At 49.0% G+C, this 144,179-nt stretch overlaps 1 protein-coding gene across 2 annotated transcripts; it reads left to right on the top strand.

Moving 5' to 3' along the window:
• Positions 1 to 41,178: 41,178 nt before the first annotated feature.
• LOC116940219 (caspase-3-like) lies at positions 41,179 to 142,971 on the top strand. 2 transcript variants are annotated; one of them, XM_076065647.1, is made up of 7 exons: positions 41,179 to 41,387; positions 115,252 to 115,377; positions 123,442 to 123,608; positions 124,524 to 124,652; positions 135,989 to 136,164; positions 137,085 to 137,223; positions 139,037 to 142,971. In XM_076065647.1, exons 2-7 carry the CDS (start codon positions 115,253 to 115,255, stop codon positions 139,270 to 139,272), a joined length of 972 nt encoding a protein of 323 aa, XP_075921762.1. In that variant the 5' UTR covers positions 41,179 to 41,387; position 115,252; the 3' UTR covers positions 139,273 to 142,971. The 2 variants fall into 2 exon arrangements, with proteins under 2 accessions (XP_075921762.1, XP_032805578.1); XM_032949687.2 differs by lacking the exon at positions 41,179 to 41,387 and adding an exon at positions 106,751 to 107,015.
• The last annotated feature ends 1,208 nt before the right edge of the window (positions 142,972 to 144,179 follow it).

Here is a 144,179-nt window from a genome sequence, read left to right as displayed (position 1 = left end):
TGTTTTGAATCGCGCGGCATTCGCAGAGGATTAGCGGGCGAAGCGACGAGCGTCTGCCCCCTTTCCTGAGCTCCGCGGCTGAGGTTATCGCTCCGCTAACGCCTCGCGCTGTCACCGGCACAATCGCCTGTCAGAGCTTTAGCTGCCATGAGCCGTGCACATTTGCCCAACACATTCCTCGAGCAGCTGCTGGGTTTAACACCATTTCGGTTTGATACGCGCGCGCGCGCGTGTGGTGTGTGTGTGTGTGCGTGCGTCTTCTTTCTTTTCATTTTGGCCCTTTAATGCGGATGAAGAAGAATAAATAATCGTTTGCGTCTTCAAGCGAAATGTGCGCGTGATGGCGCGCGCGCACACGAAGCGAGGAAGGTCAGCTTCGTCTGAACGTTAATGATGTTGACGTTCAAGAAAGGATTTCGGGGTCACCCATCCGCTCGGTTCCGTCGGTGACACAGAAGCACCGGTGGTACTGCGATTCCACATTCCCATGGCCGGGTTTGATCTATCCACTTCACGGCCGAATTCTTACAACTTTTACAATTAAGCATTGCCTATCGAACCGGAAGTGATGATCCGTTGCGTCATAGCCCAATGAGGAATCCATTGTACAGCCCTACAATTGTGTTGAGAATGTCCACATTTCATTTCTGCAGTACTCATATTATTGTCTCCAAACAGATGATGGGCTGAGCTCGCATTTAAGGCCGTTGTAAGATCGTCATCGGCAAGAGGTCAACAACATCTTCACCATCATCACTACTGCAGAAACAGCCACATACACGCGCAATGAATCCAGCCACCCGCGTTCTATTGCCGGCTCTGGCTGACATCAGTAGCGAGTGAAAGCTGAATTGGTCCTGGGCTCTCCAACGCCCCCCCCACCCCACACTGCACCGACCCACACTGATCAGGGTGGTCAAATATGGTCAAATAGCCCCCATAACTGACACGGCGAGGGGAGGGATAAATAGCTTGGCGTGAGTGCGGGAGCGAATGTTCTTCAAGTGGTGCCTTAACTCGAAGGCTCCTCGCTTCTCCTCTGTTCTGAAGAATGGAAATTCCCAGAAGCATTTTTACGATTTCAGTGAACGGGTAAAGGTGCAGCCCTGCAATTTCCACTGCTGGCAGGAGGGCTCTTGCGAACCTCCTCTACAAAGGAGTTTTGGAATGTTTTTTTTCACGGGTGGTCAGACATCTAAACAAATGTTTGTGGGGACCTACACTTTACCCCACCACCCTCTGCTTGCCGATCACAGACAGACTGTTTGGCGAACCAATTTTGGCTGTTTGGTGGACAGAGGCGGTGCATGCAGAGGGAATCCATTCCTCCACGCGATTCAACGCGCCCATCGTGAGCCTTTGCAATCGACATAAACCGGTGAATCGTTAGAAGCCCCCTCGAACCCTTTCAGAAACTCCTGGCGTCGGTCGTGGTTGCGTATCCCAGCAGTTCTCGGCGGCTGCTAAACGAAGGTGCGTCTTATTTAATCGCAGCGGGCGACCATGGCCACCTCCGATGAGCACGGTTGGCTACATACGGTGGGAAAGAAGTTCAACACGCGTTACCATGCACAGCAACAGCATTCTGTGTTGCAAAGGTGGGCAGCAATCCATTAGCAAAGTACTCGTCAACGGTGTCACCTGCTGCGCGGTTAGTTGGTGTCCCACAGCCAGGGGATGCACCAGAGAGCATCCCCTGGCGCTCGCCACAAACCTCGTCGGCCAGACGCCCACTCGGCGCGCAGATGACGAGGACGTCCGCGGCAGACGGATTATTCATCAATCGGCATCTTTATTTCGACCGGGGGAATCCGACGAGCCACGAAGCTCTTCTCCACGGATTGTCCCGGCAGCGCGCAACAGTTCACGGCGATAATTGTCGATCCGCTGCGTGGCCGCAGAAGCCTCAACACCAATCCCGTGTCGGTTCAAGGGGGGGGGGGGGATGGAGTGAGGGGGGGGGGGCGAGTTGCTGACCCCGTAAGGTCACCACGCGGGGTCAGCGCGGGTTACCGGAACGGGCTCGGGTTGCGCCGCCGCCGCTGGATGGTCGTCGTGGTGGCCGGGATTCAAGAGTGAGGTGGGCAGAGTTCTTCCAGCGCGACAACGCGAGCCACCGTGCGTACCGCCTGCTCGCCCACGGTTCGTGTGGATCGCGATGCTGAATGTGAACGTTGAGGTGCATCGATACTCGGCGAATGCGGTGATTTAGAAGACATTCAAATGTTGGAACTCGCGCGCGATGCATCGATAAGCCATCAGACGAACGTCCCGATTCACGTCCCGTCTGAAACACGGTTCTTTTGCGAACCCAGTTGGGGCTGTCTTGGACGTGTTATATAAAAATGGAGATGCGTCCAATTGTTTTGTTGAATTGTAGAATTATATAAATCAGAAGGCGATGCGTGTTCATTCCGGCTTTCGAACGTCACCGCCACGTGCATTAAACAAAGCATAAATAATAAGTGGATACACGTGAATATTAAAAGATGTCGTAGATGCCGAGCGACCTCCCTGCTGCTGTAATTACACCCCGCACTGACAGCCACGACACGCAGATCAACGCGATTCGAGTCCAATTAGCATACACCGAGAGAGCACACCAAAGACAAAGATCCCCCGTGTAGCTTTAACAGACTGTTGGGGCAAGTGCTGTTTGCGAGCACCTATGAAAGCCGGCACGGCACACGAGGGGGTGGGTGGCCAGCACCACAACCGACCGCCTTTGTCTCCCCAGTGGCGATGTTTACACACTGCACCAGGTACTCATTTGAGGCTGCGTCGACCTAGGGGAGACCCAGGACCGGTTCAGATAATCGCCAATGTTTATTGGGCGTGAGCGGGAATCGAACTCGGGTTACCGGGTTCCTAGTGTAGTGCGCTAACCGCCGCACTATCTGCTTCACTACCGCTCCCCACAAACACACGCACGTGCACGCACACAAACATCTCACACTTCTGCAGAAATACGCACACACAGTGACACACGCACAGCACCGCGGACTAGCGCACACGCACGCACAACACAAACACTTTACTCGCGTGCGCACCAACACTTACGCGCGCTTGCAGACATATGTAAACCGTATTTAAAAACGAAGACAAAAGTTTCCTTCCTGGAGCCTTGCAACGACTGTAAAGGCCAAGAGCTATCACGGGCGCGTGCACAGGCGTCACCCGTGTTGGCCGTGAGCGGGAATCGAACTCGGGTGGCCGGGTTTGCTTGGCGCAGCTCGGCACGACCACTTGCACGGCCGCTCACCCGAGAGTGCACGCATTTTTGCGCGTGACAACGTTTGCGTAAACTCGTGAAAGATTGCACGCAACGGCGCGTCTACACAATCAGCGCACGCGCCCCGCCACCACCCACTAGCATCGCGGACACCGAGGCGAATACGAACCTGAAATGTGGGGTTTTAACACGCGCGCGCGCAGAGATTATACGGACATCAAACCACCAGCACACATCGACAGTGTCGGCATTATGCTAGACTCATTCGCACACTCACACAACAACAACAACAACACAGGCAAAGGCAAAACATAGATTCCCCCGTATATCCTATAACAGACTGTTGGGGCAAGTGCTGTTAGCGAGCACCTTTGAAAAGCCGGCACTTCCCACGAGGGGGTGGGTGGCCAACATCACGCCCGGCCGCCTTTGTTTCCCCAGTGGCGATGTTTATACACCACACCAGGTACTCATTTGAGGCTGAGTCGACCTAGGGGAGGCCCAGAACCGGTTCAGCTAATCGTCACCGATGTTGGTCCTTGAGCGGGAATCGAACCCGGGTCGCCGGCTTCGTAGTGCGGCGCGCCCGCCGCTGCACCACCGCTCCCCACAATGGCCAATACGTACGCACACAAAAGACAAATATCCCCCGTATAGCCTTAACAGACTGTAGGGGCAAGTGCTGTTAGCGAGCAGCACCTATGAAGCTCGGAACGGTACACGAGAGGGTGGGTGGCCAGCACCACGCCCGACCGCCTTTGTCTCCCCAGTGGCGATGTTTACACACCGCACCGGGTACTCATTTGAGGCTGGGTCGACGTACGCACACACACAAGACACACGCATACCCCCAAAATAACCCCGTGGAAAATAACATCGAATGGCATCGCTCAATGAGGGCCTGAACGAGGGCAGCTTAAAGCCAGCGGCGCAAAGTTGCCGCGAGACGCCGTGGGCTTGGCACTGCGACAAATCGTGCCGCGGTCACAGGGACCCAGCTGCGTCGCTCAACTCTGTTGAGCACAACGAAGAGCGGAGATGTCTGCAAACACATTTATTGTGGTTATCTGTAAGATGCAACAGCACGTGCGTCACGCGAGTCGCCATTAACCAAGTGACTGGTGTACAAGTCCGGTTAATCAATAACCCTGCCAGCCCCCTACAGGCCCAACTCCCTTATCGCATGCTGGTGTACACACGTGCATCGATGTACTGCACAGCACATGAGGACTTTCACAGAACCACACTTTACTCCCTTGCTGCACAAGGAAATAATTAAAAGAGTGATCCATTCCTAATGTGCCACACTTTCCATTCAATGAAAACAAAAACCACAAAAAACCCCCATGGGTTTGTACCATTCGTCAACATCGTGATGCAGGCTGCAACTGTTCCACTTAATCACGGGAACAGTCCACGTTTTAGTTTGTGTCTACAACGACCACCGTCTGATGGTGTTGCAATTCCGTGGGTCAATTCTCTTGCCACGCGAAGGCCTCTCCCCAGGCCGTCGTTGGCGCGCCCACTTCGCCACCACGGTCACAGCGCCGGTTGGTGAAGGGGGGGGGGGGAGCCCCCCAGGACCGCTTTGGATGAATCTTATGGCGCGACCCCGGGGTCCCGAATAAACGGGAATCGCAATGGTAATTATTTTATTTTTATTTTTGGCGACTCCGTCCCACCGCGCAACATGAACGCCGCGACCCGCCTGGCGCGGATCATTCTGTTGCCGCTTCGTCCGAGCGCAGCGGCGAAGAAACGAAACTTTTAAACTTTGATGAGCGCATCGTGTAGAGCTCGTCGAGAGGAACAGATCGCCGCGTCGTTCGCCTTCAACAGACACACAATGACGTCGCAGCGCAGTTTATGGGACCCCGGGGTCCCGCCATAAGGTTCATATATCGCTCCCCACTGATGTCGCCCGTGGCCGGGGACAGATTTCTTGCCGTCCACAGAGGGGTTCGCGCACCTCCGATTAGCACGGTCGGCTGCGTACGGTGCGAAGTAAGTTCAACGTCCTTAGTGGCAATGTTTACCAACCGCACCAGGTACTCATTTGCGGCCGAGTCGACCTAGGGGACGTCCAGGACCGGTTCAGATCATCGTTACTGGTGTTGACCGTGAGCGGCAATCGAATACGGGCCGCCGGGTTCCTAATGCAGCGCTCTAACCACACGCATACAGTGCGGTGCCCTAAACCACAGCACAACACAGCAGCCGTCTCTTGCTTAAGCAATGGACTCACTGGAGGTATTTCAACACATGAGGTGATGTTTGCACTTAGCTGTAGTTCACCGAGGTCATAGACTCGTGATACAATTGCTACCAAACATATGGTGTGCGCGTGTACCTGTTGCGTATTTATACATGGGGGCGTGGTGGTGCAGTGATTAGCGCACTGTGCTCCGAACCCGGTGAACCGAAATCCATTGCCACCCACAGCTAACGCCAGCGGTGAACCGGCCTTGGGCCATCCCCCAGGTCGGCTCAACCTTAAATGCGTACCTAGTCTGTCTCACTAATGCAGAGTCAAATGGCGGCTATGCATTGTACCCGCAACACCACTCCCCTCGTGCGTCCTGCTGGCCTTAATAGGTGCTCGCTAACAGCAATTTGTGCCCCCAGTCAGCGAGGCCAATCGAGGGGATGTTTACCTTCGAGCGTGCGTGTGGAGATCAGTCTCGAGCCGAAGCGTCTCCCTACCGATAACATCGTGAATTGCGTGCTTCGTATACATCGGTTGACCCAAGCCGGCAAAATAAATTCCACGTTCCTATGGCAGGCGTCGATGTGTGAATGTTGCTACAGACTTTGTTTTTTACTTTGGTGGGATCTTGCCGTTGACAATATCTGCGAGTGACATTGGCTGTGCAAGTTGTCATGGCTGCGTGCCATGTGTAGTCTGAGTAAATAGCGAAGAAATGATCCTCGAATTAATCTCTCTCTCTTCATCATTTGCAGCTGCCCCAGACACTGACGAAAGTGACACTGGCAGTAGCTGGCTGTCTTGAGACACTAATGCCCGTGTCAGGTACACTTAGACAGCAGCACTCCGAGTTCGGGTTTGACACCCATTGACAAGGCAGCAGGGTGAAAAACAGGTTTCCACGTGGCCTCAGCCTGGTCACAGAAGACTGCATTTTAAAACATTGATGTGCCAGAGTCCAGCCGTGGGCGTTCTCAACGTCAGTCGAAACGGAACGATGAGGCATTGTGGATACAGTTAAGTGGAATTGAATATAATGTTTAGACTGGGCAAATGATAGGTTACGTTAAGTCAGGGAATACGGAAAATTAAGTAGAGACGCAGTTTTAACAATTGTATGTAACGTGGAGTCTCTAATGCAACGTTCTTGAGTAATATCATGGACAGAGAGCTAATTGGAATGCCAAGATTGCTGATGTCTTTGAGAGAGAACGTGGCACACAGAGAAAGGGGGCATGCGGAATGAGCAGACGATAAAACAAACTCAGTTTCCGACCGTTTAAGAAATAAACCGTGCAAGAGTGTTCAAGTTGCGACAGAGTAATTCCAAGAATAATAGGGGTTTTCCCCTTTTTTCTTGCAACAAAACTGAAACCATTTTTAAAAGGATTCATGTCTGCATTAACCACAAAACTTGCAGTCAAAATGCAAACAAAAAAATACTACGATAATATATGCATTGTCCTTTAAACTGATTGGTCCATACCGTGAGATAAAAACAACAGCAGTAAAAATTACCAGTTTTTAATGACGCTAATTTCACTTCATGAAATTAGTGATTCAATCTGCAAAATGGAATTTTATTGAAAAAGCATAAAAAAACAAAAGTAGCGTGTGGACAAAATACGATTCCACGTAGCTGAGGAATCTTCCCCTGAAGAGCTGTAAACCCAGGCTCTCAAGAAGCAGAAGCGTCAAATCCGGAGCCACGATCTGACACGGACATCAGGCCCCGTGCCACGCAAAGTCACTCCAAACGTAACAATTATAATTACTGTCAATGAAATAACCGCGTTATCGACGGTGATAAGTCACAAGTTACATCAGAAAACCCATCAGGCTATGCTTTGCTTTTTTTGTGTGACTTTGCAATTCACCGCACAAATGTTTCCGGCAACAATAACAAAAACTAGCATGAAGGCCAAAAACGTTGCACAAATCACCTGCTTCGTTTTGGATACATTCACTCATCCCTCCGCTGACTTTATCAGCAGCATGCAAGAGGCGTCATTAGAGGTGTTCTCGGTGTGTGCGCAGTGCGCTGCACTCTCGCAGCTGCAGTAACAACAACAACAAAAAATCGCAAAAGAAATGACAATTTTACAGTCATGAAAATATTTGCTGGCACTGTAAGATAATTGCAATTTCACTTTCGCTGCATATTTGGATGAGATGTTTTTCAACGGAAGAAGTGCCAACATCGCATCCACAGCAACAGCAACAACAACGATCTCGATTAACCCTTACGGGGCTGCAACATAAGAATAGGCGTTTACCCTTTTTGGCAATAAAACAGATGTTAAGATGTTCAAACAACAAATAGAAACATTTTGCAAGGAATCAAGTTTGCATTAACCACAACACGTACGTGTGGCAAAACATGCAAACAAACCATGCTCTGATGATATATGCATGGTCTTCTTTGGTTCTTTCGGTAAAGTCACGTAGAATGAGAATAAAATAATAAATTGATAAAATAAAATAACATAATAATATTCTCACGACGTTTCGGCCACAACACAAGCGGCCTTCATCAGGTGAAGGGACGAGACTGTCTGGAGGACAGCGCTTGTGTTGTGGCCGAAACGTCGTGAGAATATTATTGTGTTATTTTATTTTATCAATTTATTATTTTATTCTCATTCTACGTGACTTTACCGAAAGAACCAAAGAAGATGAATCCTTGCAGTCACGAAAGCTTTAAATCGAAAAATACATGCATGGTGTTTGAAATTGATTGGCCTACATCGGAGACAGCCTTCCTTATCGCCTTGTCTCGCCAGTCTCAGACCAGAGAACGCCGAAAGGCGAACAGTACAAAGACAAGATACTGGCAACAATTAAAAAAAGGTCCCATAGACCTTACGTGGCTGGGCTGTCAGGTGCTGAGAGTGAGCGCCTGCTGAGTCCGGCAGGGCACAAGAGGGCCTCGCTTGGCGGGCACAAAGTCTGGCCACCCATGGTCTCCGCAGGCATGACGCGTGATTTGTCAACACGAGTCAAGTGTAACGTCTGCATAGACACACTTAATCCTTCTAAGTCACCAAAACTGCAACATACGTTCTAAGTTCAACTTTGCGGGGTGTGAGTGGGGGGGGGGGTAGGCAAGTCGTTCCTCTGGGATCAGTAAAATGAGAACCAGTCTTTGGGAAGACAACCAAAGTTATTACGTGGATAAACGTGTCCCCGTCATACGGAAGTGGGATTTTCAAAAAGGAGACAAGCACCACCCACAATGCGTTTTTATTTGCAGGGATCACTTAGTGTTTTGGCTTTGGCGCACACGCACACAAAGATGAATATACGTTGTAAAGCCTGAATAGACTGTTGGGGCAAGTGTTGTTAGCGAGCACATATGAAGGCCTGCTCGGCACACGAGGGGGTGGGTGGCCAACACCACGCCCGGCCTCCCTAGTGGCTAAAGTTTACACATCCCGCCACGTCCTCATTTGAGGCTGAGTCAACCTAGGGGATGCCCAGGACCGGTTTAGACAATCGTCGCCGGTGTTGGCCATGAGTGGCAATCGAACTCGGGTCGCCGGGTTCGTAGCTTAGTCGCTAAACCACCGCTCCCCCACTGCGCACACCCCACGTGCACCCCACGCGCTGCTCACACGGCGCGCGATGAGAAAGACTTGCAAACAATAAACTGGCCTCAAACGAACCTAACGCGGAGCTTGCATTGAACATCCATCCACCCTTGCGCATCAACCGCATCGCGCCTCACAAATTGCAACCGCGATGCGCTGGAAAAGACGACGGAACGCACGCGCGATTGCCAATTGTAAATGCACTCCTCACAACGATCGACTTTTCTTTCCGTTTGCACGAGGTCACTCGAACACGAAAGCCCGATTTTTACTTCATGAAGTGTCACAACAAGTGCCACTGTTATATTTGGTCAGTTACTACAGTACTGTGCATGCAGCATATTGCATAGCAAGGAATGGAACCCGTCTAAGGAGGACGTCTACAGGCGAAATGGAGCGATGGCACCGGTCAATGTGCAGGTGCTGGATTGCTGCATCGTGGGATCCTGACAGGCGGTAGTGGCTTGGGGAGGTGTTCATCCAACAGTGGATGGAACATGGCTGATGATGATGACGATTTTATGAGAAAGTTATCGTAGGAAACGGACGCAATAATACACTCCCCTCCCAGCACCTGCGAAGCGTTTGTGAGGGGGGGTGGGCATGCGTGAAACACAATATTCCAAATCACAATTAGTGTCCTCAACACCGCGCGAGCAGCCATAGCGATAGTCTGTCAGAAACCCGAGTCGCGGGACAGCTGCGGAACGAGGCCCCCCTCTCACCCGATAAGGGCAGCGCACGGGGAAAGGGGCAGGCAGGCAGCTCACAGGCACCCGAGGTGAACACGTGGTTTGCCCACCCCACCCCCTCCCCCGTTTGTGCACGAGTCATTAGACCATCATTGCGTATTGAGCTTTATTTAGGCCAACTTAGGGCTGGCAGACTAACTGACTGGCTGTATTTCTTATCAGTCGGACGACTGGCTGGATGGGGGGGGGGGGGGGCGACTGGCTTACCAGCCAACTGGATAACTGGTTGGCTGGATGCCTTGTCAGCTGGTTGCCTTATAGGTTGGTTGCTTGGATGGCTTGCTTGTCAACTGCATACCCGGCTGGCTGGCTGGCAGAATATATGTATGGCTGCATGGCTTGCAGGGTGGATGTATGGATGGATGGATAGCTGGCTGATAAGCAGGCTGGCTGGCTGGATGGATAAATTAATATCAGGGTGGATAAATGCATAGATGGCTCGATGAAAATATAGCTGGCTGGCCGCTGGGCTGGCTGGCTGGGTAAATAGCCAGGCGGCTGGTTGGTTTGCTCATCGGCAAGTCGACAGGTTGGCGACTTGGCATGTCAGCTGTTTTGTTGACTGGACAGGTTATGTGCCACATAACCATTCATAGTCCATGCCGTTCTGTGGCTTTGAGGATCATCGTGCTGCGATCGCTGGGTTACTGAATTTCTGAACGTATCTTGGTTGGATGGTGAATGGCGTTTAGAGCATCATATAGTGAGCACCTTTTCCATTGGGCACCTAGATAGAACCCAAGAAGATCTAAAATGGCTTGCCGGGCGTTGTAGACATGGGGCTGTGGGGTGACCAGGACATGAGAGTGCTGTGACTCACCCCCCTCGTGTGGGACGGCTTTTTCCAGGTTTTCCTCCCACAGCCAAGTCAATGGATTTGGCCAAACATCTCAAACGCAGGCCTCTCGTGCGAATGATAAATTCAGAATTCATGAGTTCGGCTCAAAGTCAAGTCGAAGGTTTTCCCTCCTGCTCAAACAATGGAGCGACGCTCACTTCCACTACCAGTACAGAGCCAGTGGTGGAAGTTCCACGTTCCTATACCGAGGATCAGTTATAAGCGGTGCTCATTTTGTCGACTGCTAAAAGATAACAACGCTACTGGGCCTAGTTGACCCCCCTCCCCAAATGTGACTCTGCGAGTCGGCCACTCGAGCCGCATTTCCACGCCGTGCAAACAACCACACTGGGATGAGAGGATAACGGCAGGACACGCCGTGCACAGGTCAAACACCGTCGTCCATGACTCTTAGCTAATTCATATACCCCAGGGCTTGGGACCTGAACTCGCGACTCCCTCCGTTTGAATCCTGAATTAAAGTTTTCGTGGCTGCAGGAATTCATACTCTTTGGGTCTTTCGGTAAAGTCACGTAGACGGGTTCCAAATTAATTAAAAATAAAACGAACAAAAAACTAACGGCGTCGCTGGTTTATTATTATTTTTTTAATTGGAACCTATCTCCGTGACTTCACCGAAAGACCCAAAGAACATCCCTCCATTTGCTGGCTAGGCGAGCGCGCTGCCCACAGCGCCACCCGGCCCGACTGTCGTGCCGCACCTGCCGAGAGATTCCCTCTGGCCGAGTCGGAGTTGGGGGCCGGGGTGGGGGGTGGAAGCGAGGTGGGATGAGGGGAGGAGGGGGGTGTGGAGAGGAACCGGGCACCTGGCTCTGCTGCGTTTGTCAGTGCAGGGGGGAGCTGGGGCGGCCGAGCGTGGGATGTTGGTTACCCGCCCCCATGTGTGCCAGACCATGGAAAACAGCGTTATTCTTGACAGCGCCTGTGCCCTTACACGCTCCACCGAGGACTATGGGACATCTTTACCTTGTAGCGAGGATCACAAGAGGCCCCCGGTGCCGTGTGCACAAAACTACTTGCCGCAGATTCCCGTTGGCGCGCACCGCGTTTGGGGTTTGTTGTGTTTGTTTGTGTCTCTCTCTCTCTTTATATTTCTCCCTCTCCCGGTGTTGTGGCTGCGAGCGATGGGAAGGATCCACACTCGGACTCGCCTGGAACTCGCAGAGTCGCGCGCCACTCGCACGCGACTCGCCGTCGTCAGATAATAGATCGGACTACGGGTGCTGTGGTGCTCGCCTCGTCGTCGTAGTCGTCGTCGTCATCGTCATCATCAAGACGTGGTGGATAAAATGAGCACCACTTCGTGAAAACTCTACAGTAGTTGCCCCGTGAAGTGGATGGTTGACCTGAGAGCTTCACGTGCTGGGAGCCACTTCTTGAGACGTCATGACGAACACCACCACCACCACCACGTGGTACAAGCCGAAACACATCAGAGATAAGAACAAAGAGCTCGGCTTCGCACTAAAATGTACGTCCCATTGTCACCTTTCAAAAGCGCGAGTTAACGAATGAACAGGTCGACCAATCTTGATTAACGCCCCCCCACCCCCCCGCTTCAGCGTTCGGTGCGAAATTTACTCAGAAGATGCGCAAACAAAAGCACCCCCCCTCTTCCCCTCCCCCCCCGCAAAAAAATTTGCAAGGCGTCCGCCCCCCCCCGATTGGACAAAGAGAGCCGAAGACGATTCAGTTTGTGCAAGAGTGTGTCCACATTGAAACGAAACCAATTTGTTCAATCGACTTTCAAAATCGGCTTAAATGAAACCACCGTGGTGTGACCGCGCCGTGAAACGCGCACGAGGACGGAGCGCCGTCGCACCTGAGCAGCAGCAGCAGAAGCAGCAGCGGCCGCGGTGGCCAGCGCAGGCCTCTTTAACAATAAAGACAAAGGAATCCAAAACAGGAGCCCTTGTGCGCACGTTGTTTAGAGCTCACAGACCCGCTGCACCATTACTATGGTCACCGTCCCTTCGCGGCAGCAGTCAGCAGCAGCCAGCAGTCGCCAGCAGCCGCCAGCGACCACAGCTTGCCTGCCTTTCCTCTTTGGCTCCCACAGCCAATTTACACAGCAGCCCCAAGCCAGCAGGAGCCACAAGCCAGCAGAAGCCACCAGCCAGCAGCAGCTAGCAGCAGTAGCCGCCAGCAGCAGCAAGCAGCCACCAGCAGCAAGCACAGCTTGTTTGCCTTTCCTCTCTGGCTCCCACAACCAATTTACACAGCAGCCGCCATCAGCCACAGCGTGCCTTCCCTGTCCTCTCTGGCTCCCCCACAGCCACTTCACACACAGCGGCGGCGGCAGGCAGCAGCTGAACCAATTTACTATCCAGGCGCACCCTGGGTAACGCGTTGCCCTCTGCCACCAATCAGCTGAGCATTGTTTTCCTTTGATCACCACCGAGGCCGATTGGAGTCACCTGTTTCTCGCGGTCAATCCCGCTGGAGGAGGGCTGTGAGTTGACACGAAGCCGACCCGCGGGCCGGCCACCCGGTCACGTGGTAGAGGTGTCCCATCCAGAGAGTGGTGGTTATAGAGCCATATACGGCGTTATCGATCAAAATTAATTGATTCTTAAACGCACAATTAAATGCATATATAGTGAGCCTAAGAATCAATGATTAAATCGTTATGCAACGGCCGATACGAAAAAATAAAAAAGGAGCAAACAGGACGGGTGGTTGGGGATAATCGATACGAGCTGCGGATGAAAATTCTAATAAAGTGCGCTCATGCCACATGAGAGATAAAACCTGGACACATGTTGCAACTTTGAGAAAAGTTTTATTCTCGGGGTTTCAATCGCCACTGAACCGACACGGCCACTTAAGCGAGGTTTGTCACGTAAACAAAACGTGCCGATTAGTTCCTGCGTCAGCGCACCCGATGTGTTGGAGAATAAACTCCGCAAAAAGATGCAATTCGAGTACGGTGATTTAGGGGGTAGTTAAGGACGTGCGGGATGAATGGCGGGGGCGGGGGTGTTGATATGACTGGTAGTCCCGCGAGAAAGCTACCACCTCCTCCTGGCTCCGACGTTCCTCCTTCTACTCCTCACAGACACCGGGTGGGGCCATTAACCGCATCAGAACATTCTCAAGAGGCCGATGCGCACTCCTCCATGACGAGAGGGTTAAAGACGCAAGGCGCAGCTGGGCGACTGTGGCCGTGCTTCCCAGACTAATGGGCCAATGATAGTTGAACCACTGCGGTCTGCGGTCCTCTTCACTGGAGGAGACAACGAACTCTCTGCTTCAGCGTCCTCTCGTCGTGGCCGGAAGACCTCGGCGTTGGCATCGAGCCCCGGGACACATCACTGCTGCCATCGTGCGCGAGAATGGAAATTAACGCCTCGATCTTTTTTCCCCTTGAAGTTTGAATAAAACGTTCCGTTGACGACAGCGCAGACTTACTCGGCAGGGTGGTCCAGATGTATTGTGACCCCTCGCCCCCCTCCCCCCCCCCCCCCCATTTAATTCACTAAGACGTAATATGTTTGTATACCAATGGGTGTCAAAACACAAATTAATATGGAAATGAGGGTCAATAGGTTGGGGGTCACAAGACATATAGACCAACCTGGACATCACGATTACAGCCACAACACTGTAACACATTTCTTTGTTCATGGGTCGTTCATTGACTACACTATGTAACACAATTTTTGTTCCTGGTAGTAAGTGTTATTTCCTAATTGCTTATGCCTCAAAAGTACATAAAATGTCTAATATTCCCCACAAACTTTGCTTTTGTGACCAGGACATTGATATTTTGAAATGTACCTATTTTCCAGAACATTCCAGATAGATTCAGTGCTGAGTAAACTTGGAGTAACTTCTAGAACATTCTAGAACTTTACAGTAATATAAATATTAGTATAAATACAGGGGCCTTCAGCCCACCAGTTCAGTTTAGTTCCAACTGCCTAAGTGGATACATATCTGCATTTTTCTGAGATGGCATCAAGAGGCTGCAAGCATCCGGCAGACGTATTTTGCTATGTTTGCGACCAATTTATCAAGACAAGAGCGAAAACGTACTCTGTGGAAACATCTGCTAAGATGTGTGAGGCCTACGAGGAATATTTCGGCATGCCTGTCGGGGATCAAGACAAACCCTGGGCACCGCAACAAAACTCTGCAAAGCAAGATGGACAATTGCTTCTTAGGGACACCAAGGCGCACTACCACAGGCAGGACTGGCCACAGCGGACCGAGTTCTCTGTGGGGAGGAACAACGTCAAGTGGGAGCAACTGGTGGACCCCCGTAAGGTGCTGATGCCACCACTGCACATCAAATTGGGCCATGTTAAAAAAAAATTGTCTGAGCTGTGGATAAGGAGTCGGCAGCCTTCAAGTACATTCGAGACTTCTTCCCTAAGCTGTCTGAGGCAAAGGTCAAAGCCGGTGTCTTCGTCGTACCACAGATAAAGAAGATCCTGGAGTGCAAAGAATTCCTCAAGACGCTCACTAGTAAGGAGAAAGCGGCTTGGGACAGCTTTGCCGCAGTGGTTCGTGGCTTCCTGGGCAATCACAAGGTCGACAACTATGTGGAGTTGGTTGAGACTCTGTTGAAGAACTTCGGAACAATGGGCTGTAGGATGTCCCTGAAAGTCCATATCCTTGATGCTCATCTTGATACATGCAAGGAGAACATGGGAGCGTACTCAGAGGAGTAAGGCGAGTGCTTCCACCAGGATATACTAGGCTTTGAACGCCGCTATCAAGGACAGTATAACGAGAACATGATGGCAGTACATTTGGGGGCTAATTCGTGAAAGTGATTTACAGTATAATCGTAAATCTCGAAAAACTACTCACTTCTAAATATTTTGTAGTAATTTTTGTATTACTTTAGTATAAATGCATGCTAATTTTGATTCATATGTTGTTTTTTTTTCTGACTTTATGTGAACGAAAAGACACAAATTCGCCTGTTTTCTCATTAAAAATAGGTAAATTTCAAAATATCACTGTCCTGGTCACAAAAGCAAAGTTTGTGGGGAATAATAGCCATTTTCTATATTTTTTAGGCATGAGCGATTAAGAAATAACACTTACTACCCAGGAAAAAAATTTGCGTTACATAGTGTAATCAATGAACGACCCTCTCTATCAACAACACGGGTGAAATATTATCTAGTCTGAGAATGAGGAAGAAGTTAAACATAAAGTGTGGTTATGGGCATCAACAAGATGTGGCATGAGCAAGGGAATATAGCGACTCTTCGTGCAAGCAATGACAGCGCCTCTCCAACATTCGTATTGTTATCTCTGTACGTCAGGGACTGATGCACGTTTTAAAAAAAATATATAGTAAAATGTTCAAGGAGTCTTTATTAAATATAAAAAAATACATCCAGACAAGGTGACTGCTTCACGTCACCAGTGCACATTTTAGAGCACGGAGCCAGCGCTTCTGGGCGGGACAAGTCAAATATTAACTGTGTCTTCGAGCGCCCAAATAACATTGCCACGTGCGGTGAATCGATGGTGCAAGAGAGCCCGTCACGGTGACAGCAGCAGCAGCTCACAAATGAGCGTTCGCGGATGACCCATCGTTATTCTCGAGTCCCCGGGGTCAGAGGTTCGAGAACGCCGGCGGGGTGACGTGAGGCTCTCCGATGCATCGCGGCCGCGCGCTGTGACTCTGCCGATCCTCGCTCCGCTCTGTTGTCTGAGATCGGCCAGTGGCTGTCCAGTAGCAGCAGCAGCAGCAACAGCAGCAACGTCTCGGGGTGCTATCCCACTCTCATTTAGATCGAGCGTGAAGAGTTAACGATGAGCTGAAACGAAAGGCCCCCGGTCTGGGGATGTGAACTCGCGAATCGCTGTTCTCCTGCGCCACCGCAAGCTCGCGGCTCGCGCATTAACTACCCCCCCTGCCTCCCGCCACAGGAAAATGAAATGTTTAATGGCTGAGCCATTTCTGCACTGCTCTAGGGGACCCTTTGTCACACCCGGGGGGCACCTTTTGCTGCTGCTGCTGCTGTTGTTGCTGCTGCTGCTGTTGGCTGTTGTTGTTGCTGCTGTTGTTGTTGCTGCTGCTGCTGCTGTTGTTGTCGCTGCTGCTGCTGCTGTTGTTGCTGCTGCTGCTGCTGTTGTTGTTGTTGCTGCTGTTGTTGTTGTTGCTGCTGCTGTTGTTGTTGTTGTTGCTGCTGCTGCTGACCGCTGACAGGAGCAGTGCGCCGTGCCCCACGCGCCACGGCAGCGTGGTGGGGCGACTTATTGGAAGTCGCGCCTACAAGGTGGGGGGGGGGGGGTAAGGAGAAGGCGGTCGGATTCGAGGGCCATCGTTCTAAATCTACTCCGTGCACCACCGCGAGTGTAAAGCCTCCCCCCCCCCCCCCCCCCGCATTACAGAAGCGCTGACTCGGGGCTCTGACAAAGGCGCACGAGAAAGCCCGGGGCCACGCGAGGCCTCTTTTAGACGGATTTGTTCTGATTAAGGTCGTGTGGGGGAAATAGTCTTTGCCGCGAAAGCCACAACCGAACCGATATCACCCGCGTGCTTAGTAAGGGGGGGGCGGGGTGAGAGAATTAAGCCCTCTCCCTTCTCTCGTCGCAGCCGCTGATGAGAACTTATGCTGCCCGAGGTTTTGGGGCGCTTACGTAGCAGCGCCCACGGAATCGCACGGCGCGGTGGGACATGACAGGGGGACATTACTGGGGTTGTCACGGAGAGATTGTGCGCAGGATGAACACCCGGCCACCTCGCACTGCCAGGGAGAGCAGTTCTTCTTCATTCGAGCACACCACACACTCCTCCCACCCCCCCCCCCCCCCCCCCAGGTGCTGTGTGAGGTCCTAAAGAACCACACATAACGCGCAATTATTTGTCAGTCCAATGTTCGATGAAGGACTCTCACGCCATGCCGGTCGTTGGGACTGAACGCGTCGCCTGTTCATCAATCTTGGTAGTTAACATCTTGCCACGGTGGCGAGATGTTAACTACCTCGCCTGGTATACAGAAGGTCGTGGGTTTGATGCCGACCCTGACGTCTTGCTGTATATTTGGAGCTTGCATGTTCTCCCCGTGGTCACGTGGATTTTTTTTCCGGTTTTTCTCTCCACATTTAGAATCAACGTGCGTTTCAAGTATTTGGCTGCTATAAATTCCCACGTGACGAGCCGCTTTGTTGAGCTATCATTGGTGGTCAGGTCGCTTCTGAAAAATAACTCTATGACTCAGTGGTCCTTACCTGGTAAAATTAAAAAGATATCGTTTAGTTTATTGTGGGACAATACTTCTCCACGCTGGTCATTGCGGGTTAGTGAAGGTGGGAGGGCGGGGGGGCAGTTCAGATACCGCTCGCCACTGATGTTAGCCGTGGTAGGGAATTGAACTTGGGTCACGGGGTATCCCACGCAGAGTGCTAACCACTGCACCATCGGTCCACCCTCTATATTTTTAGAGCAAAAATGCAATACGTAGGTGAATGTGAAAAGCAATATGACCATGTCTAATACGTGTTGGTCAGTACTGCCACAAGCACGCGATAAGTCACAGTCAGGTCAGAGTGTCTCCCTGCTCAAATGGGCACAACGTGGCACCACTTTGGGAAATCGATAGTGGTAATTCTATGGATGAACTGGCTCCTGTCATGGGAATGTGGAAGTTATGCAACTGACTCGGGGACACCAATGGAAATGATAATTGCATTACTCTTATTTGAGCGGAGAGAGATGTTGACAGATGTTTTTTTTCTTCAATAATTTCACAGTGCAATTGTGCTGTTCATGGCTTGACAGCGCCGGCGGAGCAAATGTAACGAATACAGTCAACTCTTACTTACCTGGGGTTGACGGAGGGGGTGGCTCGGATCAAACGATAACCAGGATAACGCCAGACCCGTGTAGATGAGACTACCGGCGGCGTGTGGGCATCGTTTATCTACGGAGAGTGGAACGCGTCCACCGCCGATTTCCCAATCTTTGTGACGCGTGTTGGCGGTCACGTGGGCATAGCCACTGACCCTCGACGAGTGAAGAGCAAGCGAATAACGAAACCGGCGCTCGCGCCAAGAGATTGTTGTCCCCGCAAGCACGGTCAATCAACCCGCCCCGCAGACGGATCACCAAGAGTTGCCGTAGTGGTCGGATAAAACGAGCAACTACTTTGTGAAGCTTCGACGGACCCGACACGGGGGTTTATTGCCGGAGTGGAAATAATACCTCCAGTGCCTGACGCTAAACTTACGAGCGTGAGAACCGTGGCATCGGCTCGTTAATCACGTGACGCGTGATGGGATGAGAATCCTGCCTGGGATGGTTGCAAGATTACATACTAAGCTCCGTTAACATGTGACAGAAAACCAGTGGTCAAAAAATGAAAAAAACCTACTGAAAAAAAACCTGTACAGATAGGTCAGCAACCGACTTGATGTGCTGCCTGCTGAAGGACACCTCATCCCCTGCAGATGCGTGTCTAACACACGGTGACCACGGTCGTGCTGCCTCCAATCGTTGTAACCTACACGCCAAAAGGAGGCTCGTGAGATTCTAATACGTGTACAGTGCTGGTGGCTTTGGTTGGACGCTGATTTTCCGTAGGGGCACGTGCACACACACACACACCCCTTCGCGATGTCAAATGGGCCTACCACGGTAGAGGCACGGCCGGCTTCGTGTTTATCATGTACTGGCCGACAGGCAGTAGCCATCGTGTCTCATGTCTCAAGCAAGCGCAGGGTGGCACTCATGCCCACTCGCAGCCGTGAGCCAGTATTGTAAATCCACATTCCCATGGCAGAGGCATTTTAACCCCAACGGGTCAACCACTGTTGGCTTCCCACGGAATGGTGCTTCTTTTTAAGGAGTCAGAACGAACTCGAGATCATGTTGGCACTTAACTCATCGTCTTTACAGGGTAAAAAAATATTGTTTTTTTTTTCCAATGCAGAAGCTATCACCGAACAGAAGAATGTGACCATTTCCACACCATAATGATCTCACCGTTATTTTCGCACGCGTCATTTCCTTGTTTTGCTTCCAAACGTAAGCCCGTAGGCGCCGTGTCAACATTTAAATTTCAAACAGAGTCCGTGCTTGTGTTGATATCTGGTAGGGATTGTGTTTCTCGTGCCTGCCGTGGCAGTCAAGGGCACAGAGTGTACATTCAGTGCCTCCTACTGATCACTTGCACTCGTGCACACACGCGCGCAAGGACCGGCTCCTTTCCTCTTGGAAGGCATGTAATTGTATTCACGCAAAACATATCAGAAAACGTTGCTCACTTGTCCAAGAAACATCCACTTTTCGAAGTTTTAAAACCCACATTGTCGTTTTTATGTTTATTAAAGACAGATGAAAATGTATTTGCAGCGGTGTTTAAGCAATCCATAAATGGCACTTCCGTTGTGTCTCCCCACTCAACTGAGCAACGGTGCTGCTTCTGCTGAACTCTATAGGTGACCCCACATCAGTGGTGAATTTGTCACGGGTCCATGCCTGGGTCTCTCCATAGACTGACAACTGTTGATCTTGCACAATGTAGTACGAATTTTATTGACCCCAGAGGGATGATTGGTTGAATTGACGGCTGACCAAATTTGAAGTCACAACCTTACAATTATGAGTCAAATTATAAAATCACAGCGAAGAATTATCAATATGAAAGAAAAAATACCATCCGTTGTAAATCCACTGCTGGATGAAGGGCTTCTTCCAAGCTGCATTGGTTGGCGAAATTTATTTTGATCAGACTTCACAATGATGGTCAGTGCGGGCCCGACCCTGACGCCTGTTGTATATTTGCGATTTACATGTTCTCCCCGTGGTCGCGATGATTTTCCTCCGGGTCCTCCGTTTTTTTTTCACATTTAGGTAAACGTGCATTTAGAGTATTTGGCTGCTATACATTTCGACAAGATAAGCCACTTCGTTGAGCGATCATTTGTGGTCAGGTCGCTTCTGAAAAAGAGCTACATAGCTCAGTGGGCCTTACCTGGTAAAATAAAGAAAAAGTTTTAGTTTAGTCGACAGGAATAGTTTAGACAATGCACACCGCTGATGTTAGCCATTACTGGGGATCAAACGCCAATAATAAATGACTGCCAATTATTAAAATGTTAACGTTTAAGATTTTACTTCAATCATTATTTTGGATGTTCATCAGCAATTATATTGCAATTGAGTTAGCCTACAAAAAGGGCATTCAATGGATTTCTGAAACTCTACGAGAAGGCAAGCATTTGAGCAATGGATATACAGTGCACCAAAACACAATTTTGCACTTAACTCTTAAGTGGAATTTAATTAGTCGCTTAAACACGGTCGACATATTTCCATGCGTTCTCGATTTGAACATGAGAACTTTGAAAAGTACAAATTAACAAAACAAATGTTGAAATCCTCCGAAGCATCGCACCTGCAGTGCATATTAACGACGCCCACTGGTGACAGTTCCATTGTGCAACGTTATCTCACCCCGGTGAGGTACCAGTTGAGAATCGTTGCACGTTTATCAAGGAGAACTTGTTAAACCACCGACCTTAAAAGATATTACATTGGCAGTGGCGCAGACGCCCAGGTTGGCCCCCCACCACGTTTGGCGCACAGCAACATACACCTGGAAAACCGACTTAACGTCAGTGGCGAGCAATACCTGACATGATCCCTGGGTGCCCAACGACCAATACGTCGCATTGACCAGCGTGGTGAAGTATGGATAAACCCGCAATGATCGACACATCGAGGGCATTATTACTGTGAATATATATAATCAGCTCGTGATTCGGGCAATGTGCGTAATTTATGCATGTTGAACTTCTTTGGCGCCCTGCGTAGCCAACCGTGCTAATCGGAGGTGCCGGGGGGGGAAGGGTGGGGAGGGGCAGAACAAAAAACTAAGCACAAAAATTGAGGAAGGAGGATGAAAGGATTTGGGATAGGGGGAGACAAAGGGCGATGTTGCATTAGCGGGGCGCGTCACTGATTGGCAATACAACGCCCGTGTGGGAGCGTGCATGCGAAAACGTCAGTGTTGAGGTGACGACTCGAGGCAGGAGTGATACACGTGGTCACTGTACAGGTTAGGGATCTGCTGGACTTTAACAAAGAAACCAGAAGCAGTCGCTTGCTGCCTTTGACACCAGGTGCAACGCGGGGGATGCTGACTTCGGATGGCACGGTAGGGTCAGGTTGTAAAGGTGCATGTTTGGAAGAGCCGATGACCAGCACGTGTTGCAGATGTGACGAGGAAGAGGAGGTTGGTATGGGCGGGTAAGACGCAAAACGAAACTACTATTAAATTTTATATTATTTAACAGGTAAGGCCCACTGAGCTACATAGCTCTTTTTCAGTAGTGACCTGGCCACAAATGATGGCTAAACGAAGTGGCTTATCACGTGCAAATGTATAGCAGACAAATGTGGAGGACCCGGAGAAAAATCAACGCGACCACGGGGAGAACACGCAAACTTAAAATATACAGCGGGCGTCAGAGTCGAGGTCTAACCATGCGAGAGAGTTAACATCTCGCCACGTGGGGAGGGGAGGAGAATAGACTTTCTGGAAAGGTACGTACAATTCTCACAATGTGGTACCCATTTTAAGGACCCTGAAGGGATTATGGGCTAAGAAGCTGACCCCGACCTTGATTTTGAGCTCGCAAAATGTGAACTGTGGATCGAGCTCCATATCCGCAGCAGTGGTGAATGAAATGACTCACACCCTTTTACCCGTCCAGAGGACATCTGTGATTAAAAAAAGAGCTTTGCAGCTCATAGCATTCCTCCAGGATAAATCAATAATCTGATTCTGAAATGGTGGGGCGAGTTTGGAGGAGTGACGCTGTGGCTGTGCGAACGCCGTGGCCAGAATCGATGATGATACGTGGCTCGCGGAGAACGAACCCACGAAGGAGTGAATGAATATCCCAAAATACGCCCCAGGTGTCTTATCTTCGTGGCTACTTTTTTAATTTTACACGCTTTTTTATTATTAACTCACTGTCTGTTGTTGTTGTATCCTCAAATCTTGTAACTCAATTTTAACCCACTTCCCAATGTGGTATCGACTGCAAACTTGGTATACTTATGCCATACTGATGACAATACTATATTCTATCATAAAAAAATAAAAATTACGTATTTTTAAACATTTTTTTAAATATGTTATGTTTCGCCTTGGGTCTAATTGTCCACGGTAAACTGACGTTGGCTGTAAATCACCACGGTCCCTTACGTTATGGCAAGCTTCGGGGCCACTTCCTGGAGTCGTGGAGTTCTGCCATTACGAGTACAGTACATTTCATGAAAGCGTGTTTTAAATAAATATTACTTATTATTTAAGGATTAAGCCACGCTTTTCATCAAGTGATTTTGTTTCTCTCTCTCTCTCTCCCTCCGTGAAATGCAGTTACTGACGCGGCTTGAAAATCTGGTTTTGCCCTGTTCAGCTGATCATTTGTGCCGTCAAATTCTACAGTTTTGGGTAGAACCGTGTGGGTAAATGTTGTTGTTGCATTGTGCACGGTGGTCCAGATGCCATGTGACGCCCCCCCCCGCTCCCTCATTTAATCCTCTAAAATTATTCTTTAAAAAATGTAAAGTTCGATTGATTTAAGAGAGAAATGAATAAGTAAAGGGAAAAAACAAATTCGAGGTCAATTAATTGGAGCTCACAAGACATCTGGACCACCCTGTACCTCACTTCGCAAAAAAATAATATATTTTTAAAAGCAAGGATCATTTAACATAGAAGTGCATATGTAAAGGGAGGGAAAATATATTAGGGGGTCTATTAATTGAGGAGGGGGGGGCACAAGAGATCTGGACCACCATGTACTTCACTTTGCAAAAGCGGAGTCGCAAATAAACGACAGTAGACGATCGAGTGTAACAAAAACAACACGACCTGAGTCTTCGACCATCGGAATCCGCACGTTGTATTCATGTTGAACTGTAGTCAACCGTGCTAATCACATTTTGAGTTTCCTACATGAGTGACAATGTTGCACACATTGTTAAGTTGACTGTTTTATATATATGTATTATTATTTTTTAATGTTTTTTTTCTTATCAAACTAATTGTCTGGATAAGTCGAGTGGAAATCTGTGGAACACTGTTCACACATTTGGTACAGGGTGTTTCAATTATTTATGCCGAGGAATACGATTAGGTGTTAAATTGTTAACACAAGTACAGCATGTCGAAGAACGCATTCCCTTCGCGCAACTTGTCAATAAATATTTATTTGCTTTTGCTGCCACCTGCACGTTGATGCCATGCGTGTGTTTAATGGCTTACTATAACAATACAAATAGAGCACGTATATATTTATCAGCTGTAAAGATGTATTATTTGGCATGTAAACGTGTTGGCATGCGTTAAAGGGCGAGTTCAGCCCAACTCCGTAGCCCACCCCCCACCACCCCCAGTGGGATACCGGTCGCGGCGCAGCTGCAGCGCCTGCGCACTCCGTAGCTACAAAGACAAAGATCCCCCGTATAGCCTGTAACAGACTGTTGGAGCAAGTGCTGAGCACCTATGAAGGCTGGCGCGGCACACGAGGAGGTGGGTGGCCAGCACCACGCCTGGCCGCCTTTGTCTCCCCAGTGGCGAAGTTTACACACCGCACCAGGTACTCGTTTCGAGGCTGAGTCGATGTAGGGCAGGCCCAGGACCGGTTCAGATAATCGTCACTGCTGTTGACCGTGAGCGGGAATCGAACTCGGGTCGGCGGGTTCGTAGCGCGGCGCGCTAACCGTTGCACCACCACTCCCATCTCCGTAGCTCCACCACTGCTGTCTCACCCTCCAGCCACGCTGCTGGCAGCTCAACTGAGTCAACATTTGCCTTTGACTTGTACACCAGACATTGTGGTTCGCGCGTTCATTTAGGGATTGTGCAATGTGTGTGAGATCTGCAGTGGTGTGTGATGGTCACTAGATACAATCTTTGTCACGGTCAATTAACCTATCATGGTATTTTCTTGAGTCGATAAAATGAGTATCACTTTGTTCGTCTTTTTGGAATAATTGGGACGCTGGTTCCTGCTGTCACAGTTATGTGGAAATGCCACCAATGACTCAGGGCCACCAAGGAGTAAATGCGCCTGCCCCTCATGAAACGAGCATAGAGTGGTGCTCATCTCCATTGATGGCCCAGAGCCAGCTGTGGAAATTCCACAATCTGATAGCAGCAGAGGTCAGGTGGATCAGTTTTATAGGAGAACAAATGCTATTAATTTCTCAAAGAGTAGCAACTTATTTTCTTTGCCCCAGAGGAGTGATGGGCAGATCTGTCCGATGACTCGGATTTCAACTCACAACCTTCTAACTGCGAGTTGAGCCCCGTACCCGCAGTGCCACCCCTCTGCCTCGCAGTACCACCCCTCTACCCCGCAGTGCCGCCCCATCCGACGCCCTCGTACCGCGTGAGCCATCCTCTTGCTGCCCACGGCAGTCTTCTCGCACCATATTCTCGTCAACCCGTTCATGATCATCGCACCCGCGATGCCACCGATTACCAGAAGAAGCTGCCGACAGCCAAGGAGAATACCTGGAGCCACGTGGCCGGATACTGTGAGAGCAGAGATGGGAGGTTGTATGTCAGCTGTGCCACAACGGAAAAAACCTGGCAGAGGGAATGAAGCATTGACGAGGTTGAGTCAAATCAACCTCACTGGTGGAGATGACCTCTTAACCTTGGCAGGGTGCTGAGTGAGAGCTGACGTTGCGCCGCCACAATTAGCACACAAAGACAAGTACAACAATCCCCCGTATAGCTCCATTATACTGTTGGGCCAAGTGCTGTTAGCGAGCACCTATGAAGGCCAAAATGATACACCAGGGGGTGGGTGACCAACACCACACACCGGCTAGTCCAGGTGCACTTTGAGGCCACGTGAGGTGTCGAAAGCTCGCTGACAGGAGGTCTCGGTACAGGCCCAGGTGCCATGGGTCGGCTGACTGAGATGACTGGCAGATGCACACCAGCTGTACCCCCGACTGTGCCATCTTACTGCATTTGTTGTGAGCAGCATCGATCTCCTCCGTTGTTCTTGGACGGCGACTGCCTCCAACTGCCCGGGAGCGTCCATCACGAGCCTCCTCCTCCTCCACAGAGGCCGATCTTGACACCGCTGGACACATCTGGATTCGCGCACGCAGCCACGCGCACGCACACACGCGGCGCCGTGACCTGCGACAAAGTCGCGACCTGCGATTTTTTTCTGTCGTTCTCCGTTTAAAGGGAGGACGCTTTAACTTGGCTGCAAGCGGGCAGCCGCATTTGACTGGCATCACGGGGTCTCGCGTAATTGCGGATGGAAATCTCTATTAGGCTCGCGGCATTGTTCAGCCACTGCGGAGAACTGAATGACATCATCAGATAGAATCCTCTAATGACTCCGGGGCCTTTTTTGATAATTGCAGTCTACATTCCACTGCCATCTTTCAAGCGGCCTATAAAGGTCTTTAAAGTATTTTGTTTAGACAAAAGCTTGCGACGGAGGACTTGCACGCTCCAAACAAGGGCTGTACAAAAAAACGCCCAGGGGGGGGTGGGATGTTACATCGGGCTGGGATGTATTTGACGGTGAGTGTTTTGGCAGAGGTACAATGCGGTGTTTTCCACCCACATTATCATCAGAGCTTCGCTGCGTAACAATTAAACTGTACATATATAAAACACAAGATACAGTGAGGGAAAAAAGTATTTGATCCCCTGCAGATTGTATACGTTTTCCCACTGACAAAGAAATGATCAGTCTATAATTTTAATGGTAGGTTTATTTGAACCGTGAGAGACAGAATAACAACACAAAAATCCAGAAAAACGCATGTCAAAAATGTTATAATTTGATTTGCATTTTAATGAGGGAAATAAGTATTTGACCCCCTCTCAATCAGAAAGATTTCTGGCTTCCAGGTGTCTTTTATTCAGGTAACAAGCTGAGATTAGGAGCACTCCCTTTAAGAGTGTGCTCCTAATCTCAGCTCGTTACCTGCATAAAAGACACCTGTCCACAGAAGCAATCAACCAATCAAGATTCCAAACTCTCCACCATGGCCAAGACCAAAGAGCTCTCCAAGGATGTCAGGGACAAGATTGTAGACCTACACAAGGCTGGAATGGGCTACAAGACCATTGCCAAGCAGCTTGGTAAGAAGGTGACAACAGTTGGTACGATTATTCACAAATGGAAGAAACGCAAAAGAACTGTCAATCTCCCTCGGCCTGGGGCTCCATGCAAGATCTCAGCTCGTGGAGTTGCAATGATCATGAGAACGGTGAGGAATCAGCCCAGAACTACACGGGAGGATCTTGTCAATGATCTCAAGGCAGCTGGGACCATAGTCACCAAGAAAACAATTGGTAACACACTACGCCGTGAAGGACTGAAATCCTGCAGCGCCCGCAAGGTCCCCCTGCTCAAGAAAGCACATATACATGCCCGTCTGAAGTTTGCCAATGAACATCTGAATGATTCAGTGGACAACTGGGTGAAAGTGTTGTGGTCAGATGAGACCAAAATGGAGCTCTTTGGCATCAACTCAACTCGCCGTGTTTGGAGGAGGAGGAGGAGGAATGCTGCCTATGACCCCAAGAACACCATCCTCACCGTCAAACATGGAGGTGGAAACATTATGCTTTGGGGGTGTTTTTCTGCTAAGGGGACAGGACAACTTCACCGCATCAAAGGGACGATGGACGGGGTCATGTACCGTCAAATCTTGGGTGAGAACCTCCTTCCCTCAGCCAGGGCATTGAAAATGGGTCGGGGATGGGTATTCCAGCATGACAATGACCCAAAACACACGGCCAAGGCAACAAAGGAGTGGCTTAAGAAGAAGCACATTAAGGTCCTGGAGTGGCCTAGCCAGTCTCCAGACCTTAATCCCATAGAAAATCTGTGGAGGGGGCTGAAGGTTCGAGTTGCCAAACGTCAGCCTCGAAACCTTAATGACTTGGAGAAGATCTGCAAAGAGGAGTGGGACAAAATCCCTCCTGAGATGTGTGCAAACCTGGTGGCCAAATACAAGAAACGTCTGACCTCTGTGATTGCCAACAAGGGTTTTGCCACCAAGTACTAAGTTATGTTTTCGCAGGAGGGGTCAAATACTTATTTCCCTCATTGAAATACAAATCAATTCATAACATTTTTGACATGCGTTTTTCTGGATTTTGTTGTTGTTATTTTGTCTCTCACTGTTCAAATAAACCTACCATTAAAATTATAGACTGATCATTTCTTTGTCAGTGGGCAAACGTACAAAATCAGCAGGGGATCAAATACTTTTTTCTCTCACTGTAGCCCGCACAAACGATGCAATTGCCCGCCTGCCCGCGTTTGTGGTCGGCGCTTTGACGCGTTCGCGCGCAAGCACGTGCGGACACAGCAGCAGAGGTTGCCCTAACTTGTCATACACACATATACACATATATACACATGTCCGTAGCCTGTCATTATTTACTTAAAAGGCGTTTATTAATAAATAGCTTCATATCGAAGCCACGAAACCACGCCATTTGCAGGGCAGCACTGTTGTTATGACGTCCATAGGGCGCGAGTGATTGTTATGATGCTGAGTGATTGTTATGATGACGAGTCATTGCTATGATGCTGAGTCATTGCTATGATGACGAGTCATTGTTATGATGCGGAGTGATTGCTATGATGCTGAGTGATTGTTATGATGACGAGTCATTGCTATGATGACGAGTCATTGTTATGAAGAGTCATTGCTATGATTCTGAGTGATTGTTATGATGCTGAGTGATTGCTATGATGACGAGTCATTGTTATGATGCTGAGTGATTGCTATGATGACGAGTCATTGTTATGATGCTGAGTGATTGTTATGATGCTGAGTGATTGCTATGATAACAAGTCATTGTTATGATGCTGAGTGATTGCTATGATGCTGAGTAATTGGCATGATGCCGAGTCATTGTTATGATGACGAGTCATTGCTATGATGCTGAGTGATTGTTATGATGACGAGTCATTGCTATGATGCTGAGTGATTGTTATGATGACGAGTCATTGCTATGATGCTGAGTGATTGTTATGATGACGAGTCATTGCTATGATGCTGAGTGATTGTTATGATGACGAGTCATTGCTATGATGCTGAGTGATTGTTATGATGACGAGTCATTGTTATGATGACGAGTCATTGCTATGATGATGAGTCATTGCTATGATGCTGAGCAATTGTTATGATGACGAGTCATTGTTATGATGACGAGTAATTGGTATGATGACGAGTCATTGCTATGATGCTGAGGCATTGCTATGATGACGAGTCATTGTTATGATGCTGAGTGATTGCTATGATGCTGAGTGATTGTTATGATGCTGAGTGATTGTTATGATGACGAGTCATTGCTATGATGCTGAGTCATTGGTATGATGACGAGTCATTGCTATCATGACGAGTCATTGTTATGATGCTGAGTGATTGCTATGATGCTGAGTGATTGTTATGATGCTGAGTGATTGTTATGATTACGAGTCATTGCTATGATGACGAGTCATTGCTATGATGCTGAGTCATTGGTATGATGACGAGTCATTGCTATGATGCTGAGTCATTGCTATGATGACGAGTCATTGTTATGATGCTGAGTGATTGCTATGATGCTGAGTGATTGTTATGATGCTGAGTGATTGTTATGATGACGAGTCATTGATATGATGCTGAGTCATTTCTATGATGCTGAGTAATTGTTATGATGACGAATCATTGTTATGATGACGAGTAATTGTTATGATGAGTTATTGCTATGATGCTGAGTAATTACTATGATGCTGAGTGATTGCTATGATGACGAGTCATTGTTATGATGCTGAGTGATTGTTATGATGCTGAGTGATTGCTATGATGCTGAGTAATTGGTATGATGAGTCATTGTTACGATGACGAGTCATTGCTATGATGCTCAGTAATTGTTATGATGACGAGTCATTGTTATAATGACGAGTAATTGTTGTGATGAGTCATTGCTATGATGCTGAGTAATTGGTATGATGCTGAGTGATTGTTATGATGACGAGTCATTGGTATGATGACGAGTCATTGCTATGATGATGAGTCATTGCTATGATGACGAGTCATTGTTATGATGACGAGTCATGGCTATGATGCTGAGTGATTGTTATGATGACGAGCCATTGCTATGATGCTGAGTGATTGTTATGATGACGAGTCATTGTTATGATGACGAGTCATTGCTATGATGATGAGTCATTGCTATGATGACGAGTCATTGCTATGATGCTGAGCAATTGTTATGATGACGAGTCATTGTTATCATGACGAGTAATTGTTATGATGAGTAATTGCTATGATGCTGAGTGATTGTTATGATGATGAGTGATTGTTATGATGACGAGTCATTGTTATGATGACGAGTCATTGTTATGATGCTGAGTCATTGCTACGATGACGAGTTATTGCTATGATGCTGAGTAATTGGTATGATGACGAGTCATTGCTATAATGCTGAGTAATTGGTATGATGACGAGTCATTGTTATGATGCTGAGTTATTGCTATGATGCTGAGTAATTGCTATGATGCTGAGTAATTGGTATGATGACGAGTCATTGTTATGATGCTGAGTTCTATGATGCTGAGTAATTGGTATGATGACGAGTCATTGCTATGATGCCGCCGCGAGCTCCGGTTCGGGGGTGAGTCTCGTGGCGCTGTGGCTCCACTCTTCCTTCCGACTCGAGGAAGTCACTGGGAGCTGTGCACTTTTTAAATCATCTGTAGATTGAAAACTCATTTCTTTACAACTCCTCTTCGTGTTTAGTTTGTTGTCCTTCCCCCGGCACCTACGATTTAGCACGATTAGTTACGTGCACTGCAAAAGAAGGTCAACATACACACACACATCCATTTCCGTGTCGTCTGGTGATCTGCGGTCACGGACAAACATCCTCGTCATCTAACCCTGCTCTGGTTAGCCCTTGACCAGCCTGCACTGACCAGCATGCTGAAGTATGGCCAAGCAATCCCCGTGACTGACATGGCATGAGAAGGCTTTAATCCAGCAGTGAAGTGGCACAAGGGATGAAATACTACGTAGAGTTGTGTCTGCATTCATGTATGTATGTATGTTGAACGTCTTTTTCACAGTACGTAGCCAACCGTGCTAATCGGAGGCGCGAAATGCGAATACATCTCAAACGACCTTGCCCCATGGAGATACTGGACCCCGCTCTAGGGTTGTGGAATTTCCGCCAATGACTCGACTGTGAGAGGAAGATGAGCTCGCTGGGTGGCAAGGTTGGCGGCGTGCTTGACTCGCAAATCTCAAACGGTGGAACTTCGTGTCGCAGGGTTGTTCAAATGAGCACCGTTTAGTGCGGAGTAACTCTAGTGGAGCGAGTGACCCAGCCTCTGTCAAAGTAACGAGGGATTTCTACGGGTGGCTCGGGGCTGCTTACAAGAGATGAGTGCTGCTCTAATGCCCCTTTAAGGAGGGAGAGTATTCGGCTTTTTGAAATGCACACAGACACAGCCTAAACTCAATTATTCAAATTAAATCAGAAATGTCTCTAAAATGTCTCACACGGTAGATGATAGACCCCTGCATAGGAAAGGTTAAAAGTCTTCTGATACAATATCTTATTGTAATAAAGCCTTTTAACCAATCGCAGGAATTGATGCGAGCGGGATCTTACGCGTGATGGATATGCCGTCATTCTCGGTATAATTTTGCGAATGTCATGGCCCCCTGTTGTGGCGATGTTCGTGAAATAAGAACAGCATATTGCCGCGGCCTTAATAGCCGTGCCACCGCGATACTTTGATTTTTCACTCATTGGATGATAGAGTATTGACAATCTGTCTTCATTAAGCATAATGCATCATTAGTTCTTATAAAGCTGCATTCACCAAAATAATAGTAACATCTGTTATGTATTAAATGATCTGATGGGAACAGAGTAAAAGATGGATTGCTCGGGCCCCTTCATTCTGATGACAAATGCTCTTAATTTAGTGCGACTCCCCTCCTTTTCCTCGTATTTCCAATAATCTATACACCGGTCGCTATTAAATTGTCAGTGTTGATACAGAGACTGCCCGTTAGAAAGACAAAACACAACCTTTTCACAGACTTATTATCGCGGATGTCTCATCAATATTTCTGGGGGGGTGGGGGGGTGGGGGGGTGGGGGGTGACGCCCCGTCGCGACCCGCGCCACCCACCCATCGCTGGCACGGGACGAGGCTCAGCAGGGCAGTTGCTGGAACTCGGCGTGCCCGGGGATAGAACGCGCCGGGCGCTGTGGCGCGTACTCCTCACGCTGGCTGCTGCCCTCCCCACCCCCCACTACCCCCCAGTGCGACGGTGAGGAGTCCGCACCCAGGGAGGAGAGAAGGGGAGGCGGTCGCCCCCCCCCCAGCGTCCCTTCTCCCGCGTGGGCACACGCAGAGGGGGGGGGGCTCCGTAAGCCATTGACCGACGGCAGTCGGAGAGCGCGGGCCGCGAATCCACGTCTTTTTTTCCTTTTTGTCCGTCCGTGATGGAGAGGCGCGCCTCCTCAAGTGTGGAGAGGTGGACGGAATCAGGCCGGTCACCCATCGCCACGCGAAACAAGCGGTCGCGTTGAATGCGGCGTTTCCGCCAATGTACGCGCGCGTGGCGAATTTCTTTCGCGCCGTTACGGAGCCAACGGCGCTAATCAGAGGTTGCGAGGGCAAGGTCAACAAACGAGCTCGATGCATTCTCGACGTCGGGACTCGAAGTCGCCGGCTGAACTGTTGCACGGCGCTCGCCCTTTTCAGAGCGCGCGAGAGACGAACACCGGCGCGAGGTGGAGGTGGCCGCACCGCTGGGCGCTCTTGGGCGAGGGCGACCGCTGTCCAGGTGGACTCGCGAGCCATCGCCCTGGGACATTTCCCGAGCAGGGTGCGCGGGCTTGTTCGTGAGAGCTGGGAGCTCCCAAGGAGGCAACCTCAGAATCAAGTTACGCCAACGAACTGCGCGGCTTTCCGTGGGTTGTGCCGCAGACAGCCCCAGGTGTGCCTCGCTGCAAGAGCGCGCAAGGTGGCGCCGTGGTGGAGAGATGTTAACTCCCTCGCCTGGTGTGCAGGAAGTCGTGGGTTCGATCCCGACCGTGACGTCTGTTGTATAATTGGGAGTTTGCGTGTCTCTCTCCCCGTGGCCGCGTGGATTTTTTTTCTCCGGGTCCTCAGATTGATTTCCCTCCAAAATTTAGAAACGTGCTGCTTAGAACATTTGGCTACTATACATTTAGGCATGATAAACAACTTCGTTGAGCTATCATTTGTGGCCGGGTCGCTTCTGAAAAAGAACTATATAGCTCGGATGGCCTTACCTGGTCAGATAAAATAAAACAAGGTTTAGTTTAAGGACGCCGAAGCCAAGATTCGGTGGCTCAAGCGGCAACGGGAGACACCGCACGCAGAGAATAATCCCCGTCTCGCCCGTGTTCACATTTGCTGTCTAATTAGCCAAGCAATTAATCACACTGTATTACACACACCAATTAATGACGGTCTCCGCTTTATTAACGGCGTCCCGTTTGATTTGCCCCGAAGTCCAGCACCCAACGATGACGAGAACCATAGCAGCAGCCGCCGCGCGTGGAGAGCTGTGTGGGTGGATGGAACATTCTGGGTGGATCTCTGTGGGTGGATCATTCTGGGTGGATCTCTGTGGGTGGAGCTGTGTGGGTGGAGCTGTGTGGGTGGAGCTGTGTGGGTGGAGTGCTCTGTGACCACCAGCTCAAAGCGAGAAGTGCCTCCCCGCTCGAACGAGCCTAAGGGCAATGACCCTGGGCCAGTGCTGGAAATCCCACGTGCTTATGGCGTTGGCTAGTCTCTCAACCAATGGTGAGACCGACAGAGTTGTACATGTATGTACGTAAGTTGAACTTCGTTCGCGCCGTACGTAGTTATGGCAGAGTAACGACAATGATGGATTGAAATGACCCCAAGGTGGATTGAACTTACACCCTTACTGCTGTCGAGCGCTGGCGATCGCTGCTTTTCCTACATAACTCACGGAGTAAGAAACTAATTGCTTTGGGGTGACATCCTCTCCCACTTCAAAGGGGGTGACGGTGGGGGCGGGGGGGGCTGATATCGCAGTGGCAGCCAAAGGCGGCGGGGGGGGGGGGGGATCCACACCCGAACACGTCCACAAGGAGGGAGATGGAGTGATGAAATCAGCTCGAGTAGAGGGCGCCAGATGGATCACTGCATCGCAGGACTGCGAGAGACGTCGACGGCTTGGGGAGGTCCTCGTCCAGCAGTGAATTGATCGTGGCTGATAACGACAATGACGACGACGATGACGATGCCGTCTTATTAGCTCAAACAAGTGGGGGGAAGGGGGGAGGGGGGAGGGGTTGGCCCACCCTCTTTGCCAAACGCACGGAGCATGGAGCAATGTGTGCGGCGTCTGAGACGAGTGAGGCGCTCGGCGGTGGCGACGCGAGGAAGGTCGACGACTTAGAGCGGGGGGCCTGTGGCCGGTGGAAATCAAATCGAATGGTAGATCGGCGCCTGTTTGTAGAAGACGAAGAAGTAGAAGGGGGTGGGGGGGGAGAGAAGGGGCGGCTTGTCACCAGCGTGATAAAGATTTTGAGCAGAGATCCAGAGGCGCGATGTTTGATGTCTGATGACACGAATCGAGAAAGCAGCCAAACAGCATTCTTATCGGCCTCCCTTTTCTTAAAATTCATTTCATCCTGCCACCGAGAGATTAAGTGTCCTCACTGTCGAAAGGAGAGGGAGCTTTATCAAAATGGGGAGTGAAAACACACACACACACCCACAGACGCGCAGAGAGAAATTCCTCTTGGAGGCCTCGCGGATTGCCCTCGGTGCTGTTAGCGTGCGCCTTTGGGGTCTGGCACAGGAACACGAGGAGGGGGGGGGGCGAATAGTGGCCACCACCACCACGCCCGGCCGCCTTTGTCTCCCGAGTGGCGATGCTTACACACCTGGCCAGGTACTCATTTGAGGCTGCGTCGACCGAGCAGAGGCCCCGGGAGTGGTTCAGCCAATCGTAACCGGTGTTGACCGTGAGCGGAAATCTAAACTCGAGGCGCCGCCACGATAATACCGCTCACGTGACAAAGACACAGATCCCCTATATAGCCTTAACAGACTGTTGGGGGCAAGTGCTGTTCGCGAGCACCTATCAAACTGCTCGCTCCCGTGACACACACACACACACGGACACACAAGACAGCATGGAGAGAGACACACACGGTCGCAGACACACAACAGACAGACAGAGAGAGAGAGACGCGACGCCCCGAGTGTAAGAACCAAACAAAAACGCATCCTCAACAAGAGCCGCAGCCGCGGCGGCGCCACGCATGCGGTGAGTGGCGAGCCCAATTAGCGGCACGGTTGCAGGTGAATGAAACCCCCTTCTGGGTGTCCCCCCTCCCCTACACGCACCTCCCCTCCCCCTATTGACCGCCACAGATCGCCCACACCGCCGGCAATTCCCCCCTGGGGGCACTGCCGTGTGCCAGGGTGGGGGCCCTAACAGGGCTGGAGGGATGGCGGTGGGCGGAGGTGGGCGGATGTGGGGGGGGGGGCTGAGAGAGAGGGGGGAGCTGAGAGGGGAAGGTGCTGAGAGAGAGAGGGGGGCTGATAGAGGGGGGGCTGAGAGAGAGGGGGGCTGAGAGAGAGGGGGGGCTGATATAGGGGGGGCTAAGAGAGGGGGTGCTGAGAGAGAGGGGGGGCTGAGAGAGAGGGGGCTGAGAGAGGAGGGGCTGAGAGAGAGGGGGCTGAGAGAGGAGGGGGGCTGAGAGAGAGCAGGGGCTGAGAGAGAGGGGGGGGGCTGAGAGAGAGGGGGCTGAGAGAGAACAGGGGCTGAGAGAGAGGGGGCTGAGAGAGAAGGGGGCTGAGAGAGAGGGGGGCTGAGAGAGAGAGGGGGGGCTGAGAGAGAGAGGGGGGCTGAGAGAGAGAGGGGCTGAGAGAGATAGGGAGGCTGAGAGAGAGGGGGGCTGAGAGAGAGGGGGGCTGAGAGAGAGTGGGGGCTGAGAGAGGGGGGCTGAGAGAAAGGGGGCTGAGAGAGAGAGTGGCGGCTTAGAGAGAGTGGGGGCTGAGAGAGAGGGAGGCTGAGAGATAGGGGGGGGGCTGATAGAAAGGGGGGCTGAGAGAGAGGGGGGCTGAGAGAGGAGGGGGCTGAGATATAGAGGGGGGGGGCTATGCTTGTGTGGTCTCCCGGATAATCACCTGTCGAGCGAACTGCGCGGGGGGATGGAGGGGGGTGGGGTTCGGACGGCGAGCAGCTGGAGGAGCAGGAGGAGGATGCCCCACCCAGGCGGCGGTAGTGGTGCTGGTGGTGGTGGTGGGCACGTGAAGATGAGATGCAGAGAAAACAATGAACCGCTGTTCCCGGAGCTTCAGGTAACTTTCCCTTGCGCGGCTGCTTGCTGTCATGCCCCGTGACGGGACGAGCCATCCAGAATTGATTTAATCCCACGCTGAGAAACAATGCTACGAAAAAAATGCGCGTGTATGTGTGTGTGTACATTCACATGTACGGCCCTTTCATTTCTTTTTTTGTAATTCCACAGCTGGATGTGGGCCTCCCACACACTCCGCGTGGGTTATTCTAACCATAATTCACCGCGCTCTGGTCTTTCTGAGATGTACCTATGTTGAACTTCTTTCGCACCGTACGTAGCCAACCGTGTGAATCAGAGGGTACGGGGGGGGGAAGGACAACAGGTTGGGAGGGTAAACGTGGGAGCAGAGGATCGCAGTCGAGCAGTGGATATTTCTGCGCTGTCCTTCTGCTGCTCGCAACGTAGCACAGATACCCGGCCGCCGATGGCAACCTGGCATGCATGCTGGTCACCCATCCAGGCTCTATCCAGGCTCAACCGCTGCTTAGCTTCATAGACCTGGCAAGATGAGGCATATTCTGGCGTCTTTGGCCATAGAGATTACGTACAATTGTTTATCCACAATGTTTGATTTTTGACACGTTTTCTGTAGAACGCCTCCCTTGCTAACCGGCGCTGTGAAGACTGCTGCGGCAAATGACGCAAGTCAGCCGCTGTGTTGTGGCTTCTGTATTAATTGTCACTGATGCTCCTGTCACAAACGTATCGGTCGCAATTTGGCTTGAAAAAATAAAGAGCGGTAGCGCCGGTCTATAATGCGGTTAATACAAATAAATCCAACACTAATTGGTCTTATTTTCACAATTATATGCCTAGACGTACGCGCTATATTTATTATTATAAAAGGAGGAATGGTGCCAGTGGTTTTTGCACTGCGCTGTGAACCCATCCGCCCGCATTTAATTCCCAAGCACGGCTAACGTCAGTTGCCAGTGATGTGGAACCCGGTCCTGGGTCTGACCTCCCTTCACTCACTTGCACTGGCCTGCGTGGTTATGTATGGTGAGAGGCCTTCATCCCGCAGTGGCTTGACAAAGGCCTGTGCGTGATCATTCTCATCGTAACTATTACAAAGTCAAAGTGCCCGTCTGCTCAAACAAGTAATGGGTTGACAATTACTTCTGTTTGGGGGCACTGAGCCAATGCTGAAAATTCGACGCGACCATGGCTTCTGACTGTGAGTCAAGCACTTTACCTGTCGACCAATCACTAAAACCCAATACAATGTACGTTATATAATAATACCCTGTATATACACACAAAGACAAAGATCCCCCGTGTAGCCTGTAACAGACTGTTGGGGCAAGTGCTGTTAGCGAGCACCTATGAAGGCCGGAACGGTACACGAGGGGGTGGGTGGCCAGCACCACGCCCGACCGCCTTTGTCTCCCCAGTGGCGATGTTTACACACCGCACCGGGCACTCATTTGAGGCTGAGTCGACCTAGGGGAGGCCCGGGACCGGTTCAGATAATCGTCACTGATGTTGGCCGTGAGCGGGAATCGAACCCGAGTCGCCAGGTTCATAGCGCAGCGCGCTAACCGCTACACTATCGTATATACACACGCACACACACATAGAGATCATTGGCTGTCCTATGGGTATACTGAACCCTGTCATGAAATGTGGAATTGAGGCCATCGGATCAGTGCTGCCAAATAGAAATGAGCGTCACCCCATGTTAATTTCAGCGTGCACACTTTGATTGACACGTACACACACACGCACGCGCATATATAAATGATACAGCGTATATGCCCTTACACATACAGGTATACTTTGCTCCGGTCTAGATTGGCTGCTGTGAGCACCGAGAGAACTAATTCCACATCAATGGGCTCTTTATTTTATTCACGCAGCTGCAAAGGAGGGCTCTTAGTCATCGCCCTATTCCCCCCCCCCCGCGCCCCCCCCCCCCCGTGCAAGCCGTCACTCACGCGCGTTCACTCTCGGCGCCTCGCCCCGGATGAGGCATCAGGGATGAGCAAGACCCCGGCCATGCACAATCACAAAGGGCTTAAACTAAAAGCTAAACAAATTGTAAATGTTGTGGATGTACTTCAACACACTGGTTGGCTGAAGTAGTAACTAAATTGCCGCGCTGTTTACGTGACAAACCTTACTGGCTGTGTCGGGTGGTGGAGGGTTACGACACATTTATACTTACGCAATCTAACCCAACAACCTTTAAGAATAAAACTAAACTACGTATCGTTTTACCACGTAATGCCCACTGAGCTATGTAGCTCTTTTTCAGAAGCGACCTGGCTATCACAAATGACAGCTCAACGGAGTGGCCTATCATCGTGTGGACATTGAAAGCAGCAGCCAAATACTCCGAATGTGGAGGGGGAAACCCTGGAAGGCGACTTTCGCGCAGTCGCCGCCCAGTTCACGCAATCGCTCCCGACGCTACGTGGTCATTTTCCAAAATTCCACATTCTTACGACGAGAGTCACGGAACATCCGCGGAGGGCTCCTCGCGCATTCGTAATCACTTTAGCAGCCCCAGTGAGATGATGGACAGAGTCAATCACCGGCCAGGATTTGAGCTCGCAAACTTCCGATTGCGAGAAGAATGCCCTAACCACAGCGCCACCCGGCCGGATCATTAATATCTTAGACCAGGGATGTAATCATTCCCACCTGTGCAAATGCATTAGCAGACCTTCTTGTGGTGCATTAATTCCTGCCGAACGGGAGCCCTTAGAACTACATCTGGCTCGGGGCCAGCTGCAGTCTTGAGACCTCCCGGTCACCTGCTGAATGTCGGAGTGTGCCAATGCCACCCAGTGTCCCGTCTGCTTTGTGGTGGCACTTGCAGTAGGGCTGGTTGGTTCTGGGGAGAAGAGGGGGAGGGGGGCCTGAAAAAAATAAAATAATGAAATGGAATGCACTGTGGTTACTGTGTGCACCTGCGTGTGGCAGAGCTGCCCTCGAAAAACATTCACAAGGGATTAAATGTTTCATTTTCTCAATCGCTTATTAGAAGACCCTGCAAATTACTCCCTTGCGCCGTGCCAACTATTTATCTCATGCGGCCATAAAATAACATTTGCACGGAAGGGAATGGACCTTTATTTTTACTGGGTCCTGCCAAAGGAATGTGGAATATCTGCTGCCGGCTGAGGGGATGCCGATGGAGAGCAGGGAGAGATACTTTCACCCGAGGCTTGACTCCTGGACAGGTTAATGCCATGGTCCTGGTGCTCAGCTCGCCATTGGAAGGTTGCGATTTGGAATCTCAGCCAAAAAAAGACAACTCAACTCATCGTCGATCTAGGGCCGATCAAATAAATACGACTATGTAGGAAGCCAAACAGAAATAATGTCACGAACAGACTGTCTCTGTCACCCACGGGGAATTCGGAATTTCCAACCACCGGTTCAGGGCTGAGATGTTACTCGGATTCGTCACGCATGGCCACTTGTGAAGGGGGTGACTCTCTCTTTGTTGCGACGGGTTCATCATTGACTGGGTGCGACTCCAGTACGAGTTCTCATCTCACAAAGCAACGAGATGCAAGTTTCAGCCACGATCAGGGGTAGTTCTCATCCAATTGTCCCTTTGGGGGCCAATCCAAACGAGTACCACCTTACGGGAAATCAACAGTGGCTTTGCTATGAATGTAGCTGCCACTGCCACGGGAATGTGGAATTTCCACCACTGACTCAAGGCCATAAAATAGATGGGTAGCACCTCATAGTTGCATGATTTTGGGGGCTGAGAGGCGCTTTAGCTCGTTATATTCGACGTGACAATAGGGTGACATTTATAAAAAAATTACTGTTAACTGGGTTCCTTTTTAACACACACCACTTGTTCAAACACATTGTTCCGGAGACAACAATAAAAAAACTAATCAAGCTAAGTCTTCAAAAGCCTGTCATTTTCATACAATCTGAGTCGACTGTAATTAACGAAAAATGAAATGCACGGCTTAATGAGAGAACCAGACTATTATAATCGTTAATTAGAATTAGCTTAGATTTAAGAACTGCTGCACGTCATATTAGCAGAGTAGCAGTCATTCCTGATGCTCCAGGATTTGGATTCGGCTTCTGGTGATGTCACCCTAGAGCACGAGTCATTTGGAATTACACGTTTATTGATTGATACACACGGGCAGCTGGGATGTGTGGCGGTGATGTCAGCAATCACCGTTGAGAACTGCTGGTGCAGATGATACTGGTGAAATATCAGCAGCAGTATTCCTCTGGCAGAACCATTATTGGATTTTTTTTTCACGTGGCCTGCAGTGTCTTCTTACGAGTCTCCTCCTTGTCTCTTTATTACCGCAACTATGAAACCTGCTACTCTCAGAAGAATGCAGTATTACTTATTTTCCTTTGTTCTCTCCTTGCGCAGATCAGCTGTGCAACTCCCTTCCTCTCCTTCGCCTCTGTTCCCAGCCACGTGTCAGAGTGCACCTAGCCTGGCACAAGCGCTGTGGTGACGTCACCGCCACTGAGTGGCGAATGGCTGCTGCTGTTGTTGTCTCACCTGACTCGAGATAGCGAGCGAGCTCTCACCGACCGCTCGTTCTCTCCGTCGGTCTGCCACCTTCATCTTACGTAATGGCACATTTATGATAACTACCTTGCCCGGTATACAGGAGGTCGTGGGTTCGATCCAGACCCTAACGCCTGCTGTGTATTTGGAGTTTGCGTGTCTCTCTCCCCGTGGTCGCGTGAATATTGATCCGGGTCCTCCGCCTTTTTCCCTCCACATGTTAAAAAAAAACACGCGTTGAGAATATTTGGCTGCTCTAAATTTCCACACGATTAAGCCATCCCGTTGAGCTATCATTTGTGGTCAGGTCGCTTCTGAAAAATGGCGATGTAGCTTCGTGTGCCTTACCTGGTAAAATAAAATAAAAATAGAATATAGCTTTAGTTTACTTATCATTGTTCAACATCGCGGCTACTTCAGAGTAAAATATCACTCTCGAAGCAGAGGCTGGGATGGTCGATTCAAACGCGAGAGAGAAACCAAAAACAAACCTCCTTTGGCGGGTGAGTGCGATTGTGTGTGTCTAATGTGTGTGTGTGTGTTCTTTTTAAGTTGAGCACACCAATAAAAAAAAACACGAGTTCGTTTGTCACAGCTCATTAGCAGAGCCGCCGCACACGTGCAGGAGGAAAGCATCTGGTTGTGCGCTACGGCGGCACGGCACGACGGAGACTCGGGGACAGATTGAAGCCGAGCCATTGCGTTTACGCGCAGCTGGTAGGGAAGGAGCCCGTCTGCCGTGACTCTTTCCGCGTCTTCCCGACGACGCCTGCGGGGGAGCGAGTGGCGCCTGACTCTTCACACTGCGCCGCTGATGCTGCCGACCCCGGGGGGATGGGGAGTTCGATTTCTCGGGACGTCGTTGCAAGTCAGTGGCGAGTGGTCTCCGGAATCGGTTCCTCGTTCTTCCTTGGGTCGGTGTTGGCCCGAAACGAGACCCCGCCCCCCCCTCCCCCGGTGCGGAGTGGGAACGTCGGCCGCGATGACGCTGCCAAGGTGGCCAGGTGTAGTGGCTGCCACACGAAACCATCGGAGCCGTGCCGGCCTCAATGGGTGCTCATTTGAGAGCCCTTGTTGTTGTTATTATTGCGGTCTCTGAGGACAAACGGTGAGTTACTCTCTGTGCGTTTGTCGAACCTGCTAATGCCTAATGCACTCATTGGAAGGCCTCGTGTCTCATGCATAATTAAAAAAAAATAGTACGTAATCATTTACAAACCCTTGTCGATCTACTGCTGGATAGAGGCCTCCTCACGTCGTGTCAATCATGAGGTTTCTCACCATACCTCACCATGCTGGTCACTGAATGTCGGTTGACGGGGGTCATTTGCTCATGAGTGAGTGCCAAGGACCAGTCACTCATCACTGATGTTAATCGTGGCCGGAGATTAAACTCAGGTCGCCGGGTACTCAGGCCGTTGGGTTCATAGAACGTTGCACGAATCACCGTGCCACTGCTCCATCAGTCAGTATCCTTCACTTGACGAGAGGATGACATGAACCCAACGAGGCGCGTAAAACGACGTCGCCTCTTTTGCGAGGGGCAATCCTCGATATACGAAACAAGAAGCGTGCCCACGGCTCGCCTGGTGCCCCGCTATCCCACGATTGTCGGCTAACACACCACAACGTCATTGTTTGAATAAAACACAGCCATACTTAAGGGTTACGAGAAGACATCGGTACGATGTGCCGCCCGGCTTGTACCTTGATGTTAGTTATCTGATGCCGATTAAAACAAGCTATCTCGAGGAATGGGTTTGACGAAGGCTCCTGAAGCATAGAAGCGCCCCAACCCCCATCCCCCCCCCCCCCCCCCCCCTTAGGGAAACCCAACTCTGGCCGTACTCGCGATAATCCGGGTAAATGCCGGGAGATTCCCTGTCGCGTATTTCGGCCCCATCGGGAAGGGGGGCGCAGGGGGGGGGGGGGTGGCGGAGCGCGCAAAGGCCCCGAGAGGGAGCGCTCATTGACCACCGCGCCGCGCGTCTCGGCGGCCTCCCTTTGTTTGAGAGGAGAGCGAGAGAGGAGAGCAACAACCAGAAACGGTTACTCTAAACACACGCGCTCGTGACTAGCCGCTGATCCCTAAATGGAAGAGCACCGTGTGTAACTACAGACGCGGCTGTCGACGTGTTGTTACGAGAGAACACAAATGGTTCACGTTGTTTCAGAACAGTGCTCGATAATGATGATGATGATGTGTGACCTCTTTATCCGCGGGGCGTGCATGAATTCGTAAGTACATGTTTATTTTTTGTCAGATGAGTTTAAGTGAGTTTGGAGTTTTTCGTTGTATTTTGTACATGGATCGTCCTGTTTTTCCAGTTTGCCCAGCTATTTCGCAATGGAGATCCGTGGTGCATAAGCGTAACACCCCCCCCCCCCCCAAAAAAAAAAATACCAATCATCAACATTGCAGAGAACGAGTCATCAACGAATACTGCACAACTAAAGAAACGAGGTGTTTAACGGTCATGAACAAAACACGTGCGAATCGAAAAACAGTGCAAACATAATGTGAGAGCAAGAGGGGACAGAACAAAAAGTGTTTGGTCTAAGTGAATGTAAGCTCCGTATTTTGGTATAATAGGGGCATAAACACGCGCAAATCCAAATAAGCCTGTGCGAACACAATGTGAGAGAGAGAGAGAGAGGTGCGCAAATAAAGCTAGGCACGTGTGCAAGTAAGCTCTGTATTTTGGTCTAATTGGGACATGAAGAGAGCGAGTCAAGGGAGGAGAGCAAGCTGTAGCTGAGTGGCAAGGAGATGCCGGGAACGTGTAACAACAAATCACTTTGATCAAAGTTTAGACAAAATTAATATTTAGTAGCAATTAGGAGGCACTTCTGAGGCTATACGGGAGGGAGTCCGAGGAACTGAGTGGTACTTTAGGTAATTATCGGATTTTTTTTAAAGAGGACCTTTAGCATACAGATAGCCCGGTAATCGTCTCTGGGCTGTCTGATGGGCAGCAAACCCTCCAAGACAACGTGAGACTTGGTCTTATTCGTTCAATTCAGTTCAGTTTCATTTATTTGGTATAGCCCTGTGAGCCATTCGGCTCTTGAATCGGGTGCAACCGCAACAAACAAAAACATAAACAAAGAAACGCCTTAAAATGACTACGTGCAACAGAAAAAAATGCAGGAAAAAACAGCAAAGTCTTCCAGAAAAAGCACCGAATATCAGTGCTGTGTGCAAAAAATCCCAGTGGGATGCAAGTCAAACAATAACAACCATAAGAAAATTTAGATTAAAGTTATCAGTCTGATTCTGTACTACAACAAACAAACATGGCTAAACCAAAAGTTTTCAAAATCACCGAAATAAAGCTATAAAAGCAATGTAACAGTCATCATAGGAACTGTGATTCAAATTGAACAATAAACGATATGTGCATAACATGTACGACCGTAAGGGTGTCCTGGGTTAAATAATCTGCAATATATTAAAAAAACAAATAGTTCAAATACTATGTTATTTTGTACACTACATGGTGAGGGTACCATCACCATTGCTATTAGCATCTTCATCAACAACAGCAGCTGCAAATTCAGCATCAAAACCAACACAAGTATCATCAGCATCATCACTGTCATCATCATCATCATCCTCACACCAGTGTGTACACAATGTACACCACCTAACTGGGCCGCAGTCGGGTTTGTTTGGGAAGCCAAGCAGCAGGGGGGGGGGGGTGTATTTAAGATAGATGCTGGAATTGTTTCATCCACCGGAGGTAGTTTGGTGAGACGATGGAGATAGCAACAACAACAACAAAACCCGCGTCACCCCGAGGTGCGGTGTGACCCACACCAGAGAAGGGCGACTGCGGCGCGACGAGGAATTGTTATAACACATTCTCCTGCGGAGGGAGCTGGTAGGAACGTTGGGTTGCTCGGTCAATGGCCAGGGTCAACGGCGGCGTGATGTATTCCGCAAATATGCCCGACTGTGAGGGCGGGCACAAGCCGGCGTGAGTAGGTTAAACGTTGAGTTTTATAAGGGCACCACGGGGTGACCAACCCCTCCCCACCCCTCCCACCCCCCACCCAGCCCCTCCCCACCCGCCCCACCCTCCCCACCCTCCCCTCCCCATCCTCCCCACCCTCCCCTCACCACCCTCCCCTCCCCACCCTCTCCACCCAGCCCCACCCCTCCCATTTTATCCGGGTGTCCGGATACACGTGGACAGACATCCACAGACATACACAATTAATCCCCTGCCTCCTGTGAATTAATCCCGGTTGGGCTTCCAGTCCACTACGCTTCCTACCAGTATTATTTCTGTATATATATTTGATGTACATCCGTCATACATTTGTTGACGGACTGGTTATATTTGATTTGGAATATTCCAACTGTGTAGAAACCCCCCTGTGGTTAGACGCTCTGTTGGTTATACCCATGACGTCACTTCCGGTTTTATATACCCGGGTGTCCGAATACACGTGGACAGACATCCACAGACATACACAATTAATCCCTTGCCTCCTGTGAATTAATCCCGGTGGGCTTCCAGTCCACTACGTTTCCTACCAGTAATGCCCATTAGCAGCGCATTTGTTATATATCCGGGTGTCCGGATACACGTGGACAGACATCCACAGACATACACAATTAATCCCCTGCCTCCTGTGAATTAATCCCGGTTGGGCTTCCAGTCCACTACGTTTCCTACCAGTATAATTGTTACGTTATTCCGGGACACGTGCGGGTGGTCACAATTGCGAATGTTTATTTGCCGTGATTGCCAAACGATCATTTGCAGTGTTTATTCTGGACGGTGTGAAAGCTGATGAATCCCCGGGCAGTGTTTTATTGTTGCTTTTGCGACCAGGTGCACAAGTCACCCGGAATGCACCCGAGATTTCAACCTCTCAGGCCTGAGCCTGGATAGATCTTGAACGGAGGACCGCCATGCAAGCAGTCGGTTCAAAATAAAGGTTTTTTGGTTCGATCGCGTAAGTGTAAATGTGTCGTAACCCTCCACCATCCGTCACAACAAATTATTAAGGGATTTGTCACGTAAACAAAACGCCAAATAGTTACTACTCCAGCCCACCAGTGTGTTGGAGAGTAAATCCACAACATTTACAATTTGAGTAGTACGACGTTTCGATGGTAATTACATCCAGCATCATCGGGCGATTTGCCAGAATAGTGAAGCAATCCACCTGCTTACAGTCTTAAATAGAGCAGGACAACGTCATCACTGAACCCAATCAGGTGCAGAGATCAGAGGCGTACTGGGGGGGGGGGGGTGATTGTTGTAATTATATAATAGATTAGTCATCAGTTAATTAGTATGTGTTTCATCTATCAGGAATTGTAATTGTAAGACGTGTAGTGGATTAACACGCGGATACAAGGGGGGGAATGGTAAGGACGCGCGAGTTATGGACGGTGGGGTCGCGTAGGGCCGGCCAGGTGCGGCGGCAGGAAACTGTGCGGTAATGACGGGCCAATTAAGCTGGAGAGCGATGTACGGCTGTGATTGGCTGGGGTTGGTGTCAAGGGCGGAGTGGCGTCGGGATGTCTGGGAAAAGAGGGGGGCAAGTAACAGGTGCGGGGGGGGGGAACGTGGGGCGTCGGTGGCACGCGGCCTAATTAATTGGTTGGTAATGAGAACGGGGGATATATTCGGGAGACGGGAAGAACGAGTGGAGTTGTTGTCGCTGGGACTGGAACGAAGTAGGTCGGGGAGAACCGGAGTGAAGCCATAGGAGACAGAACAGGCTAGCAGTAGAGCAGAGACAAGCAGAGACGAACAGAGACAGAGCGAGATACAGCGTGAGACATAGAGAGACAGAGATACAGCGTGAGACAGAGATACAACGTGAGACAGACAGAGAGACAGGGACGACGCAGAGGGACAGTGAGGGATAGGGGAGGAAGCGGAGTGAGCGAGACGGGCGGATCGCGGCGAGCCAGCTGCGGCTAAGCGCAATGACGAAGTCGCAGAAGTAATGTGAAGAGTTGTAATAAAGTGGTGTCGGAGAAAACAATAAAGTTGTCCGCGTCAAGTCAACCACTATAGATGTATTGCTTAATAATACGCTTCCAGGCTGCGCTAAGCCTGTAGCTGTCAGAGCGGTTACAATTATGTGTTGTCGGCTACTGCCAGTGTATGGGCCTACGCTGTCAGCAGTACAACGATGTCTATAGTTGCAGTGTACTATAGCTCCAACGTCTATGCTCCCACCTTCACGATCCCACACTGACCAGTGAGGTTTGGCCCAAATAACTCCGTTGACCCGCGCGGCGTGGGAAGGCCCTCGTATCCAGCAGTGGCGTTACAACGGGGTCTTAACGTACCCTTGAATTTTTGCTCCAATTGGCCGGGCAAAGTGGAGTTTAAGTCAAAGGGTCCTCCTCAAACGAGTACGCTGCCGTGCTAGCCTCCATTGGTGGCACCTAAAACGCCAAGTTGTGAACATTGCACATCCCCACGGCAAGGCCATTCTACCCAGCGGGCGAACACCATTGCGTGACAAAGTAGTGAATAATCTTAACTTAAAGCTTTCGTGACTGCAGGAATTCACTTTCTTTGGGTCTTTCGGTAAAGTCACGTAGATAGGTTCAAAGAAAACCCATCTACGTGACTTTACCAAAAGTACCGAAATACTTTACCGAAAGACCCAAAGAATATAAATAGTGAATAATCATTTCATTGAGGCAATAAATGAAATGCACAGCGCTCTAAGCGAGTGAGCTATTTATTGATCCGTTGCCTACGCCAGGGAGAGCGCTCGCGCTGCGGTTGTGGAAGGCACGGGGTGTGTGTGGGTGTGGGAGCGGTGGTGCAGCGGTTAGCGCGTTACGCTACAAACCCGGCCACCTGAGTTCCATTCCCGCTCACGGCCAACATCGGTGACGATCATCTGAACCGTTGCTGGGCCTCCCCTAGGTCGACTCAGCCTCAAATGAATACCTGGTGCGGTGTGAAAACATCGCCACTGGGGAGACAAAGGCGGCCGGGCGTGGTGATAGTCACCCACCTCCTCGTGTGCCGTGCCAGCCCTCATAGGTGCTCGCTAACAGCACTTGCCCCAACAGTCTGTTAAAAAATATATATAACTTTTTTTATTTTTTCACCAGGTAAGGCCAACTGAGCTATACAGCTCTTTTTCAGAAGCGACCTGGCCACATGATAGCCCAACGAAGTGGCTTATCACGTGGAAAATGTATAGCAGCCAAATACTCCAAACGCGTGATTCTAAATGCGGATGGAAAAACCGGAGGGCCCGGATAAAAATCCACGCGATCACGGGGAGACCACGCAAACTCCAAAGAGACAGCAGGTCGACGTCGCACCCACTATCTCCCGTATACCAGGCGAGGGAGATAACATCTCGGCACCGTTGCACGTTAAGGGGTTATACGGTGGGATATTTGTCTTTGGTGGTAGGGTGGCGATGGGGGGTGGGGGGGTTAGCCGCGGCAAATCGTGAATCGGTGGATTTCCCGGTGCGAGCCGTAATTGACTGCCCGCTGGTGCGGATCGAGAAGGTGGGGGCGCGGAGGGGGGCGTGGGGGGGGGCGTGGGGGGGGGCTATCGTCCGGAGCTCTCCAGAAGCTCGGCGAGACGCCCGCCGATGTCGAAGTGGAAGCCGGGGGGGGTGGTGGTGGTGAGGGTGGGAGGACTTTTGTTTTGCCCGTCGGCCCCATTCCCGGGCACGCAATTCTGTGACGCCGCGTGTCGCCCCCCCCCCTTCTCCGAGTGGGGCCGCTGACGGAGTTCTGCGCGAGGGGGGGGGGTCGTGCAAGAAGAGAGAGGCGAGCTCTCGGTCTTTGGCGTCCTCCTCGCTCGCTCGCTTCTCCTGACAAACGATGCCCTCGCTAACCCGTTGTGTTGCTCGCGACGTTTCGCCTTCAGTGCGAAAGGGAAGGTAGGCGGAGGGGGGGGGATGAATGGCTTTCAAAGCAGTCTACAGTGACCGCTTCAACATTTGAAAGTTTACATGACCGGATGAATCAATGACCACGTAATGAAAACGTAGCGTTTTTGTTTTTGTGATCATCCGTTATAACTGATGTACGCTAAGCTTGTTGGAGCGGTGAACCCAGCCACCTGAGTTGGATTCTCGGCCGTGGCAAATCTTCAGTGGCGAGTGAAATCTGAACCAGCACTGAGTCCAATACTCCTCCACCAAAGCATCGGGAGGCCTTGACCAGGCAGTGGACTGACAAAGGGCTGGTTATTTTATTTGTTGCTTTACGCAACTTCTATTAGAAAGCAATGATGTATTATGTAAGCTTGCATTATATTAACCTCTTATCGTTTTAATCGAGCATTGAAGCTTTCGTGACTGCAGGAATTACTATGCTCATTGGTTATTTCGGTAAAAGTCACGTATGTAGAAATAAAATACAATTTTTATAAATCACAAATAAAATAAAATTTTAATAAATCACGACGTTTCGAACGCAACACAAGCGCTCATCGTCAGGTGAAAATGGGGCAAAACAAATAGCGAGGGAACACACAGAGGGACATCACACATAGAGGGACATCACACACAGAGGGACATCACACACAGAGGGACATCACACACAGAGGGACATCACACACAGAGGGACATCACACACAGAGCACACATAACGGCAGACTGCACGGAGGCAAACACAGCAAGAAGATGGGAGACGCGAACTCAACAAACCTTAGAAACATAATGTGATGCAAACCAGTCGGCCAACAACACAATTAGACACTAACCTGGTTGACCACGTATTTCAAAAGACGGCTAAATTTTGTGTCCATCTTCTGGGATGAACATACCAACGTAAGTGTGTATTTTTGAATTCATTCGGAAGGGTTCTTCCTTCAGAAACTCTGATCCAAATGTCACATTCCCATGGCTGGACCAGTGTTTCCACAGTACAACTGTTGCTGGCTTCTGGGAGAGTGGCATTTCATTGACTGCTTGTCTGACGATGGGTTGAGATTTGAGCTCGTAACATTGCAATGAAAACGGTTCGATCATTCCAACCGGATTCATTTTAACAACACTTATCAGCGTGCATCAAAGACAAAGATCCCCCCGTATAGCCTTAATGGACTCTTAGGGCAAGGGCTGTTTGCGAGCACCTGTGAAGGCCGGAACGGCACACGGGGAGATTGTTGGCCAGCACCACGCCCGGCCACCCTTGCCTCCCCAGTGCTAATGTTGACACACATCACCAGCTACTCATTTGAGGCTGAGTCAATCTCGGGGAGGTCCAGGACCGGTTCAGATAATTCGTCACCGATGTTGGCCGTGAGCGGGAATCGAACTCGGGTCGCCGGCGGGTGGTGGCGGGGGGGGTCTGGTAGCACGAGACACCACACGCTCCGGCGTTCGCTCCTCAAAACCATGTTCCAACAAACGCCTCGCTGGCGATGCTGGACGCGAGTTTGGTTTGGCGAACCCGGCGGTGACGCTTTGCCCCTCGAGTGCCGCCGCCTCTCGCTGTGAGCGTTCGCGTCGCCCCCCCCCCACCAACCCGCAAGGCCCCGGCGCGCAGCGCGAGGCCCGCAGAGTCGGAGCGCTGGAGGCGGGCAGGCATCTCTGACGGTAAACAAAGAGGGGCCTTCTCATTAGAGAGAGAGGGGGAGGGGGTGGTGAGGCAGCGCGCAAGGCCCTTCACCCGCAGCCCTTTATCTGCCTTTTGTTCTGCGCGCTCCCATTAATTAAGGGTACAAACCGAGCCGGAAACGCCCCACAAAGGGGCCTCGGTGTACGGCGGCCACGCGGGCTGCCCTCACGCGCCCCCCCCTCCTACCACCTCCCCCACCACCCCCATGCTCTCACTTTTTATTCGCACTAATTGGTTCTCTCTGGCCGGGACGCGGGGATTCCCCGTCCCGGCTGCACGCAACCGCGGCCCGTGTCGACGTCGGCGGTCGACCAAAGCCGACGCGCAACCCAAACGCGCCCCCTCCCCCCCCCCCCTTGAGCTCCACGGCTGCGGTCTTCGTCTGTGGTTCGCGGCGGCCGGCGGCGTGGTCCATGGCTGCGTGGGTTGCGTCCGGGCCCTGCGCGAAGGGGGCGACAAAGGCGTCACCCGTTGTCCGACGAGTGGCTTCGCTCTACCGAGCCAAAACACGGGCACGTGTTGGGTTGCGCAGACCAGATGCCTCGTCGTTGGGCTCTATTCGGTGCCAGTTTGTTCATGTCGAAATGGTCCCACAGCTACTTGGTCCCCGATCACCCAACCGGGATCACGCGTAGATCATTTGCGGCAGACGAATGGTCCATTTGCATGTCGGGTGCTGAGTCACCTCGTGCCGCATCGGGACAGCTGCCACTGGCAGGGCGAGGGCAGGGAGAGGGGTACGGGGGGTGGCGGGTGCCCTTTCAGATGTGTTGTGTTGCGAATGACGACGCGGAGGAAGGTCTTCAGGTAAGGGCTTGCACCGGTTCATTAACAATGAAGGTGGTAAGTAAACACCAGGGGTCGGTGTCCTACACTCGGTCCTTCACGTGGACCCTTAGCTCTCTCTGCTGCTAGCCTGCTGGCTGTCTCTTCGGGCTCTCTCACTCGAGTCGGGACGGGGGTTCAGCCAACACCGCCCGACCGAGGGGAGCAGCACCTCCCGAACTACAGCCGGCTCCTACAGACGTTTCGAGCTCTACCCCTGGCTGTCTCTTCGGCTCCCTTCATCCCGGGCTCCCACAACGACCCCGCTTTCGTCACGCCCCCCCCCCCCCCCCTTAAGTACCCGAGGTGACATGACGTCATCGCACCACACAGCGCGTATGACTCCTCTACAGATGTATCGAAGGTGAGACACGCGAGGCAAAGCGCTTTGAGACGCCGCGGTGTGTACAGGAGGGCGCCTCCATCAAGTACACGATCGGCCGACTGCCATCTCACGGAAGGGGGGTAGCGCTTGCGACTGTATGCGCACCGCTCCGATCACGCGTGGCGCTCCTGCCTCCAGCTGTTGCTGCTTGGCACCTGCGTGATGATGCATCGATGTTCCTGTATATGCGGTTACGGCACACACAATGATCCTCTTTATAGCCTGAACAGACTGTTGGGGGCAAGTGCTGTTAGCGAGCACCTATGAAGGCCGGCACGGCACATGAGGGGGTGGTTGGCCAATATCCACGCCCGGCCGCCTTTGTCTCCCCAGTGGTGGTGCTTACACACCACACCGGGTACTCGTTTCAGGCTGAGTAGGCCTAGGTGAGGTCCATGACCGGTTAACATAATCGTCACCGGTGTTGGCCGTGAGTGGGAATCGAACTCGGGTGGCCGGGTTTCTAGCGCTGACCCGCCACACACGTGCACACCTGACTGGGTGTGTATGTCGTGAGAGAGGGCTTGACTCTCAATTGAAGGGTCGCGCGTTCAGATCCTGATCGCCAATCATGCGATCAATAAACTAGGTGCCGCTTTGTGGGAAGTCACAAGTAGTTTGGTTCCATTAGCACCGTGATTGGTCCGTGATGGATATTAGTATTAGTATATTAGATATTAGTAACTGCAGGTGGTTCATTATTGTGTCGGGTGGTGGCGGGTTCAACGATACATTCATATTTACGCGATCTAACCCAAATATAAAAAAAACGATATCATGGTTCATTATTCAACTTTAAACTACTACACTTTTTTTGTTAACCAAGTAAGGCCAACTTTTTCAGAATCGAACCTGGCCACAGGTGATAGCTGGACGAAGTGGCTTATCACGTGGAAATGCATCGCTTATCCAAGAACCGTGGCCTCGCATTGCTCATGATCCCATAGGACACGTAAACTGCACTCGCCGCTTAATGAGCACCACAGCGAAGTAGGTTAACAGTGGTTGGCCTCTGGATGGACTGGCTCCTGCCATAGGAATGTAGAATTTGCTTCACTGACTCGGGAGCTCACCAGTGGAATTTGGGCGTCATCCCATTGCTCACCGACCCGATGGATTGTGCATTGTGCGGGCTGCCGCGGTCGCGAGATGTTAACTGCTATGCCTGTTACACAGGAGCACGTGGGTTCGATCCCGACCCTGACGCCTGCTGCTGTATATTTGGAGTTTGCGGTGTCTCTCTCCCCGTGGTAGCGTGGATTTTTCTCCACGTCCTCCCGTTTCCCCCTCCACATTCAGACTCAGCATGCGTTTTTGATGATGTGGCTACTATAAATGTACACATGATAAGCCACTTTGTTGAGCTTTTTCGGGTCGCTTCTGAAATGGCATATATAGCTCAGTGGGCCTTACCTGGTTAAAATAAAAAAAAAACATTGTCTAGTTTTAGTTTAGTGAATGCGTGCGCTGCTTGCATTAGACTCGGCGCCACGCGCCCCGTTCCAGACTCTCCAGCTCCAGTGTTGCCGTGATAACGATCGCGTGCGTTACTAAAAGATATAAAACGCCTTAGAAGCGCAGAGCTTGATGCATATGTTTAACAGGTTCCAAGCAATTAATACTGCGGCATAATCACATCATTTAACTTGGCATTTAAGCGAAGCGCCCGTGCAGATCGCCGCATTTAATGTTGTGCTGCAGGCTGCCATAAACACGTTTGCTCAGACACCGCTGTGTTTACACTTTAAATCTGTTATTGTTCCTAAGGCATTGCTGGCGCTTCGTATAGTTTCCCTGCTCAGAATAACGCGGCTTGTTGTTCCACTTTAAGGAGCCCTGAGACAGTGGTGGAAATTCCACAGTCCTATGGCAGAGGCCCAGTACATCGACGCGTCGAATGCACCATCTGTATCTGCTTCATGAATTCAACGTAGCGTAGAACGGGTCGATGAAAAAGTATGTCCATTGCTTTTTATCGTCCTGCTTGGGCAGGAGACTGACATTTGACTGGCTCTCTTCCTCATGGCATGTGGCCATCTCGTGCATAGGTCCATGATGCAATGTGGAGTGCATGACAGATGCTATTCAAAATATGTTGCAGTCTCAAGAAGACTCGCCTGCTGGAATTCCGTCCATGTTTTGGTATGCGAAACGACGTTTGACGCATGGGCGAGTGGTGGCGCAGCGGTTAGCGCACTGCGCCATACATCTGCTGATCCGAGTGATATCTGGACCGATCCTGCACTGACAAAAGTGGTGAAGTACGGTCAACGCCCCCCCCCTCCCCGAACTCCCCCCACGGAAGCTATTGCGTGTAGGACTTTATCTAGCAGTGGATTGACAAAGGGCTAAACATTTGTTTTATCGCTAAATAACACATGCACGGTCACAATACAAACAAGGGCACGCAAATACAATAAAATATACAAAGACAAAGATCCCCCGTATAGCTTTAACAGACTGTTGGGGGCAAGTGCTGTTAGCGAGCACCTATGAAGGCCGGCACGGCACACGAGGGGGTGGGTGGCCAGCACCACGCCCGGTCGCCTTTGTCTCCCCAGTGACGATGTTTACACACCGCACCAGGTTATCACTTGAGGCTGAGTCGACCTAGGGGAGGCCCAAGACCGGTTCAGATAATCGTCACCGGTGTTGGCCGTGAGCCTGGAATCGAGCTCGGGTCGCCGGGTTCGTAGCGCAGCGTAGCGCTAACCGCTACACCACCGCTCCCCACGTTGACACTCCGAGGCACACACTCAGAAAGTGAACGGGTCTCCTTGTTGGAACGAGCAACAGGGGAATGGCGACCTCCGTGGTGGACATTCCACATTCCCACGTTGGGGGGAGGGGGGGGAGGCTGGGGCAGTCTGCGCACAGGACACTCGCTGTACACACGTGTAAACAAGTAACATACGCACACAAACACGCGCATTAATCGCAATCGACAACTACGTCAACGTTTGCAGCAGCAGCAGCAGCGCAACTCGGCGGTGCTTCGTTCGGAATGAAGAGCAACTTCCTCGACGTCACATTGAAGTTTTTTTTTGTGGTGCTTTCTTTTTTTTCAAAGCGACACCGTTTTATTTTTTTTAGAGGAACCGCGGAGTCAGGATTAAACGAAACCTTTCACTAATAATGCCCCCCCCCCCCCCATTATGATTTCATGGCTGAGCACACTCTTTCTTTAATTTATTCCTTACAATAACACCCCCTCTACCCCACGACAGCTCTTGTCCCCCAGTTTCAATCGTCAACCCTTTGAAGCCGCAGCAGCAGCAGCGGCGGCGGCGGTGGCTGGGGCCCAACATTGGCGAGGCGGTGGCCGCGCTGCGTCCTGAACCAATTGCGAGGCGACTCCCCTTCCTGGCACTTAAAGCCCCCATCGCCCAACACCCACATCCTCCCCCTCCCTCCCTCCCGACGTTGTGGATCTAATCTGACAGCGAAGGCTTCCCTGTTTACTCTTTAGGCGCTGGGGTGGGAGGGGGGGGTCGAATCATTCCCTCCGACCAGCCCCCCCCAACCCCCATCTCGTAACAAAGCGAGGGTATGGGAGTCACGATGTCTTGCTGAGACTTAGGTCTTTAGCCCATTAATTAGACAAAGGCTGCTTGCATCCCTGCAGCGAGCGGATTAAAAGTTTTTCAAGCGGCACTTGACAACGGTCCTACACAATCGCTATAGTAACCACCACGGCAATATAACATTATTTTAATTAGTGCCTTCAATGTATTATGGTTAGAAGTATGTATGTGTCGCATGGTGGTGGTGGTGTGGTCGGGGTGGTGGTGGTGGTGTGGTAGGCAGGAAGGAGGAATGGGGGTGGGTGCATGGGATGTCACAGCTACTGGGTAATCGCGGCGCTCCATCTCTCTCTCTAAGAATTGAAGAAAGGGAAATTTATTTTGGTAATTCATCGGCCGCTTTTGCTACAGTTCACCGAGTGTAATATACCAACAACAAAAATAAGTTCGCCGAAAAAAAATCAAATGCGAGAAAAATGCTATTTATTTTTATTAAAACAATTTGGCGCGTGCTTAATTATGCCGTGGGCGAAGGTTTTCATTAATGGAAAGAAAACACTCGTGGGATGATTTAATTATATATTTCAATTAAGTTGAAGGTAATGGAATCTCAGTTTAGAGGCAATTTACTAGTTTCCAATTAAACAATTTTATTTTATAGCCAAAATAAGGGTGATAGTTTAAGCAGAACCAGTTAAGAGGTCCATCAATTTTGTTTAAAGTTATACAATACAATTACACAATTAGAAACATTTATTTACCCCGCAGATTAGGTTTTGGCATTTACAACTCGGATTAACTTGCTTATTTCCAACTTATTTACAACTTATGCTCTACATTTTTAAACAAACCGGCTACAATTTCGCCTTCACCAGTGACTACATAATGGACATCGCGTATCGTTCAGATGACTGACGTTGCGCGTAATTGAGTAATGAATTATGACTATATTTATCAAAAGGGAGGCTAAATTAAATTACCGATCCTAATTGGGCACACTCCGGATTGTTCGATAATTGGATTATTTCTTCCACGGTGATATCGTCTAAAAAAATAAAGAACCCACGCTAACCACGTGGAAGTGACATCACGGGCCGTTCCACGCACCGGGAATGGTGACTTACACGGAGCCCAGGCACACCGCGTAACAACGCGGGGGGTGTCACAACGAGATGGCGTCACAACGAGATGGCGTCACAACGAGATGGCGTCACAATGAGATGGCGTCACATGAGATGGCATCACATCGAGAGGGCGTCACAACGAGATGGCGTCACAATGAGAGGGAATCACAATGAGATGGCGTCACAATGAGATGGCGTCACAACGAGAGGGAATCACAATGAGATGGCGTCACAACGAGAGGGCGTCACAATGAGATGGCGTCACACGAGAGGGAATCACAATGAGATGGCGTCACAATGAGATGGCGTCACAACGAGAGGGAATCACAACGAGAGGGAATCACAACGAGAGGGCGTCACAACGCTCACCCGCACTCGTGCTACCTTCGCAGACGTCCGCTCTGATTACTGCTGCTGCTACTGCTGCTGCTGCTACTGCTGCTGCTACTACTGCTACTACTGCTACTGCTGCTGCTGCTACTACTGCTGCTACTGCTGCTGCTGCTACTACTGCTGCTGCTACTGCTGCTGCTACTGCTGCTGCTACTACTGCTGCTACTGCTGCTGCTACTACTGCTGCTGCTACTGCTGCTACTACTGCTGCTGCTACTGCTGCTGCTGCTACTGCTGCTGCTACTGCTGCTGCTACTGCGACTACTGCTGCTGCTACTACTACTGCTGCTGCTACTACTACTGCTGCTGCTACTACTGCTGCTGCTACTGCTGCTGCTACTACTGCTGCTGCTACTACTGCTGCTGCTGCTATTGCTACTACTGCTGCTACTGCTGCTACTACTACTGCTGCTACTGCTGCTGCTACTACTACTGCTGCTACTGCTGCTGCTACTACTGCTGCTGCTACTGCTGCTGCTACTGCTGCTGCTACTACTGCTGCTGCTGCTGCTGCTACTACTGCTGCTACTGCTGCTGCTACTACTGCTGCTGCTGCTACTACTGCTGCTGCTGCTACTGCTGCTGCTACTACTGCTGCTACTGCTGCTACTACTACTGCTGCTACTGCTGCTGCTACTACTACTGCTGCTGCTACTACTGCTGCTACTGCTGCTGCTACTACTGCTGCTACTGCTGCTGCTACTGCTACCACTGCTGCTGCTACTACTGCTGCTGCCAGCAGTCACGACGAACTTCACGCCCCAGTTCTGTGGCTAATCCTGTTGACGGCGACGCTTGTTGTGATTAGATTTTGTTGTTGTTATATTACAGTGTAATTTAATTCGGCACGTTGTGAGAATTTTATTAGGCTCACACCGGCGAGTGAGCTGAACAACAATGATCATTGGCGCGCCATACACTTGAACGCGTGACAAGTGAATTTGTTTAGCTACGTCGGGTGGCGACGGGTCTTACGACACAAATTTGGCCAGATCATTACATGGCCTGAGCAACAAACCAATGCTCAATCACGATAATGTAAAAAGGTTACTTTAATGCGTACGTGCGAATCAAAGAAAAGTTAACATTAAACACCATTAAACGTATGTTTTGAGAGCATATATCTTATTTGGGCACAGACAAGTCGACCCTCTTTCCCGAAATTCGGAAGCCACTTTTAAATCTAGATTGAAAACGTATTTCTTTAAAAATGCTTTTGGTGTTTGGTTTGTTGTCCTTCCCCCACACCTCCAATTAGCACGGTTGGCTACGCACGGTGCGAAATATGTTCAACATACATACGTCCATACCGGTGGTGAGCTACACCCCTGAATAGTGCCAGGCTATGGCTTGTGATACCACGTCGAGGATATTTTTTGTTACTGTGCTACACGTGGCTCTGGTCTCCTAGGAAAGTTCCAGAAAAGTGAGAAATATAACGCCCAGGCTCTCACTCACCTCTGTCAACGCTTCCCCTGCACAGGCTAAGACCGGGTGATCTCAGCCAGCAGGAAGAACGCCTTAATTCCCATCACGGGGCCAGTTTGTCCAGAAGACAAAATTACTTGCCACGATATGACACTCATGTTATCAACCTTGGGTAAATAATAGGGCGAGTCAACTCCTAACCGGGCTTTTAACCCCACAACCTTGCAATATTGAGTCGAGCGCTCTACTAATTGGCTGTTCGTGATCCCAAGGTGAGATTGGTCACAACCCTACACGGGAGCACTTCTGATTTAACGTTCCCCATAGTCTGCTGCCGTCCGCCCTGCATCAATCACGGGAATATTCTGCAGGATGCATTTGCATCCGGTCAGCGCCATAATGTTCTGGTAATGTAGGGCCTATCCCCGCAGCAGCCTTCCCAAATACAGAAGCAGAAGCAGCAATAATGCGAAGCGGCGTAGTTTTGACAACACGCAGCCATGGTTCTTTTTCACACAAGCTCCCCGCGGCATCTTGTGACATCCAACGCGAAGATTGTGGCATCTTAGCATGCGAGATTGTGGCATCTTAGCATGCGAGATTGTGGCATCCAACGCGAAACCCACGGGACAGATTGCACCAATTGAGCCACCGCGATTGCATACCACTTACCACGCGAGGGAAACAATTTTGGTTTCATGTTTCCAGTGGGTTCCGGCACAAAGGGACCCACAAAGCCTCACATGCACCAAGTGTGTTGGGAATGTCCCGATGGAACCACACGCCAGTTGTCCGATGAACAGATCAGAATGAACGACACAATTTTTCAACGACACGTTTCTATTTACGCGATCTAACCCCTAAAAAATACCTATATTATTGATCAGAAAGAAACGTATTTTTTCCCCATCACTATTTTGCTTCATGTTTTAACGGCGCATCTTTCCTCCCGTCACCCAGTGTCACGGCAGAATATTTATTTGAATGTAATATCTGGCTGTAGAGATACACGATAATCAATGGATTGAAATGTGATCCTTTAATGCAACATTTTTTTGCTAATATAATGCTTCGCACAGAACCCATGCGTAACATTTACGCGAGAGAGCTAAAACCTGCGGTTGGTGACGTGAGACCCACTGAGTGGAACTTGAACAGTGGGCACCATATGAATAAACTGGCCCCTGCCATAATAATGTGGAATTCCCACCACTATCTCAGAGCCGCCAACTCAGCCTGGCACCACCCCACACTTGTGAGCTTTGAGACACTTTGAATATGCATTTACCTTTGCACGGCAGTGTAAGAGTGGCCAGAAAGGCTGTGTGATAACAGCTGCCACAGTAGACATTCTCACAGCAGCAGTAGCAGCAGCAACAGCCGCCACATTATAAACAGCAGCAGTAGCAGCAGCATATGCAGCAGTAGTAGCATCTGCAGAAAACCGCAGTAGTAACAGCAGTAGCAGCAATGGCAACAGCAGTAGCAAGCCACAGTAGACACACAGACAACAGCAAGAGCAGCAGCAGCAGCAGCCGCCACATGAGAAACAGCAACAGCAGCAACAGCATCTGCACACACCAGCAGTAGCAGCGATAGCAGCAGCAGCAGCAGCAGGAGAAACAGCAGCGGGGCTTTGCAGCAAACTGCACTCGGAACGAGGAGACCCGCCCTGTCCCGAACAGGGGCGACACGAGCCACGTGGAATGGCAGTCCAAGGCGGAGGGCTGCCCCCACGGTGTTCGGCTTCACTGTCCGACTGACAGATTGCGTTTTCCCTCCGCTGAGGTAAACCGAGACAGGCCTCCTCCATCACCCGCTGACAGCAAAGTCTCACCTGCCCCCCTCGTTTGACCAAAGCGAGAGTATTCGCCGCGAGGCATTGTGGGGAAGGCGAGGGACGCACGCATGGCTGCCCCCCCCCCCCCCAGCTCCTCGTACGGCCTCGCTGACCCAACCAACCTCCTCGGCAAAACCCCAGAGAAGGCCCCCCTCCTCCTCCCCCCCCCTCACCGCTCCCCTCCTTGGCCCCCCTCCGCGTGTCCACGCGCTCGACACCACAGCACCCTCCCCACCCACCCATGCAGCCTCGTTCCAACAGGCCATGTATCAATGCCAGTCGGGGGAATAGCAAGGATATTCAGAATGATCGGGAGGGAGGGAGAAATGATGAATAAACCTTGCAGTAGGGGTGGGTGGGGGTACCCAGTTTGGACCTATTTTCCTCCTTACTGGGAGTAAACCAGCACCTACCATAGGAATGTGGAATTTCACCACTGACTCGGAGATGGGTGCGAGAATGAGCCACCACCGATGCGCGTTTGAGCGGATAGACAACGTTGAGTTTTTCCTACTCATTAGCGAGTCCCACTCGCTCTCTGTCAAGACCTCTGCTGGACACTGCTTTTTGTGTTCAGTTTGTTGTCCTTCTCCCCCCAGCACCTACGATTAGCACGGTTGGCGACGTACGGTGCGAAAGAAATGCAACACAGTGTACATACAACATAGTATATGCACATGTCGATGACGCATCCGGCACGGGTGTTGCCGATTTATTATTTTCATTAAAATTTCTGCCGACAATCCCGCGCGTCCATCACCAACGACAATGGGGCAGACCGGGCAGGGCGATGTGCTGTGGGCGCCGCGGTGGCTATGAGATGTTAACTACCTCGCCTGGTGTGCAGGAGGTCGTGGGTTCGATCCCGACCCTGTCGCATGCTGTATATTTGGAGTTTGCGTGTTTCTCCCCGTGGTCGCGTGGATTTTTCTCCGGATCCTCCGGTTTTTCCCCCACCACATTTCGAAACATGCGCTTAGAGTAGTTGGCCGATATAAATTTCCACACGAGAAGCCACTTCGTTGCGCAATTATTTGTGGCCAGGGCCCTTCTGAGAAAGAGGTACTATATACCTCCAGTGGGCCTTACCTGGTGAAATAAAAACTTCAGTTGAGTGAATTGTCAACGTGTGGTGCTGGCCGGTGTACGAGACTGGAGGAACGACACTCAGACGCCACGCGCGCTGCTGCCATCGAAGGATTTCTTCTTCTTCTTCTTCCGTGTGGCGGCTGATGTAGATGCAGAGTAACAGCTACAATGTCACATTCAGGTGGTCAAGCCAGATAATAACCGCGTCAGCAGACAGCGGAGTGCATCGCCGTGATGTCTCCTTCGCATTTGTGGATCGGGGCATTGCGTTGTTGACGTCGTTACTGTCTGTTCTGAATGGCTCACAGTCGCACGCTGGAGAGGTTTTAATTTTCCATTTGTGCATCAGGTATCCGCATCTGCCATGGTTTGTGCGGATGCGGTTTATGGTGGACCACGAGCTCAAACTTTACAATCCTGGTAACGGGATAACTCAGTCTGTCATCCCTCCACAACTAACTGGCACCAGTCGTAGAAATGTGGAGTTTACTGCCCAACTACTGGCTACAGCATGTAGCTTCTTGCGGCTTTAACTGTGTTTGGGCCGACATCGTTGCTCGGAGCGCTCATAAAGGGGCCGCCGCATATTGTGGCCGCATCATTTATTCGCACAAGCCGCAGCAGCAGGTGTCCGAGCAGGAGTAGGTGTCATGTATCGCGAAACCACAGCCACCCGGCGTGACGCAGCCACTCGGCATGGCGCGGGCTCCCGGCGTGGCGTGGCCACCCGCCCGGCGTGGTGCGGCTGCCCGCCCGGCGTGGCGCGGCCGCCCGGCGTGGCGCGGCCGCACGGCGTGACACAGCCACCCGGGGTGACACAGCCGAACGCTCTGACCACAGGGCGCCACGTGGCCTGTTTCACAGTTCATAAAATAAATTACAACTTCACTTCACGTGACGTATGACTTCTTAATACGTGCCTCACCACGGACAGCAATACAATCACATAAATAAATACGTGTGTGTGCGTGTATATATATATCCTGCACACGGCATTCTCAACTGCGAGCCGCTGCCATCAGCCGTGACAGATCGCAGCCAATGCCGCTGCTGCCGCTGCGCGCTCGCACAGAGGCAGAGAGCGTGGCTCGCTAGGGACACCTCATGGATGCGATCCACTCGCAGGCTCGGCACGCTTGCTCCCGTGCAAGCGATGATGTTCGCGAATTACGTGGCGCGTTCCCAGCACCCGGAGCAGCGTTCGCGGCGTCCACGCGAGTCTCCTGCTGCTCGAGCGAGCATTTGTTGGCGGAGCTCAGCGCCTCTCTACATCCCTGAGCCAGCGGTGGAAACTCCACGTTCCGATGGATAGGGGCGAATTAATACGTACGTATGTTTGGACTTGCTTCGCACCGGACAGGGGCAAGTGTGCTCGTCGGAGGTGCGGGTCAAGGACAGCAAATTAAGCACGAAATAAAAAAAATAAGTAGGTTCACCACTGTTGTCTTCCCCAGCAAAGTGGTACTTCGCTCTTTTTATCGACCACCGGATGGATGATAGGCTGAATAAAACCACCCCTGCCAGGATTCGAACTCCAGCGACATTTCGAGAGCGAGCTACTCGCCCTACCACCGAGCCAGCCGTGCCCGTCGTCTCTCAGAGCTTCACTCGTTGTGTCACCTGCCTGCGGAAATATTCGATGGGCAGAGTGTTCTGCATCAATGACAGTCTGTTTTCATGTAACGCGCTATTTGCGTTGCTGAAGAACATCGCGTTATGGAAGAATCGAGGTATAATATGTGATATAGGGTAAAGCACAGTCCGCGATAACGCGTGAGATGCCCGTGCACGCTGAACAAAGACTCAGGCGCGTGGGTATCATCTAGAAGCATCCAGCAGCATCCCGCCCCGTGTGATGATCTATCGAGGCAGCGGTTACGACCGCGCTACGTAGTTCTGTTCACTCAATCGCGTTATATCCAATTCGCGTTCTTAAAACACGCAGCGTTACAGGGTAACAGACTGTCATTCGTTATTCCACGCTTGGCGCTGATTTATTTACAAGTGCTCCAAGCCTATTCATATTCTTAGCTCTTTCGGTAAAGTCACGTTGAAGGGAAACAATGAAATAATAAAATATAAATAGAACAATAAAAATTCTCACGACATTTCGACCATAACACAAACGGTCGTCACCAGGTGTGTCGGTTTGTCATGGCGAGCAAACCCATCGGAACAGAACATATGAACGGACGCTGGACCACAACAGATCTCGCAACACGCACAGTGCGTGCGCTGCATCGCATGCCCATTGCATGCCGCGCGCTCAGGATGTTTTCCCTCGAACTTTCGCCCGCGCAACTTCCTGCGGGCACCTTCCCTTCGCCTCCTTGACGATGCCCGAAGGTTGTGAGCAGCAGGCCGTGGCAAAAGTTCGAAGGCATTGCTCCATTCGTGGCCGAACGTAAAAGGCCACGCCTGAATTGCGAGCGACTCCGCAAAGACATGTACCTGCTGCATTATCCACCCACCTACCTTCGCACACGTATGGATGTTGAACTTCTTTCGCGCCGTACGTAGAAAACAGTGCTAATCGGAGATGCGGAGGAAGGTAATATTATTGACTCTGCCGGTTAAGAGGGGGCTGGATATAATTTGAGTTCCTCCTAGACTCAGATTGTGAGTTGTAGCAGGTTTATTATCCACAGTGCTGCCCACGTAGATAAGGTGTGGATATTGCAGTGCACTTAATAAAGAGGTGGCTAAACATGAAACCCAACATCGTGCAAAGAGGTATGACGAGTTTGCAGATGCCATCTCACAATCGGAATATACTGGAGGAATCCGATGAGCTACAAAGCTCTTTTTTTACAGATGTCTATCTACTGCCGTGGCGACGAGCACGAGTCAGTTTGGCAGCACAATTTGCCCCAGGGTTAGCTCATGAGAAAAATAAGGAAAAAAAAACAACCCATACATTGTAACTGTGGCACTGGGTCGGGCCAAACATCCCTAGTGCTGAACAATGAGCTGCGAATCATTCAAGCTGGGATCACGAATGATGACGTCGCTGCAACAGGCTCGGCAACAGACTTGAGATTCCAGTAAGGCGTTGCTGGACAGACACGTGTCATTATAATCATCGTCAGTTGAGTGTGAAGGGGGAACTCAGAGTGCTCGAATCATCGGTGCTGGAATAAAGTTCTGAATTGAATCTTTAAGTTGGAAACCAATAAAGCTACCCGGTTAAATTAGTTATCCACATTCTCTCCTCTCGTCTAAAAGTGTAAGCTACGCTCCAGAATTTTTTGAACCAACTGAATATGGGATGGTTGATTAGAAGGTAGGCCATAAAGCAGACAATTACAATAATATAATCAGGGGAATATGAGTGTGTGTGTGTGTGCGCGCCCTAGAGTACGGAGCCATGGACTGTGGAAGGTAATGAGCCAGTCGGGACAAATTGCGCAATCGCAGATACGAGGTTCTTATGAAACCATTTGTGTGATTTTGCGCGTTTAAGTTGGGCTCGTTCATAACATTGAGGCTCCTTGCGCAGTTTCACGATGCCGACTGAGTGACCAGGAATCAAAGTCAATTGAGTATGAAATTTCAAACCAATGACCGTGATGATGGCTTGGGTTTTGTTTGAAACCTGTGTTGGTAACTCCACGTGGCCAAGCTGCAAAAGACAATGCGAAAGATTTAACCAGGCTGATTTTTTTCTGTGCGTGAAAATCACCATCTAGGCGAAGCATGGGAATGATAAACAGGATATGGTCTGCATCGCGTTGAGACTCCATCGAAAAAAGTTCACAATCTGACGTGACAGCCGTTAGAAGACAGATTTAATTCATCGAGAGAGCTAACATTACAATCACTTCCCTGCGATGCCAATAATTGTAACAAAAACCCAACCAACTCACTTAACGATAGCACTCAGCAGGAATATCCCCGCATACTTTTCTTCATTGCAACATTACCTTCATCTGCACCTAATTGGTAAGCCCCGGAAGGCAACTTGAGTTTGATTCCCGCCCATGGCTAATTATAACAGTCGCGAGTGATATATGACCCATCTCTGGGATACCTTCATTTCACCAAACCGCGCTCACCATCATGGTGAAGTATGGTCAACAACCACACCCATGACCTGGCGCGGTGCGCGGAACGCCTTCATCCGGCAGTGAACACGCTGGCCCTGCCGCGAGAATGTGGAATCTCCACTCTCAGTTCACGACGATGTAATCCCGCGGGCAAACATGCAGGGGGCGATAACACGGCGAGCCGAGCGGACGTTTGCAGTAATTGCTCACGTTGCATCAGCTTTGTTAGCGCGCAGAGGTAGATCCTCACAGGAGTGATCAGCTCACCGAGGTGGCTGTTTGGAGGTTGAAATCAGCACCTGTGAGCTCTGTATACTTAAAGTTACTGCCGCCTTTCATCGCGGGGGGGGGGGGGGCACTGTCAGCACGCCGACTCGCTGAGCTATCTGATGGGAACTACGGGGTGGGAGGTAGGGTACGGCAAGGCATGTTGTCTTTAAAAACATCACCGCACCTTCAGCGGCATGGTGTTCGTGTGGGAGCACTGATGGAGACGGTGAGAGTTTGACATTTGACATGTCCTCAAGAGAAGGGGAGGGGGAGGAGGAACATTTTTTTTTTTACCAGGTAAGCTACGATATAGCTCTTTTCAGAAGCGGCCTGGCCACAAATGATAGCTCAACGAAGTGGCTGATCACGTGGAAATTTATAGCAGCCAAATACTCTCAACGCGTGATGCTCATTATAAGTGTGGAGAGAAAAACCGGAGGGACCCAGACACAAATCCATACTACCACGGGGAGAGAGAGAGAGACACGTAAATTCCAAATATACAGAGGGCGTCAGGGTCGTGATTCGACCCACGACCTCCTGTATACCAGGCGAGGAAATAAACATTTTCGCCACAGCTGTTTCGCAGTGATTAGCGCACTGTGCTATGAACCTAACTAACTGTATTTGCACAATTATCATATTTTGTTACTGGCAAATGAGGTTTCCAATAGTGTAAATGCTTAACCCGAGCTCTCATACTCTGATGGTGTATTGTCTTTGAGTTGTGCGCCTTTTGGCGTCTTCTGGTCCAACACCATGTGAGACGAGGCTCTAAAGAAAGCTGTCTCGGGTGTGGACCAATCAATTTCAAGGACAATGCATACATTATCAGAGTTGTTTTTTGTTTGCGTTCCGACCGCAAGTATTGTGGTCAATGTAAACATGACTCCTTGTAAAAGAGGTGTCAATTTTGTTGCCAGATAAAAGGGTAAAAAAACAATCATCATAACTGTATTTGATTAACGTGAGTGGCCAGTGGTGAGCGGACTAGGTCGGCCACCCCTCCCACCTTGCTTCAGTAAACCGCACCGATCAGCGTGGAGCTGGATGGTCAAACAACGCCCATGGCCTAAACGGTGTCCGCAAGACATTTCGTTCATCGGGTGGACTGACAGTATTCTCAAATATCTAACAAAAATCAGCATATCTGTGAGTAATTTGGAAGCTGAAAAGTTGCACCAGCGGCGCAAATTTTTTCGAGTTTAATGATAAACGCCCAGTGTTGGATTGGTGTCCCTGTTGTTGCGTGAAGTCGCCGGCGACTCCTTGACACCGCTTCTCGTTGCTGCTGCTGGAGGTGCTCGCATCACGCTGGAGAGGCCCCGATCACCGGGGCTGCGCGTGGCGTGGTGGTCGCTGCCTCTGGTTGGGGCGAGATCTCCGCTCACGTCGGCTCGTTTTGTTGAGTGGGCGACCGTCGGGAACGCTCTGCCGACGGCGTGAAGGGATCGTCATCCCGCGCGTCCGATTAGGAACCGGTTGGCTACGTGCGGCGCGAAAGAATTTCCAACAACAGCAGAGAGAATGCACATCTTGCGAGGCGATAAGATACATTTTAAATACGAATTTAAATGCCAAGAAATGGCTCCCACACACTATTACAATACATTATGCTACAATATACGGTAGTGTTAATTCGTCTTCAGCAGCCATGGATTGACCGTGGCCGATGATGATAATCAAGTTAAAATCAAAGTAACACCGCCAAAGGTAAGCGAGGTGTTTGTTGCGCTGCGGCCACGGCCGGCGAGGCCTCCTTCACTATTTGTTTTTTAGTTAAAAAGCAGCCGCGCCGGGCCCATCGACGTTTGACTAAGTGACTGCACGACCTGAGCCCGCCTGTCACTCTCAGAGCTGCGCTCACGCCCGAGTGCCGTTGTTTCTCCCCCCCCCACCACCACCCCCCCCCCCCCACAAAAAAAGCGGAGATTTAGCGCAATGATCTGCCCTGATCAGGGGGGTTTAAAATCGTGGTTAAAGGGACCACCTGGGGTTAAATCAGCCAAGCCCCACCAGGGTGTAGGAGGCGAGCCGCAGATCCAAACAAAGCTTGAGGCGGGGGGGAGGGGGTGGTGGAGTGGCGATGAAGGAAGGGGGGAGGAGAGGCACGGGGTGGACTCAGCAGGGACGCGAATTCGCGGGGGGGGGGTTGGTGGACCGTGCCGAGACGTACCCCGCCAGGGCGATACGACCAGGCCAGCCTGCCGACGAGAGCAGTTCGGCAGGCAAGCCGCCCGCAAATTGTGCGGCTTGCGTTACGCCCCCGTGCAACGATTCTGTGATAGGGAACAAACCGCAGAAGCGGATATCGCAGAAATCCTTCTGAGATGTATGAAAGCGACCTCTGGTCAGCGCAGTCGAGGGGATAACTTTCCCAGCTGATGTATTATATGCGGGGGGTAATGTTCGTCGCGTGACAGTTAAAACGATATTTTATTCCCAGAGCTGGAAATGAACCAATTGAAGCACTGCGTTGGACTTCTTTCGGACCGTACGTAGCCAGCAGTGCTAATGGGAGGTGCGGTGCTGATATGATTTTTCAGTGGCCGTGGACCAGGCTGAGACCATCCACTCACTCCACATGAGAACCCGGTTTCATCGCGCGCGGCTGCCTGGATTCAAACCCGGCGCCCTGACATCTGAGCCGGCTTGCCGAGAGAACGAGATCACCGAAAGGTGATCCGTGATGAGCGCTGGGTTTGGAGGGACCGGGGACACTCAATGGGAAATGTGGAGTTTTCACGACCGGCTCAGCGGGCTCGTGACGGAGGTGGACACAACCGGGGGAGTTGGCTTGAGCAGAGAGACACTTGGACCTCTGAATGTTGAAGGCAATATACAATCGTGAAGATATCGTTTATGGAAGAAAAAAAATGTTCATCTAAGCTTTGTTGCATTACCCAAAATAGATCAATGGGAGAGGGAGGGGGCAGGGTGTGTGTAAGTCGAGGCGGCTGGAACACGGACTAACTTGTAGCCATTGGGCTCGTGTTGTCGTTTCCACTGTCAACATTATTCAATTTCCCTACAACGTGCTTCACTTGCATAGAAGCCCATTATAACAAACACGGCTCGTGTGATTGTGATTTCTCATTTACATAATTGACTTCATTGAAACAGAGTGCGGCGGAATGGCGCGGCCTTGTTTATTTATTTCATATAAGATGCGCCTCTTAAAATTCATTATAGCAAAGTTCCACTCTACAAGGAGACAAGGAATGAAATAACGTGCGGCGAACGCGCAAGGCGGGCAGTGAGTGATGGTGATTGGAAGTATGGTGTGGTCCGTGTGTGTGAGAGAGTGGACTATGTGTGTGGTGTGTGTGCTGTGTGATGTGTGTGTACGGTGTGGTGTGTGTGTGGGTACGGTGTGGTCCGTGCGTGTGAGAGAGTGGGCTATGTGTGTGCGGAGTAGTGTGTGTGTGTGTGCGGTGTGCTGTGTGTGTGGTGTGTGTGTGCGTGTGAGAGAGTGGGCTATGTGTGTGCGGAGTAGTGTGTGTGTGTGTGCGGTGTGCTGTATGCGTGGTGTGTGTGTGTGTGCGTGTGAGAGAGTGGGCTATGTGTGCGTGGCGTGGTGTGTGTGTGTACGGTGTGTGTGTGGGGTGTGGTGCGTGTGTGCGTGCGTGTGTGTCAAATAACAGGCTGCGTGTGGTGTGGTGCGTGTGTGTATGAGAGGTGTGTGTGTATGAGAGCTGTGTGTGTGTGTGTATCGTGTGGTGTGTTTGAGAGTGAGCTGTGTGTATGTATGGTGTGTGTGAGAGTGAGCTGTGTGTATGTAGGGAGTGGTGTGTGTGAGAGTGTGCTGTGTGTGTATGGTGTGGTGTGTGTGAGAGTGAGATGTGTGTGTGTATGGTGTGGTGTGTGTGAGTGTGAGCTGTGTGTGTGTATGGTGTGGTGTGTGTGAGAGTGAGCTGTGTGTGTATAGTGTGGTGTGTGTGTGAGCTGTATATATGGTGTGGTGTGTGTGAGAGTGTGCTGTGTGTGTATGGTGTGGTGTGTGTGAGAGCGAGCTGTGTGTGTATGGTGTGGTGTGTGTGAGAGTGAGCTGTGTGTGTATAGTGTGGTGTGTGTGTGAGCTGTATGTATGGCGTGGTGTGTGTGAGAGTGAGCTGTGTGTATGTAGGGAGTGGTGTGTGTGAGAGTGAGCTGTGTGTGTGTATCGTGTGGTGTGTGTGAGAATGGGCTGTGTGTGTTTGGGAAAGGATCACTCAGGCTTTGCCCAAACGGCAAGCGAAGACCCCCGAATTTAGGGCGGATTAGCGGCAGGGATAACATTGTCTCCACACCATTAGATGACAAACGCTTCACGAAAACCAGCCCGTCCCATTATTCCCCGGGCTTTCATTACCGTGCGGCCTGGATAGTTTCACGGCCGTCCTATCGAGAGTCCTCATGGTTATTTTGCTTCAGCTGCTGATGATGATGATAACATCATTAATTCACAGGCGCACGTGAGATAAAGCCTGCTGCTGGTAACGAACTCCTAATACGCGCCCACAGTGTGAAATTTCCGTTACAAATGCGAGAAGTTCTAATGTGGAGGGTGGTGGTGTGGGGGGGAGGGGGCTTTGTGCGCCCCCCCCCCCTCCGCTTTATTAAATTATTAATATTTAAAAGGTGCCACCTCTGAGCCGTGTGTGGCATGGCGACAAAGGGCCCCCCCCCCCCCCCGCGGGAGACTGGCTCGAGTCGGGCGTTTTGACGGAGAGCATTTTCGTGAAGGTTTTGATCACGTTTGCCACGATAACAACACCAACAAACACCAAGAAACCACGGAATTAGTGAAATAGGTCGCGTTGTAGAGGTTACCAGTTGAGCATCGGATAAGGGTTTTGCGATAGAGTGTCTGTCCCTACTGAGAGGCGCTTGTAACGATGCGTCGTATCCCCCCCCCCATACGTCTTTGTTTTTTATTCATAGACGTCGGCAATATAAACAAAACATCTTTAAGACCATCAAACTATTTTGTTTATTTCACCAGGTAAGGGCCGACCGAGCTATAGAGAGCTCTATCTCAGAGGCGACCTGCCCACTGCCAATGACGGGTCAACCAAGTGGAATATTATCACGTGGGAATGTACAGCCGCCCAAACACTCCCAAACACTCCCAAACAATCCCAAACGCTCCCAAGCACTCCCAAACACTCCCAAACACTCCCAAACGCTCCCAAACACTCCCAAACACTCCCAAACGCTCCCAAACGCTCCCAAACACTCCCAAACGCTCCCAAACACTCCCAAACGCTCCAAACACTCCCAAATGCTACCAAACACTCCCAAACGCTCCCAAACGCTCCCAAACACTCCCAAACACTCCCAAACGCTCCCAAACGCTCCCAAACGCTCCCAAACAATCCCAAACGCTCCCAAACGCTCCCAAACGCTCCCAAACGCTCCCAAACGCTCCCAAACTATCCCAAACGCTCCCAAACAATCCCAAACGCTCCCAAACACTCCCAAACGCTCCCAAACACTCCCAAACGCTCCCAAACAATCCCAAACGCTCCCAAACAATCCCAAACGCTCCCAAATACTCCCAAACACTCCCAAACACTCCCAAACACTCCCAATCGCTCCCAAACGCTCCCAAACACTCCCAAACACTCCCAAACGCGTGATGTTCACTCTAAGTCGACTCGCGGCGCTGCCCAGAGAAGCAACGGAGATAAACTTAACCAACGACATCGAGTACAAAAACTACTTTAGCGACCTTCTGCTGATAAGTGAGGTTGTGAGTGTATAGAGAGCTACAGACGAAGAGTTGTATGGGATGGGCACGTGGAGGACTTGAAGCTCATGCCAATACTACGGCGGTACAACACGCAGTCACTGCTATCATGGGTTAAAACCGGTAATATTAGTTGATTATGATTAGTACTAGTATTTAATTATTACCGGTAATATTAGTTGATTATGATTAGTAATAGCATTTGATTGTGATTAGTAAGTGGGTCATTATGATTAGTAATAGTATTTGATTATTATTAGTAATAGTATTTAATTATGATTAGTAATAGTATTTGATTATGATAAGTAATAGTATTTAATTATGATTAGTAATATTAGTTGATTAGGATTAGTAATAGTATTTGATTATGATTAGTAAGTGGGTCATTATGATTAGTAATAGTATTTGATTATGATTAGTAATAGTATTTGATTATGATTAGTAATAGTGGGTCATTATGATTAGTAATAGCATTTAATTATGACCGGTAATAGTATTTGATTATGATTAGTAATAGTATTTGATTATGATTAGTAATATTAGGTCATTATGATTAGTAATAGTATTTGATTATGATTAGTAATAGTATTTGATTATGATTAGTAAGTGGGTCATTATGATTAGTAATAGTATTTGATTATGATTAGTAATAGTATTTAATTATGATTAGCAATAGTATTTGATTATGATTAGTAATATTATTTGATTATGATTGGTAATAGTATTTGATTATGATTAGTAATAGTATTTAATTATGATTAGTAATAGTATTTGATTATGATTAGTAATAGTGGGTCATTATGATTAGTAATAGTATTTAATTATGATTAGTAATAGTATTGATTATTATAAGTAATAGTATTTGATTATGATTAGTAATAGTATTTGATTATGATTAGTAATAGTGGGTCATTATGATTAGTAATAGTGTTTGATTATGATTAGTAATAGTATTTGATTATGATTAGTAATATTGAGTCATTATGATTAGTAACAGTATTTAATTATGACTAGTAATAGTATTTGATTATGATTAGTAATAGTAGTTGATTATGATTAGTAATAGTATTTGATTATGATTAGTAATATTGGGTCATTATGATTAGTAATAGTATTTGATTATTATAAGTAATAGTATTTGAGTATGATTAGTAATAGTATTTGATTATGATTAGTATTAGTGGGTCATTATGATTAGTAATAGTATTTGATTATGATTAGTAATAGTATTTGATTATGATTAGTAATAGTAGTTGATTATGATTAGTAATAGTATTTGAATATGATTAGTAATATTGGGTCATTATGATTAGTAATAGTATTTAATTATGATTAGTAATAGTATTTGATTATGATTAGTAATAGTAGTTGATTATGATTAGTAATAGTATTTGATTATGATTAGTAATAGTATTTGATTATGGTTAGTAATAGTATTTAATTTTGACCGGTAATAGTATTTGATTATGATTAGTAATAGTATTTGATTATGGTTAGTAATAGTATTTGATTATGATTAGTAATAGTATTTGATTATGATTAGTAATAGTATTTGATTATGATTAGTAATAGTATTTGATTATGATTAGTAATAGTGGGTCATTATGATTAGTAATAGTATTTGATTATGATTAGTAATAGTATTTGATTATGATTAGTAATAGTATTTGATTATGATTAGCAATAGTATTTGAGTATGATTAGTAATAGTATTTAATTATGATTAGTAATAGTATTTGATTATGATTAGTAATAGTATTTGATTATGATTAGTAATAGTGGGTCATTATGATTAGTAATAGTATTTAATTATGACCGGTAATAGTATTTGATTATGATTAGTAATAGTATTTAATTATGACCGGTAATAGTATTTGATTATGATTAGTAATAGTATTTGATTATGACCGGTAATAGTATTTGTTTATGATTAGTAATAGTATTTGATTATGATTAGTAATAGTGGGTCATTATGATTAGTAATAGTATTTAATTATGACCGGTAATAGTATTTAATTATGATTAGTAATAGTATTTAATTATGACCGGTAATAGTATTTGATTATGATTAGTAATAGTATTTAATTATGACCGGTAATAGTATTTGCTCGAGCTTCTACTCCTTCGCCTTCTTCCAAGAAGAGGAGGGCCCGTTGCCCGAAACGTCGCCGATGATATTTTTTTCTGTTCGGGCGGCGTTGTTGACGAGTGTGCCAAGTGAGTATTGAAGTTTTATTCTAAATGCATTATATTTTGATTAATTCGTCACTTCGATCGATTGTTTCGCTAAGAAGTTTCACGTAATAAACCGCTTGCTGCTACGATGTTCACAGTTTTGAGACATTGGTGGAAGGCGCCTTACAAATAAATGTGAATTATTATTATTGTTGTTTGTGATGTCAACTTCTGAGTTTTGACACCGCTTGTCGTACCTTAGCGCCTTACGCTAACACCACGTGTGTGACGTCGTGACATTTGTACGTCGCCGTGTATTGAGTTGAATCAGGTCTCGCTTGAACAAAAAAATCATCTTGACCTCACTGGGTGGAAGGAAGTTTAATTGATGGAGCGAATTGACAGCAGAGATGACTCTGAAGCAGCTCGTGACAGTGCCTAATGTTGTTAGATCATCAGGCAACGGCGTCGGAACGAGCCCGAGGCAATTTCCCCAACGCTCATCGCTGCAGACGTGCGCGGTGCGTATTGCTGTGCGCGACTCAACGCGACCGAATGTTCCACCAGGCAGCCTGGCTCTCTCTCTCTCTCCTCTCTCTCTCTCTCACACTAATGTGCTTCGCGATAAGCCCAGACGCCACAAAAAAACAAAGACAAAGATCCCCCGTATGGCCTTAACAAACTGTTGGGGGCAAGTGCTGTCAGCGAACACACACACACACACAATTTACGTGTGGGGCTTAATGTGGAGTTCGGAGGAGACTCTGCCTCACTTCTTCAAATCTATTTACCAATTCAAACGCCTGCTGTGCCACGAGTTGGGCCGCCAGCTGTGTGAGGCAATGAGGTGGGGAAAGAGTACAAAGCCTCCGACAGGTCTGTGCCCCCCTTCAAGATGAAACGCAACCCACACGACAACAAAAAAGAAGGGGACGTAGGTTTGGAGTTGCAGGCCTCGGCTTCGTGTCCCAGACTCAGATCTGCGGTGGTGCAAGCGCGAGTCTCAGGGTGCCTCGCCACCGCAGTCCTCCTCTTCGTGACGCCGCCCTCCCCAACGGCTGCTCGTGCCTCCACTTCCACATCATCCACACATCTGGAAAGAGCCAGCGGCTGCCCACACTTTACCCCCCACCACACGCGGCCAGCCGAGATCGACAACCTGTGCTGTACCCATTTATACTAGCTGGGTGGACAGACGAGTGGGGGTGGGGGGGGTTTAGGCTGGCGCTCCGTGGTCTAAAGGATAGCACACTGGACTTGCAATCCAGAGGCTGCCAGCTCGACTCTGTTATATCACTCCAGTGTAACTAATACTCGAGTCGATCGCCGGCACTGTGGGTGTAAATGGGGGAGTGTCCCGGTGGGGCATTGCGAGTTGGGTTAACGGTTTGTAGCGGCATAGTTACGGTTGACGATAATGATTATCGACGAGAAAAAAGAACCATCGGTTTTTTTTTAGATATAAAAAAAACATTTCATTATCTTAATCCGAGGCAGGAGTGTTCAACGTCGAGCCGAGTAGAATGTGTGGTTTGTCAAAGCTAACGTTGCCACAACGTCGTTGCGACTCGCAAATGTCCACACTGCCCCCATGCTCGCGTCAAACTCCGTGGGCGACGCAGCCTCCTCTTAGACCCCAGATGTCGCAGCTCTACAAACCAACGGTGGTCCTGGGCCAGCAGTGGAAATTCCACATCCCTATGGTGGGGCAAGTGTCATGTTAACATCCACTGTTGGCTTCCCACAAAGCAGTACCCGTTTATTGATCTCGGTGGATGATTGGCCTCGTCGACGCCAGACTGGTGTCTGAACTCCTCAAGTAAACCCATCCATATTTCTTAAGCGTTTAAATAGGATCAATGGTACAACGATTGTAATGAGGGCCATTTAATGCCAAACTTTCCAATAATTGCATGTCGTTATGTACTGTATTTCGGACGAGGTAGGCTAACTGCACGGTCCCCACTCGAAGGGGAACGATGCATCATCCATACACAGGCATTACGCAGCGTTAACCTTCATAGAAGATTACTTGTAAAACAGACAACCGCAAGCTAAGCAGAAATTAAAGCAATGCCCTCTGTGGGGTGGTATGGCTAGATTGGGGTTGGCTGCAAACATATAATGGTTTAAAATCATCTCGAGCCGCTCTCGTTCCTTTTACCTGGGGCTCATGGTTTCTCACCGCAAATCATATCTCAAACAAGCGCCCTTTTACACGCTTCATTACAGGAACACAACACAACATAAGACCGGGAGCAGTGAGTGTTTACACATTTCCAATCTGAGGCGTTCGGCAGCCACAAAACATTTGCGCGGCGTGTGACGAACACGCCTCCCCAAAGCCACCAGAGTGAGGGAAACGCATCACTCGACATGCACGTAAATCAATTGTCCCCGTAACAATAAAGTTTTGCAAGCGGCGAATGTGAGGCCGCAGCAACGGCGGGCCCATCATTCCGCGGGATGAGATGTTCACCTCGAAGCGAGCATACGGAATGCTCCGCGCTCCTGGCGCGAAAACAAAGTCCACGCTCCACGCGCGTGGGGCGCTCCACTCCGGAGTTTCTTTGTTGGGTGGTGGTGGTTGCTTTGCGCCCCCTGCGCAGCTCCCAGCCAGTTGGTGGAAACTCCACATTGCTGTGACAGGCGGTTGGCTGAGTGTCTCTAGAGCGGGATTTGAACTCGCAGCCTTCCGATTGCGAGTGAATCAGGCTGAACCCGCGCAAGGCATTAGGCCCTCTGGCAGCAGAGTGGCAGGGCGCGACCTGCTGATGAGCCGTCTGTCGAGAGAACCCCCATCTTCGTCTCACACGCTGCTCATGGCTTTCTCAAAGGCCTGTCAGCTCACAGAGGAAGCAGCATTCGTCAGCGAATTAAACCATTTAAATGTGTGCAAATATATAGCTATTGTTTTATAAGGATGGCTGTATTGATGTGATAACCTACTGAATATTATTAACACAATGAACTATTAGAAAATGACTTCCGACCTAACAACAAGAAGACCTACATTTTTACCAGATTATTAAACTATGCAGAATCATTCCAGTCCTCCTAATGACATTTTAAGAAAATTTATTTTAAACCCAATAACATATTTTTAAAATTGGCTTTCATTGTCATGTAGATGCATACAAAGCACATTTAAAATGTTGGGCAAATCATAAGACAGTGCCATTTAAAAATCCATATAATTTACTGCATTATGCAAATAAATTGATTATGCAGCCAGACATGGACATATTTTGAATATACAAACACTTCATTAGCATTCCAGCATTCTCTATTTTTCATGCAGATAAATTATATAAATGCCGTATATATTTACTCACAAACACTCACAACACACACTCGTAAAACAAAGTGGCAAGACTAAGTTTTTTTTTCCCCTGCCATCCAAACACTAATGGAGTTCGCACCTGCTCCATATTCAGCGTCAAGCGACTCTCAGGATCAGCACGCTAGCAGCATGACCTCTTCTCGCAATGTCGCTCCGCTTTTCATGTGGGAGCACTCGATTCGCCATCGGAAGGTTGCGACTTCAAACCCCGGTCCGGGGTTAAATTAGCCCACAATCACCTCCTCCCACCCCCCCCCCCCCATCCCAACACCCCTGGGTGTCGATATAATGAATGCCACTTTGTAGGGAAGAGACTGACCCAAGGCATGGGAATGTGGAATTTCCACCATTGGCTCAGGGCCACAAACGGATGTGAGCAGTACGTCACGCTCAATCTACTTTGACGAGGAGAGCAACGGGGCTTGCTTCTCATCCGCAGTGCGTTCTTTCGCCTTGAGGCACAAACACGGAACAACCTCCTCACTAGCTCCCTCGCAGACGCAAAAAAATAAATCAGTTAACAGCGCAGTGAGCTTTACCTGGTAAGATAAAAAAAACACAATTGTTTCGTTTTATTTGTATATATTTATTGAAGTGATTTGTTTACCATTCCTATACTTTGCACTCCGTGCTTTCGGATTGTTTGTTATTGTGACCTTCTGACCCCGTGCCCCTCCTGGATATCTGTGAAATAAGAGCTTTATAGCTCATCGGATTTCTCCAGCATGAATACATATTCTGATTCTATTCTGATTATGGCTGTCTGAGAACCAGCGGCAGCCCACCCTCTGGCCAGTATCCTGTGCCCGTACAGTGCTCTTGAAGGGCCCACTGCCTACACAGTCAGCCAGCCATATGCCACTGTACGTGTCTCTCTCATAGGGCCGTGATCATGATGATGATGGTGATGGCGATGGGGGTCCCTTTTTTAAAGGAAGGCGGTCGGTCGGGAGTTATTTGTGGGAGACTGGCCAGATGAGAGTCAGGAGCGCTTGCGAGGTCAGAACTAAAAACTCAAGGTCATGACTCCTGACCCTGCGCTCATGGCTGCAATAACCAAAGCGATCATGGAATGTAAACATCATATCTTAAGCTCAATGACAAAAAAGAGTGACGTTTCCATTGGCAAACTGCAAACGAACTACAGTTTGTTTTAGCAAGCGTGAACCTTGCTACTTGCTCATCGCAGTGTTTCAAATTGCGATTTCGATTTGAAATCGATTAATCGTTCAGCCCTAATTTGGCCCCCTCTTCCACACTGGCCAGACGTATTGGATGGAGGTGAGGGAGTATTACCCACACGTTACCCCACCGCGCACGCGACCCGCCGATCGTGGGCTACATCTGGTGAACCCATTTACACTGCTGGGCCGACAAAGGTGCTGGGGGATTCAAGAAACCTGCCCCCATTGTTTCAACTGCCGCGCAGGGGAGATCGAACCGGTGACCTCTGAGGTCCAAGTCCAGTGTGACACCGAGCGTCACACCGTGACACCACCGCGGCAGCAGCCACTGCTGTTTCTAAGCAAGGCGAAATCCGAGTCTACCTGCGCAAGCGAGGAGTTGGGATGATTCGCATCTGTTTTTTTTTCCATTTGTCGAGCCAGCGGTAAAGTGTCCACATTCCTCTGCCGGGGGTCAGACTGTCTACACGACAACCACTGCGGGTGGGGGGGGGGGGGGGTCGACCAGTGCTTGCAGCCACACTACACGACGGCGGTGCTTCGTTGTCACGCAGAGGACGGCCGGATATAAATCCACAATTGTAATGTACCATGCTCCATCGTCGTATATGGCTCCGCGCCTTCTCACCAACCCACATTGGCCAGCATGGTGAAGTATGGTCTAATAGCCCTCCACCCCCACCCCACCCCCCCCACACACACACACACGCGACCCGCCGAGCAGTGTGGGAAAAAGGTTCTCGTCCAGCAGTGGCGTGACCGACAGGGGCTGTGTGCGCGTGGCTCGAACACGAGCGTCCGCCGCTCCATTGTGGACAGAGCAGCGTGTAACGCATTCGCTCGGTGTCATTGTCTGGCGAGATGCGGCAGCCCTTGAATTTGCTGTCGAGGCAGGAGCCACCCGACATTGGCTGCTCGTTAAAGCACCCGGGCCCCGAGCTGCACGGCGGAGGGAAATTAAAGTGGCGACTATAAAACAACGACCAACTCCTATGCAAAAAAAAATAACAACGACAATACTTCCTAAAGAGACCGTTGTCCTGCATTACAAACAACACGCGGACAAAACCACTGTTTTAGTTTTTTTTTACACAAAGTTACATTCTCACGTTAAAAAAAAAAACTGTACGAGAATGCGTTTTTTTTCCCCGTGATGGCTGATGCCCCCACCCCCGCTGTGGAGCCATCGCTGAGCGCCACGCGAGGGCTTCGCGCGGCGCGAGAAACACTTTGCAGGCAGGGCCAATATCGGTAAATCACGTTGATGCGCAAGGTATTTACGCAACTCATTTAAGTGGAAATGAGGTTTCTACTCGGAAGGAGCAATGGCTTGGAGAACGATTTGTGTATTACATTCAATCCGAGCGCGTGGACTCTTAGCGGAACCCATTTTTCCCATCCACTCTAGGAGGCCCCTCCATACATCGGCCACAACACAGTGAGTGTGTTTCTTCTTTTTTTTTATTCTTTCCAACGCGGCCTCTTCTGTAGCCAAAAGTTTGAGAGTAAGATAACAAACAAAAGCCATTCCCCCTTGTATATAGAAAAAGAGATTTTTTTTTTTTTGACCGCGGGCATGACAAGCCAGCCTAGGGCATTAAGCTCCGTTCAGATAGATTACAAGGACAGAAGCATGAGGCTGGGGTTGTTGCTGGTGGAGTGAGGGGAGGGAGGCGGGGGGGGTGTGCTTGGGCTGGCTGTGGGGGGGGCAATGCGGGTTGTGGTTGGTGGGGGTGGGTGGGTGGGTGGGGGGCAGGTGGGGAGTAATTCGTGGCATTCGGGCGTGACCGGCCAAATCGGTTCCGAGCCAATGATCCGACGCAGCTTCCCATCGCGCCGGCCGCACGGACGGACGGCGGCTGCTGACCCACGGAACCCCGCGCATGATCTCAGCCCACAGCACCTCTCAGCAGACAAATAATCGGCAATAATCAAGGCTTATGCTGTGTTTTTTACTCTCTCTCTCTCTCTCTCGCTCTCTCTCTCTAGCTCGCTCGCTCGCTCATGCTACGGGGCTTCCCAATGTCACGGGGCGTTCCCGCGCCGCCATCGTCACTGCCAGCGCCATCACCGCCGCGTTTCTCGCGGTCAAATTTTGGGGAGGAGGGAAGGGGAAGTGGAAATGCATCCAGAGATCTGATCGTGACTGTAACGTTTCACTCTTGTCAACCAGGACAGCTGGCCGGTCCGACTTTGCTGTCCAGGAAGCCTGAGCAAAAAAAAATCTGAATCCGGCCCTTTGAGGCTGAGCCAGCGCAATCGACTTAATAGGTGTGAGAGGGTGAGTTCAAATCCTGGCTGGAGGCGGAGGGGGGTTGCCTCAGCCCACCATTCACCCGGGGTTAATAAAATGACGTATTTGTAGTTAATCAACAGTGATTGTCCTATTTACAAAAAATGAGTGCCCCTGTCATAGGAATTTGGAACTTTAAGCTATTAATTCGATGCCAAAAATGAGGATGAACACTGGGCAATGCTAATTTAAACAACGGGATGTTGACTCGTTCCATTTATGTAATTCAGAGAAGAATTAAATCATTATTGCGACCCATAATCTGCTCAAATGTCACCCCACCATCAACACACATTTTATGTCAAATCGCGTCTCGATAGCTCACAATATTCTGACACTCTTTACTAGCTCACCTCTGACAAAGGGCCATTGCCTGAAATGTTAGCCTATTATATGTTTTATTTATAAGCCAATATTTGTTAATGCTGATGGTGGGTGGTAAAGCATCTTCAGCATGTCTTTTAAACCCTTTGCTCCTTTGTGAATCAATTTGTTGTTTTATTGTTTAAAGGCCATTAATTCTTAATGCAATAACACAACGTGTGTGTGTGTGTGGTTTTGTAAATGACAAAATGCAAATCAAAACAAAGATGAGCCACCTTTCGTATTTTCCCAGCGATTATTTCTGCCGAATTTTAACCCAGCGCTCGTAAAGCTCCGAAAGGCAGCGTTGCGCGGTATACAGAGAACATGTGAAACATGAAATGGAGTGTTTGCTTTGCGGATTATCCCCGCTTTGTGGCTCCGCATCATGTTGTATTTTAATTACGACGGCGCCGTCGGCGCAGGAATCTTGACGAGGCGATGCCCTCCTCGGTGGGAGGTCGGCCGCAATCCGACGCGATCGCCGTTTCGAGCACCTGTCAACAATAACGAGCCGCAGGCAATTCTCGTAGACTTGCAGGTATCCGTGCATCGACTGAGTAGTGCACCACTCTCGGCCTAAATACAATCAACCTTCGCCCGCTACTCCATTTCTGCCAATTCAACATTTTTGTATTTTTTTTTGCTGGGCGTGCACAATGACACCCTATTTCAGGGTTGAATCACTGAAAGCGCAATTTACTTACGGTTAATTGTTTTTTTTTTTACTAGCGGCTAATGCGATTCCATTCCGTTTATGTGCAGACTATTATGAGTTGAAAAAAGAAACGGAATGCTGCAGAAATTATAAGAATTTGATTACTTTTAAAAAAAAAAATAGTGAAATATGATGCAGCAAAAGAGATTCTCCATGCGAATGTGAAATTTCGATTAGAGTCTCTGCTCATTAAAGCGCTCGACGTGCATTCGCAAAGGCCGCGGATTCAAATCCCGGTCAGAGATTGACTCAGCCCATCATTATCATCATCATTACCACCGCCACCATCACCCTCAAACACCAATATAGCGACCACCTCTTTTTAGCGGCAGCTCGTCAAACTTTCTGGAACGCACACGCATGTTGCAACAATGCCAAGCCTTCTACAATTTGTCCAGCGTAATAGGTTGGCATTTTGTTGTTGTTGTTGTTCAGGTCAAATTTATTTATTTCGCCAAAAAACAACGGCGGAGTTACCGCTGCTGCCGCTATGTGCGAGGCCCTCCCTGGACACCCCCCCCCCCCCCCCCCTTGATGCGCGCCTCCCCTGTTCGCCTGCTCCTCTGCAGGACGATCGCAGGAGCTCTTGACTGGGCGCGGGGGTAATTGCTCAGCCGGGATCGGGCGGCGTGAATGGCGGCTCGCAGGCAGGAGCGTTCCGCTCGGCTGCCCGCTGAAAGATCCCATGTGCGCGGGGTTTCTACTCGAGTCGGATGCGGCGGGGGGGGGGGGGGGCCTTGTCAGTGACGGTCACGCGAAGATAAGTGTTAACTCCCCAAATTACAATTTGCCTCTGCACATAATAGGAGCAAGCAAGCGTTGATTAACGACGGAGCGCTTTGCAATGGGATATTTGGGGGGGGGGGAGGGGAGGAGGATCGAGAGGCGGTGAAAATGTATTTGAGAATGCATTTTACATCTACGGAGAGATTCGCACTCGGCTCTGAGCGTAATTTCTCAATCCAGCGATGCCACACCTCGAGTAGCTCTGAGTGCCCAACTCTCGGGAAGTTTTTTTAAAGTTCAAATTCTGGTCAGAGTTCACTCATCCCACCAGGTTGAATAGAAAGTGGGTACAGTGCTACTTTGTGAGAAGCTAACAGTGGTTAGTGCTACGAAGAGACCGGACCCTGTCATAGAATTGCGAAATTTACATGAACGGCTCGGAGCTCGCTGCCAAAGATGAGCATTCGCCCCTCACGAATTTGAGCGGGGAGACGCCTCGACTGGCGTGTCAGGCCAGTTGGGCCTGTACGTTATCGACGCACCGATTAATCGATTAACCTCGATTATTATGCCCGCAGTGCACGCGTGTACCGTACCGCTCTAAACCCCTCCTTACGACGACTCGCAGTGTGCATTCAAACCACATCGCTTCCAATCATAAGGGAACTGTTATCGATTTTTGAACGGAATCGTGACCTCCACCCCCCAACCCCCCAACCCCATTTCGTGAGATTTTGACTGCGGAGCATTGCAACATCGCTACTAGACAGGTTTTAACAGGCGATCGTGAAGCACCGTGAGGCGGACGAGAATTTCAAGAGTCCCTGAATTTGCCACGCTTGCTGGCCACCACCGCACTCATAACTGGCCGCACGTTGAGGCGCGTGCGCGAAGATTCGCCGCTTGATTTCCGCCCCAAAAGGGGCCCAACCAATGCAACGTGAGCGGATCGAGCAGTGTGCGTTCTCAGCCTTGTCCGTACCAGGGGTGGCAAAGGGGAGGTTATTCAGGGTCGTCCACACAACACTGCACTGACATTGCCTCTATCGGCCACGGCTCGTGTTCGAGTTGAACCTGCAACAGATCAATGGAAGCGCGCGCATTGTGATGTTGTTTGCGCTGCTTGTGATGCGGGCCCTCGGTTGAAGGATGGCCGTACATTGAGATGGATATTGTCCCGTAAGCAGAAGGGGGGAGAGGGGAAAGATTCACTCCCCCACATGCGATTGGGAACTCCAGGTTCAGTATCTCACTCGAGATGGCTTTCGTGTTGACGAGGGGAGAATTGACTTCACGAGACAATAAGAGGGAACGTGGAGGTAGGGTTTGTTTGCGGTATCAGAAAAAAACAAAACACATTGCCTCCTTCCTCGGCTCGGGGGTGGGCGGGGGGGAGGTGTCACAAAAACGTGTGCGTGTAATTATAAAAAAAATAAAAATAAACGACAGCACCGACTCGTTTGAAGAAGCCGTTTGAAATGAAACGCAGCCTGGGTGGCATTTTGTCCCCGTGCCGCGTTGTACCGCGTTGGTGCTCGGAGCGATGTCGGACGTTTTAAACAATTCAGTTACCTGGAGAAGCTGCATGTGGCGCGAAACGTCAGACATCGCGCGGGGGGGGGGGGGGGGGGACGCGTTAAAAAGGCGATGACTCCCTCGCATGTGGGTTTCTTCTGCACGACAATCGGGGGAGAGGGGGGGGGATAATCTCAGTGGTTGATGCTCATCGATCGCCTCATGAAGATTTGAATGCGCTCCCAAATATATATATACAGTACGCATTACCAGTTATAGCCCACCGAGCTATTAGCGATGTTTCAGAAGCGACCTGGCCTAAAATGATCGCTCAACAAAGTGGCTTTTCACGTGGAAAATTATAAGAGCCCAAATAATATCAACGCAACGTTGATGATAAATGTTGAGTTTGGAAAAACCGGAGGACCCGGAGAACAAAAATGCACGCGACCAGGGGGAGAGAAAGACACGCAAACTCCAAATATACAGCAGGCGTCGAAGTGGGGGTGGAACCCACGGGCTCCTGCACACCAGGCGAGGGAGATAACGTCTCGCAAACCGCGACAAATGTGCAATACATATAGACTAGTGTTCATACATAGATACTTTACAATTTTACATACATACGGAAAGCAATACATACATTTACTTCAAAACTGGTGCATCAGGAAATCTACCGACATTGCTGGAATTAACACGCGCAAAAATGTTGAGTGCCGTTTTTTTCCCTCCCTTCTTGCCGTGCTATCGCCGAAGCAATTATGCTAACTGAAGCACATAAAGCTGAATAAAAATTGGTAAGAGGCAGCGGGGGGGGGGGGGGGGGGGATAGGGGGATAGGGGGAAAGCACAGAGTCAATGTTTTGGCTGACAGGCCTTTGTAAGGACCTACGAGTACAATTAGCATATATGAATCTGTGCGCGCACGAAGGCCGTAATTCCGTCCGCAGATTGCACGTGTGTAGAGCACAGCAGCATCGCCACTTTTTTTTTTCTGTCGCGACGTTGTCGATACGTTACGACAACGTCGAACTGCCTCGGAGCCAGCATGACCGTCCCGTGGCTTGACGCGGTTACGAAGTTCTCGGGGGAAGAAAAAAAAAACCCCAACTTGAGCGCAACCTCGTAAGTGGCTTAAGCACCGATTGTCGAAACTGGTGCAGAGATTGCTTGTGTTGAACCGATGCTGCTGAAATTGTGCACTCCCAGAAGGCTTTGAGGCTGATGGGGTGTTTAAAAAAATACTTATTTTATTTTTTAATGTGGAGAGACAGATCTGGTAAGAAGACCGAGTCTCTGATTTTTCGTTTTGTTGCCTGTATTCTAGAAATAAAAATGCAGCAAGCCCTACAGATTATACCCCGAAGTCGATATCAGAGTCTCCATGCTGAAACGATAATTTGGCTATGTACATTTTTGTGTTACCAGCACTGAGCCAGCGGTAAACATAAAAAAGAAATCCACATTGCTATGACAAGGGCTAAGTCTCTGTATAGGATGGACATTTTTGACTTCCTGCAAAGCGGTACTTATTTTACCACACTCGAAGGAACGGTGGGTTGAGGCGAGTTATCCAGGATTTGAGCTTGCACCTGAGCGATGCAACTGCAGTCTTTGACTCACCCAGGAACCTCAATTGCATTCAATGTCATTCTGTATCCCAACATCAAACCACGTAGCATGGAGCCAACTCAGTGAAATGCTCCAGGATTTAAGTCACTCGCCACATTTCCTCCATTAGCATCGGGCTTGGTGGGTGATGGATAATAATAATAATATGATACCCAGAACTGTAGGTGGTTCATTAAATCTCTGGACAATCAGGGTAATGCCTTTTCAGGAAGATTCACTTTAAAACCATGGTCTCACGTTGCTCAATCCTGGGGGCACAGGTGTTTGGCATGAGCGATCGCTTGGTGTTTATTCACCGCTCGATGATGAACCCATAGAACATATGAACTGCACTCGCCACTCAATGAGCACCGCTTAAAGGCAAGCCAACAGCAATTGACCCATGGGTAGACTGGCCTCCACCGTAGGAACGTGTAACGTCCACCAATGGCTCAGAGTTTCCACTTGAGATGAGCACCGGGTTTGAGCTTGACTTTTTAAAAAAAAATACATCGTACATGCAAAACAAAGACAAATATCCCCCGTATAGCCCTAACAGACTGTTGGGCCAGGACTGTTAGCGAGCACCTTTGAAGGCCGGCACGGAGCACGAGGGGAGTGGGTGGTCAACACCACGCCCGGCCGCCTTTGTCTCCCGAGTGGGGCACCAGATACTCATGAGGCTTAGGGGAGGTCCAGGACCAGTTCAGGACCAGTTCAGTTAATCGTCACTGGTGTTGGCCGTGAGCGGGAATCGACCCCGGGTTGCCGGGTTCGTGGCACAACACGCTAACCGCTGCACCACCGCTCCCCGCTAATACACACACACACGCGTGGACAGTTGTACGTATGTGTGTGGAATAATTCTACGGACTATAGACGGCGCGGAGATTCTCCATAGGACCACCACTGTTGGCTTCAAAGTAGAACAAAAAGTTAATTTGATGAGGGTGTATTAATGTCTGTAAAGGATGGGGGACGTTACAATAGAATTGCTGAAGTTCAACTTCACTCTTTACATTCATTAAATGCATTGGTTGGTAACCGGGGCTCGCACAGCCAGACTGCGGCACAGTTCGAATTCTTACAATTGCAAAGGTAGCCAGAGTAGGGAGACAGATAAGGCGACGTTAAAGTTCACGAATTGATATCCGAGGCCAAGAGAGCCCAATGAACCGCCGATGTTTTCTTCAGGCTGCCATGGCCACCGTTTTCAGGAGCGCCACAGCCGTGGGTAGCAGAGGGCCCTCCCGCGAACACGACCGCCGCGCACCACCGCGGGTAACGTCCCACACGCAAGCTTGCCCCCACAGGGTGCCCCGTAAACACGGCACTGTGAGAGGCGGGCAGCCGAGCGTGGGTTCATTGCGGCAGGGCGCTCGCCCCCCTCCCCCCACCGTCTCCAAATCGCCCATCCGCCCCGTCCGCATCAACTCAGCATCGTAAAGCGACGCGTAACGCGGCGCCGCGTGTGGCGAGTGTCTGCGGCCGAGCGGGCGGGCGGGCGGGCGGGCGGTCGTGGTGTCGGCGTTCACTCAGCGGCACGACAATCCGTCGAGCGGCAGCAGCGGCGGTGGGCCGTGCGAGCGGCGGTATATCCCGCACGGTGAAGAGGCTGACGGCACGGCGCGGCCCACCAATCACCCCCAATCAGATACGCGGTGAGGAGTCGTCCCCGCGCTCTGACACTCCATTTGGCCCCAAATCGAGCTTGTCTGCGGCCTGCATCGATTCGCGCTGAAACGCGCGTATATTAGCCCCGTTCCGCCAAACACCGGCGAAACAAAATCAATCGCGAAAACAATCAATTTCCAGCACGGGCGAGCGAGACGTTTTTTGACCCATGCTGTGTAAACTATAGCCGCTGTTATGACTGCTAAGAGTTGCGCCATTCATCATATTACGCGGCGGCGGCGGCGGCGGCGGCCGATCGAACGAGGCCGCCGGCGCGATGCCTCAGCGGTTTCGGGTCGGGCCAGAAACAGATATCGCGGGGCGCACGACACCGCTACGGGCACGGATCCCGTGGCGCGCGCGCTCCCAGATCCACGGCGCAACTCCACCGACGCGCGTGCCCCGGGGCGCGTTCCGTCTCCGCTTGCCAATGTTTACGCATTAATGATCGCCGTCATCACCATCATCGTCGTCGGCGTCGTCGTCATCGGCACACCGTTACGTGTTTATTTAAGATTTCTCCACCTCCCCGCCCTCTCCCTCCCGAGGTAACCAGAGCACAAACTTTGAGTGGAGGGGGGAAAAAATGTCTGTTAATGAGATCTTCCAATTAACGGAATACCATCGTCCCCCCCCCCCCCCCTCCGTGCCCTCCTTGGTTTGCTGAATAATGGGAGAGGTTTGAGCACCGTCCATCATTGTGGCGAGGCGGACGCAATCGGCGCTACTCCACTGTACGTGGTAACGCAATCCTTTATTAGCAATGGGTCAAGCGTTACGCTGCAGTGATTGTGACCCAGAGGAGTTCCTTTCGGAGGCGTTTAGCCCTGCCAAGTATCCGGCGAGAGACCATCTCAGAGTTTCGGGATTGAATGAGCGGTGTTTCGGCAAACGGGAAGTTAGTTCCACTCGTGCCCCTATTTACCGTCATCGTTTGTTGTTTTTTGGATTGCTGACAAAGCTGCTGATGGAAGTTTGAGAGGTGGGTTTTTATAATTGTAATAAACATTAAACGCATTTCACCACGAACTCCAGAATGATGATGAAGTTGCTGACAGTTCGGTAGGGCTGCACTGCGAGACATCTCTGAAGATTTCGGTTTTGGACTGGTGATTGGTAACGCTCCTAGTTTGGACGAGAAGGCAGGGAACCCAATGTCTGACTTTGGGAGTGGTGATGGGCGTGAACACGGCACGCATGTTTCAGATTTCTCCCGCAGCATTATCAGGAAGTTGACATTTACTGCAAATTACAAACTGTGGCTATTTGCAGCAGGAGACCAATGCCATCTTAGACAAACCAAACATCAACACCGTAAATTTATATTTGTGTAATTTGATAACACATTGTTCATAACGTAACCGTTATTTTAAAAAAAAAATCCAAGACCTGGTGATATTTACACATTTCAGTGACGAGACCATTATGCAAATTGTCACGCAGAAATATTTACAAACTTTATTTGAAACAATTATTTTTCCAGTCACCTGTTGCAAGTGGAACACACCACAACGTTCCCACCATTTTTGGCGACTCGCGGAATCGCAGCTCTGATTTCGTGAGCGGTACTCTTATTTTCCTCCGTGAATGTAAAAGTTCTTGCAAGCACCAAGCAGATGGCCCTGAGCTCAGAGGTTAAAATGCGGATAAGAACTGGCCCAGCCCATGACATCACTTGGGTCGGTAAAACAAGTACCAAAAGGTACAATATAGAGGACAATTATAAGGCAGATACTCGGAATTGTAACACAGACAGAATCACAGAGATAAGCACCAAGCAATGGCAAAAATGCCACAGGGGCGTGCGTTATTGGATCAGACTTTACTAAAGTACACCGCTGGCATCAGCTTCGATTGCGGCTACAAGGCGTCCAGGTATAATTGTCTTCTCCATGCACAAATGAGTGCTGGGACAGTGGACATCTGAATTGGTGGCCCCGAGGTCAAATTTGGAAATGTAACATTTAAAAAGCACAAACGAGTCTCTCTGTAACACAACCCCTGCTATATAGCCATTGAGGTGTGCTGGATGTTTTTTTTACTCTGAAGAGATGCTGGGCTCATTCGACATCCAGGTCGGGGTGTGCTCAACACATTATCACGCTCTCTCTCTCTCTCTGCAGAATGTAAACCAGAGACGAACATTCAAACCTCAAACCGTAATTTAAACCACAGCCCCATTTCACACAACAGGCCCCAAAATGAAAACACAGACTCAAGTCCAAATCGCAACCCCCAATTCAAACGTCGGGCCCCAATTAAAAACTTCAATGTATACCACAGGGTCCAATTCATGCCACGACTCCAATTCAAAGCACAGCCCCAGTTCACACAACGGACCTAATTCATACCAAAGACCCCATTTCAAACATGAGATACTGATTCAAACCTCAGCGCTGTATCTACGGCACTACCCGCTGCTGTCCGCACACAAGGATCGATGTGTCACACAGAGAGCGCCACAGAAGCACTCCAAGATGCCACTGGGCAACACTCCAGGGCAAGCGTGCGGAGTACAGGACCCGCGAGTGACGAACTATAATGGGTTGCCACTGCCTCTGCGGGGTGGGCGTGTGAGGGCTTAGCAAGTGAAAAAGACTGGGAGTGGTTTGGTCTTATGGATTGTAATGTGTGCTCAAAATCCCAGCCCATATCAGCGGTGGGGTGTCCACGGTGGACTGGTAATCACCAGTCACTCAACAGCACCCCATTATTTCCATGAAAAAGCAAATATGGTCCGTGTAAGCATTGTGGTGTTACTTTTATTGCGTTTTATAGTGCAAAAATACATTAATCAATTGAACGAAAAAGTTTTTGTTTTTTTTAAACCACCGCTGAAACCACCGAAAATCAGAAGCCACTCGATAGAGCACACTCCCCTCTGCCAATGGTCGCTGTCCAGCACAGGACTCGACTAGAAGACTGCCGGGCGCGAGACGATTCCACGCAGCGTGGAGACGCCGCCTAACAGCGAATGTTCGGGTTGCTTGTGCACGCTTTCATATTTGGGGTGTGATGACAAAAAATAATGAGAGGGGTTTCAACAAAAGACCCCGCTCTAGACACGAGACGCGGTATATCCACCCACGTTATGTCAAGGACCCTCTCAACGTCTATTTTCCTTCGCCTGCTTAATTGCGTATCCAGGAATGGTGGTTCACGCCGGGTTGCTGGAACATTGTGTGAGACAGGTGCCGTTATATTGTGCACACGAAGAAGGGGCGATTGCCTGAAACGGCACCTATAAAGAATATATTTCATTCTAAAGCCACACATTTTTTGACGTATCTCTCTCGCTTGGTATGCAGAAGGTCGTGGGTTCCATCCCGAGGCTGACGCCTGCCGTGTATTTGTAGTTTGCGTGTTTTCCCCGTGGTCGCGTGGATTTCCCTCCGCATCCTTCACATTAAAAAAAAAAACATTGCATTTAGATTAATTGGCTGCTATACTTTTCCAGACGATAAACCACTTCGTTGAGATATGATGCGGCCAGGTCGCTTCTGGAAGAGAGCTAACTAAGACTGTAGCTTAGTGGGCTTCAGCTGGTAGATGAAATTGTTTTAGATTCGTTTATTAAATATTCCTGTAATGATGATTCCATGAACCTACAGTCCAAGAACAACTCCGGTGTATTTACAGCACAATGTTGAATTATATCATTGCATAGCAATGGCCATTCAAAACGCTTGGTAAAGTTATTATTTTAAGTTGGAGACTGAAACGGGTCAGAATTTGAGGGCGCATTCGTGTCGGCAGATCGCCGCCTAGTGGCAACTTTGAGGCGCCGCGCGTCGGGTCTGGAGATAGTGAACCACTGCGATGCATGGGGACTCTCAGAAATGTCTTTGCTTAGGGTGCAGCAGAGTCAAGCTCAAGACCCACATTGACACAAAACCTGTCGTACAAGACAGGACCTGATAGACACTTGAGTAAAAAAAAAACAGACGTGTGACCCGCAACCCCTTTTACCGAATACCTATGTCAGTAGAGTGCACATGATACTCTGGGACTTAAATTCCTGGGCACTTCTGTAAACAAACACGGCTTGTATTTCACCACTGCTGGCTTCAAAAACAATCAGCCAAAAAGTGACCGTAATGGAGCTAAAGATCGGATAGCTGGCCACAGAGTACCATCACCGCTGTTAGCTTAACCGATTCGGTCTTGTGCAACAAATGCCTGCTGCTTTACTCGCATCTTCATTGTTGTGCAGTGAATCTCGACGTCTCTTTTACCATCAGCACCACCACCGCATCAGCAACAGCCATATACCAAATTGTCCAGGTCAGACACATGACATTTCGCACGATTTAAAATTCGTGTACAACAACGTGGCTGTGGGGGGGGGGGGGGGGGGTGCACGGGGATTACGGTGCCCTGCTCGTTCCCATCACAGTTGGCGGGGTCAGGTCTGCTTCAACATTCTTCCGAGATGGATGAAATTAGTACCATCTTGTGGGACGTCACCATAGGAGTGGTCTTCAGCGTGTGAATGTTTGCATGTGCACCGCAATCTCAGGACCGCCGAGGGAAGATGGGGCACTGCCGCGTGCTCATGTAATCGTCACCTTGACCTTGGACGTAACGCCACTGTCGGAAGGCAACGACGTCTTGGGCTTTAACTTCGACGGACCAATGTTGTGCAAACCCCCCTCCCCCACCCCCCTCCCCCCCCCCCCCCGTCATCTGCACACGTCGTGATGACACCAGGAGCACGGTCACGAAAGGCAGCCGGCGCACGTCTCGCAGACGACGCCTCTGATATTACAAGCGAAAAAGACACCGTGACATTGTTGTCCACGAGTGGGATGAATGACCTTGTAAAGGGCACGACCGTTTTTGTATCGGCATATGTACCGGCGTTAACACTACACGCAAAACACGCGTTCGCCTTTAAAGTAGAGTACTCAGCCCATGGCAGTGTACGGATATAATAGCGTTTGGAATAAGGTTACTTGTGTGGTTATGATTTTAGTAACGATTTAAAAAGGATGTTTTACTAGCTGTATTTTTGGGAACATATAATAAAATTGCCGAATGTTCTCAAAGCGTAGCGCCGTTCAAACATTGAGTCGTGAGCCCGAGGAGGAAAATAACAAAATATGCATTACTTAACTATTATATATCCTATATATATAATGTGGACCAGAGGTCGCTGTAAGGGATCTCAGAGGTAGCTCTGTAGTATCCTCTTCCATGGGCCCATCTCCAACACGAAAGGTTGTGACTGCTCTCGGCGAGTTCCAAAGTGAGATCTCATCTCGTGACGAGACACAATCAGGATAGTATTGAGGATAAGACAAAAATCGTGTTTTAAACGATAGATGTATTGTATGTGTTTAGCTAGATGAGGATTTCCGCAGGTGCAAAGGAGTCTGTGAAAGGCACCGTCACAAACAAGCAAACGTGTAAATGCCAAACGCTGAATGAATAGTAACAACAATACTAATATTAATGCGCTAATAAATAGAATCTGCAAACATCATTATAACTCAATAAAGTAGCAATATCAATTTTAGTTCCAAGTATAGCATTGTAAATGTGAGTAGTGTTGCTGGTCCGGGCGTGTGCGCGCTGCTATGCTGTTTGTATAGGCTGGGATGGTGCGCAACTTTCTATGAATATTTTCACTGCCTGTGTGCATACGCATGCGTATGTGCGTGTCTGTTCTTGTGTCGGTGTCTTTTTGTGTGTGTGTGCATCGGTGGCTCCACACACGAACCCGGCGACCCGAATTCGATTCCCGCTCACGGCCACCACCAGTGACGAGTATCTCAACCGGTTCTTGGCTTCCCCTAGGTCGACTCGGCCTCAAATGAGTACCTGGTGCGGTGTGTAAACATCGCCACTAGGGAGACAAAAGCGGCCGGGCGTGGTGTTGGCCACCCACCCCCTCGTGTGCGCCTTCATAGGTGCTCGCTAACAGCACTTGCCCCAACACTCTTCAGGCTATACGGGGGATCTTTGTCTTTGTTGTTGTCGCTGTCTCTTGTGTGTCTGTGCATTGTGTGTATTCGTGTCTTTTTTTCTGTGCGTGCATGCGTGTTTCTCGTGTGTAGGTGTCTGTGCGTGTCCGTCCGTGTGTATTCGTGTGTGTCGGTCTTTTTTCTGCGCGTGCATGTGTGCGTCTCGTGTATAGGTGTCCGTGCGTGTGTATGTCCGTCCGTGCGTGTGTGTTCGTGTGTGTCGGTGTCTTTTTCTGTGCGTGCAAGCGTGTGTCTCGTGTGTGTAGGTGTCTGTGCGTGTGTGTGTGTGTGTTTATGCATGCGTGTATGTGCACATTAGTCGGGAGGCTTCGGCTGTCAGAGAGAGAGAGCAGGATTGTGCACGTGTGATCGCTTGCGTTTCTGGCTCATTCAATTTGTGCCTTTCTATAAATCCCATTAAGAAAGCTGGGCCGATTCTGTAGCACCCCACTACTGCAAGCGGTTTGACTAAATAATTAAACAGTCATACTCGGAGACAGGCCCATTAATCACGGCAGGGGGTGGGGGGTGGGCACGGTGGGGGGGGGGGGGCTGCCGTTATGCCCGCCAGCAAGCCACGCACGGCAGCCCGGGTGGGGGTCCCCCTTCTCCGGCAAACAACAGCGGAGCAAAGTTTGACACGCGACAATTCATCACTCGCCTGCGCACGCTCCATTTTTCATCCCTCTGAATGGCTCGCAGGATGATGGAATGATGAGCCAAAAAAAAAAAAACACCGGCTTTAATGATTTTTGTACAATAACAGGTACATTGTTTTGATCAAAAAATTAATTCACGTGCCGCCGCCGCCGCCGTCGTCGCCGTGTGTATTATGGTGGGTTTTTGTTTGTGTGTTTAAATACACACGACTAAGACGCTCCTCGTTTCAAACATCCACAGCCGTGGGGCGTGCACGCAGCGGCGACTTCATGGTGGGGGGGGGGGGGGGGATGGGTTAAAGTTAAAGTTAAAAGGTGGAGGGATTGCTGCATTTCTACTTAGTTGTGTCCGCCGTCTGTTAGCGAAAGCTTCCGGTGCGGACGATGAGCCGCGGGTTGTAATGAAATCGTCTCCACGTTCCTGAAGTTGCGCGTGTTAAACGCAACACGCGCAGTAGTGTCTCCCCCGCGCATGAAACTACAACGACGTTTCTGTAGCCGTCGTAATACAGAGGAGGGAAATAACAACCATGGAACTACCGACTTTAACACAATGTGCAATATTTTACATTTTAACAAAAAGTAAACAATTCCACATTCTTCCAATGGTTAACATTTTCAATGGAATGGCATTTTAAACCTTTAAAACTGCTATTCAACATAAATCCTGTAAGTATGCGGTTAAGAGTCGGGTGAGATACCATTTTTGTTACACAAATACACATGGGATTCTATCATAATAACTCAAATTCTCAGCCACAAAGATATCGTACTGCACCTCATGCAGCGTGTTTTGTTTTTAAATTCGTACATTCGAATACAAACGATATTATGAAAATATTAGAATTGGTTTTATCTTTTCGGACAATAAAAACGGGTGTCAAGGTGTTCAAACACTAAATAGAAACTGTTTGCAAGAAACATAGTCTGCGTTAACTACACACAGTACTTGTGGTGAACATGCGAACAAAGATGCTCTGATAAAATAATATTACGATGCATCGTCTTTGAAACTGATTGGCCTACACCAGAGACAGCCTTTCTTTGTGGCTAAGTCTCGCCGGTGTCAGACCAGAGAACGCCAAAAGGCGAACAGCACAAACACAATGCACGTATCGGAGCATTGATAGCTCGCGTGAACAACTATATATACAAACGACATTAATTTGCATGGTGACAATGCATTGCAAAATCCCAGTTCTCTGCCATTCCAATCACAGTGCGTCTCCACGTGCCACAGTCTGTGTTGCGAGAAGCTACTACTTGGCCTTTGAAAAGGAAAATCTTTTTTATTACGAGTGTGGGAGCCCATCCAGACCACGGGGTTCTCCTTTTCACGGCAGACCTCGATTGCAACTTTAAATATAAATACAGGAGCCAGTAGAGAGAATACCACAGTGCAAGAGTTGATGGTCAACCGCCATGAACAAAAAGTGTTACATCGGTGAGAAGGATGTAACACCGGAACACACATCAAGTGCAAACACGATATAGACGTGGTGGAAGGCAATGGTCATGGAGGATTTGTACTGTCCCTACAATGATTCCTGCCTGGACATCTGTAAAAATAATGGACATTTGTCATATAAGAGGTTTTTTTGGGTTAGATCGCGTACATATTTACGCGATCTATTTACGCGGTCTAACAAAAAAAAAACTCTATTATGGATATTGGTCGCGAAGTCCATTTGACACGTAGGCTGTGAAACAGCTTTATAGTTCATCGGATTCCTCCAGTATAAATAACTCTGATTCTGAATTGCATTGATCGTCGGAAACTGATCAAAGGAAGATTATTTCTTGAATGCAAAAGAGCTGCTATCTAAATACCCAAAGAGTATAGCTGCTATATAGTCCAGGGTTTGTGAAGCATCGCGGATGGAAAAAAAACATTCACCCAGACCGGCATAGACTGTTCATGCGAGACGTAGACTGTATTTTGTTGCATGTCCTAAGTTGCGATGTATTTAAATCTGGTTTCACGTGAAACAAAGCTATTATAATTAAACAATTTTTCAGCAATCCTGCAGAATCTGAGACATTAACGACCAATTGTGTTGCGAGTCACGAATGTTTGTTGTCCGACGGAGCGACAGAGCTCCAGTTGGAGAATGTCGAGGGTAGGGGGGTGTTGAGCCCTTGGCTCGAGGATGTGCCGGTCCATCCCTCCCAGTTGAGCAAGGCAGACTCTGGCCTGAACGCAATACTGCAACACACCAAAACGATTCGTAAATTCCAGTGAAGAAGCGTTTAAAAATACGTTGGATGTATTCTATATCAATCACACTCGCCGCGGTGACGAGATGTTATATACCTCGCCTTGTATGCAGGAGATCGTTGGGTTCGATCCTAACCCGACGCCTGTTGTACAGTTGGAGTCTGCATGTTCTCTCCGCGGTCGCGTGGTGGGTTCCCCCCCCCCCCCCCCCCACACAGGTCCTCCGGTTTTTTTGCTCTCCTTTAGAATCAACATGCGTTTAAAGTATTTGGTTGCTATACATTTCCACGTGATAAGCCACATTTGTGGCCAGGTTGCTTCTGAAACAGAGCTATATAGCTCAGTGGGGCCTTACCTGGTAAAATAACATAAGATTTAAAAAAAAAAATCTAAAGTGTCATATCGTCTCCCTGCTCTAATTAGCCATGTGATGTCGCTTATATTCATTGGTGACCCAAAGGAAGTAAACGAAATTCCACATTCCAATGACAGTGGTCAGTCTAGCCACAGGACAATTGCTGTTAACATTCACAAAAGTGGAACTCATTCTATCGACGCCCGGAGAGACGATGGGCTGAAATCATAATTGTTTCAGAGAAATGTGACATCAAGGGCGTTTGAGGCCAATTCAGAAAGTTTTAATTGCATTAACACAATGTTTAATGTGTCATATGTGGGGCTATGTTGTCAAAAATAGGCACTGCTACAAAAAATAATTCGTTATACTGTACTATGCTCCAAGGTCTACGCATCCTGCCTTCACAGATCCCGACAGACCAGTGTGAAGTAAGGTAAAATATCCCCCACGACCTCCTCCGCAGCGAGGGTAGGTCCTCATCCAGCAGCGAATTGACAGGGGGCCGTGTGTGTGCGCGCGCGCGCAGGAATCACAACGCAGAATCGGAGTGCTTGTGGCGGTGTGACTCAGGGGGCTATTAATGCTCGTGTCAGATCACTGAGCCAGCACTGCCGAGTTCCTAGGTTCGAGCCCCAAGTGGCCACCCGTGGCAATAATGTTTCTCGTGACGGTCTCGACCCAGCCACCAGTGACTGCGGATTTTTTTGTCCCCACCGAATTCGTTGTGGCGAATGCTGTGGTCGCGATGTAAAGGGCGAACGTATATGTATAGGAGCAGCTGCATGTAGAGCCCGTATATGTCTAGGAGCAGCTGTATGTAGAGCCCGTGTATGTCTAGGAGCAGCTGTATGTAGAGCCCGACAGAATGCATTGTGTTGTTTTTTGTCGAGGGGAAACCCATTGAAAACGGCCCCGTGATATATCTCCAAGGTTTGTTCCCAAGATTTACAATTTACATTGTTTTTGTACAGATGGTCCATTGCTCCACGCCTTGGCTCTGGTGATGCAGTTGTGACGCAACGACTGGAAATCAATTTTCCAAATGCATTATAGCAGTTCAGCAGTTGTTGTAGTGTTCAAAAAGGTGTCGTTGTCTTAAGTGTGACTGTACCGAGAAGTTCATTTAAAACCGGATTTTAAAATATATAATTTTAAGCCTTCTGCGAATGTAACTACCAACAGCGACCACCACTACTGTGAGACGTCACGAATCATTTTTAGAAATGCCTTGATAGTTTGTTACACAGGAATACGATAATATCTTGTTCAAATAATTGTACTTTTAAAACAATCATAAACTAATTGTTTTTTTTAACATTACCATGTATATAGCTTGTGCTGTTATTTACTTGGCTTATCACCTATATTGGGCCATTTATTCAACTTAAAAAAATACAAGTGATCAAAGTCAATGCACACATTACAGGTAGTCCCCGACTTACGATGGAGATGCGTTACGACGACCCCCATCGTAAGATCGAAACATCGTAAATCGGACCATCGTAAGTCGGGGACTACCTGTATTATCAAAGCATGTTTGCTTGTATGTTTTATCATAAGCATTTGCGTGGTTAATGCAGACTCGATGCCTTGCCATCGGTGTCCATTTGGTGTTTGAACATCTTAACACCTCCTGTATTTTTTCCAGAAAGGATAAAAACTATTTTTTTTTCATTACGTTGATAAAGTACTGCCAAAAAATGATCCCATGTCTATATACCAGGAACACTATTTTTGGGCGGCCAAGTAAAAACAGTTAATTCACCGCACAGAGAAGGCACAACGACAAAGTTCTGCAGACCTTCCTCCCCCGGTGTCTGCCAAAAGCACTCACAACGCGAGGCGATATTTATTGGAGACGGGGGAGGAGGGGGGCGGAATCCTGAAACCTGCAGCAAGATAGTGACAGAGAACTTGGCAGGCGAAATCGCTTCACCGTTAAAAAATAATAAAACAAAAGTCGATGAGGGTGCCCATAAATATTTCATACAAGACAAATGGCCGGTCTCATGAATGGCGAAGGTTGTCACTTTTGAGCACTCATGAGCAATCTGAGGATGGTCTCAGCACGGCTGGGCCACTGAGACGAAACCGTTTTTTTGTAAGACGCGTGCAATATGAATTAGATTAGATGTGTGTAAATTGCTACGAGATAACCCCCCCCCCCCCACTCGCCCCCCAAAGTCATACGCGGTTTCAATTTAAGACTTTCATTGTTAACATAATTAATGTTACTTTAAATTCCACGACAACTCGTTTTATTTTTTTTATTGATTGGAAATTTATATGCAGTGTAATAGGTTCACCACCTTCATAGTTTGCGAAGCCAAAATATAGGTTAAAAAATGTTACGTAAAATATTTGGCTACATTAACGCACCGATATATCGAGATCGTCGTTTATTACACTCGGGCTACGGATTAAAACAAAGAACACAGCACAGTGGCTTTTCATTTATTTACATTTGGACACCGGTAATTTTATTTTATGAAAACATTAAAATTTAATACGTACGTATTTTCCTGCTCACAGGATATAACATTTAATAAATAAATAAAAATCCTATCATTGGCAAGACGTTTATAATGGGCTGTGCAGGACCGGTGTGTATATTTTTCGCTTGGACTGGGCGACACTTATATCGCACCACATACATTAGGGTAATGTATCTATTCCGCAGCTCCCCCACCTTAATTTCTCTTTACAATTCCGTGAAGCAGAAGAGACAAGGTTCTGCTATGGAGAGAACAGGGTGTGCGCGTGCGGTAAGCTCACATTCGCATATAATTTAGAGTTTAAAGGACATGACAATACAGTACATATAATTTACTCATACCATTCCATCAATGGATATATACTATAATTAGCTTAACATTTGGCAAAGTGTAGATTACAGTAGCGATGGGTGCGTTTTATGTCAGTGTTAGACGGCAAACAGCTCCACTCTGGCAATGTCACCCCTTCACACATTGAGCCATTTAACAATTGCTGCAATGTAATCACAATTATTTAACATAAATTGCATCGGGGGGGGGGTCTTCAACAAGCAGTGGATTGATCAAGTGCTGTAAAAATAAATACATTATACACGGTAAAGTTAGAACTTGATCAAATGGGCCGTGTGTGTTTATTGTTCTGCAATGATATGGCTGCGATAGATGAAGGACTTCCATGCCATGTCAGTTGGAGGAATTTTAAGATTATTTGGCTGCTGTACATTTTCACGTGATAAGCCACTTCGTTGAGCTATCATTTGTGGCCAGGTCGCTTCTGATAAATAATCTAATGGCTCAGTGGGCCTTACCTGCTAAAATAATAAAAAAAAAATGTTTAGTTGTATTTTGTGATTTGCTTACCTTCCCGAAACTTTTCACTCCTATCGTGGTTTTGCATTGTTTGGCATTGTAATTTTTGACCCGCTCCTACTGGGCAACTGTGAAAAAAAGTTGTACAGCTCATCGGACTTCTCCAGTATAAATAAATCATTCTGAACCGTGCATCACCACGCTGGCCACTGCAAGCTGGGGGAGTTGGGTCCAGGACCGTTAGCCACATCAAGGATTCAAACTCAGGTCACTCACTGCGTTCAAAATGCAGTATCACCAACACAATTTCCATTTAACTGTATTTCCATATTACACGAACAGTAGTTTTTGTACGTGAATTTAAAATCCTAAAATATTACAAGTGCAAGGAGAGTAGACACTATTTTTTTACGCAGTGTATTGAAATCCGTACTGTTGCTTCTACAACAACATGGCAGCTCCATGCCAATTCCATTGCCTTCGCAAATCGGGGGCAGTGGTCACGCACGAAGCGCGAACACAGAAGCGCACCAACAAAGATTCCCCGTATAGCCTTAAGACTGTTGGGGCAAGTGCTGTTAGCGAGTCGCACGTATGAAGACCGGCACGGCACACGAGGCGGTGGTGGCCAGCACCACACGCACCAAAAGACAAAGATGCCCCGTATAGCACTAACAGTGCCGTTAGCGAGCACCTTTGAAGGCCGACACGGCACACGAGGGGGTGGGTGGCCAGCACCACCACGTGCACCACCACGTGCACCACCACGTGCACCACCACGTGCACCACCACGTGCACCACCACGTGCACCACCACGTGCACCACCACGTGCACCACCACGTGCACCACCACGTGCACCACCACGTGCACCACCACGTGCACCACCACGTGCACCACCACGTGCACCACCACGTGCACCACCACGTGCACCACCACACTTGTAGCTGCCGTGTCACTAACGGGGGCAGTCACTCGCAGAAGACCCCGTGGGGTATTCGGCACTGGAGCGTTCGCCGCCAGGTCCCTGCGGTCCGGCCCGCGGGGTGCTGCAGGTGAGCACAGAGGCTGCTGCGGAAAAGGCCGGGAACCGATTTCATGCGTTGAGATTATGTAGCTGCTATAGATGTCCTCATACGCCGCTTCGTTGAGCTATCATTTGTGGCCAGGTCGCTTCTGAATAAAAGTGTATATCAACGTGTTTTAATGTTTTGCTCCTATACGTTGCACTCCTATCGCGTTTTTGTATTATTGTCGTCACTTACTGCTGGACATCGGTAGCACAAAGAGCTTAATAGCTCAGATTCCTCCAGTCTAAATCAAGATTCTAATTTAGACTCCCACCACCGGCTCCGTTCGCCGGCCAGTCGGAGTGGTCACGCAATCTCCATTCCGTGCTTCTCCAACAACTCCCCAGGCAAATGAGGGCACGTGAACCCACTTTGGCCACGAGGTGGCGGCGTAGACACAAAAGACAGACAAAGATCCCCGTATAGCCTTCGACTGTTGGGGCAAGTACTGTTAGCGGGTAGCACACCTATGAAGGCCGGCACGGCACACGAGTGGAGGGGGGTGGAGTGGGTGGCCAACACCACGCCCGGCCGCCTTTGTCTCCCGAGTGACGATTACAAACCGTACTAGGTACCCATTTGGGGCCGAGTCGACTTAGGGGAGGCCCAAGACCGGTTCAGATAATCGTCACTGGGTTGTTGGCCGTGAGCGGGAATCAAACCCGGGTGGCCAGGTTCGTAGCATAGCGCGCTCACCGCTACCCACCCCGGCGATAGCGCTCCACTTCTCCGCGTTCTCTCCGCACAAAACTTCGGCCACTGCCGGGCGCTGTCCACGATACGGAGCCGCTGAACCGCCAAGTTGAATCCGCTCACATCGCGCTCTCCACGGACGCTCCCGGGAACCCCCCCCCCCCCCCCCACAACCTCACACCGACGCTCGACCTGTATACCCAGGCGCGTCCTATACCCCGAATCCATCCCACAACAACCGGCGTTCACCACGAAGTTTTTTTGTGGCTATCCACAAATACTAAGGGGACAATTACAGCGATACACACTCCGCGACTCCTGACGCGGTTATCTGGATTGGCCACCTGAATGTGAAATTGCAGTTGCTGCTCTGCATCAACATGCCAGACTAGGTACACCGATGCACGGTTGGCTACGTACGGGGCGAAAAAACTTGGACATAGGCGACGAAGGCCCGCTGGCAGGTAATGGAACAGACCAAGGTGACATGGGTTGTCCGACTGAGAGGACTCGCCTCACGGAGACCACACAGTTGCTCAAGTTAATCCAAGGGAGTTGAAAACACCTCGTGTTTCCCTGGACTCGCGCTCTGGAAACTCACCATGCCGGGACGAGTCGGGCAGGGCACGAGGAACACAACCCGTTCGTCAAGCACGCATTATGATTTACAACAATCTACTGCTGGATGAATGTCTCCCCCACTCCGTGTAGGTCACGGGCGTTGCTTGACCATACTTCATCACGCCGGTGAGCCGTGGGTTGGTTACAGGGGAGGGGGAAGGATCGGTTCAGATATCACTCGCCACTGATGTGAGCCACGGTGGCGAGATGTTAACTACCTCGCCGGATATAAAAGAGGACGTGGTTTCGACCCTGACGCTTGTACATTGAGTTTGCATATTCTCTCCGTGGTCACGTGGATTTCTCTTCGGGGCCTCTGGTTTTTCCTTCCACATTTAGAAACATGCGTGTAGAGTATTTTGGTTGCTTTAAAAGTTCTACGTGTTAATCCACTTTGTTGAGCTCTCATTTGTGGCCAGGTCGCTTCTAAAAAAAAGAGCTATTATAGCTCACTGGCCCTTAACTGGTACAATTTACATTGTTGGGTTTTTGCAGCTGTGGCTGGACGACCAACTCGGAACGTCGGACTCAACGCGCAGTAACGCCAACCACTGGCCCCATCGCTTGTGGAGACACTTTCCCTGCAATGATTTAGCCCGCTTTAGAACACAGGTGAATGGGCAACCCAAACCGATCGGCCAGGTGAAACTCAACTTCCCAAACAAAATAAATAAATAACCGTTATCAATGCGCTGCTGTGTTCATGTATTTATTTACGCAAAGTCTTTCAAGCAGGTGACAATCCTACAAGGACACAAATATTGCAACAAACAGAAATTATGGAAGCAGGCGACAAAGCCGTGACACATGGAACACCCAGCGAGCGAATCACGAGATGCGTGGAGCTCGGGCGAAAGCGCAGCACTGACAATAAATGTCCAGCCGCTGACGTTCAACCCTGCACGTGCAACATATATTTACTGTATTTTGAACTTTTTTTGCACCGTACGTAGCCAACCGTACTAATCGGAGGTGCGGAGGGAGGGGATATTAACTAAAACACAACAATCCGTTCTAAAAAAGTGCATTTTCCCCAATCTAGAATGAGTTTTCAATCTAGATTTACAACGATTCATGGTGCGGCCGTTCTCGTTGGTCCGTTACAACCAGCGTCAGGAAAGTTGCCAGAGTTGTGAAATCGTCCTCCAGTCTTGGGCATCGTTGACCAGGGGGTGCGAGGTCACCAATGTGGGCCCACAGACAGTGCCGGATTAAGCTAGTGCGGGGCCTGTAGCATATGCTATAAAGGGGCCCTAAATATATATAAAAAAACAAATGACGCATTTTTATCTAGCATAAAGTAATTGTATTTTTTCATTTGCTATACAGCCAGATACGACAAATCGCCAACCTTAAAACACCCAGTCGTCCATAAAAGTTAAAGGCGGTATAGTACTATAGTAATAGAGCAAGTGCAGAATCGCCGAACCGGAATTGATAACTTCAAAGCATTTAGCGCGGGGCCGTGGAAAGTGCCGGACCCGTAGCTACTACATATGTACAGTGAAGGAAAAAGTATTTGATCCCCTGATGATTTTGTACGTTTGACCACTGACAAAGAAATGATCAGTCTATAATTTTAATGGTAGGTTTATTTGAACATTGAGAGACAAAATAACAAAAAAATCCAGAAAAACGCATGTCAAAATGTTATAAATTGATTTGCATTTTAATGAGGGAAATAACTATTAGACCCCTCTGCAAAACATGCTTAGTACTTGGTGGCAAAACCCTTGTTGGCAATCACAGAGGTCAGACGTTTCTTGTAGTTGGCCACCAGGTTTGCACACATCTCAGGAGGGATTTTGTCCCACTCCTCTTTGCAGATCTTCTCCAAGTCATTAAGGTTTTGAGGCTGACGTTTGGAAACTCGAACCTTCAGCTCCCTCCTCAGATTTTCTATGGGATTAAGGTCTGGAGACTGGCTAGGCCACTCCAGGACCTTAATGTGCTTCTTCTTGAGCCACTCCTTTGTTGCCTTGGCCGTGTATTTTGGGTCATTGTCATGCTGGAATACCCATCCACGACCCATTTTCAATGCCCTGGCTGAGGGAAGAAGGTTCTCACCCAAGAGTGACGGTACATGGCCCTGTCCATCGTCCCTGCGGTGAAGTTGTCCTGTCCCCTTAGCAGAAAAACACCCCCAAAGCATAATGTTTCCACCTCCATGTGTGACGGTGGGGATGGTGTTCTTGGGGTCATAGGCATCATTCCTCCTCCTCCAAACACGGCGAGTTGAGTTGATGCCAAAGAGCTCCATTTTGGTATCATCTGACCACAACACTTTCAAACAGTTATTTTCTGAATCATTCAGATGTTCATTGGCAAACTTCAGACGGGCATGTATATGTGCTTTTTTGAGCAGGGGGACCTTGCGGGCGCTGCAGGATTTCAGTCCTTCACGGCGTAGTGTGTACCAATTGTTTTCTTGGTGACTATGGTCCCAGCTGCCTTGAGATCATTGACAAGATCCTCCCGTGTAGTTCTGGGCTGATGCTTCACCGTTCTCATGATCATTGCAACTCCACGAGGTGAGATCTTGCATGGAGCCCCAGGCCGAGGGAGATTGACAGTTCTTTTGTGTTTCTTCCATTTGCGAATAATCGCACCAACTGTTGTCACCTTCTCACCAAGCTGCTTGGCAATGGTCTTGTAGCCCATTCCAGCCTTGTGTAGGTCTACAATCTTGTACCTGACATCCTTGGAGAACTCTTTGGTCTTGGCCATGGTGGAGCGTTTGGAATCTGATTGATTGCTTCTGCGGACAGGTGTCTTTTATACAGGTAACAAGTTGAGATTAGGAGCACTCCCTTTAAGAGTGTGCTCATAATCTCAGCTCGTTACCTGTATAAAAGACACCTGGGAGCCAGAAATCTTTCTGATTGAGAGGGGGTCAAATACTTATTTCCCTCGTTAAAATGCAAATCAATTTGTAACATTTTTGACATGCGTTTTTCTGGATTTTCTTGTTGTTATGCTGTCTCTCACGGTTCAAATAAACCTACCATTTAAATTATAGACTGATCATTTCTTCGTGAGTGGGCAAACGTACAAAATCAGCAGGGGATCAAATACTGTTTTTCCCCTCACTGGAGCTACTTTCGCTCCTCGGGTAATCCGGCACTGCCCACAGGTGCGCGGGCAGAAGAGCGGTAACGTCGCAGTGCTCAGACGCCTCCGTGTTGAGCGGGCGTCGATTTCAGCAGCGGAATTGATCACGGCCGACACTTCACTTTTGCTCGTTTGTCACCCCACGATTTGGTCGGAGGGACATTACAGTTTGCCCTCGATGTCAACGTCTCGCAGCTGCTTAGTACAACAACAATAATGTATTTGCACTACCCCACGCGCGTAATTAACAAGACACGCGCATGCCGAGCGTGGCCTCTGCGCGTCGACTGTCAGCGGGGAATGATGAATCCGTTAACGAGCGATCCGCTATAACGAACGCAGAAAACAAAACACCCCAGTGGCAAACGCTGTCTAAAAGGTTGGGGGGGGGGGGGCAAATGTAATCCTTTCTCGCCGTCACCGAGGACTTTATTTTCAGCAGTCCGCTACGAGTCGCTCCGGGTATACGAGGGCCCTTGCGCTGCTGCTAGCGGTCATCTGCCACTGGCCTCCAGATACGGTGCATACACAAACCAATCTCGCATCCCGACGGTCCCCATTCTCGGTCAAACCCCTGGGAGACAATGAGTACAGAGTAGTGCAAGAGGTCGGCTACCTGCGGCTCTGCAAGGGCTATTTCGTGAAGCTACTCGCACGCAATGCGGCTCTTGAAAACGCAGAGTTGATTTTGTTTGACCGAATACGAAAAAAAAATGCCTCCGCTTGTTATTTTGGTTGCCGACCCCCGACTTAGTGGGGAAGGCACGTCGTTGTTCAATGGGTACACTGGTGGTCCCCCGTCGTATGTAGGACCGACACTTCTACCACCGGCTCTGCACCAGCGGGAGATGGGCGCCGAGAGTCGAGTGAAAAGTAGTACTTTAAGTCAACATTTTTACAGAACGTACACCAATACCAATAGATGTACACCGTGGGTGTGGAATTCGGTTGAGTCAATTTTTCATTCACTAAAGTCAAATTGTTGAATTTTGATTTAAAGCTTTCGTGACTGCAGGGATTCATATTCTTGGTTCTTTCGGTAAAGTCACCACGTAGAAGAATAATCAAATTGTTGAGCTCCGTCCCACTTTATGCACCGCACTTGGGAACAAAGTACAGACCTGTAAAAAAACATTTATCACCGAGTACGTGTACAAGGTTATGGATTGACTCAGCGTGTAGAGCCCTGCACCCATAACCCAATAAATCCATGTTAACACTATCAACCGAACCTTTAAAGATGGATGTATTAGGCCATCCGTTCACGTTTCCTACGAGTAAAACGAAACAAGCCCCCCTGCGGGTGCTGCGTGGATTATTACCAACAGCGCAGGATCGTCAGACGCGGCGGCGGCGGCGGCGGCATGGGGAAAACCCATCCAGAGGTGGGGTATTGGACCATGGCCGATTGTGTGGTGAAACCAAGCAGCTGGTAAAACAGGCCCGGCGTGTACAGCGCGATCAGCCACATCGTTGCCGAATGTTCAGCCAAGAAGCAAGTCACACTTTGTGGGACCGATAATTAATCATCATCGCGATCCTAAGCAGAAATCATTTTTTGGGGCAGTCCATACTTATGAGATGACAGAACATATATATGTAGACGAGAGATGTAGCAAGACGAGAAATAGAAGATCGATTTAATAATATAACGAATTTATGGACAAAATACAAAGACGGAGCGAGACAAGAGATGGCACAACTCGGCGATAAATGAATTCGCTCTGGTAACATTAATCAGCCAAGTTTACAAGGATTGTATTAAGAGCTGATACAAGAGGACTGCACGACCTCCGATTAGCACGGTTGACTACGTACGGTGCGAAAGAAGTTCACAAACGGCGTAGTTGGGTCACCGCAGTTTGTTAATTCATGAATTTGCGGGGGAGAAGGGGGGGGGGCCTTGAGCGTATGTCAGTGGTTCTTAGCATTCGCTGCAGACTTGCACCCCATTAGTTCGCAATCGTTAAAACGTGTTAATAAATACGTAGGCTTTGATGAAACAAAGTTGTACGTGCGTGCCCGTGCTCCAAGTGTTTTAGACGATTTCATTTAAAAAAAAAAGATGTGTCGTGTCTCGCACCCCAGGTTAAGAACCCACTACGTTCAACTTTCGCACCGTGCCCGGAACGTAGCCGCGCGCTCCGCGTTCGTTCCCCCGTGCCGAGCGCCACCCCCGTGGTTCGGGCTCAAGTAGGCGGCGCGGCACAGAGGAGGTGGTGGTGGGGAGGGGTCACGGCGAGTCACGACGGGCCGTGACTCACGACGGGCCGTGACTCACGGGGGTGAGGAGGGGTGGTTAGTAAACTCGGCGCTTTCTGATGCCGCTGCAGCTGTAACCTCAGCACCACGCGGGGAGGGAGTCGCGAAGGGCGCCGGAAACATAGTGGGGTGAGGGGGGGGGGTAGGGGGAAGCCCACGAACGAAACCAGAAGTGGGATTTCCTGCAATGCGCATGGCATCAGAGAAGGGAGTGCCACTATTGTCGCTCACGGCCGCACAAATCCGCAGCGGCGATCAGCACGGTTGGGGGCTACTTTGCGCGCGGTGCGAGAGAAGTTCGATAGCAGACGTACTCGCGTCCGGGCCTCGACCAGGGGGCACGCTGTTCTTCGCACAGAAACCTGCCAAGCAAATCGGTAAACTACACTCTGTAAGGTGAGGAAGTGTTCAACACACACAAACACACGCGCGCGCGCGAGCGTCCCCTCGGTCAGGCAAGGCAGCGCAACTAAAGCCAGGTAAGAGAGCTTAGTAAACACACGCGCACTCTTACACTCCACCTGCCAGGTAAAGACGGTTACACTGTTAAAGGGAGATCGCCAGACACTCGCTGCCAGGTGAGCAGGGCGTCTAACCACACTCACTGCCAGGTGAGCAAGGAGTCTAACCACACTCACTGCCAGGTGAGCAAGAGTCTAACCACACTCACTGCCAGGTGAGCAGGGAGTCTAACCACACTCACTGCCAGGTGAGCAGGGAGTCTAACCACACTCACTGCCAGGTGAGCAGGGAGTCTAACCACACTCACTGCCAGGTGAGCAGGGAGTCTAACCACACTCACTGCCAGGTGAGCAGGGAGTCTAACCACACTCACTGCCAGGTGAGCAGGGAGTCTAACCACACTCACTGCCAGGTGAGCAGGGAGTCTAACCACACTCACTGCCAGGTGAGCAGGGAGTCTAACCACACTCACTGCCAGGTGAGCAAGAGTCTAACCACACTCACTGCCAGGTGAGCAGGGAGTCTAACCACAGTCACTGCCAGGTGAGCAGGGAGTCTAACCACACTCACTGCCAGGTGAACAAGGAGTCTATCCACACTCACTGCCAGGTGAGCAAGGAGTCTAACCACATTCACTGCAAGGTGAGCAAGAGTCTAACCACACTCACTGCCAGGTGAACATGAGTCTAACCACACTCACTGCCAGGTGAACATGAGTCTAACCACACTCACTGCCAGGTGAACAAGGCGTCTTACCACACTCGCTGCCAGGTGAGCAGGGCGTCTAACCACACTCACTGCCACGTGAACAAGAGTGTAACCACACTCACTGCCAGGTGAACAGGGAGTCTAACCACACTCACTGCCAGGTGAGCAGGGAGTCTAACCACACTCACTGCCAGGTGAGCAGGGAGTCTAACCACACTCACTGCCAGGTGAGCAGGGAGTCTAACCACACTCACTGCCAGGTGAGCAGGGAGTCTAACCACACTCACTGCCAGGTGAGGAGGGAGTCTAACCACACTCACTGCCAGGTGAGCAGGGCGTCTAACCACACTCACTGCCAGGTGAACAAGGAGTCTAACCACACTCACTGCCAGGTGAGCAGGGAGTCTAACCACACTCACTGCCAGGTGAGCAGGGAGTCTAACCACACTCACTGCCAGGTGAGCAAGGAGTCTAACCACACACACTGCCAGGTGAACAAGGAGTCTAACCACACTCACTGCCAGGTGAGCAAGGCGTTTAACCACACTCACTGCCAGGTGAGCAGGGAGTCTAACCACACTCACTGCCAGGTGAGCAGGGAGTCTAACCACACACACTGCCAGGTGAGCAAGAGTCTAACCACACTCACTGCCAGGTGAGCATGAGTCTAACCACACTCACTGCCAGGTGAACATGAGTCTAACCACACTCACTGCCAGGTGAACAAGGCGTCTAACCACACTCGCTGCCAGGTGAGCAGGGCGTCTAACCACACTCACTGCCAGGTGAACAAGAGTCTTTCCACACTCACTGCCAGGTGAACAGGGAGTCTAACCACACTCACTGCCAGGTGAGCAGGGAGTCTAACCACACTCACTGCCAGGTGAGCAGGGAGTCTAACCACACTCACTGCCAGGTGAGCAGGGAGTCTAACCACACTCACTGCCAGGTGAGCAGGGAGTCTAACCACACTCACTGCCAGGTGAGGAGGGAGTCTAACCACACTCACTGCCAGGTGAGCAGGGCGTCTAACCACACTCACTGCCAGGTGAGCAAGAGTCTAACCACACTCACTGCCAGGTGAGCAGGGAGTCTAACCACACTCATTGCCAGGTGAGCAGGGAGTCTAACCACACTCACTGCCAGGTGAACAAGGAGTCTAACCACACACACTGCCAGGTGAACAAGGAGTCTAACCACACTCACTGCCAGGTGAGCAGGGCGTCTAACCACACTCACTGCCAGGTGAGCAGGGAGTCTAACCACACTCACTGCCAGGTGAGCAGGGAGTCTAACCACACTCACTGCCAGGTGAGCAGGGCGTCTAACCACACTCACTGCCAGGTGAGCAGGGCGTCTAACCACACTCACTGCCAGGTGAACAAGGAGTCTATCCACACTCACTGCCAGGTGAGCAAGGAGTCTAACCACATTCACTGCCAGGTGAGCAGGGAGTCTAACCACACTCACTGTCAGGTGAGCAGGGAGTCTAACCACACTCACTGCCAGGTGAACAAGGCGTCTAACCACACTCACTGCCAGGTGAACAAGGAGTCTAACCACACTAAATGCCAGGTGAGCAGGGAGTCTAACCACACTCACTGCCAGGTGAACATGAGTCTAACCACACTCACTGCCAGGTGAACATGAGTCTAACCACACTCACTGCCAGGTGAACAAGGCGTCTAACCACACTCGCTGCCAGGTGAGCAGGGCGTCTAACCACACTCACTGCCAGGTGAACAAGAGTCTAACCACACTCACTGCCAGGTGAACAGGGAGTCTAACCACACTCACTGCCAGGTGAGCAGGGAGTCTAACCACACTCACTGCCAGGTGAGCAGGGAGTCTAACCACACTCACTGCCAGGTGAGCAGGGAGTCTAACCACACTCACTGCCAGGTGAGGAGGGAGTCTAACCACACTCACTGCCAGGTGAGCAGGGCGTCTAACCACACTCACTGCCAGGTGAGCAAGAGTCTAACCACACTCACTGCCAGGTGAGCAGGGAGTCTAACCACACTCACTGCCAGGTGAGCAGGGAGTCTAACCACACTCACTGCCAGGTGAACAAGGAGTCTAACCACACACACTGCCAGGTGAACAAGGAGTCTAACCACACTCACTGCCAGGTGAGCAGGGCGTCTAACCACACTCACTGCCAGGTGAGCAGGGAGTCTAACCACACTCACTGCCAGGTGAGCAGGGAGTCTAACCACACACACTGCCAGGTGAGCAAGAGTCTAACCACACTCACTGCCAGGTGAGCATGAGTCTAACCACACTCACTGCCAGGTGAACATGAGTCTAACCACACTCACTGCCAGGTGAACAAGGCGTCTAACCACACTCGCTGCCAGGTGAGCAGGGCGTCTAACCACACTCACTGCCAGGTGAACAAGAGTCTTTCCACACTCAATGCCAGGTGAACAGGGAGTCTAACCACACTCACTGCCAGGTGAGCAGGGAGTCTAACCACACTCACTGCCAGGTGAGCAGGGAGTCTAACCACACTCACTGCCAGGTGAGCAGGGAGTCTAACCACACTCACTGCCAGGTGAGCAGGGAGTCTAACCACACTCACTGCCAGGTGAGGAGGGATTCTAACCACACTCACTGCCAGGTGAGCTGGGCGTCTAACCACACTCACTGCCAGGTGAGCAAGAGTCTAACCACACTCACTGTCAGGTGAGCAGGGAGTCTAACCACACTCACTGCCAGGTGAGCAGGGAGTCTAACCACACTCACTGCCAGGTGAACAAGGAGTCTAACCACACACACTGCCAGGTGAACAAGGAGTCTAACCACACTCACTGCCAGGTGAGCAGGGCGTCTAACCACACTCACTGCCAGGTGAGCAGGGAGTCTAACCACACTCACTGCCAGGTGAGCAGGGAGTCTAACCACACTCACTGCCAGGTGAGCAGGGCGTCTAACCACACTCACTGCCAGGTGAGCAGGGCGTCTAACCACACTCACTGCCAGGTGAACAAGGAGTCTATCCACACTCACTGCCAGGTGAGCAAGGAGTCTAACCACATTCACTGCCAGGTGAGCAGGGAGTCTAACCACACTCACTGTCAGGTGAGCAGGGAGTCTAACCACACTCACTGCCAGGTGAACAAGGCGTCTAACCACACTCACTGCCAGGTGAACAAGGAGTCTAACCACACTAAATGCCAGGTGAGCAGGGAGTCTAACCACACTCACTGCCAGGTGAACATGAGTCTAACCACACTCACTGCCAGGTGAACATGAGTCTAACCACACTCACTGCCAGGTGAACAAGGCGTCTAACCACACTCGCTGCCAGGTGAGCAGGGCGTCTAACCACACTCACTGCCAGGTGAACAAGAGTCTAACCACACTCACTGCCAGGTGAACAGGGAGTCTAACCACACTCACTGCCAGGTGAGCAGGGAGTCTAACCACACTCACTGCCAGGTGAGCAGGGCGTCTAACCACACTCACTGCCAGGTGAGCAGGGAGTCTAACCACACTCACTGCCAGGTGAGCAGGGCGTCTAACCACACTCACTGCCAGGTGAGCAAGAGTCTAACCACACTCACTGCCAGGTGAGCAGGGAGTCTAACCACACTCACTGCCAGGTGAGCAGGGAGTCTAACCACACTCACTGCCAGGTGAACAAGGAGTCTAACCACACACACTGCCAGGTGAACAAGGAGTCTAACCACACTCACTGCCAGGTGAGCAGGGCGTCTAACCACACTCACTGCCAGGTGAGCAGGGAGTCTAACCACACTCACTGCCAGGTGAGCAGGGAGTCTAACCACACTCACTGCCAGGTGAGCAGAGCGTCTAACCACACTCACTGCCAGGTGAGCAGGGCGTCTAACCACACTCACTGCCAGGTGAGCAGGGCGTCTAACCACAGTCACTGTCAGGTGAACAAGGAGTCTAACCACAGTCACTGCCAGGTGAGCAGGGCGTCTAACCACAGTCACTGCCAGGTGAGCAGGGAGTCTAACCACACACACTGCCAGGTGAGCAGGGTGTCTAACCACACTCACTGCCAGGTGAGCAGGGCGTCTAACCACACTCGCTGCCAGGTGAGCAGGGAGTCTAACCAGAGTCACTGCCAGGTGAGCAGGGCGTCTAACCACACTCACTGCCAGGTGAGCAGGGCGTCTAACCACACTCGCTGCCAGGTGAGCAGGGAGTCTAACCAGAGTCACTGCCAGGTGAGCAGGGCGTCTAACCACACTCACTGCCAGGTGAGCAGGGCGTCTAACCACAGTCACTGCCAGGTGAGCAGGGAGTCTAACCACACTCACTGCCAGGTGAGCAGGGTGTCTAACCACACTCACTGCCAGGTGAACAAGGCGTCTAACCACACTCGCTGCCAGGTGAGCAGGGCGTCTAACCACACTCACTGCCAGGTGAGCAGGGCGTCTAACCACACTCACTGCCAGGTGAGCAGGGCGTCTAACCACACTCACTGCCAGGTGAGCAGGGCAAGTGTCGCCATGGCAGTGCCGTTCGTTGAGTTCACGTAGCGGGGAGCAGTGCAGGCGATGTCTCTGGACTAGGTTTACCGTTCACCGTGCCGGGACGCGAGACACGATTCCGATTAGAGTGTTGATCATGCTTAGTTGCTGGCAGCACGGACACGTTAGATTCTATAGAAAGTGCCGCCTAGTAACTCTACATAACATCGCGTTACAATCTAAAGGAGGCTTATTGCGCAAACCACACAAAACAGCGAGGTCAGCGAAACAAAGGGTGAGATTAGTCGAGCATTGAGTGCAGCCGAATACTCGTGCCAACGTATTACGCCAATTAAATTTCATCATCAAATGCGATTCTGTTCTCCCATTACCACATCGCCCTACTCGCTCTGCTCGGAGTTCAGACGCCGTTTGCCACACAGTCTCGCTCCATAGGCGGCTCCTACTCTTTGCCTGCACCACCGCCGCCTCCCCTTACACCCCTCGTCCAACCCCAATTACGCTCTCCCCAAGGTTAACGTCGAACAAATGGTACTCACCTCACCTACGCACCTGTCTAATAACCACGGAAATACAACCTCCTACTTCGCGACATTTCGCTATTAGCGTTAGCCACCACTCGCAAAAACAAGAACCGACTGACTACCCTAGTGAGAGTAAGTGTGTGTTTAAAGGCTTAAGCGAAATGTCCTTTACTAACACACACGTTCATCGCGGCAGCTATCCCCCCCCCCACCTCTACGATTTAACTGCTCGTTACCTAACACCGCTGCTCGCACTCTTACCCCCCCCCAATTCCAACTCCCCCCCAATTCCAACCCCCCCCCCAATTCCAACCCCCCCCCAATTCCAACCCCCCCCCCCAATTCCAACCCCCCCCCAATTCCAACCCCCCCCATTCCAAACCCCCCCCAATTCCAACCCCCCCCAATTCCAACCCCCCCAATTCCAACCCCCCCCCCAATTCCAACCCCCCCCCCCAATTCCAACCCCCCCCCCAATTCCAACCCCCCCCAATTCCAACCCCCCCCCAATTCCAACCCCCCCCCCAATTCCAACCCCCCCCCATTCCAACCCCCTCCCCAATTCCAACCCCCCCCCCAATTCCAACCCCCCCCCCATTCCAACCCCCCCCCCATTCCAACCCCCCCCCCATTCCAACCCCCCCCCCCATTCCAACCCCCCCCCCCATTCCAACCCCCCCCCCCCATTCCAACCCCCCCCCCCCATTCCAACCCCCCCCCCCATTCCAACCCCCCCCCCCCATTCCAACCCCCCCCCCCATTCCAACCCCCCCCCCATTCCAACCCCCCCCCCATTCCAACCCCCCCCCCATTCCAACCCCCCCCCCCATTCCAACCCCCCCCCCCATTCCAACCCCCCCCCCCATTCCAACCCCCCCCCCATTCCAACCCCCCCATTCCAACCCCCCCCATTCCAACCCCCCCCCATTCCAACCCCCCCCCCCCCATTCCAACCCCCCCCCCCCATTCCAACCCCCCCCCCCCGAAGTCCAAACCCCTCCGCATTGTGGTAGCGAGGGACCCTCCTGTTCTCTACCCCTCCCTATTTATAACTCCTCCCATCATCTTCCCCTCACCCCCTTATTACACACCCCCCACCCACCCCGCATCACCACCACTCCGCATCACCACCCCCACCCTGCATCACCACCCCCCCTTATTACACCCACCCTGCATCACCACCCCCCCCCCACCGTGCATCACCACCCCCCCGCATCACCCCCCCCCGCATCACCACCCCCCCGCATCACCACCCCCCGCATCACCACCCCCTGATCATCCATCCGTTCCAACCAAACAATAGCAATCACTAATTTAAACACCACACTCTCCCCACCTTCCCTTGATCGGTCGCTATACCTGCTTTCCAGTCCTCTTACTCCTCTCCGCGTCACGCCACGTCACGTTACAATGATGCACAAATCAACAGGGCATTGAATACCAAAACCAAATCAAATAACAAGAGCATTGAAACTGCCCAAGTAATTAAAACGATTTAACAAAAATACCGTACATTGCGGGAGTAACTGATAAACTAGCCAGATGTTTGGAAAAACAAAACATCCGAGTCAGATTTGGCACGGTACATAAAATACAGAAATTAATATCTGGTACCAAAGATGTATTACCGAAGCTATCAACAGAAGGTGTGTACATGATTAACTGCACGTGGTAAATGTTATGTTGGGCAAACAGGACGAATGATCAGCACGAGACTAAAAAAACAGAGAAATATTAAATACTCCCAACTACAACTGTCAGCAGTAGCAGAACACACGTACCAACAAGGACACTCAATTGATTTTGATAATGTTGAAGTTGTGTACAAAACTAGCTACTACTGGCCAAGACTAATTAGAGACTATCGAAATTGAAATAAATCAAAATAACTCTAACCGTTCTGATAGCGACCGCCTTAGTGCTACGTGGAAGCGAATAATCAAATGATACATTATTTAAATGCATGCCTACAAAGGGCAGCGTACTTCAATAGGGATTACCGTTGGTAGGGCTACTATTTAAATACACACAATAGACAGGAAGGACAAGTTCAAACGGCTCGCATACTGCACATGCATCATGTACCTTGCCTCAGTAATCCCCCCCACATTGTGCAAGAGCACAGAAGCGTGGTCACCACATCTACGCCTCTATATAAGGAACGAAACAGCAAGACTTTTCCACAAATCTGGCTGTCGCTTGATGAAGCTAGTTCTAATTACTGGCGAAAGGTCATACTCAGATTGTAAATGTTGTGGCTTGGCTCTCCAACACACCGGTGTGCTGTACTCGTGACGAATTGGCCACGTTCTGTTTACGTAACAACCCTTACTAGTTGGCTGTGTCGGGTGGTGGCGGGTTTTAACGACACATTTATATATTTAGGCGAATTAACCCAAAAATTTATATTATGAACAATATAAAGTATTTTTTCATGACAACACTTTTCCCTCTGTGTATCTCTTGTAGCATGGCTTGCAACATGGACAACGATGAAGACAACATTGAAGCCACAGGCTCTAGCCAGGAAGACCGCGGTGAAGAGGAGGATGCTCTTGATGGACATCTCAAGAAGGACATTAAGACAATGATCAAGTGAGTCAAGGTTGTACTCATGTGCTTCCAAAATATATGACGGTGCATTTAATTACGACATTTTTCTATCCCAATCATATTCCATAAACGCTGTTTTTGAGTTGTACGCCTTTTGGCGTCATCTGGTCCAACACCAGTGGAGACTAGGCTCTAAGAAAAGCCGTCTCGGGTGTGGACCAATCAATTTCAAGGACAGTGCATATCATTATCAGTTATCTATTTACGTTTGCATTTTGACTGCTTGTGTTGTGGTTATTGCAAACATGATCCCTTGTATAAAGGTGTCAGTTTTGGTGCCAGATAAAAGGGTAAAAACCTGTTACTAAATCTTGCTACTGGCAAAAGAGGTCTCATAATGAAGACATTTCCATTTAAGACTACTGCAGAATGCAGAGCATCACTCATCGTTAGAACATTATCTCTCTGGAAGATGATGACGGTCGAGAATTTCTGATCGAGGGCCCAACCCCGAGTGAACAAAAAAAACCCAGCAAAACAAATGATTTGAACTTGGGTTTCATACAACACTGTTCGGTCGAACCATCGTCACGGAACTAGTTGACGTCCCTTTGTGTGAAAATGGCTGTGTTGAGCACAGTCATCAAGAGTTATCAATAATGGTTTCAGTGAGATATGTTCCATTACCACCTCTCCACCAGAAATAGAACCATTTACAAAGTCATGAATACAATCGTGACCTTGTGTATGGCCTCTTTCACTCACATGACACTGGCCAATGTGATTTGTGCTGTATTTCTGTAGTGCCGTGTCTTTTTTTTCGCTTGTACCAGTTTGACTTTGACTATTCTCTCGGAGGATATTTCTATGGAGTTTCATACGTAGGATTCCGCGACTAATATTATGCATAATGAAGGGTTTTTTTGGGTTGGATCGCATAAGTATAAATGTGCCGCTAACCCACCACAACCCAACACAACCAATTAGTAAGTTTTGTCACGTAAACAAAACGTGCCAATTAGTTACTACTTCAGCCCACCTTACTAATTGAGTGTGTCTCCTGTTTGCGGGTTAATGACACATTTATACTTACACGATCTAACCCAAAGAACCTCATATTTTAGGGATTCATGTTATCCTTTTAAAAATTGAATAGTGATAATGCCAAACCATTCGAACCAGCATTTTTCAAGTCTGCAGGTTTTGCATTGTAATATATCCCATATGGAGCAAGTTATTGAAATGCTTGACCTGAATATAATTACAACGGTCGACGTTATGAGCGCAATATGCTGAATGCGACTGCATTGTATCCCAGTCGCAGACGTTTCGTCGTGAACCCTGCGTTGGTTAACATGGCTAACCGATTCGAAGTTCAACATACATACATATAAGAATGTATATTCTTAGACACGTGATTCAAAGCGTGTATTCAGAGCTTGGGAAATGATATTCACGAATCAATGCCTCGTCCCACTCTCTGCTCTCCTGACACTCACCTCAAAGCCAACAGCCTCAACACATCTCCATTCTTATTCTTCTTCAGTACAGTCGGGGTATTTGGGCGTGGATTTTCACACCTGAATTCCTTGAATGCCTGCAGCTGAGACCAGAATCGAATTGTTCAAGTGCCACTGTTCGACTCTTTAAGCCACACTAAATCCAAAGAATCTCACGAATTATACACACGATCAATGGGCAGCTTGCCTTCAGTCGGAATGGCATGGCTGCCATCGAGTTAACAACGTAAGTGCATCCTATACGTTTAACGGCAACAGCAGCTGAAGTCATGAGGCTGGCATTGGGTTATCGTGAAATCTGCACATGGGGCTAGCGTCAACAGGTGAATGAAGGTAACAGCTTGCCATGCAGGGGGCATCTTGTCATACAGGGGTCACATGGTCATGCAGTGGTCACATGGTCATGCAGGGGTCGTCTTGTCATACAAGGGTCACATGGTCATACAGGGGTCGTCTTGTCATACAGGGGTCACATGGTCATACAGGGAGCATCTTGTCACCCAAGGAGCATGTGCTGTTCAATCACTGGTTCTGACGACACTCACTATGCTGTGTATAAATCAATTCCTAATTCCTATAGTGGTTTCTCAAAGGTTTGAACTTAAGCAAAAACATTTTCAGAGAAATGTAATCCAATCCTTATTAACTTCAAAATAACAATACCATCAGCCATGATCAATGCACTGTTCTTAGGTTATATAGTGAGGGGAAAAAGTATTTGATCCCCTGCTGATTTTGTACGTTTGCCCACTGACAAAGAAATGATAAGTCTATAATTTTAATGGTAGGTTTATTTGAACAGTGAGAGACAGAATAACAACAACAAAATCCAGAAAAACGCATGTCAAAAAGTGTTATACATTTATTTGCATTTTAATGAGGGAAATAAGTATTTGACCCCCTCTCAATCAGAAAGATTTCTGGCTCCCAGGTGTGTCTGCTGTTTGCGGGTTAACGACACATTTATACTTACACGATCTAACCCAAAGAAACCATATATTTTAGGGATTCATGTTATCCTTTTAAAAATTGAATAGTGATGATGCCAATCCATTCGAACCAGCATTTTTCAAGTTTGCAGGTTTTGCATTGTAATATATCCCATATGGAGCAAGTTATTGAAATGCTTGACCTGAATATAATTACAACGGTCGACGTTATGAGCGCAATATGCTGAATGCGACTGCATTGTATCCCAGTCGCAGACGTTTCGTCGTGAACCCTGCGTTGGTTAACATGGCTAACCGATTCGAGCTTCATTATCGGTGCAAAAAATAAACGCACATTCAGCATTATCCAATCAGGCTTCGGTGCCACTAACCTGGTTCAGTTAAGGACTGATGATTTGTTCAACTATTGTGATTCAAGTTCAAAGTTCAATTGAATAATGGAATTCGTTTACCATTGAAATGAATGGCAGTGCCTCTAGTGGCTGCAGGATAGACATGAACCCATTACATGCAACATATACGGATATATGTTGCATGTAATGGGCTCAGATGCTAATTGCACCTCCATTTAGCACAGTTGGCTATGCAGGGTGCGAAAGAAGTTCAACATACATACATATAACAATGTATATTCTTAGACACGTGATTCAAAGCATGTATTCAGAGCTTGGGAAATGATATTCACGAATCAATGCCTCGTCCCACTCTCTGCTCTCCTGACACTCACCTCAAAGCCAACAGCCTCAACACATCTCCATTCTTCTTCTTCAGTACAGTCGGGGTATTTGGGCGTGGATTTTCACACCTGAATTCCTTGAATGCCTGCGGCTGAGACCAGAATCGAATTGTTCAAGTGCCATTGTTCGACTCTTTAAGCCACACTAAATCCAAAGAATCTCACGAATTATACACACGATCAATGGGCAGCTTGCCTTCAGTCGGAATGGCATGGCTGCCATCGAGTTAACAACGTAAGTGCATCCTATACGTTTAACTGCAACAGCAGCTGAAGTCATGAGGCTGGCATTGGGTTATCGTAAAATCTGCACATGGGGCTAGCGTCAACAGGTGAATGAGGGTAACAGCTTGCCATGCAGGGGGCATCTTGTCATACAGGGGTCACATGGTCATACAGGGGTCACATGGTCATGCAGTGGTCACATGGTCATGCAGGGGTCGTCTTGTCATACAGGGGTCACATGGTCATACAGGGAGCATCTTGTCATACAGGGGTCACATGGTCATGCAGGGGTCGTCTTGTCATACAGGGGTCACATGGTCATACAGGGGTCGTCTTATCATACAGGGTCACATGGTCATACAGGGGTCGTCTTGTCATACAGGGGTCACATGGCCATACAGGGAGCATCTTGTCACCCAAGGAGCATGTGCTGTTCAATCACTGGTTCTGACGACACTCACTATGCTTGTGTATAAATCAATTCCTAATTTCTATAGTGGTTTCTCAAAGGTTTGAACTTAAGCAAAAACATTTTCAGAGAAACGTAATCCAATCCTTATTAACTTCAAAATAACAATACCATCAGCCATGATCATTGCACTGTTCTTAGGTTATATAGTGAGGGAAAAAAGTATTTGATTCCCTGCTGATTTTGTACGTTTGCCCACTGACAAAGAAATGATCAGTCCATAATTTTAATGGTAGGTTTATTTGAACAGTGAGAGACAGAATAACAACAAAAAAATCCAGGAAAACGCATGTCAAAAATGTTATAAATTTATTTGCATTTTAATGAGGGAAATAAGTATTTGACCCCCTCTCAATCAGAAATATTTCTGGCTCCCAGGTGTCTTTTATACAGGTAACGAGCTGAGATTAGAAGCACACTCTTAAAGGGAGTGCTCCTAATCTCAGCTTGTTACCTGTATAAAAGACACCTGTCCACAGAAGCAATCAATCAAATTCCAAACTCTCCACCATGGCCAAGACCAAAGAGCTCTCCAAGGATGTCAGGGACAAGATTGTAGACGTACTCAAAGCTGGAATGGGCTACAAGACCATTTCCAAGCAGCTTGGTGAGAAGGTGACAACAGTTGATGCGATTATTCGCAAATGGAAGAAACACAAAGGAACTGTCAATCTCCCTCGGCCTGGGGCTCCATGCAAGATCTCACCTCGTGGAGTTGCAATGATCATGAGAACGGTGAGGAATCAGCCCAGAACTACACGGTAGGATCTTGTCAATGATCTCAAGGCAGCTGGGACCTTAGTCACCAAGAAAACAATTGGTAACACACTAAGCTGTGAAGGACTGAAATCCTGCAGCGCCCGCAAGGTCCCCCTGCTCAATAAAGCACATATACATGCCCGTCTGAAGTTTGCCAATGAACATCTGAATGATTCAGAGGACAACTGGGTGAAAGTGTTGTGGTCAGATGAGACCAAAATGGAGCTCTTTGGCATCAACTCAACTCGCCGTGTTTGGAGGTAGAGGAATGCTGCCTATGACCCCAAGAACACCATCCCCACCCTCAAATATGGAGGTGGAAACATGCTTTGGGGGTGTTTTTCTGCTAAGGGGACAGGACAACTTCACCGCATCAAAGGGACGATGGACGGGGCCATGTATCGTCAAATCTTGGATGAGAACCTCCTTCCCTCAGCCAGGGCATTGAAAATGGGTCGTGGATGGGTATTCCAGCATCATAATGACCCAAAACACACAGCCAAGGCAACAAAGGAGTGGCTCAAGAAGAAGCACATTAAGGTCCTGGAGTGGCCTAGCCAGTCTCCAGACCTTAATCCCATAGTCAATCTGTGGGGGGAGCTGAAGGTTCGAGTTGCCAAACGTCAGCCTCGAAACCTTAATGACTTGGAGAAGATCTGCAAAGAGGAGTGGGACAAAATCCCTCCTGAGATGTGTGCAAACCTGGTGGCCAAATACAAGAAACGTCTGACCTCTGTGATTGCCAACAAGGGTTTTGCCACCAAGTACTAAGTTATGTTTTCGCAGGAGGGGTCAAATACTTATTTCCCTCATTGAAATACAAATCAATTCATAACATTTTTGACATGCGTTTTTCTGGATTTTGTTGTTGTTATTCTGTCTCTCACTGTTCAAATAAACCTACCATTAAAATTATAGACTGATCATTTCTTTGTCAGTGGGCAAACGTACAAAATCAGCAGGGGATCAAAGCCTTTTTCCCTAACTGTACATATGTAGTAGCTACGGGCCCGGCACTTTCCACGGCCCCGCGCTAAATGCTTAGTACTATACCACCTTTAACTTTTATGGACGACTGGGTGTTTTAAGGTTGTCGATTTGTCGTATCTGGCTGTATAGCAAATGAAAAAAATACAATTACTTTATGCAAGATACAAATGTGTCACATTTGTTTTTTTTAAACGTACAAAATCAGCAGGGGATCAATGCTTTTTTCCCTCACTGTATGTCTATATGGTCTTTATACATATGTAAGTATCAATATATCTCTATGCATCTCTTTGGGTTTGCTATATGGTCCATAGTTTGTGTTGCATGGCCACAATCGCACCGCGGTCTTTATGTGTTAATGTCACTTTCCATCGCGAGGGATTATGCAGGTAAACTATTTTACTCAATAAATTATAATACACAAGCGCTGCAAGCAGAGTTGGTCCCATTCCACGGGGCTCTACCCCCTCCTGTTGGTGCAAATTTGAAACCGCAAGCGAAAAGCCTGCTTGTCGCAAGAGCAATTACATCGGGTTACCAGACTCAGAATATTTATTTAAACTGGAGGTATCCGGAGCCATTGCCATGACGACCCCGTCAAAGCAACAAGCTCTCTATACGCTTTGCAAAACATATACGGAAAAAAATCGAAACTCTATTTATTTTACAGGGTAAGACCCAGTGAGCTATGTAGCTCTTTTTTTCAGAAGCCACCTGGCCACAAATAATAGCTCAACGAAGTGGCTTATCACGTAGAACCTTTAAAGCAACCAAATACTAATTGTTCTAAATGTGGAGGGGGAAAACCGAAGGCCCAGGAGAAAAATCCACGTGACCACAGAGAGAACATGCAAACGCCAAATACACAGGCGTCAGAGTCAAGATCGAACCCACGAACCTCCTGCATACCAGGCGAGGGAGCTAACATCTCGCCACATATATAATCCCACCTCGCCGAGGGAGTTCTTATTTAAACAATCACATTAGCGAAAACATCACACGCTCGCCAATAACATTGTGTGGCCATATATAAAAGGAAACACGTGTAACGGTGATATCATGGACAGAGCTAAACGGGAGAAGGCCGTGGCTCACACAGAGAGAGAGAATAACCGACGTTTCGGGCAACGGCCTTGCTTCATACAGCGCAAATTCACATGAGCTGCTTGGCTTTTTCTGGCCCCGTCGTCAACCCCGTCACAAGGTTGCGCGTTTCGCGGGGGTCCGATAGATGTATTGCCCACGCCAATTTCTGTCCCCGTGCCCCTGCTGCACATCTGTGAAAAAGGAGCGTCATATAGCTCATCGCATAACTCCAGCGTAAATATTCTGATTCGTTCCAGTGTGACTGAAGTAAAGTGCAGCTGCACTACATTTTGCATAATGCGCCACGGCTGAGTGCTTTTAGCGGGTTTCCCTGTGTAGTCTGAGACTCGTGGGACTGAGTGTCAGAACTCGTGTCAGGGAAATACATTGTTTAAAAAATCCTTTCACTAAAGTGCAGTTTGAGTAAAGTGCGGCTGCACGAGTTCAGCTCCTGCAGAAAAGCATAATCAATTGACAGTGTGTTCTTGCAAATTATGAAACCACAATTGCATCAGCATCATCATCGTCGTCAGCATCATGAATTCGAAGGTTAATAATTATGCCACTGGGTACCCTACCATTCGGTGGCTTTGCTGATCTCTTCCGTAGTTTACAAGCATGGAAATCCATTTAAAACAAAGTGTGTCCTAGGAAAATACGTAAAAATAAAACTGAATGTATATAAACATATTGTAATCTTGCTCGTGGCAAAATGTTCAGGAGCTCTATGCCAATTTCGAAGATGCCAAGTTTAAGAATAAACCTATTACTGTAGTGTCCTGTACCGTACTGCGATTTAGTAAACTACTGGGAGGCGGCAGTTACCTGGTGGTGGTGCTGCTGCTGCATTGGCAGTGGTGCACAAGCACAATAAAAAACAATATTACTCAGCATGTTCCATGTCAACAACAACAACCCCGTGTGGCATTAAACGGGAAAATATACAGTAGGCGACGTTTCGGCCAATGTCCCTTCATGTGCTATTATCTATGTTACATTTTAAGGCCAAGGTGTTTTTAACGAGTGTAGAACGATCGCTGTAAGGAGCAGACTCTTGGTTTAAACCTGTATATTTGGAGTTTGCATGTTCTCCCCGTAATCGCGTGGATTGTTCTCCGGGTCCTCCGGTTTTGCCCTCAACATTTAGAATCAACGTCCGTTTTTGTTAGATGTCTGCTATACATTTCCACGTGATTAGCCACTTCGTTGAGCTATCATTTGTGGCCAGGCCGCTTCTGAAAAAGAGCCATACAGCTCAATGGGCCTTACCTGGCAAATTTTTTTTTTTAAAGTAAAGCGATTAATCTGTGCACTTAAAGGCATTTCTGGAAACCGTGCTATGAGTGTCTGTTGTGTTCCCCCCAAAAAAAGAAAAATATCCCGCGTGGTGATCAAGGGTGCTTGCATGGGAGACGCAAGCATGAAGCCCGACGGACACTTGGAGGAGATGGATTCGCAGATACACTCGTACAGCATGCATTACAAGTCCATCGGCAATTGCATCATCATCAACAATGAGAACTTTTTTCCCAGAGCTGGTAAGCGTTCCCCTCACCTCGGTACAGCTCATTGGTCTCACTCACACAGCCAGGAATGGCTCGCAGGCTCGGAAGCGAATGCGCTATGTTTGTTCATTTGTACGGATGTATGTTGAACTTCTTTCACGCCGTACGTAGCCAACCGTGCTAATCGGAGGGTGCAGGATGCTAACATTTGTTGCTAAGATTAAGTTTCGCCCAAATTTGTTTTTTTTTTATACATATATACATTGTGACACAAAAATTGGCAGCAAAGAATGCATTAGTAAATAATTCATAAATATATCGGACGATAATATTACATTCATAACGCAGTTTTTTTTGGGTTAGATCGCGTAAATAAATGAATGTCGTTAAACCTGCCACCACCCAACACAGCCAACTACTAAGGTTTGTCACGTAAACAGCACACCGGTGTGTTAGAGAGCAAAGCCACAACATTTACAATCTGAGTACGACGTTTTTCCAGTAATTACAACTAGCTTCATCAGGCGACAGCCAGATTTGGTCGTGAAAGCCTACGTGTTAAACAAGATTACATTCGCTTGAAATTCAACAAACTATTTTTTGGTGTAACATGCCTTTTTACCACGTGACGTGACTTAAATGGCATTGACTGGATGCACTTTGCAGCATCTTCCTGCGCAAATATGCGGCGATGCCCACCCCTGTTGGTGGAGCTGAGCCAGTGGTGAAAAAATCCACATTACTTTGGAGGGAGCCAGTCACTCCGCAAGACAACAAATGTAATCGTGTGATAAATCTGTGCTTAGACCGATTGTGTGGAATGCAAATAAGTCTGGCTTGACAGATTTTTGTCTTTAATGTGGTGGAAATGCAGCGTTGCATCCGTTTTGTGAAAGCTGTGCTAATGCCCCATCCGTAAATCCTTCCGCCCGACCCACGTGACCCAAGGGATGGCGAAACGGAACGGTACGCAGATGGACGTGAGTCGGCTCTCCGAATGCTTCGACAGTTTGGGCTTCGATGTGAAATACAGAAAAGACCTTACGTGTGAAGAGATGAGAACTTTTTTGAAAGAAGGTATTCAAATTGCATTGGCGTCACCCCTATTAAGCCGTTGTGTGTTTTTGCCCTCTTGCTCCAGAACGTTAACCCGGGCCACACACGAGGCCGCATGTAGAGATTGTATCGGGAGGGCATGGCACTGCGGAGTGCCGAGGTGGCCGTTTAGAGCATTGAGCAGCAGCTACTCCTCTCCCACTGTGGTGGCATTGGCTACCGGTGGCTCCTCCGCTTGTACGACTTCCCCTATGGTGCACGTGTGTACGTATGTTGGACCGCGCTTAATCGGAGGTGTGCGGGAAGGACAACGAACTGCCAGGAGTTCCGCATCCCGAACCATTCTAGCCATCACTTTACACGACTTTCAACTCATGAGGTAGCCCTTGAACTCTAACAGAGACACGGGTGAGGTGTTAGTAAGTCATTTGCACCCATTGTGTTACCGAACTTTTCGAGATATTTGTTTTATTATCTAATGCTTTTTTCCCGTGAAGAGTTGAGGCTATGTGAAATTATGTAGATTACAGTTTTTTAAGTTAGACTGTGTTGTATATGCCCCCCTTTCCATCTTAATATTAACAAGTAATTTTTCAATACATATAGATACCTATTTCTATTGTTTCTTTTAAATTTAAATAATGAATAAAAACACCAAACCAGGCCTCAGCATGGCATGTGGAGGTCATATTTACCTTGACCCACTAACACGATTTTGACGTTCAGAGCCCTCCCAGGGTCAGAGGGAGCAGATAGAGAGCAGAGCGCAGAGGATTGCAAAAGGGCTGACGTAAACACAAAGCCAGGGTCACTGGGAGTTTGCGTTAGCCTAGATCTAGTTAAGTAAAAAAAGCTAATTGGTTCTGCATTACTATTAAAGTAACTTAAAGTCGGAATTTAACGACAGGGTAGGCTAAAGTTATTGATCTTCACACCCACTTCAATTGAACCCTGCCACAAGCTACGTCAATGTAACCATCACCCGTCTATTAATTTAATATGAAATGTATTTACATATTTGAATAATTTCTATACGACTTGACCCGAAGCCTAACAATAAGGTTTTCCTAAGTCAACATGAATGCTCTAATCCACCCATATGCAAATAATAAGCCGGGTTAAAGTAAGAGTAGAGAGGGAAAGAAATGCAAGCGCACAGCAAAACTGCAACGTAAGCAAAGGGCGATGTTAAACCCAGGGTAGGAGAGAAAGGGAGATCCCGGCCGTCTTTGTATCCCCGCAGCGCGGGGTAGGAGTGTGTATACGCTTGGGGAAACACGAGTCAAAGACCACAACGGGAAGCTGACCCAGACCTTGGATTAATACAGAATCATAACTGTGGAACTCTGATGAAATGAAATGTTAACTTAAAACTTTTTAACCATTCCTTTGTGCGTCGGTGAAAGTCGGAGGGAATATCGCCCCTCCCTCCAGGTTGTGCACCCAGACAGAGAGGCGCCTTCGAGACAATTTATAACATTTGATTGTTTTACTTGTGGGTTTTATGGTAGGAGTATGACAACGGAATATACCGTGGGTGATGCACAAGGACACACACTGACACACGTACGGACACACACTGACACACGTACGGACACACACGGACACAGATACATACGGACAAATCCTGACACAGCAAAAATCGAAAGAAACCCCGCCTTGTGGGCAGGATCCAAGTGAAGGGATTTTTGGGCATAAAAAGAGGATCCTGAGCATTGAAACTGGGGGGAAGAGTTCGACAGGAGTGGGTCGGCTCACCAGAGTTCGACCCGGGGGGGGGTCGGTTCACCAGAGTTCGACCAGTGGGTCGACTCTCAGGAGACAGTTCGACTCGGAGGGGTCGGAACTCGGGGAGTTCGAATCGGAGGAGGTCGGGACGCGGGGAGTTCGACCAGTGGGTCGGCTCAGGAGCAGTTCTAATCGGGAACGAGAGCAACAGGTCGCCAGCCGGCGAGCTGCAGAGCAGGGGGCGGCGAGCAGAAGCCAAAGTGGCCCCGTCGCTACCCACTGACGTTGGCAAGACTCGCAGGGTAGTGAGGCGTCACCTAGTGTGATTTCCAAGAGCTGAAAGACAGAGTATTGCTGATTCTACATTGAGTCCAGCTGCAGAGCGACCGACGCACCAAGCAAGAGCTTCTGCAAACCAGAGCAAGAGCACGTGCGACTTGAGTCATCCAGCAGTGGAGAAAAACCTGCTTTCAGCAAACCAGCAACGAGCACGTTCGAGTTCTCCACCCAGAGAGAGGGAGCGTGCCGATGCAGCTCATCCAACAGCGGAGAGAAACTGCTGTCAGCGAACCAGCACGAGCGTGATCGCGCAGCTCATCCAGCAGTGGAGAGAGGTGTCCACTGAGCAGAACTGAGAGCGATCAAGCAACTCTCCCCCGTGGACAGAGGCTGGCTGCTGTGTGGAGGAGGGAACGCCGATACGTATGATGCACAACTCCCACACACCTCACCGCTCTAAAGGGAGCGAGGCTACTTCTACAAGCGATGCCAACTTCAGCGTATGGCAACGCAAAGAATTAATTCCAAACACTGACTATTCAAAACAATTCATATCACTCAAACATACATGGGTCCTTAACCAGAGGCGAACACTCAAGTCCGTGAACCATCTGGCTGTGGAAGCATCGATCGTGTGATAACAGTCTAACATTTATAAGTATATTCATAATTTCCCTCTTTAATATTTTGTTTTGGACTGTACTTCTAATCGCATAAGTTACCAACCGATCCAACAATACGAATTAACCCTTGGCACCTTCGCCACGGAGCTACGCTCCCGGGGAGGAATCGTGCTAAACCGATTTTCTGATCATACAATCTTATTCACGAATTAATTAATTAATATCCCGTGAGATAACACGTTCCGCCGCATACCCTCACACTAAGCCATTTCGGTAATCTTATAGTCTGTCCGGTGGATCTGTTGTTACATTTATGCCTTTGGAAATAATAACTGTTTGATTGTCTTTTTATATGAATACCGTTGCATGTTAATCAATCGCCTGTGATAATGTGCTGACCATTTCAAGCATAATGATCGTTCATATTATAATGTATAAGCTTTTGTGTAACATAGCATTTGCATGTTCTGACTCTCTCTCTCACTAACAGCAATCGCTTTATGCGGGGTCCATGTGTTATCAAAGTGAAATCGTACAGTCGTTGATGATACTGTCTTGATACCGTGTGGATACCGTGTTGAAGTTCCGAGATTGAGAGTTCACATACATATTATAGTTAAGGTTTAATTAGAAAATAAATTGATTAATACAGAAGTGGTCGTGTGATTCTTTCCTGAAATTTTTGCATAAGATCTGTATCCTGCGACGAGATATGAACTCGGGAACCTAAACTATAAACACACCAATCCACACTCATTAAACTTTAAAGCGAATGATATGAACTTGGGACCTAAAAAATGAACACTCGGGGAGTGTTAAAGCGAGAATCACTGTATTAAGCTGATCAATAATACGAAGTTAGACAACGAGGCCGAATTGACACTAGCGTAACTGCACACGATTGATTGCGTTATCCTGATTGATAACCCCACCTCGTCAACGAGGCGGGGCCTGATTATTATAAAGGCTATCATTAACACAACCACACCCACTCGTATAAATTAATACGGTTACCTCTCTAATTAGCATAGTTACACGCATAATTACACGAATTAACATAATTTTGGATTAATTATGCAAATTTCGAATTTCATTTAATTTTAATTATTTTTCATCAATTTTCACACACCCACATATACAACAAATTGGGGGCTCGTATCCGGGATCTCTCGCAGACAGTTTATGCTTAAATTAAGGAACGAATCACTGTTGTATTAATCAAGGTTTTGTGAACTAACATTGCCCTGTGACTGTAAATGGTGTAAAACAAACAAAAACGCACTCTGAAGGAAATACCAGAGTAGCAGTGTAGGACAAAGACATTTGGAGTAAGATTATTTGCGCAAGTCGAACTAACACGTCCGGTGATACAAATGTTTTTTTTTTATATGTGCTCTGAAGTGGAATTCCAGAGTAACTCACGCTGCACATGATATGTTAGAATTAAGATACACTCTTAAGTCTATTAACTACACTACATAATAGAGAACGGCATGACCCGCAACATTCTGAGTTTGACACCCCAACGCATAACACCGATATAGAGGGGACCTCTTAGGAGGAGATGGAATCTATGGAAAAACAATATCGTGAATTTGTGTTAAAACGTACTGGACGGACTGCTAGATAGCAGACAGAGCAGAGAGACGTATGGGAGGGGAGACATATAGAAGATGTTAAGGCACATAGGAGTAAACTACTTAAGGACGTGATGACATGTAACAAAGCCGAACGTGATGTAAAAATTGCAGAAATAGTAAGGTTAGACTCATATCTCCTCACACAGACAGACAGAGAAAGATTATGGAATGAGGTAAAATTTGAAAGGGAAAGAAAGGAGAAACTGTCCCTAATAGAGGAGATAGAGCGTCTGCACACCCTCGTGAGAGAGAAAGAGTCAGCACTAACTGCACCAGCGAAACCCCCAGATGTTGATACACATAACACATACGGGAGTAACAGTTTACCACACTCCGAGCCACGCGGACGTAAACCAGAGACAGGTCACACAGGAGGTGTAGCTACCAATCAAAGTGGTTTTGACAGAGATTCCCCCTCGCGACTCGAGAGAGGGGAGGGAGAGATACGGATGAAAACAGGAAAACATAGGACTGACAACTTCGAGGGTAGAGAGGAAAAAAATATTAACACTAAGTCAGCAGGATATTCTGTACTGATCGAGCAAAAAAGGGCGGAGCTGGGGCAAGACGAGCGACATGACAGAGACAGCTCATTTGGTAGACACATTCCGCGCAAGCACGACCGACGTGGAACCTATGGCAGAGATTACTTTCCAGAAAGACGCACATCACACAAGCATGAGCCATGGGATAAGCAGGAGTCACCGAGCAAAGTTGACTCACGTTACAGGTGCAAGAGGCACTACAAAAGTTATGTTAAGCAGCGCCACCGTGATGGTGACAGCTCGAGTGAGCACTCCTCAGGAACAGACGCCTCTGACGATGATCAACTGTCCGAATACTCATTCAGTAGTAAAACTCTGAAATTGATGGACAAGGCTCTCGTCAGAATTCCCTACTTTGATCCACACGATAGTAACAGAGACATACACGCTCACATCGCAACGGTAGAAGCAGAAGCAGTGATCAGGGGTTTGAGGAAAACGAATGAGAAAGCCAGTTTACTGAGACGAAGCTTGCACGAGCAGTCTATACCATGGGTAAAGTCGCTTTCATACAAGGTTCGGAACGATTTCAAAAAGCTGAGCCTGGCAGTGAGCCGGAAGTTTGGAGAATATTTAACATGGTCTGAGGGATTTAATGCTGCAAAATCTATGACCCAGTGCGCAGACGAGGATCCGCGAGATTACCTCCTACGGTTTAAAAGAGCGTACTACGCGGGTGATGTGGATCAGTATCACGAAGGTGACAAAAGGTTCAAAGTTATGTTTTTTCGGGTCTTTGAGTCCAGAGATTACAGAAATTGTGGGAATGGTTTTGAATCCAGAAACAGCCTCCTTACACCATATAGAGGATAAGGCGCACAGAGCTTGGCTGTACAGAGCTAAAGATAATAGTTCTACGACACCCAGGGAGAGGGATGATGTAACCAGTGTTTCAGAGGGAAATAAAAATCGCGTGAGCAGAAACACGACACCACCAGCGAGGCAATGGCCCGCAGGCTGGGAGCGATCGCAGCGTGCAGGGACGCATATTTGCGAGAATCGCGGTGTGTGTAGACCAAGAGCAGAATCATGCCGGGTCCCAATGCCACGACACACGAGGGATCAAACACAATCGGCCCACTTCCGATCGATTCCCCCACCAGTTTTACCAGGAGAGAGCAGAGGCATGAGGAATAGGGAGACAGGCGTGAGCTTGGCTGAGACACAAAAAATGACACGGGCACGTGATGAATCAATCACATTGGTCGAGAGGGAGCTTTCAGTGAGAGCGGTGTCCGTGGAGCTGCAGGGAAATCATGGACCCGTTAAAAAAATTAATCAGGCTGCTGTTGACAAGGTAAACCAGGAGGGTCCCAATGATTGGGAAAAAATAAATGCGTCGTGTACCAGTTATGATGTGGTGGAGAGCGCAAGTGTTGCTCCCGTAAATGGCACACCTATCGAGCAGGGAAACATAACTGCATTAAAGTGTGATCCTACAGGAGATGATAACCAACCGCAGGGAGGGGAAGAAAAACCTGATTGTCTGGTAAATATAAATGCCACCCCTTGTGTCGCGGAAGTGCGTGAGTGTACTGTGGAAGAGGCAGATGAATGCAGACATCAGCCTTTGGATGTTAAATTGTGCTCGGGCACACTAAGGAGGGATGAAGATCAGAGTGTTGAAGCGGAGGAGAAGAATATCCGTGACGGATCGGGAATTGTGTTGAAACACAGCACACTCAAAAGCACGGAATCGAATCGTGACCCAGAATCGAATCGTGGCACGGAATCGAATCGTAGCGCAGAAGGGAGTCGTGGCCCAGAGTCAAATCGACTCCCAGAAGCAGCAGATGTGCACAGGGCTGCGGAGAATGCAAATGACCCCAACAGTCGAGCACGGAAACTCGTGGTTTATGTTGATCCTGGTTACGCACAGCATAACTTCACGCCACACAATCTCACATGAAAAGGGAGTGATAAAAGAAATTACCGATACGAACCAGTGAGCCGTGTTCATTTGGTCAAAGCCATCACGACGATGAGCCAGGACGATGATATGATGATGTTGCATGGAAGGGTCATAGGTAACTCTAAGATACCTGGCCATGAGAGATATGATACACTCGTGACTAAAAGAGTCAGTCAGGTTATCAATGACTTGGTACAAAGGTGGCAGAGAGGTAACATGAGAAAGACAGAGAGACACCATGGTTCTCGTTAACCTGCACTCCGCCATGGTTAACTTAACAATCCAAGAATTGGGTTTCGCAATCCAAGATCTGTACGAAGAAGAAAATACTCGACAGCCAATTCAATGGTTGATCCAAAGACTTGTTGCATTGCACCAGCGGCAGCATCAGTGATCTTCTCCAAGGACAAATTCCTTCATATCTGGTAACTCCAACACTAAAAAAAAAATGTGCTACCATCAGCATCCCTGGAAACAATCAGTACAACACAGGTACAAATTGCCTTTAAAATGGGTACAGCCACACCCATACATGGGGACTCCCAGACCAGACAGCTGGCATTTTTGTTGAATTTCCCACTGGTCAAACCCGAAAATGTATTCCGATTGCGGACAGTATTGAACGTGTGTACATGGAATAACGACATCTCCTATAACATGTAGCCAGTAAAACAATTTCCCCTTGTTTTACCTTCCTTTTAGTATTTCTTTTCTTATTTCAAATGTAATCATAAGTTGTGACGTGCGCGCGTTGTAAGGAAAAATTACTTGAGTAATATTGATGATTCATTATGGAAAAGTGCATATATTCTTTATTTTAAAAATAACCTGTGGCCAAATGACCCCCGATCATTTTTAAAAGGGCGGATGTTGTATATGCCCCCCTTTCCATCTTAATATTAACAAGTAATTTTTCAATACATATAGATACCTATTTCTATTGTTTCTGTTAAATTTTAATAATGAATAAAAAAACCAAACCAGGCCTCAGCATGGCATGTGGAGGTCATATTTACCTTGACCCACTAACACGATTTTGACGTTCAGAGCCCTCCCAGGGTCAGAGGGAGCAGATAGAGAGCAGAGCGCAGCAGATTGCAAAAGGGCTGACGTAAACACAAAGCCAGGGTCACTGGGAGGTTGCGTTAGCCTAGATCTAGTTAAGTCAAAAAAGCTAATTGGTTCTGCATTACTATTAAAGTAACTTAAAGTCGGAATTTAACGACAGGGTAGGCTAAAGTTATTGATCTTCACACCCACTTCAATTGAACCCTGCCACAAGCTACGTCAATGTAACCATCACCCGTCTATTAATTTAATATGAAATGTATTTACATATTTTTATAATTTCTATACGACTTGACCCGAAGCCTAACAATAAGGTTTTCCTAAGTCAACATGAATGCTCTAATCCACCCATACGCAAATAATAAGCCGGGTTAAAGTAAGAGTAGAGAGGGAAAGAAATGCAAGCGCACAGCAAAACTGCAACGTAAGCAAAGGGCGATGTTAAACCCAGGGTAGGAGAGAAAGGGAGATCCCGGCCGTCTTTGTATCCCCGCAGCGCGGGGTAGGAGTGTGTATACGCTTGGGGAAACACGAGTCAAAGACCACAACGGGAAGCTGACCCAGACCTTGGATTAATACAGAATCATAACTGTGGAACTCTGATTAAATGAAATGTTAACTTAAAACTTTTTAACCATTCCTTTGTGCGTCGGTGAAAGTCGGAGGGAATATCGCCCCTCCCTCCAGGTTGTGCACCCAGACAGAGAGGCGCCTTCGAGACAATTTCTAACATTTGATTGTTTTACTTGTGGGTTTTATGGTAGGAGTATGACAACGGAATATACCGTGGGTGATGCACAAGGACACACACTGACACACGTACGGACACACACTGACACACGTACGGACACACACGGACACAGATACATACGGACAAATCCTGACACAGCAAAAATCGAAAGAAACCCCGCCTTGTGGGCAGGATCCAAGTGAAGGGATTTTTGGGCATAAAAAGAGGATCCTGAGCATTGAAACTGGGGGGAAGAGTTCGACAGGAGTGGGTCGGCTCACCAGAGTTCGACCCGGGGGGGGGTCGGCTCACCAGAGTTCGACCAGTGGGTCGACTCTCGGGAGACAGTTCGACTCGGAGGGGTCGGAACTCGGGGAGTTCGACTCGGAGGAGGTCGGAACGCGGGGAGTTCGACCAGTGGGTCGGCTCAGGAGCCGTTCCAATCGGGAACGAGAGCAACAGGTCGCCAGCCGGCGAGCTGCAGAGCAGGGGGCGGCGAGCAGAAGCCAAAGTGGCCCCGTCGCTACCCACTGACGTTGGCAAGACTCGCAGGGTAGTGAGGCGTCACCTAGTGTGATTTCCAAGAGCTGAAAGACAGAGTATTGCTGATTCTACATTGAGTCCAGCTGCAGAGCGACCGACGCACCAAGCAAGAGCTTCTGCAAACCAGAGCAAGAGCACGTGCGACTTGAGTCATCCAGCAGTGGAGAAAAACCTGCTTTCAGCAAACCAGCAACGAGCACGTTCGAGTTCTCCACCCAGAGAGAGGGAGCGTGCCGATGCAGCTCATCCAACAGCGGAGAGAAACTGCTGTCAGCGAACCAGCACGAGCGTGATCGCGCAGCTCATCCAGCAGTGGAGAGAGGTGTCCACTGAGCAGAACTGAGAGCGATCAAGCAACTCTCCCCCGTGGACAGAGGCTGGCTGCTGTGTGGAGGAGGGAACGCCGATACGTATGATGCACAACTCCCACACACCTCACCGCTCTAAAGGGAGCGAGGCTACTTCTACAAGCGATGCCAACTTCAGCGTATGGCAACGCAAAGAATTAATTCCAAACACTGACTATTCAAAACAATTCATATCACTCAAACATACATGGGTCCTTAACCAGAGGCGAACACTCAAGTCCGTGAACCATCTGGCTGTGGAAGCATCGATCGTGTGATAACAGTCTGACATTTATAAGTATATTCATAATTTCCCTCTTTAATATTTTGTTTTGGACTGTACTTCTAATCGCATAAGTTACCAACCGATCCAACAATACGAATTAACCCTTGGCACCTTCGCCACGGAGCTACGCTCCCGGGGAGGAATCGTGCTAAACCGATTTTCTGATCATACAATCTTATTCACGAATGAATTAATTAATCTCCCGTGAGATAACACGTTCCGCCGCATACCCTCACACTAAGCCATTTCGGTAATCTTATAGTCTGTCCGGTGGATCTGTTGTTACATTTATGCCTTTGGAAATAATAACTGTTTGATTGTCTTTTTATATGAATACCGTTGCATGTTAATCAATCGCCTGTGATAATGTGCTGACCATTTCAAGCATAATGATCGTTCATATTATAATGTATAAGCTTTTGTGTAACATAGCATTTGCATGTTCTGACTCTCTCTCTCACTAACAGCAATCGCTTTATGCGGGGTCCATGTGTTATCAAAGTGAAATCGTACAGTCGTTGATGATACTGTCTTGATACCGTGTGGATACCGTGTTGAAGTTCCGAGATTGAGAGTTCACATACATATTATAGTTAAGGTTTAATTAGAAAATAAATTGATTAATACAGAAGTGGTCGTGTGATTCTTTCCTGAAATTTTTGCATAAGATCTGTATCCTGCGACGAGATATGAACTCGGGAACCTAAACTATAAACACACCAATCCACACTCATTAAACTTTAAAGCGAATGATATGAACTTGGGACCTAAAAAATGAACACTCGGGGAGTGTTAAAGCGAGAATCACTGTATTAAGCTGATCAATAATACGAAGTTAGACAACGAGGCCGAATTGACACTAGCGTAACTGCACACGATTGATTGCGTTATCCTGATTGAAAACCCCACCTCGTCAACGAGGCGGGGCCTGATTATTATAAAGGCTATCATTAACACAACCACACCCACTCGTATAAATTAATACGGTTACCTCTCTAATTAGCATAGTTACACGCATAATTACACGAATTAACATAATTTTGGATTAATTATGCAAATTTCGAATTTCATTTAATTTTAATTATCTTTCATCAATTTTCACACACCCACATATACAACAACTGTATCCATGGTGATGCAAGTGATCGAGCAGCACTCGTCTCCTTTGGCAGCCATGAGCTCGTGGTGAAGACTCCACATTCGTATAGCGAAGGCAAGTATGCCCTTTGGACGTCCACTGTTGGTTTCTCACCAAGTGCTAGAGGGATAACGATAACGGGATGAGTCTACCAGGGCCATACGGGATGGACTTTAACCGCCCTGCCTGATAAAGTCAAGGGAGTGCAAATACAGCAGCTAACCCTGACCGGAACCTGCCCGGAATTCCCATCCAAAGCTACAATGCCATATTCCAACGACAGTGGCCATTCTTGGTGCAGGACAACCAATCCTGGCTTCCCACAATATTGCTCGAAAAACGTTTGATGCTGCAACGATGGAATGAGCTTTTAACTCGTCGCCTTGCAATTGCCAGCCCGTGATGCTCGCCATCGAACCGTAGTTCCCACCCAGGCAGGTTGCACACCATCGGCGGCATTGGTAAAACGAGGCGCGGTTGGCAACGAAGAGACACGTGTCCCCCCCCCCCGCCCGCAGTATCGCAGGAGAATCTCAAGAATTGCGCCTGCCTCGTGTGCGTGGTGCTGAGCCATGGCGAGGACGGCGTGGTGTACGGCACGGACGGCCCGCTGCCCCTCTCCGACATCGTCAAGCCCTTCGCCGACAGCAGCTGCCCCTCGCTGGTTGGAAAGCCTCGACTCGTCTTCATACAGGTGCGTCCGCTCGGCCAACACCTGAACTCGCCACCCGTGCGTCTGTGCTGCTGCTGCTGCTGCTGCCCCAACGTGCACAGCCGTGGGGGATTCCAGAGCAACGTCGTCGGCCCGGGAATCTGGGGTCGGCCAAAAGTGTAAGTTATTTTTTTGTTGCGCTTGTGCTGTGGGGTAGCGTTGCCATGTGTTTGCGGGCTTAGCATGCGGTGCGAGTCGCATCAGAGCACCTGACCGAGTCAAGCTCAATGACAGTGTCACTGCCTGCTTTAAACAGTGGTGGGAGTTCTGCACACGGCATCTGTGTCAGGGGACCAGACTCGTCATAAGAAAACCGTTGATGACTTCCCGCAATGTATGCATGTATATGTATGTTGAACTTCTTTCGCGCCGTTAAGTAGCCAACCGTGTTAATCGTAGGTGCTTAAAAAAAAGATAACCATATTATTGTCTCGTGACAAAGGATAGGCTGAGCTGACTCTACAACATAATTTTAACTCAAAACCTCCTGTGAGCCAATCACTACGACCGCTCGCACCATCACCTGTCCTGATGGATAATTTGAGTGATGTTGAAATATATGTATTCGGTGGAACAAGCCTATAATCCAGTATTCCGGATATGAAGGTTGTTGGATGAAATATAGAGTTGTGAAACTCCCAACCCTCTAAGCTGTGGGGAGACTGGGGGAAGGGCAGCAAAGCGTGTTAGTTCATGGCCCTTTCTGGGTTTGAGTGTCAGCCTCTCATATGCACACTGAGTTTTTCCTGCGGCACGGTGAACGAATTAAGGAGGAATTGGTCAAATACCGCACGACTAGCAGGTCCTGGAAATAGTCTCGGGACTTGGCGAGTCGTTCCTAGAATAGGTAGACGATGCTGACGATGATGCCGATGACGCTGTTGCTGTGTTTCTCCACCCAGGCTTGCCGTGGAACCTTGCTGGACAAAGGTGTGGACAAGGTTGAATGCGATGGAGACCCGGATGTGAAGGAAGCCTCTCTGCTGCCCACTGTCGATCTCATGCAGCCAGACTTCCTGTTCGCATTCGCCACCGTGTCAGGTGACGAGCCGCGTGCCTTGCTTTCAGCACGCAGCCAAGATCTTATCCATGTTCACTGAATGCTTTGATGTTTCCCAGAAAACAACAAAAGTTTCCAAACTTAAATGGTAGGTTGTAGTAACTGACAAATTCGGTCTTCACTTAAAGCTTTCGTGACTGCAGGAATTCATATTCTTTGGGTCTTTCGGTAAAGTCACGTAGATTGGTTCAAAGAAAATGAAATAACAAAAAAAACTACGACCGCTTGTGTTAGCGATCGAAACGTCGTAGTTTTTATTTTAATTTATTTGAACCTATCTACGTGACTTTACCGAAAGGCCCAAAACATGACAAATTCGGCTCAATCAATCGGCACGACTAATACAGCGGAAAAATCTTGTCATGCGGGCCGCTGATGTAGCGCTGTTGTCTGTTGCAGATGAGAGAGTTCCGATACTATTCGCAAAAAGTTTCCTTCACCGCGAAATGACCTTCCGGCTAAAAGGACGAATGTGCCACATGACTCCTCTTATCCATGACAACTCGCAGACCGCATGATGTGCTTATCACCCACGGCAAGCGCTGGCGGGTGATTCCACACTCATCTGCGACAAAATGTGCATACCAGGATCCTGGAACTAAAACTCTCTTTTCTGAGCAAAACTCCTGGAATTACTTGAACCATTCTCATAACTACACAAGAGAATGCCAGCAATGATGCTGACCACAAAAAATAGCTTCAAATGCAGCCGAGCATGTCCGCATATATATAGCATTCAACTCACCGTTATAAAGTCGTTCAGTTTTCCTGATGGAGGTTGACAAGGCCCATCATCGCTCCTGTGTGAATAAAATGTGGACCATATTGTGCCAAGCCAACAATGACCATCCTTTCGGATAGACTGCCCCCCCCCATCAAGGGAATGTGGAATTCCCACTGACAGCTAGAATCAGCCAGACGCGTATCGCGACACGTGCGTTTGGACTGCGAGACGCTTGAACATTGAGCTTGACTCTCAAATGTGTTTTTTTTTTACATATATACTTTAATCACGGTTGCCGAGCACAGGCCTGAAGGCCTCAAACGCTAAACGGCCAGTATCAAACAGTCCTATGGCCCAGACTGGCCATAGGGCAGCAGTCCGGGCAAATGCCTGGTGGGTCGGTCCATTCTGAGGGCTGGAGAACCAGTGTGTGTGTGGGGAAATTTCAAATGCGATAAGAGTAAAAAAATATATTTAAATATTTGATTACCTCTAATGTGTACTCTTCATTACTTATTTACGCTCTCAAAATCTTTGGAAGCCCCAAACATTTTTCCTCACCGGCCAATTTATGTTTTTTGGACCTAACCCAAATGGTCCAATGAGATAGCACGGCAAAATCACGCCGAAACGTCGTCACATTGCTAATCAAGGGACGAGTACGAGTATACAGTTCGTCTCGCAAGCCATTTCGAATAAGTAAATGCCCAATATCCGAATTAGGGCCGGTGTGTTTACAAATAGTCCTGAGCCGATTTAGTTTTAGTCCTAGCCCGTCACTGGGTGCGAGCGATTAAAGAGTGAATCGGGTTTCCGGTGGAGTTTGACTTTTATATTTGGGGGGGGGGGGGGGGGGGGGTTCGCTTTGACCCTCACATTAGGAATTGCGGGTGCATATAATATATTATTTTTTAAAATCTGAATTGTAAACTTCTGAAAATAAATCAATGAAGGTATCCAGTTTGGGCGGCGGGACATTGCCCCCCCCCCCCACCCCCCCCCCCCCCCCCCCACCGCAAACTTCTCCCATGGGTTTCTGATATCGAGAGCGTGCGACTCCCTCCCCGCAGGGTACTTCTCCTGGCGTAACCCGGCGAACGGTTCATGCTTCATCCAGCTGCTGTGCTCCGAGCTGCAGGAGCATGGCCAGCGGATGGAGCTCACCAAGATACTCACGCGAGTCAACCGGCGGGTCGCCACGGAGTTCACGTCGAACACCACCGACGCTGACCTCAACAACAGCAAGCAGATACCGTGCACGGTGTCCATGCTCACCAAGGAGTTGTACCTGCTGAAGCGAGCGTAGGTGCACGCGTTTCAATCAGTTATTCTTTTCCCCCCTGCAATCATGCCAATATTGAAATATTGCTCTGTTGACATCGCTATCTCAAATCCTGGCTTCCGAGTTGTAGAATGGCGTGCTGCCCATTAAACATGCATTCCTCTCCAAGCGCTGGCCTCAATATTCGAAAGTGGAGTTGACTTTCACCAGCACACACCGCACCACTACCTTCGGCATGTCGCCGGGGTCACTGGGCTCTCACCTTGTAAGAGTGCGCGGGGCTGGTATGCACCACCAGAGGGCGCTGTGTGGCTCTGATGCGGGCTATTCTCAGTACGATTAGTGTCAAGGACAGCCAGTCTTACGCAGCGAAGGTATGCGTCGACGTGAAGCCAGCTGTTTGCGCATTTGGTTGCACGTTTCTTTGCCATCGAAATATTTTTTTTTGTGCAGCTGATTCGAAGATGGCGGAGCCTCACAACGGCTTTAATTCTCGACTCCCTGTGTTGGGAAGCTTCACAGCAAATACACTCGCCTCTTTAATATCTGCACAAAGCTATCCCGGCTAAGACGGCGTTTTTGTTTTCAAGTGCGGCCGCTCCTTTACAGCTCGCCACGCTTTTACGAACAAGTCACCCGCAAAGTGCCGTTGCTGAAGAAATTAAATACACAAGTAAATAAATGAACGCCGTGCACTGCTTGCGCGGAACGTGATTTTAAAAGTCATATTCAAGCAAATACCGCAGGACTTGGACATTTGAAGTCTCCTCGACAAACATGACAAATGTCTACATCATTAGACCTCCTTTGCCAGTACCAAAATATAATAGGGTTATTCCCCTTTTTTCTGGCAACAAAACTGAAATCTTTTTACGAGGATTCATGTCTGCATTAACCACAATACCTGCAGTCAAAATACAAACAAAAAACATACGATGATAATATATGCGTTGTCCTTGAAACTGATTTGTCCACACCAAAGGGACGGCTTTCTTTTGAGCCTCGACCCCATTGGTGCTCGACCAGATGACGCCAAAAGGACGCCTTTTGGCGTCATTTTGGACGCCTTTTGGTGTCATCTGGTCGAGCATCAATTGGACCGAGGCTCAAAAGAAAGCCGTCCCTTTGGTGTGGACCAATCAGTTTCAAGGACAACGCATATATTAAAACAGTATGTTTTTTTTTGCATTTTGACTGCAGGTATTGTGGTTAATGCAGACATGAGTCCTTGTAATAAGGTTTCAGTTTTGTTGCCATAAAAAAGGGGAATAACCCTATTATTATAACAAATGTCTTTGTGGCTTGAAGCCCTTGCTGCTGTTTCTCACGCACGCCCTGGCACTGTGTACAGAGTAACAAGGCGGGTCCGCCACGTTCTCGCCCAGTTGTTCCCAATTGGCTGTTTCAGCCATTCCCGAGGCCTCTGCTGGTGTTTTGAGTCGAGGGATGAAAGTCAAAGGGCTGCAGGGGCATGATGCCGCGTGTATCTTCTGCAGTCTCTCAGTTCATCGTTACCAGTCCAGGTACTTCATGACCCGCCCTTACTGGGCATACAGTGTTTGAAAAAGAGCTTCATCATATTCATCCAGGGTGAATACGGATTCTGATCCGATTCTGGCCTCGGACTGCATCTGGAAAAAATAACATTGCAATTGAGCAACGCATACACTCTAAACTGAATTCCCCATAGGTCAGCACGTATGTTTGTGTTTTGTTTGCACGCCGTGTAGTTTTTCGCTTGTGCAATACGGCACTGATAAAGGACCATCCATTTAGTACGTATGCATGGAGGGGGGATGGTTAACCCAAATGCGTACGCTTGCGTATGGGGGGGTCTACTGACAATGTCCGTACGCATAGGAAACGGGGGGGGGGGGTAAATCCTCGGTAATAATTTGTCTACGTTGGCTTTCAAATGAGCCACAGTTCAGTTTCTTCAGCTGTCAGACAACAAGTACTACCGGGAGAAGTAGGTCTGTGGGAGAGGTGTCACTTGTGTGCCAGCGTACCCCTGACTGCGAGCTATCACACAGCTCAGCAGTGAGTCTGCCATCGTCTGGCGGCCAGACCCACCACGGATGATGATCACACTTACTGCAATCTGGCCTCACTGCAGACTGCCGCTGGCTCAAGGTTTTAGCTGCCGTGGTGCTCTGTTCGTGCTGCTGCTGCTGTCCGGACTTCAGTACTAACACAGGTCTGTACATCGGGCTACTGTTAGAGCAGATGGTCAGTGGACGCACTTTATATAGAGACTGGTTCACCGAGTTTCGTGTGTTTACGATCATAATCGACGTGTTTTTGAATAACCAGTCAGGATGGGATAACACGGTAAAGTATAACTGTACAAAGCTGCGTGTAAAGCTAGGCCGATATTTAATGAGTGGATTAAATATCGGCCGTTCTATAGGATTCGGTGGGGTGGGTGTATCAAGTGTACGTACGGAGGTGGGGGGGATGTAAAAAGTACGCGTGCGTAGAGGGAGTTTTGGAGTTGTCAAGTATTGACACATTTTTGCATACGTACTAAATGGATGGCCCCTAATAATATTTCAGCAAGGGCATCCATTGCTCCGCAGGGCTTTTTAAAAGGCACATAGATATGATCATAATTCACAGATATCTCTTGATAATTGTGAACGCGCTCTTGTCGACTTTTATATTTTGCGGGTTAAATTAATGTCCACGTTCCATGTAGCCAACTAAATAAAGCAAAGTAATTCAGACTGCACTGGACTGCTGGCTTTCCCACAAGGATTGAGACACATGCTATTGCGTGATTACTCGGGTTCCAGCATTCCACATTTGGGGATATTCAAGGTTGGGGTTGAAGTGATGCCGCATGTTTTCAGTAACTTTAGGAAATGTGAGTGAAAAGGAGATGCTAAAGCTGCAAAGTAGGGTACGAGGGTGTAGTTGGAGCTACATGGTGGTAATGTAATAGAGGCAGCCAAAATTTTTTAAAAAAATGTTTACCCGAGGATCACAAATAATGAATTTCATAAAATCTTTTCAACTACATAACTTAGAAAACATTGTAATAGTATTATATTCTTAGCTCTTTCGGTAAAGTCACGTTGAAGGGAAACAATAAAATAATAAAATATATATAAAACAATAAAAATTCTCACGCCGTTTCGACCATAACACAAACGGTCGTCATCATAATCATAACACAAACGGTCATCATGTTTACAACGTCATCATAATCATAACACAAACGGTCATCATGTTTACAACGTCATCATAATCATAACACAAACGGTCATCATGTTTACAACGTCATCATAATCATAACACAAACGGTCATCATGTTTACAACGTCATCATAATCATAACACAAACGGTCATCATGATGACGACCGTTTGTGTTATGGTCGAAACGTCGTGAGAATTTGTATTGTTTTATATATATTTTATTATTTTATTGTTTCCCTTCAACGTGACTTTACCGAAAGAGCTAAGAATATGAATTACTGCAGTCACGAAAGCTTTAAATCAAAACATTGTAATGTTAATATGTGTGCGTAGATAATAAATATTACGCGTGATGTTCAGGTATGGGCTGTGCGATAACGCAGATATCGTGATGGGCAGCGTGGTGATGACCGATTGTCTACATCATGGGTACAGCATTTGAGAATGTTACTTGGCATTGGTGAAGTGATGTACGTTGTTTTGTAATTGTTAATCCTCTTTAAATAAACACAAAATACATCTGAACCGGTGGTCCCCGCGTTTTTTCAGAAAGACCTCATTATTGATGCCTCGTTGTTGATGTCATCAGAATCTTTGTTTTAGACTCCAGGAGGAATGCAATGAGCTACGGAAGCTTTTTCACAGACGTCGATTTGGGGCGGCTCATCGAGTTACATCAATAAAGAAACAAACAAAAATAGTACAAGAACTGATACGAGAGTATAGAGAAATGTTCAGCAAATCACTAAAACATATAAATATATGAACGTGTAGAAGGACTGAGTTACTACGCGGACGTCCGATATGAGGCCCATTGTTGTGGCACACCGACTCCGAAACCTCCAATCCGCCATTCCTCCCCGCCGTCTCCCCCCCCCCCACCCTTCTCGACCCCCCCCCACCCTTCTCGACCCCCCCCTCCACCCATCTCGACCCCCCCACCCTTCTCGACCCCCCCCACCCTTCTCGACCCCCCCCCACCCATCTCGACCCCCCCCCCCACCCTTCTCGACCCCCCCCCACCCTTCTCGACCCCCCCCCACCTTTCTCGACCCCCCCCCCACCCTTCTCGACCCCCCCCCACCCTTCTCGACCCCCCCCCACCTTTCTCGACCCCCCCCTCCACCCTTCTCGACCCCCCCACCCTTCTCGACCCCCCCACCCTTCTCGACCCCCCCCCCACCCATCTCGACCCCACCCATCTCGACCCCCCCCCACCCTTCTCGACCCCCCCCCCACCCATCTCGACCCCCCCCACCCTTCTCGACCCCCCCCCCCACCCTTCTCGACCCCCCCCCACCCTTCTCGACCCCCCCCCACCCTTCTCGGCCCCCCCCCACCCTTCTCGACCCCCCCCACCCTTCTCGACCCCCCCCACCCTTCTCGACCCCCCCCCCACCTTTCTCGACCCCCCCCACCCTTCTCGACCCCCCCCTCCACCCATCTCGACCCCCCCCCACCCTTCTCGACCCCCCCACCCTTCTCGACCCCCTCCCCCACCCTTCTCGACCCCCCCCACCCTTCTCGACCCCCCCCCACCCTTCTCGACCCCCCCCACCCTTCTCGACCCCCCCCCACCCTTCTCGACCCCCCACCACCCTTCTCGACCTCCCCACCCTTCTCGACCCCCCCCCCACCCTTCTCGACCCCCCCCCCCACCCTTCTCGACCCCTCCCCACCCTTCTCGACCCCCCCTTCTCGACCCCCCCCCCCACCCTTCTCGACCCCCTCCT

Source organism: Petromyzon marinus, chromosome 8 (genome assembly GCF_048934315.1).
Source record: "Petromyzon marinus isolate PM22_M1 ecotype Great Lakes invasive population chromosome 8, UKy_Petmar_22M1.pri1.0, whole genome shotgun sequence".
NCBI lineage: Eukaryota > Metazoa > Chordata > Hyperoartia > Petromyzontiformes > Petromyzontidae > Petromyzon > Petromyzon marinus.
Note: the sequence above shows the minus strand (reverse complement) of the source record. Positions and strands in the feature narration are given on the sequence as shown.

Excerpts from the sequence above, each read along its gene's own strand:
- LOC116940219 (XM_032949687.2), top strand. The coding sequence starts at position 106,807 with ATGCGCATGGCATCAGAGAAGGGAGTGCCACTATTGTCGCTCACGGCC. Across the intron at positions 123,609-124,523 it reads GAACTTTTTTCCCAGAGCTG|GGATGGCGAAACGGAACGGT; the intron begins GTAAGCGTTCCC and ends ACGTGACCCAAG. Across the intron at positions 124,653-135,988 it reads GAGAACTTTTTTGAAAGAAG|TATCGCAGGAGAATCTCAAG; the intron begins GTATTCAAATTG and ends CCCCGCCCGCAG.